The sequence below is a fragment of the Suncus etruscus genome, chromosome 11 (assembly GCF_024139225.1).
Source record: "Suncus etruscus isolate mSunEtr1 chromosome 11, mSunEtr1.pri.cur, whole genome shotgun sequence".
NCBI lineage: Eukaryota > Metazoa > Chordata > Mammalia > Eulipotyphla > Soricidae > Suncus > Suncus etruscus.
The window spans coordinates 102,657,781-102,801,959 of NC_064858.1; positions in this window are offsets into that span (position 1 = coordinate 102,657,781).

The following is a 144,179-nucleotide window of genomic DNA, read 5'->3' on the forward strand; positions in this document are numbered from 1 at the left end:
TCCTAAGTGGAGCAGGAAAAACTCTTCAACAAGTGGTGCTGGCAGAATTGGTTAACCACTTGCAAAAAAGTGAACATAGACCCCCAGTTAACATCATGTAAGAAGGTAAAATCCAAATGGATTAAAGACCTTGATATCAGACCTGATACCATAAGTTATATAGAACAACACGTAGGCAAAACACTCCATGACATTGAGACTAACGTCATCTTCAAGGAGGAAACTGTACTTTCAAAAGTGGAAACAGAGATCAATAGATGGGAATACATTAAGCTGAGAAGCTTCTGCACCTCAAAAAAAATAGTGTCCAGGATACAAGAGCCACCCACTGAGTGGGAGGAACTATTCACCCAACACCCATCAGATAAGGGGCTAATATCCAAAATATACAGGCACTGACAGAACTTTATAAGAAAAAATCATCTAATCCCATTTAAAAATGGGGAGAAGAAATGAACAGACACTTTGATAAAAAAGAAATACAAATGGCCAAAATGCACATGAAAACAATGCTCCTAATCACTAGTCATCAGGGAGATGCAAATCAAAACAACAATGAGATACCATCTCACATCACAGAGTTTGGCATACATCACAAAGAATGAGAATAATCAGTGCTAGCAGGGATATAGGCAGAAAGGAACTCTTATCCACTGCTGGTGGGAATGTCGTCTAGTCCAACCTCTATGGAAAGTAATATGGAGATTCCTGCAAAATCTGGAAATTGAGCTCCCATTCGACCCAGCTATTCCACTCCTAGGGACATACCCGAAGAACACAGGAATACAATACAAAAACCCTTTCCTCACACCTATATTTATTGCAGCACTATTCACAATAGTCAGGCTCTGGAAACAACCAAGATGCCCTTCAACAGATGAATGCATAAACTGTGGTACATATACACAATGGAATATTATGCAGCCGTCAGGAGAGATGAAGTCATAAAATTTTCATATACGTGGATGTACATGGAATTTATCATGCTGAGTGAAATAAGTCAGAGGGAGAGAGATGCAGAATAGTCTCACTCATCTATGGGTTTTAAGAAAAATAAAAGTCATTTTTGCAACAATCCTCAGAGACAATCTGAGGAGGGCTGGAACTTCCAGCTCACTTCATGAAGCTCACCACAAAGAGTGGTGAGTGCAGTTATAGAAATAACTACACAGAGAACTACCATAAGCATGTGAATGAATGAGGGAACTGGAAAGCCTGTCTGGAGTACAGGTGAGGGGGGTGGGATGGAGGGAGATTTTGGACATTGGTGGTGGGAATGTTGCACTGGTGAAGGGGAGTGTTCTTTACATGTCTGAAACCTAATCACAATCATATTTGTAATTGGATGTTAAAATAAAGAAAAAATTCAAAAAAATCAGATAACCACAGTATAGTAAAATAATAAAATTTAAATTAAATACTTATAAATAAAATTACTTTCATAAAAAAAAGTTACATAAACAGTTAACAGAAAAAGAGAACCCTATTAAACGAAATCAGAAATTAGAGGTGGGATTTCACAACAGACCTAAAGAAAATCAAAGGAAAATCACAGATTACATTGAGAATTTAAATGCCATGGAACAAACATAACAAAACAAAAACAGATGAAGTGAATACATTATATGCCTCCTATAATTTCTTAAAGTTAAATCAAAATGGTGGTGGCGATAGCGCAGTGTTAAGCCTTGCCTTACATACGGCTGACCCAGAATGGACCTCAATTTGATCCCTGGTGTCCCATATGGTCCCAATCCAAGAGGTAACTCTTCTCTCCCTACTTTGTCAAGTAATTACTTGCAAATGTTTATTTATTGATGTATTAGAAAAAATTTACATAGAAAAATGGCATCTAAAATGTAGGCCACCAGAGTATTTGGGACTGGCCTTTTAGCACAAATAAAATCTACAAACCTACAGCTTTGGTTAGTTATGTCCTGTATAAATAGAAAGATAATATTGCTATTTTAATATTTAATTTGGGGAGGAGATTAAAACACATGTTTTTCTTTTGTCTACTGTTCATTCAGTGTTCTTTCTCTGTTTGTGGTGGAGTTAGTGTCAAATCCGATAAGTTCTCAGTATCTAGATATAGGAATAGACACTCAGGGAATCATATGCTATGCCAGGGATTGAATTAAGGTCAACTAAAAGTAATTATGTACAAAGCATATTTTCCTCAAAAAACTTGTAACTGACCAGCCATATGATCTAGCAATAGCACTCGTAGGGATATACCCTAAGAACCACAAAACACAATGCAACAATGCCCTCTGTACTCCCATGTTCAGTGCAGAACTATTTACCATATAGAGAATCTGGAAACAGCACATTGCCCAAGAATAGAAACTATAGTATATCTACACAATGGAATATTACGCAGGTGTTAGGAAAAATGAAGTCATGAAATTTGCCTATACATGGATGAAGAGTTTTATATTTTATAATATAATAATCTTTTTTATTTTATATTGAATAAAATGAGTCAGAGAAAGAGGGATAAACATAGAATAATCTCACTCATTTATAGGATATAAGAAGAATAAAATATAATGTGATAATAATATCCAGTGACAATATAGAGGGAACTAGAAGACCAGTTTATGAGAGGAAGCTTGCCACAAATAGTGGAACAGTGTAGTTGTGGGAAAGAATGGACTATATGACAATGATGATTGGAAATGATTACTCAGGACAATGACTGGGTTTTGGATGGAGATAAAGTCATATGCACTGTATTGCTTGATTAACAATAGTAAAAAAGTGTCTAAAAAGGAAAAAAGAGAAGGAGTTATAGATAGAGAAAAAGGGAGAAGAGTGTGTGTGCAAGAAAGAAAGAGGCAATGAAGAGAAAAATGGAGAGACAGAGAGAAACAGAGAGGATGAGAGTTCCTGAGTTCTTGTAGAAGAGCCAAGCAGGGTTGAGGGTGGAGGAAAATCAAGAACATTGTAGGTGGGAAATATTCATGGGTGAATTGCATTATTGAGACTCAATTCTGAATAAGTTTGTAATCACAGTGTTTAAATAAAAATGTATTAAAAAAGAATAGAAAGAAAAAGAAGAAAGACAAGATTAGATAAAAGGACAGGTACTAGCAAATTTGTGACCATAATTGTTTCACCAATGAAGTCTTAAAGTTATTGTCAGTGGCTTAATAAGCCCTTTTTTTTTTTGCTAACTGAGCATTCTGTTATTTTATTTGTTTTTAAACACTGAGTGACTTCAACCACACATTAGAATCTAAATTGATGTGTTACTCGAAGGATGACAGATTAAGAAAAAAATTTTTTTTCTTGGTCGCATGATCTTGGAGTTTAAAGCATTATTACAGATTCTGAGGCTTTTGTGTGATACTTTTTTAGCTGCCAGGTCTTCTGGAAATACGAGAAAGTAGAGGGCATGGAAGGGTGCCCACAATCTCTATAAAAAGTCTTGGTGATATCAACCCCAAAATCGGTATACTTGGAGTTTGGTCTCTACAGAGAGTTTTAGAGGAGTGGTGAAACCAGGCCATAGCCATTGATGTGATTATGGGTGATACAGCAGGCATGGCTTTGGTAGGGAGGATCTTGGCCAACCCTTCTTTCCAAGGTGGCCATCTTTTAGCTATGTGGCTGGTGTAGGCATGATTTTTCACAGCTTGGATTACATCTCTTTTGAGAATAGAACAGAGTGTGTCTACGGAGCTGACTGGATACATAGAAACTCCAAATGTAGTATTTTATAGTCACTATTTAGAATATGTTAAAATCTGTACTGTAATCATAAAAATAGATCAATAGAATGTCAATAGTCCTTGAAAAATCAGTGATTTAAATTTTCATCAAAATAAATAAATAAACAATAAATTTTATAATTTAAGAAGTACAGAAAGTTAGGAAAATGTCTCTGTGGAAAACAGGCAGAAGCCTTTGAGGAAACTTGAGCTGTGAATGAACTTTTCCTGAACTTTAGCATACTTCTTAAGATCTATCCACATCTGAACAGGTATTTTGGTCTCTGAAGAGGATATAAATAATTTGTAAAATTATATTTTCCTTCTTTTTGAAAGCAATCAGATAACAAATATGTTCTCTTTTACTTGTGAAATATAAAGCATTCAGTTAGATGTTAAGTGAATAAAAATAAGCATAGGACTCTAGAGTTAAGGAAATTTTTATGGAGCTGGAAGGTCAGATGTCTAATCTTAAAAGGTAAATAAGACTAAAAATATTGTGGTGGGAGTTCTACAATTAATCACCTTGTTGCTGGTAGAAAATGATGTCAGGGAGTTTTCACTGTAGACAAGAAGAGAGAAAAAACTAATTTGGAGTGGATTAAGGAGAGATCAACAGAAGAACTAGAGATTTAAGTTCTATACTTCTTCCTCAAAGTTGGCAACTAGAGGGTCAGTTAAATAATACACATGGTAACAGGTGAGAAAACAAAGTTCTATTGGCACAAGCTGCCAGGTTGGGAGATGATAGTGACAGATTCATGTTCTCCAACTAACCAACTTACGAAATAGTCACAAGAAGAGGCCTACTAGGAACCAAAAAAAAAAAAAACAAAAAACAAAAAACAAAAAGAAAATGTAGCCTTTTAAGAAGGGGAGCTTACAGACCTGCAGCCTCAGGTAATCAATAAATTCACTCAGTGTCTGTTCCCCTGAGATATACTTCTGATGAAACTGCAAAGAAAGATTTCTCACGAAGGATATATCCTCCTATCCTTTAGTAAAAGATAAGGGAGGCATTCTCAACTATGATTAACCAGGCCGCTTTTCTAGTTTCTAATATTGAATTTAACTTTTGCTTTGGATCAGCTTCACAGAGAGTAAAGTAATAAGCAGAAGACAAACATGGGGTTGAATTTTGTCATTTTTTATTTCTGTAGTGCCAGGATTGAATCCAAGCCACTTAGATGCAAGACATGTACTCTACCACTGTGCCACAACCCCAGGCATCAATTTTATTTTAGAGAATGGGATCCATTAGAGAATAACTGAGTTTTAAAAATATTAATGTGGACTACAAAAATTCGGATATTGTGAGCGTAGGATTTGGTTGATTTTTTAAATCATAATATCTGCAAAGTTTAGGGCTTCCTAGAGGTAGAAGCTAGACAAAATAATTTAGTATCATCCCCTTCTACTAATACAGACCACTTTTTACACCATTTTGGTAAATACAACATTTTCAATAGTGGAAAGTTTAAACTTGAAGTCAGAAAAAGACAAAAGTACTATCAATTGGCATGTTCTTGGTAATTTGCAATATCCAGTCTGATCAGAAAATTAATGCATTTATACTTTAGAGATTATAGGCAAGAAATATATTATTTATAAAGAAACATAATTAATGATTTAAGGGCTTGACAATAAAAATATGTTAGAACAATGTCTTGTTCAATTGCTAACAGTTGTTCAATTCATTAGAATAGTCACAATACAAAATGCAGATTGGCTGGAGATTGTAACTGTTTTTTTGGTTGATGGCAGAATTTTATTTTATATTTCAAAAGTTAGAATATTTTCTTTATATAAATATTTATAGAAAGTGGACCTGAGCTATAACACAGTGGTAAGGTGTTTGCCTTGCATGCAGATGACTTGGGAAGGACTTGAATTTGATCCTATGTATCCCATAAAGTCCCCTGAACTGGCAAGAAGTGATTTCTGAGCAAAGAGCCAGGAGTAACCCCTAAGTGCCTCTGGTGTGGCCCCAAAACAAAACAAAACACCAAAACAAAAATTTAGAGAAAGTTTATTTAGTTAACAGGGATTAGAGGTCATTAGCAATAATATAAACATACTCAGATTATATCCTAGATGAATAAATCTATGAATAAATCATAGATGAAATGATTGTATTCATAAAAGCAAGGGCCTCTTCCAACAAAATTGAGAAAGAAATAATCCTGTATTCCAGAGTTCTTAGGTTTTTAAGTTTTTGGTTTTATGTAATCAAACTGAGCACATTCGTGCTGGGTATTTTCAATTTGTATTATTATTTAATGTATTTTCTGAAAATCTACGTTTCTGCCTTTTAAGATTTGCAGTAAATATTTTTCTTAGTTGTTAGTGGTGTTATGAATGCCTATAAATGACTAAAGCTACCATCTGTGGTATTTAAACTATTTTAATGATTGAACAATTTACTTATACAAAGTTATTTCGAAGCCTGAGGGTAAAGGTTGTATGCTAAAATCAATAATAAAGGCTAGATGGAGGTCTGGTTTAATGGAAGAAATCAATACATTGTAAAAAAGCTTTCAAGGGTGAAATTTTTGCACTGGAAAAGAGGACTTATTTCAGTAAGAAATCATGAAGATACTTATTTTTAAAAATCGTTCTCTATTTTCTTTTTAAACTTATATATCTGTAAAATTTGTAACTATGCAAATATTTTTATATATTATTTTAGTAATAAACAGAGCAATAGTAGGGTGCTTACTTTACGCATGGTAAACCCAAGTTCTGTCTCTGACATCCAATATGGTCCCCTGAGCTTATGAGAAAATTAGTAAACATACAGCAAGCTATAATCCTGAAGCACTGAATGTGGCCCAAAACCTAAAACAAATAATAAATAAATTATTTGATATGAAGAAAAAAACTAGAATTTACTCAAAGAGGATTGTAAATAAGTTGTATGAGACAAATAAATGATGCCAAAGATTTTTGGTGATTTTTAATTTTCCCTCCTATTAACCCTCCCTCAACCTGAGAGTTTGCAAGAACCAGACAGTGGAAATAGCGAAGTTTGACTTTCTCAACCTTTACTCAACTTGTATTCCATTACAATACTAAGAAAACAAATCCATGATATATCCATGCCATTGTACAAATTGAATGTATACTTCTTAAATCTGTATACTAACCTGTCTCCCCTTCCCACATATATAAATGGTTTCCTGAATCTAGTCTCAGAGATTTCTAGTTCTCAGAGAATCTAGTTCTCAAATTCTAGTCTCCAGTTCTTCAAAGAACCAGGTCCCTACTTTCTTTTTTGAGACATCTTTTCCGAGTGGAAAAGTGCAAGTGGACATCTTCAAAATTTGCGAGGTTTTTTTGTGTCAAATTGTGTCATCAATTCTTGTTTTTAATAGAGTTGTTCTTGTGCTTTTTCAGATAACAGGGATTATAAAATTTGCGTATTAGATGGGTTAAAACAAATATATGACAAACTGAATTACTGAAATCAGTTGGCAGAATTTAATGGAAGACTAATTAACATCTACAAAGATTTTGCTGAAACACAATAATGAGAAAACGATTCAGAAGCATTAGTTTACTATTTTTACCTCTAGTTCCCTTTAAAGATAAAATTATTCTTTTATACTCTTCAAAGTATTAACATTGACTGTAGTTTATGTAACTTTTTTTTAATTCCATTTAGGTCTACCGAGTTTTTAGTATATTTTTGCATTCTCCTAAATTATGGTCTCTGATCTTGGAATTACTGACTGGTAGATTTTTGTGATTAGAGTTTCAATAGATATTATTATCCTTTTTTTTTCTTTATTCCTGTTCATTCAAAGAAGTGGACAATCTTTTTGTTTACCTCTCCAACGTAGTGCCAATTGGCAACCTAAAAGCAAATACCACTTTAGCCATCTCACTGATTTGCCATAAATTTTCTAGGAATGGCAAAGGAGACTACCTAAAGTTAGAGAAATCATGGATTTTGTGATTCAATTTAAAGATTCTGGGATAGAAAATTCAATTATTTTCTCTTGTACTAAATATTAATAAAGAGAAAAAAGTCAACAGTACTTTTTCCTAACCATGAAAGGGTTAATTATACAGTACTTGATATAAATTAGAATTCTCGTAGATAATGATAATGTAGTATATACTGAAATTGAATTACAATGCTATATATCTTGAATTGATATAATGTTGTATAACAATATTACCTGGATAAAATTAAATTTTAATAATTTTTTGTCAAAATTTTGTCAAGAATACATGTAGAATCAAAATTATGCCCTTTTCACTTTCCTAGATTTTTTTTGAATAATTCCATACTGGCTAGTGAGGAAGGAGAGTTACCATGAGATCAGATTCATAATACTCACCTGTATTTGAGAGTTGAATAATATTGTAAATGAAATGAACATATTTCTGATTTAAATTTAAATTTAAATTTAAATTCTGATTTAATTATTATTGGATTAAAATGAAAGCTAGGACTTATCCAAAAATCTTTTTACACACATGAGAAAAACCTTCATTTTCCCTCCAAAATACAAATTGAATGATAGCAGAAAGTTTATTTGTTATAGATAAGGGTTATGTACGTTATTAGCTTTGTACAGTAATTATCATTTTATTTCAAGACACTTTGGCATTAATATAGTTTTAAAACAAATTACCACTGGGAGAAATGAAGAAAGTAGAGGAGATAACACCCAGATCAAGAGTGAGAATCAATCTTAAATGTGCCTTCCTCTGAATTTTAAGATTTTTGAATGACCTCTTATTTTTTATTCTTAATGTTTTGATAGGCATTTTCAAATTATCGTCAAATATTTAAAGGCAGCAGTTGTCATATCTCTTGCTTTTTGGAATTCCCACATTTAGACAGAGAACAGCCTTCCCAGCCCTTTATATAGTTAATCATCCCAGGGTATTGATAATTTTGTCAAAGATAGAGGCACATAAACTGATGACTCCAAAATTCTATTGTCTGGTGATGACATCTGTAATGTAGGAATTTCCCATTGTGGCATTTACATAGCAGCATAATTATATCTCCTATATTTATTTTGCCTAACTATAACTTAATATTTATTGAATTAATCTGATTGTTTTGGGCCTAAGAATAGTAAGTACATTACTGATATTCAAATAATTATAAAATCAAAGAAGTTATTGTTTATCAATAATATACACCTTATCTTAATAGATGCATGGTCTTATCATAATTTATTATTTACTACTAATCCGTGAAGGATGAGAAACAGTAGAAATTTCTGTTAATGAAACAAAGAAAAAAAAACTATCTATATAGAATTCCAAAGAGAAGAACCCAAGCTCTTAAAACAACTGAAGATTTTATAGAAATTGTGGGGCCAGAATGTTAATTTGAGAGAAAAAATAGACCTTAAATGGTGATTTTTCAAGCAAATTGTGTACTGAAGAAATGAGAGTTGACTATTTGTTTTGAGGTTAGGAAATAAAAAGTATCTGTCTTTTGACTGAGCTCAGAAAGAAAATCTATTAATATACAACTGGAAAGAATGATAGAAGCAAATCACAATAATTTGTATTAATTGATCATTTTAAAATTAAGAAGTTTGAAATGAATATTAAACTTTTGAAAGTAACCAAGAAAAGAGGAAATCTGCACACAACACAATAAAAAACATTAAAAAATATATCCCAATAAATTCTGGAGGAAAATTAAAGACAAGAGGTTAGGGCCATGTATCTAATAACCAATAAAAAATTTCAAGATTCCTGGAAGGCAAGAATTTGGGAGAAAAAAATGTAAAAGATGTTCATATATAAGGTTAAAAGAAAGAAATAGTCTCTTTGCGCCGGTGTTTGGGTCGGACCCTTTGGCGGGCCGGCTGGAGGAGTGAGTGAGGGAATTTCTGTCTCTTTGCGCTGGTGTCTGGGTCGGACCCTTTCCCCAGGGACCCTGGCGTGCTGGCTGGAGGAGTGAGTGAGGGAATTTCTGTCTCTTTGCGCCGGTGTCTGGGTCGGACCCTTTCCCCAGGGACCCTGGCGTGCCGGCTGGAGGAGTGAGTGAGGGAATTTCTGGCTCTTTGCGCGCGGCATTTGGGACGAACCCTTCCCCCAGGGACCCCTGCGTGCCAGCCTAGAGGGTTGAGTGACTCCCTTCCCCCAGGTGGGTGACTAGAAAGGCAAGTTGAGCGACCCGAACAGACGGGAGAGATAGGGCCAGCCATCTGGACTCGCAGGGGAACTAGAGCAGTCCACCTCCCTGGACCCTGGAGTGGACCAGGGACTCCCCAAGGGTGAGGACAGAGCCTGAAGGGTTGGACTGAGGGAACCCTTCAAGGGAGGCGTGGAGGGGGCGGAGCTCCATTGACTCCCAGAGAAAGGAGGGGGGACTGAGAGCTAGGCTCAACAGCGCCAGTAACCATTGTGGCCAGGAGTGCAACTGCACCGCTGACAGAAATAAGGAGCAGATAAGGGAAAAGACCCACAGCAGGAAGGCTGAACGCTAGGTAGCAAAGGGGAGGAGAAAGGGCTAGGCTCAACAAACTCACCCAACAGGCCCCTCTAGAAACACCGTCAGGAAGGGGACCAAAGCAGGCCAAAATTAGAAGCCACAGCACTCCAAAATACACCATTAAATACAAAGAACAATGCGTAAAGCAAAAAGATCTCTAATAACTGGAGACTCCATGACAAACTCTATCAAATTTCCAACTCCACCAAAACGCACAGATCCACGGGAAGAAGACCTAAAAGCTGTCATGAGGAAGGAAATGCAAGAATTAATAAAAGAATTGAAAGAAACCCTAGCAACCGAGTATAAGAAATCCCTGGACGAACGAATCAGCCAAATTAAAGAAGAAATGTCAAAGAACATGAGAGATTCCATACAAAAAGAAGTGAAGGAATTAAAAGATAAGGTAACAAGCCTTACGAGCAGAAACACAGAGTTGGAGAAGCACATCGAAGAACTCGAAGGAAAACTGCAATCAAAAAATGATCAAGAAACCAACAAAGAAATAAAAGGCAAAGCACTGGAAGGAAAAATCCAATATCTAATGAACAAGGACAAAAGAAACAATCTAAGGATTGTGGGTATACCAGAAGGGGAGGAAATAGGGAAGGGGGAAGAACAGGTAGTCAGGGAGATAATAACAGAGAACTTTCCCACCCTCTGGAAAGACAACTCAGGACAAATCCAAGAAGTCAAGAGAGTCCCTAATAAAATAGACCCTAATAAACCCACACCAAGACACATAATAATCCAAATGGCAAAAAAAAAACAAAGAGAAAGAGGAACTCCTGAAAGCAATAAGGGAGAAAAAAAACCTCAAGTACAAAGGAAAGGACATAAGAATCAAACCAGATCTCCCATTTGAAATAATTCAAGCAAGAAGACAGTGGAATGACATATTTAAACGACTGAATGAAAGAAATTTCCAACCCAGGGTCCAATACCCAGCAAAATTATCATTCATATGGGAAGGCAGACTAAAATCATTCTCAAACATGAACGAACTTGAACTATTTGTGCAAACTAAACCGACCCTAAGCGACTTACTCAGAGACGAATTACACAATCCAAACCCCCGATTGTAACAACAACCACTCCACACAATACAACTGCACAACAGTCCTCTCTATCAATAATTTCCCTAAATGTCAACGGACTAAACTCTCCAATTAAAAGACACATAGTAGAGAACTGGGTTAGGAAAAATAAACCGGACTTCTGCTGTCTGCAAGAAACACACCTACAGTTACAGGATAAGCACAGGCTTAGAATAAAAGGATGGAAAGTAATTATTCAGGCCAATGGAAAACAAAAAAGAGCAGGGACAGCCATTCTTATATCAGACCAAATTGTATTCAACCTCAAGAAAGTGATCAGAGACAAAGAGGGTCACTACTTACTGATCAGGGGAACATTAGATCAAGAAACACTAACCCTGGTCAATATCTATGCACCTAATGTAGAGTCACCAAAATATGTGAGGCAACTACTGGTAAACCTGGAGAAACACATGAAGGGAATTGTGATAATAGTAGGGGACCTCAATACTCCACTATCACCACTGGACAGATCCTCCAAACAGAAAAATAGCAAAGAAATAAGAGCTCTAAATGAAAAATTAGAAGATTTAGGGCTAATAGACTTATATAGAGCCCTTCATCCCCAGAAAGCAGAATACACATTCTTCTCAAACCCACATGGAACCTTCTCCATGTCTTAAAATATAAAGCCAACCTATGTAAGACCACAAAGGTAAGGATAATTAGAAGTACCATTTCAGATCACTATGCAACAGAGCTTAAAATTGAAGTCAAGAAGAAGCAATGGAGGAAAACTAATACCTGGAGACTAAACAACATGCTGCTTAACAACAGCTGGATCAAAGAACAACTCAAGGAAGAAATAAAAAGATTCCTTGAGACAAATGACAATGAAGAGACAACATGTCAAAATTTATGGGACACAGCAAAAGCAGTAATTAGAGGGAAACTCATAGCAATACAGGCATATGTCAAGAAACAGGAAAACAACAAAACCAACAGTTTAAAAGATCACCTCAAAGAATTGGAACAACAGCAACAGAGAAATCCAACCACAACCAGAAAGCAAGAAATAATAAAAACCAGAGCAGAAATAAACAACATCGAAACTAAGAAAACAATACAAAAAATCAATGAGACCAGGAGTTGGTTTTTCGAAAAAATAAACAAGATAGACAAACCATTGGCAAGACTCACCAAAAAACAAAGAGGGAAAACACCCAAATCAATAGGATCACAAATGAAAGGGGAGAGATTACAACAGAACCCCAAGAAATACAACATATCATGAGATCATATTATGAACAACTATACTCAACAAGGCTAGAGAACCCAGTAGAAATCGACAGATTCTTGGACAAGAACCCTCTTCCAAGACTGGACAAGGAAGATCTAGAAAGTCTAAACAGACCAATCACTTCAGAGGAAATTGAAGAGGTAATTAAAAAACTCCCTAAGAACAAAAGCCCAGGCCCAGATGGATTTACAGGTGAATTCTATCAAGCATTTCAAGAAGACCTATTACCACTGCTCCATAGGCTTTTCCAAACCATAGAAAAAACAGGAATCCTCCCCAACTCCTTTTATGAGGCTAATATCACACTCATTCCCAAAGAAGGCAAAGACACCACCAAAAAAAGAAAACTACAGACCAATCTCACTAATGAACATAGATGCAAAGATACTCAACAAAATCTTAGCAATCCGAATCCAACACTTCATCAAAAAGATCATACATCACGACCAAGTGGGATTCATACCAGGAATGCAAGGTTGGTTCAACATATGCAAATCAATCAACATGATACATCACATCAACAACATGAAAGACAAAAACCACATGATCATATCAATCGATGCCGAGAAGGCGTTTGACAAAAATCCAACATCCTTTCATGTTAAAGACACTCAGCAAAATAGGGTTAGAAGGAACCTTCCTCAAGATAGTAACGGCTATTTATGAAAAGCCTACAGCCAACATTATACTTAATGGTGAGAAACTAGAAGCATTCCCACTAAGGTCAGGAACTAGGCAAGGCTGTCCACTCTCTCCACTCTTATTCAATATAACCTTAGAAGTCCTAGCAATAGCAATCCGACAAGAGAAGGGAATCAAAGGAATTCAAGTAGGGAAAGATGAACACAAGCTAGCTCTATTTGCTGATGATATGATGATATACATCAAAAACCCTAAAGAGTCTACAGTAAAACTCCTAGAAACAATCAACCAATACAGCAAAGTGGCTGGATACAAAGTCAATACACAAAAGACAGTAGCGTTTCTATATACAAACAATGAAGTTGAGGAGAGAGAGATTAAAAATACAATCCCATTTAAGATAGTATCAAAAAATATCAAGTATCTAGGAATCAACCTTACAAGAGAAGTGAAAGACCTATACCAGGGAAACTTCAAAACTCTTCAGAAAGAAATTGACGACGATCTAAAGAAATGGAAGAACATCCCAGCCTCATGGATAGGTAGAATTAACATAGTCAAAATGACTATCTTACCCAAACTTCTATATAGATTTAACGCAATCCCTATCCAAATCCAGACACAATTCTTTAAAGAAATAGAACAATCAATCACAAAATTCATCTGGAACCACAAAAGACCCAGGACAGCCAAACACATACTGAAAAACAAGAAGCTGGGAGGCATCTCCTTACCTAACGTGAAACTATACTATAAAGCCATAGTAATTAAAACAGCATGGTACTGGAACAGAGACAGGACCTCAGACCAGTGGATCAGAACAGAATTCCCAGACATAAACCCCCAGATATACAGCCAACTAATATTTGATAAAAGAGGCAAGAACCTGAAATGGTACAAAGAAAGCCTATTCAACAAATGGTGTTGGTACAACTGGAAAACCACATGTACGAAAGTGAAAATTGACCCATATCTCACTCCTTATACAAAAGTAAACTCAAAATGGATCAAAGACCTAGAAATCAGACCTGAATCTATAAAGTTTATAGAGAATAAAATAGGCAGAACACTAGAAGACCTATATATCAAAAAGGTCTTTGAGAACGGAGCACCAATGGCAAGAACATTAGCATCAAATATAAACAACTGGGACTATATTAAACTAAAAAGCTTCTGCATGGCAAAAGAAACCCTACTTAATGCAAGAAGACAGCTAACAGAATGGGAAAAAATCTTTTCACTTGACATATCAGATAAAGGGCTGATATCTAGAACATACAAAGCACTCAGAAAGCTGAGCCCCTCAAAGCCAAATAAAGCCATAAAAAATGGGGAGATGAAATGAATAGACACTTCTCTGAGGAAGACAGAAGGATGGCCAACAAACACATGAAAACATGCTCACCTTCACTCATCATCAGGGAGATCCAAATCAAGACAACAATGAGATACCACCTTACACCAGTGAGGTTGGCTCACATCAAAAATAATGGAAACAACCTTTGTTGGCGAGGATGCGGTATGAAAGGAACTCTCATCCACTGCTGGTGGGAATGCCCCCTAGTCCAACATCTATGGAGAACAGTCTGGAGAGTGCTCAAAGAACTCAGAATTGAGCTGCCATTTGACCCAGCAATTGCTCTTCTAGGCATATATCCCCAAGATGGAAGGACATTCATTCCAAAATATGTATGCACCCCACTATTTATTGCAGCACTCAGTATAATAGCCAAATCTTGGAACCAACCTCGATGTCCAACAACAGATGAATGGATCATTAAGATGTGGTACATATACACAATGGAATATTACATGGCAGTCAGAAATGATACAATCACAGACTTTGCAGCAACGTGGATGGACCTAGATCATGTTATGTTAAACGAAGTAAGTCAGAAGACAAAAGATAAACACAGAATGGTAGCACTATTCTGAAAAACCTAGAACACATATTTTATACACAACTAATACCTAACAATCAAATAACAGGGTTCAACAGGGTAGAAACTCCGAACACCGTAATAGTCAACATAGATATGGGAACAGTGTCCAAAATACATGAAAAAGGAACAAAGCAAACTCTTGACTACACATTATACCACAAAGAAAACAGCAACAACAGAAACGGCAGCATAGAGAGAACAGGTATGTAATCAGACTTCTACAACAAAGGTCCACAATGACCCCTTAGAGTACGCATACAGGAACACAAGTATAGAACACCAAGGGAAATCACGGACTGCAATGGCAACATACCATAACATTACCTTTTAATGCCTTTATCTTACTATACTTTAAATAACCTCTCAGCTTTTCTGTCCACAGGTGCCCTTGGATACAAAGGGCGAACAAACTAAGGTGGCAACTCGTGATACCACACGGGATACCATACCTTGCTTGCACTATGAGATGGCCACAAGAAAACTCTTTAACATACACTTTATCTCTAGGTAATACCTTCATTTAGGAATTGAAGCACGAGACCAGTCAGACCACTGAAGCAGTACCTGAGACTTACAGACTTAAACTACAGGCTCTATTCTTTGAACACATTCAATCAAACCAGCATTCCCTTGCCATTTTCTCCTCTCTTCTCACTACTTTTTTTTTTCTATTCTGCGCATTACTTTTTTCCCTTTCTCTCCCCCTTTTCTCTCGAAGTTATTTTCTCTTTTCTCTCCCTTCAAACCCTTCCCATATACCTTCCCCTTTCCCCCCTCCGGAAATCCAACTATCCCTTCACCCCTCAATCCCATCCAGATCTCCCACCATATTAAAACTCTTCACCCCCAGTCCTTATTCTATTAGGCATCAAGATCGACCCCCTACCCAACGAACCAGTACCCAGCTCCCAGGCGAGAGGACACCCAGATAAACCCACACCTCGTCTCCTGAAAGAAAAGACAGCCAACCCCCCTGTGGACTCACACTGCGAGGCCCTCCCTGCCATCTCCCCCTAACGCGGACTACTCCTTGAAACCGGGCCTAGATCCAAAAGTTTCCCCAATGCAAGAACTCTTCCAAGACCTCCCTGCCACAAATTTTTACCAATCTGAAGAAGGGCAGGGGGTGGGTTACGAAGATGCCTGGGAACCCACACACCACAAGAAAAACTCAAAAGACAATGGGGGAAAACTGTACTTCCAACATAGGCATAAGACCTGTAATACACCACCTCTTAACCTGCCCTCCCCCAAATGTAAGGTAATCTTTTGCACCACTTTGGCCCCTTAAAAATTTTGCTAACTCACTTTATTTCTTTTTTTTTAATTTATTTATCTTTTTTGAATGTTCATCCTACATATATATTTATGAGCACATACATTTTTAATTCCCCCCCCCTTTTTTTTTCTTCTTTTTTCTCTCTTCGTTTTTTGATACGTGACCTGTGTCTGTTACCCCATCAGTCCACCCACGAATACACAGACATTATAATGTAACACCACTTCCCTCTGCAAAGGCACACTAAGTAAAGGGGAAATATTACATATATAAAAAAAAGAGCTCTTATCTACTAGAGATAGGAACTCATAGTTGTTTAAAATATAGGGATATCTCCTGCCTTGAAAATATGTCATGTGGAATCAAATTAGACCTCAGGTGATTAGATACCATTCATCCAGCCTTGAACCCTTGATCCCCGACATAGAAACGGCACAGCTCTTCACAACAACTCCAGGAAACAAACTCCATCCGGGACGGCCTTAATACGATGAGACCAACAACAAGGCCCAGCTCTAACATGATATCCTGACAACGAGGAAAATGCGAACAGCTTGACCTTAGAGCAGATTAGCCTACCTTATCAACTAACGACAAGACAAAAACAGAAGTCTCGCCACCCTTTGGTAGGTCCAAAAACCAAGATTGGGATTTACAGATGACTGGCTGCTAGATCCACGACCAGACTGTATACATCTCGGGCCCAATAAAAAAGCCCTAGTTTAGGGTTTGAACTATGACCTGCACAATAATCATGATCCCCAGTCCCAAAGGTGCGGCAGAGACAATAGTAACGGAATGGGGCTTTTTGGAAGCACAAAGTAAGACGCTATCCTAGGCGCCACCCTAGGTTCAGTGCAAAGACCAAGATCACCAACCACAGAAGATGGACTAAAATGACACTGAGGTAACAGAACCTCTAGAACCACAAAGACTGACTTCATCATAAGTCCCACCCCAGGATCTGTGCAGATACTGAGACCTCTAAACACAGAGCAGAAGTCCTCCACACACCAAAAAAAAAAAAAAAAAAAAAAAACCAACGAGAAAGTAAAGGATCCTGAGCAAAGTCTAGAGTTGATCCCATGACAGTATGCTCCAAGGACGGAGAAACCCCATATCTCTTAGGCCAAGTGAATTCTTTTTCGAATGACCCCAATATTTAATGTGCCAGGGCAGAAGGGAAAAAACAAAAATACAAAAAGCGCAAAACCTTGGTTACTTTTTATATAAATATATATATTACCTTCATTTATTATTGTTATTACTATTTTTGATTTACCAATCTATTTTGGTCGAATTCTCTGGGTGTAATTATTGAAAGTGTAGTCCCCAATTATACTTTTTTTTTTCTTTTCTTTTTTTTTTTCTCTTCCTCTCTTCTCTTTCGTTATGTGCTATGCCATGTTTCTCAATTCAAGACCATGGCGTGATTTTTGTTTGTCTGTTTTTGTTTTTGTTTTTTTTTCCTATTTGTTTGTTTGTTTGTTTTGTTGGCTCTGTGTGGTGCTTATCGATATAGCTGGAGCCCTCACTGGATATTTGACACTTCTTTTGGTACTAGTGGAGTGTTTCACCTTCTTTTTCTCCATCTCCCAAATTGATGATGAGAGCCTTTAGAGGGACTCCGCCCAATTTTGGGGTATTAAACTCTTATCCCAGTTTATTACTTTTCTCTCCTTCAAACAAAACCATGCAACTTGAACTAGCTAGTCCTGACTCCAGTTAGAGGGGGAAATAAGGGAGGCATCAAGACCAAACAGGTGCAAGTCTACTAAGTAGTGGGTTAGATACAGAGGAGACCACATATTCTACCTGCCCTGGGGTGAGGGAAAAGAAAAAGGGAGGTAGGACAGAAACGGGGGTGTAGGGAGGACAATTTGGCGATGGGAATCCCCCCGATTTTATGTAAATATGTACCTAAAATATTATTGTCAACAATATGTAAGCCACTATGATCAAAATAAAAATTTATATTAAAAAAAAAGAAAGAAAGAAATGAATAATATAGCAAAAAGAGGGAAGAATAATATTTTGTAACTAGAAAAATATGAGTTTATGCACAATAGAAAAATCTAAATGAAATATGAAATGTTTTAAATGATACATTTATAGAAGCAATACCATTAAGATATAAAAATGTAAATATTTCAAACTTACACAAGCATAATTTTAAAAATAAAGTTCATTGTGTATCTATGAAAAGTTTAAACTCTAATTTATTTAAAATTTTAGACACCCTTTTGCTTTTCTAAAATTAAATACAACTGTCACTGCATCTCTTATCCCTGGAAAGAAAACTTCCATTCTAATTTCAGGCTTGCAAAAAATGGTACTAAATTACTGAGTTTTAAAATATATTTTAAAATATATTTTATGACTGATATCCAATTACAAACATGTTGGTAACCATGGAGTATAAATAAGATATTAACAAAATGAAAACAAAATTCTACACAAAAACTATGTTTTATATGAGTATTTTATTAGAATGAATATGTATTTAAATACTCTGAAGGACTAGTTATTCATAACTTACATATTACTGATGTATGTATCTTAGTCAGTAAATGTTTGTGAGAAATTTGGAAGAGCTGTTTTCCTATCATCAGCATAGATTCATTCTTTAGATCCAAAGTGATGTCCTAGAAGTTATTTCCAAAGCTTGCTAAGTGGGCAGTTTGAGAATAATTGAAAAACAAGTAACTTCTTTTGAGAAAGCGAATTAAAAATACAAATTGTTCACATTTCACTGACTGATATGTCTGGTAATTTGAGAAATTTTCTTTAAACCTAGTTGTTTCTCCGGTAAAAATCTGAATATTATGAAGCTGTCAGGAGAGATGAAGTCGTGAAATTTTCCTATACATGGATGTACATGGAATTTATTAAGCTGAGTGAAATAAGTCAGAGAGAGAGAGAGAGAGAGAGAGAGAGAGAGAGAGAGACAGAGAGAGAAAGAGATGCAGAATGAAAGATATTCTTGCAATAATAACTTTCAGACACGAAAGAGAAAAGAGCTGGAAGTTACAGCTTACCTCATGAAGATCACCACAAACAGGGATGAGTTTAGTTAGAGAAATAACTATGTTTTGAACTATCCTAATAATGAGAATGTACGAGGGAAATAGAAAGCCTGTCTAGAGTACAGGCGGGGGTCGGGTGGGGAGGAGGGAGATTTGGGACATTGGTGATGGGAATGTTGCACTGGTGATGGGTGGTGTTCTTTACATGACTGAAACCCAAACACAATCATGTATATAATAAAGTTGTTTAAATAAAAAAATTAAAAAAACTGAAATCTAAGAAAAGAAAATAAGGAGTCATGGGAGAATAAAAATTAACCATTTCAGATTAGTGATAGTTTTAATAAGAAAAATAACTTACGTTTCAACCTCGTCTTGTATAACCTTTAATTAAGAAAGTGTGAATATTGCTCTTTTCTGGGGATATATGCACACTATTATCCATCAAATGGACACAGGTCTGTTGGTGGTGTTAAGAATATGTAATCTGGGGCCGGAGAGATAGCATGGAGGTAAGGCGTTTGCCTTTCATGCAGAGGGAAGGTGGTTCGAATCCCGGAATCCCATATGGTCCCCTGTGCCTGCCAGGGGCGATTTCTGAGCATAGAGCCAGGAGTAACCCAAACAAACAAAAAAGAATATGCAATCTAAAATCTAATATGCAATCTAAATATGCAAATCTAAGTATGCAATCTAAAATATGCAAATCTAAAATATGCAATCTAAAATCATGAAACCCAGACTTTAACAAGCAAATTTAAAAATGGGCCTACTGTGATAGCAGGCTAGGGCCTGATGGGGGAATATTGTACGGGATGGACTCTGGGAATATTGATAGAGGATGCTGACACTGGTGTAGGATTGTAGCTAAAAAATTATATGTCTCAAATGTTTCTTATGAATAACTTTGCAGATCACAGTGCCTTAAATATATTTCCTTAAAAAAGAAAGAAGGTACTTCTGTAACTATTCCTTAGAAAATTCTGAAGTTTATAGAGATTCCTAAGGTCAGTCAGAGACTATCAAAATTGACTCAAGAACATTATTATCATTTTTATTAATATCTTTATTTAAACACCTTGATTACAAATATGATTGTAGTTGGGTTTCAGTCATGTAAAGAACACCCCCCTTCACCAGTGCAACATTCTCATCATTCCCATCACCAATGTCCCCCAAATCTGCCTCCTCCGGACCCGACCCCCGCCTGTGCTCTAGACAGGCTTTCTACTTCCCTCATTCATTCTCATTGTTAGGATAGCTCTCAGTGTAGTTATTTCTCTATCCGCACTCACCACACTTTGTGGTGAGCTTCATGTCTTGAGCTGGACCTGCCAGCCCTCCTCTCTTTTGTCTCTGAGAATTATTGCAAAAATACCTTTTATTTTTCTTAAAACCCATAGATGAGGGAGACTATTCTGCTTCAGCCTCTCTCCCTCTGACTTATTTCACTCAGCATACTATATTCATTTTAGCGCTATTTACAATAGCCAGACTCTGGAAACAACCAAGATGCCCTTCAACAGATGAATTGCTAAAGAGAACATTATTATTTTAGTACTTGTTGTGGGCTGCTCCTAACATGTAAGACAGTCAAAGGAATTAATACTAACACAGAAAAGGAGAGTATGTATATTGCATTTCCTGGGGTACAACTTGCAGGCCAATAAATAATCATATCTCCTCAATGTGGTTACCATATGTAAGTAGCATTACAATCACACTTATGGGAGCTGGAGGCATTTGTTCTTAAAAGTAAATTTAGGTAACTGGAGGAGATCTCAAGTCAGCTTATATTTTGTATAACACTCATTCTTATCGATTTGTACTCATTATATAGGTTTTAAAATTATAATTTATTTACCATTTATCAATTACCCCATGATATTTTACTTTATTTTGTGTAACATCAAAACGTCAAGACATTTAAAAATGATATTCAGTACAATTATTATTTGAATAGATCACAACATTGTCATGACACTTGTTTAAATAAAGGATTTTTATATTTATTTAAAGTGAATATTTTATCCTGGATAGTCTAGACATAATATTTTAAGTATGAGAGATAAATTTCAAGTGATTGAATTACTCTTTCACCCAAGTATTTATGTAATTTTTTTGCATGGATGGGGATTTTTGTTATTGTTGTTTCTAATAAATATGTGGACATTATTTCTTTGGTTGATGAGTTTTGAAAAGAACAAAGAGCTCCGAGCACAACAAAAAGAAGAGCAAGCTGTCTAACATCCCAGTCATCATTGTCCATATTTGCTGTATAGTCTCTTCTGACACATTTGAAAAATATTGCTCTGATGAAAGTTGAAAAAAAATGTGTGAACAAATGTGTTTGATTGTGGGCACAATCAGTGTTGCATAGAGGCCTAGATGGTCAATTGTAACATGATTGTCAGGGGCTCATTCTTCACCCATTTCTTAAAGTCTGGCATAGAGTACAGCACATATTTTTTTATCCTGAAGGCTCAAAGATACACACTAGAAAGGTTACTAGGACCAAAATTCACAGAAAGTAGAGTAGAAAAAGATAAGTTGCCTTTATTAGATTTCTACACACAAAAAAAGCCCCAGAAATGATTAAGTGGTATTTGTAAATTTGAGATGAAGTATTGTGATTCCTAACTGAATGTGGTTAAAACACTGAATAGCAGTGGATTATTTTGAATGTCATTGAATGTGTACCCAATAACACATGGATTGTGGTTAGTTCTCTCAGGACTTTAATGGATAAAGGTAAATTCTGATTTGGCGTCTTTAGTTGAACTGAGGAAGATAATTTTCATAAATTCCCTTGAGAGATATTGATGCTGCTTGCCCATACCAAAGACAAATCCCAGTTGCAAAAGGCTTAGTAATGTTGAAATAATCAATTATTTATTGTACCCATCTCCTAGTTTCTTTCTAGAGTCAGAAATGTCTGGATGTCCAAATTTACTCTACCCTTAATATGATCATTGGCTAGTTGTTTCATCTTCCTGAAACTTAGTTTCCTTGCCTAAATGTATTTATCAACATATTAATATTGATGTCCTGAAAATATTTATTATTTTCTTATTTTAATAGTTAAATTGCTTACCTCTTCTTTCAGTTTAGGTATGGCCATATGGATGTTTTGATCAATGAAATATAGAAAAATAATATTACATATTGCATGTGTGAGTTGTAATTTACCTTACACTCTGTCTTGATGTTTGGCAATATTCTTGTAGATACTTCAGAATGAAAACCATTGAATTAGAGTCTCCTGTAAACACTGGATCTGATATGATACAGGAGAATTAACTTTCTCTGTTTTAAAACAGAGATCATAATACTGTATGTATGTATGTGGATAGCACTGATTTAATTTTACTGGTGTCCACTTTAAATAGAAAAAAATATCCCATATTTGGTTACCTAGCTGATAGATATTCAACTGTTCTTAACTACTGCAACACGTATTTTTGTCATTTCTCTATATAATTTATTTTATGACAATATATGTTTACATATTTCTAGGAAAATATATTTATATTTATCTTTCAAAATTCTTAGTGGGTTTTGCTCTGGAGAGAATATTCAGACGTTGCTGACAGATGAAGTTTGGAATCTGTCCAGAAGTTTATTTGCCAATTTTCATGATCTATTTTAAGTCAGTTGAAACTGTACTTTTCAACTATTCTGCTGGGCCATGTTTAACACTGTAACTAATTGAGAAACACAGCAACCAATGAAGCAGGCTCAAAAAATCAACACTTATCCATGCTTATGACCATTTTCTGTTTGTATTATTGTTTCATGTATAATTTTGTGCTTGCTTTAAAAATGACATTTTGTTATTCCTCTAGGCACAGTTTGAATTTGGCAGCAATCTGATAAAGACCGCTCCTAATGTGTTTTGATATTTTCACTTCTACTCTTAATATTTCATGTGCCTTAACATGAAATTGTTAAACAGCATTTCTTTGACCTTTTAGCTTAGTTATAATTTAAGTGTCTGGTATTTTATTCCCTTATAAGTATATTTTTTGCCTTATTACTCCATAGGATAGACTAAGAATACTTAGCTAATCAAAGCAGACACAGTTAACAAGTAACATTTAATCAATCTTTCTCTGAACTTATAAATATTTCCCACCATTTCTAGATTCACCCCCCATGTAAATCCTAATTGTATCTTTTAAGAACACTGTTTCTAAAATATTTATAGTAAACTATAATTTCTTTATATTATTTAGGTCTCTGAAGAAATAAGCAGTAGTATGGCATTTATATATAAAGAGTTGGCTGTAAATCTGTGAAGGTTAAAATGTCCCTCAGTCTGTCACCTGTAAATATGCAATGATATTTTGATAGACTATGTTAATGAAAAGAAAGATAATAATAATATAATCATAACAAAAGATTTTTCAAAATTAATCATGTTATAAAAATCTTTCAATAAAATGGACATAAAAAGTATCTCAGCATAATAATGATCTTATCCTATAAATCCATAGCTTGTATCAAAACCAATGGTGAAAAAATAAAATACTTTTCTTTACCTATCAGTAAAAGTCATGACAGAGAATAGTACAGCTCATATAGAGTTTGCTGTGCATGCAGCTGACCCAGCAGCAATATGGCCTCTGAGTCCTGCCAGGAGTGAATATTGAGACACAGCACCAGAATAAACCCTGAGATCTGGAGAGATAGCACAGCTGGTAGGGCACTTTCCTCCCTCAGTTCCTGGGGTTTGATCCCTGGTTACCCATTAGATTTTCCAAACATCAGTCAGGAGTTATTTCTGAGGACAGAGCCTGGATGACCCCGATCAGAGTGTGGCATTCAAATAAACCCAAACCAAAGGAAAAAAAAGCCCTGAACACCACCAATTATGGCCTAAAATGTATACATGTTTATAAGTAAATTTAAGAATAGATAAAAGAATTCTATATCTATTGAAAGTGAATTATCATTATTTGCAGATTATTTGATATTATAGATAATACCTTTTGAAGATCCTAAGATTTAATTAGAGTCTATTAGATAAAACAAGTAAGCCAAGTGACTGGCTAAAAAATTAGTTACAATAATTATTTTCTTCTGTATTCAAATACAAAAGAGCAACTAAAAACAATAACACCTGGATTAATTAAAAAGATGAAAAGATATTCATTGTACATGGGTATAGAAATATAATATGGTTAAAACGTCTGTTAAACCAAAAATAATATGAATATTTAATGCAATCTTAATAAAAACTTTATTTTTTTAATTTTTTAATTTTTAACAAAATTTTTATTTAAACCATTGTGATTTTTTAAATTTACTTTAACATGTACATTTACTTTGTCTCTTGAGCCCCCAGATTGTAGTACATTATATTTCTTACACAAAGCAATCCAAAGCCACAAAATTTATGCAATTCCCTTTACATTAAAATCTGTAGTATTGTTGTCACAATTGATCATAATACAATAGTTCATTAAGAATGAGTCAAAGGAGCACAGCAAAGACTGTGTTAGTGTGGAAATTGTTTGCATAGGCCCAGCAAAATATAGGGGACATGGAAAGAAAAAGCCTTACCCCTGAAATTTTCTGGCATAAGACCAACTCTAGGCTTCAGGCATATTCAGTTGTCCAAGCCAAGTCATTGTCTGTAGTGTCAATACACTTTTATTTTTCACACAGTCACTGTTGTTGGTGTCAGGTTTCTGTAGCCAAGGATCTCGGAATATGTCCATATCCTATATAAGAGTCAGGATGATGCAGAGCACCCTTTAGTTTCACTCACAATTAGAGGGTGATGCAAAAAACTTTAATGACACCTAGATGAATATAATAAAAAGTTCTAAAGCATACAATAATTATGTAAAAGCTATGGGCATTCTAAGAAAAAATATAAACAATCACTGTGTAATCTGATTGTAAATTATAGTAGTGACAATAATTGGACATAAAAATAGAAATGTGTGCCAATAAAATAAAATTGAATCCCCATAAATATGAAGTAATTTATATATAATTTATATATTATAGCAGTTAAAGAATATCTTCAGAAAATAATACAGTAAAATTGAGCAATTACATAAAGATTTAAATAAATTATTTTCTAAATCCATATGTATATATAAAAGTCCAAAATTATTTAAAGGCCTTTATGTGAGACCAAAGGTTGTAACATATATAGGAAGGAATGTGAAAGAAATATTTTATCACATTAGCATGAAAGTTGGAGATTCTTACACCAAAAAAATTGAAACTAATATAACTGGTACTATGCTAAATTGGAAATCTTTTATATAACAAATAATATAAAGAATAATAAGATAATCCAATAAATGGAAATGGATATATATCATGCATCTGATTGCTATACAAGGCATATAAAGAAATCACATGACTTAATAACTTTATAGAAGCAAACAGCTCAACTCAAAAATAGACTCATTTTGGGGATATTAAAAAAGTTTGATATTAATATTCAGAGAAAAAAGTGGAAGTGCCAGGAGGACGTGTCATGGTAGGAAGCTTGCAGAAACAGTGAAGGAGTATGTTTAGGACAGAGAATGAATCACTCTGACATGATAGTTGGAAATGATCACTAATCTAAACAAAAGCAGTATGCTGAAAGGAGATAAAGTGATATGCATGATAGCCCTTCAGTAACAATATTGCAAACCACAGTGTCTAAAAGAAAAAAAAATGAGAGGGAGAAATAAAATGTCTGCCATAATGGCAAGCAAAGAAGAGGGTTGGGAGAAGGTGGGATGGAAACTGGGGATTCTGGGGACACTGGGGAGGGGTGTTGTAGATTATATGCCTAAAACTCATCATAAACAACCTCGTAATTGGGTATCTTAGAATTTTTTAATTAAATAATTTATTTATAAAATAAACAGTGAGATTTAATTAAACAGTTGTCCATAGAGAATAAGAGTATATATATATGTATATTTATAGATGTATAAACAAACTGCTAATCAGCACTGAGCATCAGGGAAATGTAAAGTAAGACCACAATAAAAGATCATTGTATGCTTTTAGAACTGGTCACATCAAAAACAGCAACAACAGTCTTGGAGGATTTCCAAATGTGTTAGAAGGACAGTGTTGAAAGGAAAACCATGCTCAGTCACAGTTGGTGGAAATATTAATTGGTGCAATTTTTTTAAAAAAATATGCCATGAAATAATTTTAAGAAGGTAGCTACAGTACTCCCAGATATACTTAGGGTCTCCATTTGAAGAATTTGAAAAGTATAAAACAAAAAGTTATTCTATACTAAAGTTCATTGACACACAACTTCACAATTTCTGATCTATGGATTCCATTGAAGTGTTCATCCTTATGTGACTGAATAACGAGTTGTGTTACATTCATAAAATGAATACTATTAAGCTATTTAAAAATACTGAAAATCTGACATTCACAAAATCATGGAAAGACTAAGGTAATTACACCATGCAAAAATTACACAAAATCTAAAGAAATCTATTTGATAATTTCACCAAATGAATAAGAATATATTGACAAAAGCAACCCAAAATAAAAACACATGATAGTGGACATTGATATTAGAAAAAAAGTTTACCTGTGGCTAATGTCATAGGGCATTGGGTAGGTTACTTGCCTTGCATGCAGCTATCCTGGTCTCTATTCTTGGCATTCCACATGAACCATGAGACCTCCAGGAATGCATCCTAAGCGCAGAGCCAAGAGTGTTGCTAGCATGGCCAGGTGTGGCTGAAAAACAAAAAAAATAAATAAATATAGCTGATAATACAATGTGTAGATGGTTTGTATTGCAGATGGCAGACTTAGATTTGGTCTGTTTATCTCAGAGAATCTCATAAGCACTGCTAGGAGTGATCTCTGAGTAGAGAGCCTAGAGCAAAGCTCTCAATATAGACCCAGCATAGAGTATTGCTGGTGTGGTCCAAACAAATAAATGAATAAGGTATTAATTTATAAATTTTCCTGAGGAGGTTGTGGGAGATAGGGAAAAGGTTTTGTTGTGGTGGATATTTTTCTGGTTACAATGGTAGAAAATTAGCCTCAAAGGCACAGCTCTAACCACTTTAATTGAATGTGGGCAGTAATTGAAAAAAAATAATCAAAAAATAAAAAAAAATGATCAACTGTATAAATGATCCTTTTCACTCAATCCAGTGTTTTACAACATACTTAATCAATGTCTATGCTTAATAAGTAAAAAACTGAAGAAAACGTTTAGATTGATGCATTTTAGTATTTATATGCCTATTAACCTGGAGCTATGCCTAATACAATTAGAATAAATTATATTTCCTATTTTTTATTTCTTGCTTCTCAATAATGAAGACATAATGATTTATTTTCGGTTTTAGCAGATTATGTTTTGTTTGATTTCCTGCCCTCTGCATTGTTTGTACAGTGCAATTCTACCAATATTAAATAGAACACATTTTATCATAAATACTTGTGCATAGATTTACTTAGCTAGAAACCCCATTTCTGGTTATAGAAGAGAAGTTTTTGAATTTATGAACGGTATGAACAGCAGATGCATACAAAATCTTTCAAAAAACGCTGCTTATAAGAATACATCTAAAAGTCGTCTAAATATTTTCTGATTGGCAATGGATCTGAATTTTGTGGAATACATGCAATAAAATAAAAAGCATATTTAGAAGTCATGCATATCGTGTCCATTCTTTTTTCTAATTATGTCCTTGATTGGTACCTTTGCATGTTGACTCTGGGCTTAGCCAGGCGCTCAGAAAAAGAAACAATAGTACTTAAACCAGAGGTTCAAAAATAGACTTTTATTAGAATAGGTTGCCCATGGAAACTCTGCAACTGCCACTGTGTAGAAAGAGGTTCAACCTGCTGGAGGCAGAGTTTTCAGTAGACCCTGTCACAATTTCCTATCATGTTTAATCTTATATGTAAAAGTAAAATTATAGAAAAAACTTTGAATTAAACCATGACTTATATACAATTATATTGTGTGCACCATGAAACCCCAGAGTCTGTGCACAATTTCAGCTGACGTGTGTACCTACAGAATTATGAGGTAACATATTCTATTACCCTGTTAATTATCTAAGTTTTGGAATAATTTGTTGTACAGTAAAGCTAATTGCTGTTCTCAGTGAAAAAGAAGAACTAAAGTTACATATTGAATATGACTCAATATGATTCAATATGACTGAATTATGGCAATATTGTTTTCAAAACATGAGTCACAAATTCTACATATATATACATATTAATAATCAAACATAATTATTTCCTAAAAACTTATAAACACACAAACAAAAGCAAAGTTAACCATAAGTAAAGAGCATAAAATAATAGGTAAAATAGCTTTATATGTTATGCTCAATTTATTCTACTTTGAATATACCCATATATAAAAAAACATATTTGAGTAATATACATATGGTTTCCTGCCTTTTATTTCCTTAATTAACAGGTTAAAATTCTTTAAAATAGTAAACTGCTATTTTTTTAATTTTCCAATTTGATATATTTGAAACATACTTTCATACTTTCATGTAAACATTGCCTTAAATATGTTAATATATTATAAATATAAATATATAAACAAATAAATATATATTTATACTTTTGTTGCTTTGAAATCACTTATTTTGGGGGGGTTTGGGCCACATCCGGTGTTACTCAGGGGTTACTCCTTGTTATGTGCTCAGAAATAGCTCCTGGCTAAGGGATCATATGGAATGGCGACGATCGAACTAAGGTTCGTCCTGGGTAGCCGCATGCAAGACAACTGCCCTACCACTGTCCTATGGATCTGGCACTAGGGATCACTTCCTTTAGAGAACACTGCATTATTCAAAACATGATAAATATATTTAATTATATTAAAATGCTTTTAATAATTGAATATCAGAATAAGTACAATTTTGTATTCTTCCAGTATGAGGTAATCGCTCACTAAACGATTTAAAATATTTATTATTTTTGACAAATTGATGGATGAAAATAATATCTATCACTTAATTATTAACTTGCTAACTAAGTGTAGAACTTTATTCCTTTTGCATTTCTGTCTTAAAATCTCTGAATTATATTTTTAGTATTTTTATAGACACTTATTTTTTATTGCTTATAATATAGTTGATTGGGTTCTTCCTTTCTTAATTATAATCAAATTCTAGTACTGCCTGTGGGAGATTAGACCCTCATCACCTTGATTGTACTTTAGTGTTTTTATTCTTAGCCACTCATTTAAAAATGATTAACAGATGATTAAGTTCTTTTTAAGAACATCTAAAATTCACATATTTTCTTGAAGAGTTTTATGTCTTAGAAATCCAAGATCAACTTGAGATATGATATATTGATTTTGTTTTTAAAAATTATACATTGCATAATCATTTTCATAATTAAAGAGTACTATTATTATAGGTGCTAATTTCTGTATGTTACATTTATTTTTAAACAAATAAACATATCCAATAATTCATTTTTAAATGTCGAAATAGCTACTGGATCAGATCTCACGTAATCATATTATTTAAACAAATATTGTCAATTGTGGAATAAAATAATGGCAATCTCCAAAGCTGTTTTAGTTAATCTTAAAACAAACTGCAGTATCACAATAATATTTCAATTAAAATGAAGGTAAAAGAAAATTTGATAAAAGATATTGATAGCTGAGATAAAAAAATCTGTTCTTTATCTTGTATGTAATATAAACTTGTTTTGTTTTCAAGGTCATTTTAAAAATTTCAAATGCTTACAAAAATGTTAAGTTCTTAAGCCAGAGGTGTATGTATTGGTAAATATAGTTAGGCACAAAAAATTATATTACAGGGCAGGAGTGGTGGCGCGGAGAGGTAAGGGGTCTGCCTTGTCAGCGCTAGCCTAGGCTGGGCCATGGTTAGATCCCCCAGCATTCCATATGGTTCCCCTAGCCAGGAGCAATTTCTGAGCACATAACCAGGAGTAACCCCTGAGTGTCACTGGGTGTGCCCCCCAAACAAACAAACAAATATTATATGACAGAAATAACAATTTAAAAATAAGAACCACCCAAATAGATAAAAATTCAGTGAAATTAATTTTTCAAGGTACTAAACTGTAAATATATAGAATTCAATAAGCAACATTTATGTAATGCGCTATTAACTCTATGACATAGCAATTATTTGCAGGTGAGTTTATTTAAAAAAAATAAATGTTAGTATCTTGTATTTTGTTTTCTGAGAGAAATTTAGGGATACATTCATTTACCCCCTTATTCCTAACATTATAAAATTACAGTGAGCAAAATGAGACACAGATACAGTTGTTCAGTTTAGGGAATTTTAGCTGTTGGCTAAAATAAATCATTCAGTTAGTTAGGGATGTAATAACAAATACTTGAAATGGATCCTTTACATAAAATTGTATAAACTTTCTTGAAAAACTGAGTTTGAACCTGTAGGCAATTATGAGTATATGAAAACAAAAATATTTTCAGTTTTAGAAAGGCCATCAGATTTTATATTAAAAGATAACTGCCCTTTCTCCTTATAGGCACACATATTCTAAAACATTGTCCCTAACGTTTTTATTTACGACAATATTTTGACTCCCTAGACTACTATTATGTCAGTGTACTGATAAGTAGAAAGTGTTAAAAATGAATGTAGCTAATCAGAAAATAGACTCTACATATTCAGATTGTTCTTAAAGATATTAAAGATATTAACTTAAAATGTAAAAAAAACTGTTCTAAGAATACTACACAAGAGCATAATTAAATACAATTTAGATGTGGCCTAAATCTGTCTATCAAAACTAGTTGTTTGAAAATCAGGTCCTTTATATGTCTCTGAATATGCAGCAAGTTCTTTTCAATCAGTAATACAATAGATGATTATTGTGCTACTCTTAGAAAACTTTAGCATTCATTAGGATTTCATTATAGAGTTAAAGAGGAATTGGAGACAAGGAATTGCCTTTTCTCAAAAGAATGTACCATGTAGTTTTCTTCAGGAGACTGAATGCTACATGGAGAAGGAGAAGATAATCATTATTTGTCAATGGTAACCCAACAATATGTTGGAGGACCTCAGCATTGGTATCTTTCATCAAAGTTTTATTATCCAACATTAAGTATATATTGCATTTCTATTGTGAGTCGCCATTTTTAAATCTAACGTTTTATTCTTATAGTCCCTTCTTTCAGTAAGGCACTAGTTATTGTTAATAAGTAGCTATATTTAAAGCAAATGACTTCAAATAAATAAACATTTGATTCAATGTATGCCGTGTTATGCAGAAGTTCCCTTTGAAAACTGGAGAGCTCTGAAACAGCTGTTTGTACATTGCTAACTTGACCTGAGAGGTGATTGTGAAAATCAAGCTTGAGTCATCTTTTTCCACCCTGAAAGATTTTTAATTTTAATGGTATTGTCTTTGTTGGTAGTCTCAATTATGGATGTATTGATATCACATAGATACCAAATTAAGATGGCATAAAGATGTGTTTCATAATATAAAATAAATAATATTTTGTCATTTATTCTTATTTGAGCTTGCACCTACTACAGCAGAATTCCAAAGCTATGGGCCAGATGAAAACACAGCAGGTACCTGCTCAAGACTACAATAGACTAGGGTTTAATTTGTGGCATCCCTATGGTCCCCAGACTACATTGAGTGCAGAGCCAGAAGTAAGACTTGAGCTACGCTGAGTGGCACCAGAAGCATATCAACAAAACAAAAACAGACAAACACAAAAACCAAAGCTAAGTGACCTGAAGAAATATAAAACCATTGTAAAGTTATATTGAAAATATATTTATTAGTATAAGATAGCTAGTCATATTTTCCTGGGGCTTCTTATAGAAATAACTTAAATCTCTTGTGGTTCAAAGTAGATTCATTCAAGTAACATAAACTTAATAAAAGTTAACACTAAGCAGAAATTTTATGAAGCACACCATGCCTTTGCCACCTTTCTTGCACATTTTCTTCAGAGTATAATTAATAGGACTCAAGTCGGGCTGCTCTTTCTGTCTGAGTTCCTGAGTTCCTTCATGTTGTACAGATGAGCTTTCTTACAGTGAATTTCTAACAGTTGCTGTTTTGCATCACCACATTGAGAAGTGTTTTCTTAATGAGAAAGATAGCAGAATACTAATCCACTGTAGTACAACACAAATAAATTTTCTTTTGAAATATATATTTTCATTCTAAAAGTTCTATTTGAAAATAGTCAGATAACCAGTAACTCTCAACATAGAGTAAATCACTCTCCAGATAGTGAACTCAGACTGTAATACAAAACTCAAAGAATTGAGTATTTTAGTAGTCATAAGCATGTAAAATTAAGTGCACAGTAAAATAAAACAACAAAAGGAGCATTATAGACAAAATGATGATATATTGGTAATAATAACTAACTTTGTACCAAATAAGTATATTTGTTGACTTTATCTCAGCATTTTTTTGGTTTTCTGTCAGTTTGATATACTGTATTATTTAGTTTAATTTAGATATAATTTATTACAAAATTCTCTTTGTTTCTAAAATGTAAAATGAAGTCAAAACCAAAAATTAATTAAATAAAAGATAATATTTCAAAATAAGATTATAGCAGGAAAATGTTCAATTATTTATTTCTATTTTTTAATTAATGCAATCATATTTTTATCTTTCTAATGTGTGGATTCTGAATTTTATGTAAGATGGAGAAAGCTATGTAATGATTATTATTTATTATGTGCCTTACAAAATGCCAACAAGCAAATCATGGTCATGTTTTGTTACTATCATTTATCATTTCATATCATATTAATATTTATTTTGAATATTAGGCTAGACTTTGTAGTCATTTCTAGAAGGTGGAACATTTGTATTGACTGAGCATTTTTATTGAGTCTAATGTAAATGTTAAACATGGTTAACTACTTAACTTTAAAAATATTTCTGAGGGGCCGGGAAGGTGGCGCTAGAGATAAAGTGTCTGCCTTGCAAGAGCTAGCTAGCGTAGGACGGACCGTGGTTCGATACCCCGGCGTCCCATATGGTCCCCCCAAGCCTCCCATATGGTCTCCCCAAGCCAGGGGCGATTTCTGAGCGCTTAGCCAGGAGTAATCCCTGAGCGTCAAATGGGTGTGGCCCAAAAACAAACAAACAAACAAAAATTTCTGTTTTTGATCTAAGTGTTTGGAAATATTCTACTGCAGAGAATGTCATTGGGTCTTCTCTACCCAGAATACACATTCAAATAACATCATAAAAATTAGAATAAGTACGTTAGCACATCCTAATGGTAAATTATTCAAATACTGTTGTAAAATTTGCCAGTTATTTGAATTAATGGAAATTAAATCCTGTATTTTGAAATTACTAGTGACAGCAAAGCAAAAGGTATAAAACAGCTACCAATTTGTTAATTTTGTCTAATAAAACGTATTTTCTTTATCTAAATATCTTTTGAGTCTATGTTTGAAACACAACTAAAATTTTGAATATATTTTCATGAATCAGAAGTGACTATCATTAAAATTTTGCATACTTAATTAAATTAGAGAAGACAGCATAGATTATTATGTATTGTCAAAATATGGTTCTAATTATTTCTTGTCAATAAATATTTTGTGAGAAAATGAGTTATAGATAACTCAAGTTTAGAATTTTATTCCATATTTTGATAAGAATTTATTCACACTGTGTGAAATAAAATGCTATGAATAAAGTATTAAACTAAAGTAACAAATATTATTTTAACTTATGTTCTTTTGTTAAGAAAATTACATGGGAAAATTTCTCTAAAAATTTATATTTTTGAAAATATTGAAACACTCCAACCATCTGTTATTGACTTTATATGAACATTTTATAAAAGTTATAGGGTCACTAGATAAAATTTCAAAATAAAGAATCAGAAATGGCCAAATTCCACAATAATGACTCTTAAAATATTTTCCATTTAATTAATACTATGCATAGCACATTATTTCAGTAACTTCTATTTTTAAAGTTAAAATTATTCTATGTTTGACTTTTCAGATACTTTTATTTCACTAGTCATTAGAGATTAAACATTTTTCTGTGTTACTTCAAAGTGCTTGTAACCATAATTTTTAAAGACTGTGTTTGAGGTTAAGTTTGGTTTTCTATATTCTACCACTCATTTGCTGTCTCCTATCAAGCCAGCAAACACAAAAGGATCATTTAAAAATGTGACACAGAGTACTAATTCTTATTAAGAATCAGTCAATATTGGGGCCCGGAGAGATAGCACAGCGGCGTTTGCCTTGCAAGCAGCCGATCCAGGACCAAAGGTGGTTGGTTCGAATCCCGGTGTCCCATATGGTCCCCTGTGCCTGCCAGGAACAATTTCTGAGCAGACAGCCAGGAGTAACTCCTGAGCACCGCCGGGTGTGACTCAAAAACAAAAACAAAAAAAGAATCAGTCAATATCAACTCTAAGGCATTAGAATGAATGAAGGATGACTTTTCTTTTTTTACTTAAAGTATATGAGAGTGTTCCTATTGCAAATATTTTATCAGTCAACTTTCAGAAAGCAAAACAATAGAGCATGACAGAGTGGAATAGCTGAAAGTCAGTATGGCAAACTAGTTCCAAAGTGTTAGAATATCTTAAAACCAAATCATGAATAACAGAGGACAGTAGGATATAGCTCAAAGGGCAGGGGCATATAATTTGCAAGAGTGAAGCTTGGGTTTAATACCCAGAAGCTCATGCTTCCTTGAGCATCACGTTACAATTAGTCTCCAAACACCATATGATGTGATCCACAAAAATACGAAAATAGAAATTATGTGGTATAGAGTGCATTAATTCTGGGATTAGGAATATAATATCTCTATATTTATATCTATAACTATATAATATATATTCTCAAATGCGTGGGGGAAAGCCAGAATTTAATTTTAGAAACTTCTTTATGGGAGTTATTACATCCCACAAAGGAGAGGTAATAATTTCTGGAGAATCACCAGAAGCAGAACATTCAAAAGACATATTAAAAATATTTTAACCAAATAATGAAAATATATTAAATGTAGTTTATAGTTGAGAGTATGTCACACAGTGTTCTAACAATTCTACCATTACCAGTGTTCATATCCTGTCACCAATTTCCAATATCTCTCTTGTTTCTTGCCACCACCAATCAAAACACACATCCTGACTTATTTTTCTTGCTCCTTCCCCACTCCTCAATTTTCTTCAAACCCTCCAAATTTAATTTCTTAGATAATTACTTTACTTAAAGACCATGATTTAGACAGTTGCTTAGTACATTAGTTTCTGCTACACCAACAATTCCAATAACAACCCCACAACCAATGTAAAATTCTCTCCACCTTTGTCCCAGAATTTCCATCCATTTTTCAATTATTTTGGCTGGCACAAAATAATATAGTTTATATTGCTTATTTTCATATTTTATATTGACAGGTAGGTGGTAATTAAATCATTTTAAATACAGTAAAAGGAAAATTTGTGAAAATTATTGTATCTCATAAGGAAGTCATTAAGTCATTGTCGGAAGTGTAACTAAACCCTTTCTTGCTAGTTGATATTTTTGATAATTTTTTTCTGAACATTAGGTGGTTTTGATTACACATTGACTTCTAAATTGGTGTGTTTCTACTGTGAAATATTGATTCAATATTCAATACTGATGAAAGTATTGAAAAATTCTGAGTTGTTTCATGCCAGCATATGAGGTGCTTAAATCCTAGAGTTCCAAGCTCTGTGGTTGACTTTGTAGGATCTATGTGTATTCATTTATTTCTAATAGCTTTACCAGTACTCAGTAGGATGAAAAAGGCTTTAGATTGCTATTTCTGTGTTTTGTTTCTTGTCTTAATTTTTAATAAAATATTGAGTTGAATCACCTTGCAATATAGTTCCAAAGTTGTCATGATTGAGTTTCAGTCATAAAATATCCAACACTGCACAGTTCTGCCACCAATTTCCTGTTTCCCCTCCATATCCTCTACTCTCCCCATCTGTCTCTATATCAAATATTTTCTTCTCTCTCTCTCTCTCTCTCTCTCTCTCTCTCTCTCTCTCATATTATATGTCTTCCTTTTATCCCGTTAAGGACCTTCCAACTTTTAATGTATCTAAAATCCATCTTTATGAGAAAGGCAGTGCTTTTACTGCAAGAGGGATACTGAATTTCAGGATCCTAAGAGTCGTTAGTAATCCTGTCAAAATTCTATAATCATTGATTATAATTTCCAAGGGGAATTAGAAGAACTACAAGTTCCCTTATGCATACTTTGAGTTTCAATTTGAAACTTTGATTTTTCCTTGGCAATAAAAATAGCTCACAGTATTAGTTATTCTTTCATTACAACACAATATTTTCATTATCTTTTAGGAAACTTGTCATGTAGAAGAGGAATCTTAATACCTGATTTATTGGGAATACGATTGTCAACCAGATAAAGGCCTAAATTCACCAAGATTTATGATCTTGAATCAGGACCAGAGAGAAGATATAGCAGGTAGGAAGCTTGCCTTGCATGTGGCCTTTATGTTCAATTCCTAGCATATCATATATGCCCTAAAATAATGCAAAACATATCCCCTGAATGCAGAACAAGAAGTAAACCCTAAGAATAACCAGGTTCGTGTGAGCCCAAAGTAAAAAAATTTAAAAGATTTTGAATCAGCGGATATTAAGATTACAGGCATAAATTTCTAAAAACCTTTCAAGTGAATCAATATGTCCAGATAATTATAATATAATTCATTCCTATTTTTAGTCATTGGTTCCCCGACAACTGACAAAACTTCACCAGACATTTCACAATTAAGTAAAGTTTATACTGTATTCACTATGAGAGTACATTCCAATTTAACTTATTTTTCTCTTCGATTTCAAACTATCAGTTTTCAGACATTATTTAAATCTGGCCAGCAATAAGCTTAATAGGATCAGCAAATTTCATGAACATTTCTTGTGCAATATTAAATATAAAGTTAAACAGCACAAATTTTGAGTCATGAGTGATAATATTGCTGATACAGAATCAAATCTGTATCTAGAATAGGTGTTTCAAAGATATAGAAAACTATATATTTGATACTTACTTCTTAAAGTAAGTTCCTCAAGTTAGCAAGTAGTCATAGCTACCTAGCAAATCTTCCTGGAAAATAATTATATTACAGGACATGGGGGATAAGGGTAGCATGAATAGGTTCAGGTTTCACACTCAATTGTGGTAGGGTCTAAATCAGCTTTTTTGAGAAGTGTGTGCTGTTGAACTTTTTCATATAATCTGTTTTTTATGCAGTAGGACTGAGTATATGGCTAATTAATCAATTAATTAATTAATTAGCTGAAGATCATTCTTCAGTAGACTCATGTCTACTGACTGGATGCTGTTTATTGAGTTCTTACTTATACATGACATTTTTGTTGTATTTTTTTGGTTTTGTTTTGTTTTGTTTTTGTTCTGAGCAAACTGAATTACAAATCTTTCACAATGATATTTAAGGCACATAGTAGTAATGAATGTGGGATATTCCCAACACCAGTGTTGTCCTCCCTCCACTCCTATTCCCAGCATGCATCTCTCTTCTCCCTCCTTTACCCACCAAAATACTAGTACAACTGTTCCCCCCATGTACAGCTTGATGTAGATGGGGTATATTTTCTGTTGTCATTGACTTTGGATTCAGTATTCAAGTCTGATCATTTTTTATTTCCATCAAATGGACATATGACTGTCTGGTCTTGGTACCATCCATTTTTTTTTCTCCCTCCAATTATAATGACATTTTAAATCATCTGCTTATTTTCACCAGGAGTGACATGACCCCAGAATGCAGAGTAAACCCTAAACTCAGCTGAATTTGAAAAAAACCAGAAAACCAAACAAACAAAAAACAAAATAAAATAAAATAAAAAATAAATAAAAGTTTAATATGGTAGCATATTAAAATCTGTCTTTTGTGTATGAATAAGCATAATCACTGTTTTATTCTAAATAATTTCTGAGTTGGGAATGTAAATTAGTAGCAAACTCCTTTACAAATACCATTGGACCATTGGCTACATATTACTTGATGTTTTATAGGGAAATACTAAGTCTTTTAATTGTCCTCAGACCAATCAGAAGCTATGTCTCAAAATTTACATCCAATTTTGAGTATGAAGAATTCTAGGAACAAGTAGGGAAAAGGAATAAATTTTTAGATACCTGTTGGAAAATGCATATCTATATTGGTACATTCCTAGTATCCCTTAGAACATACTGATGATGTCTTAGTATATTCATATATTTAGTCTTAGTTTTGTACTCATTATTAATGTTCCATATATTTCACAAATGTATTTTTATTTTTAATTTTCTCTATAAATTTTGAGATTTATCAATTATATTTCCAAAGATGATCAAAAGTACTTCCCAATTCCATGTTCTTATAATATGACTTTGCTACTCTCCCACTTAACAGAGTCTATAACTCCTCCTGTTAAATTTGGGCTTTTTTGATAACAAACATAATGAATAACAAAAGTTGATCTAAGTTATTTCTGGAACAGGTCAATTGAGATTTTACTTCATGTATGGCTTACTTGTCTTTTGTCTTTGAGCTTCCAAGTAAAACATTCAATCATGCAAGGCAAAAATAATAGATGAATACTGAAACCAAATGAGCAATACATGTTTGGGGGTTAAAATAATTTAGCTATGGAAATACAGTCAAGAATCAATCTGTAGAAATACATATTAATCTGGCACAGCATCAATATAGTTAGGGGTGAGAGCTATGGTGCAGTAGTAGGCATTTGCCTTGCATGTGGCTGACCCAGGACGGACCATGGTTCCATCCTCTGGCGTCCCATATGGTTCCCTTAGTCAGGAGCAATTTCTGAGCGCATAGCCAGGAGTAACCCCTGAGCTTCACCGGGTGTGGCCCAAATATAAAAAAAAATAATAATAATAAGAGACGATCTAGGTAATAGATATTCACAGATGAAGATGATTCCATTTTCCCCTGGAAACTTTGTTCCCAAAGAACTTGCTTTGAACACAACTGACCTAGTTTAGATCACTAGGACTGCATATGATACCCCAATACCTACCTGAGCATAGAGCAAGGAGTAGGCTTTTTTTTGAGGGGGGTTTTCACACTCGCCAGTGCTCAGAGGTTACTCCTGACTTCTATGTTCAGAAATAGCTTCTGTCAGGCTCAGGGGTACATATGGGATATGGGGATTCAAACCACCGTCCCTCTGCATGCAAGGCAAATGCCCAACCTCCATGCTATCTCTCTGGCCCCAAAGAGTAGGCTTTGAGTAGCATGAGATATAGGCCCAAACAACCCCCAAAGTATCTATATGAATCAAATATAATACTATAAAATTTTGTTTTTATGTTTAAAACTAAAAATAGAAATATCTTATTAACTAAATAAGGATTATCTTATTTTGATAAAATAATCTATTTCAGTTTTCAAATTGTCAGATATTATTATTTTTGCTTTAATAAAGAATTTGAGTCATTATATTTAGCTTTCAAAATAGTTTTTAATAAAAAATGACTTAAGGATACTGTTTTCTGATTCCAGAATGCAATGTTTGGTATAATTTTTATGTTTGGATTGAATTGAAGAATTACCATAGACATTAAATAATTTTTATAGGTCTTTTCTACTAAAAAAATTGACAAATTGATATAAATTTAATGTCTGCTATAAATAACAGCTTCATATTCACCTTTGTAAATTATAAAATGTGAATAATATTAATATGTATATTTAAATGAGTAAGAGATGAACAATTCCAGGTTTTGTTTTTAGGTGTTGTTACTCTTTTATTATGGACTTGACTCATAATTATATCAATCTTGTGAAATTAGTCTGAAAAAATTAGGGTACACACAAAGTTAACTCCAAGAGAGGAGAATTCCTTTCAGTGGCATTTGCTTTCCCTAAGACTTATTTGATCTTATTTAATTTATCATTAATTAATCAACAATTAATTAAATTTATTTAATGTACTTATGTGAAATGTGATTAATCTTTTAATTGACAGTGTGATCTTAAGAGGCAAGTATACTATCTATATTTCTTTGAATTTTTACAATACTCTTTATAATTTTGTGGTAAAGTATACTAATAAAATTCCAATAAATTAGAATATGAATGAAAAGAATTCCTATAATGATCCATGAATTCTTCGCTTCTATGTGTGCAAATAATTTATTTTGTGGAAATCATGAATTTTTTCAGTTCATGTCCATTTATAGTCAGAGTTGAAGCATAAAGGTCAGTAAGGAATGGTTAATGAGCAGAAAAACTGCAACTAAGGGAATTTAAGGAGTGTGATATTTTACATTTTTGTATATTCATCTCACCTGAAAAAATGTACATTCTGTTCATTCTAAACTTAGCAAACAAATCAAAATCAGGCAAAAAGTACAAATATATTTGAAAGAAATTTGACAAGGTATTAGATAGAATTTTGCCTATTATCTTTTTAGATATAGAACTCACAGGAAACATTCAAGGTGGTAAAATGTAGGTTTGATAGAGAGTTTTGAATGTAGAAAGTTCAGCATTTCCCCAATTGGGTTTAACAGACTTCCCATAGGAACAGTTTGTGCTATGCAGTATTTATCACCTCGAGTAATATGACAGAAAGAAATGGAACGAAGTCCATAATTTTACTAAACAAAAGAAGCCAGCAATCCTTAAAAAAATAAACTATCCATTATTTAAGGACCGTGCATATGAAAATATTTTGGTGCTTATTGAAATGTGGAGTCTTTTATGTGCAGAATAGGCACATAAGCTTACACAGGCAAACAAAACGCACACACACATTCAATTTTACAGCTCAAGTATCCACATCTAAGATGTCTAAACTTGACAAAATCTACAAAATGGTCTCACTTTTGTCACTTCTGCACGAACAAGCAGGGAGGGGAAATTCTCCCAGTAGAGGTTGTCAGTACAGACAGAAACAGCAAGTAAGAGTGGTTCTTAGAGACACCAAGGTAGAGATGAAAGCTCTGGGAACCCAGGGGACCTGCAGAGACTGTCATGATTTACTGAGCTCTTATAAAAGAGGAAGCCTACATCATCAGCTCAGAGCTTCCAGGAAAATCAGCTGTCAACTTATTTCTCATGCAGGGGCATTGGTCTTACCATAACCCTTAAATCTGTAAGGGACCAAAAGATTACTATTCCACAGAGAAAAAGACCTTGAGAGTTTTTTCTTGTTTTTCTGTAGTTTTTATTTTATTTTTTTAAGTTCAAGTAGAGAAAAAGAGGATCTGTATTAAAATTGTTAAGATAGTTGTCAGTGTAGATATTACACTCATTACACTCACCACAATTTGTGGTGAGCTTCATAATGTGAGGTGGTCCTTTCAACCCTCATCTCTCTTGTCTGTGGGCACTACTATAATAGCAATGTTAACGAATGAAAGAATTAGAATGCCTATCAAGAATACAGGCGGGTGAGGGGAGAGGAATGGGGGACATTGGTGTTGGGAATATTGCATTGGTGAAGGGGTGTTTTCTTTATATGACTGAAACCCAACTACAATCATCTACAATCAAGGTGCTTAAGTAAAGATATAAAAGGTAAAATAAAAATAAATGCATTGAAAAATTTATTATTCATACAATCAACTACAATCAAGGTGCTTAAATAAAGATATAAAAAGTAAAATAAAAATAAATGCATTGGAAAATTTATTTAAAAATTGCTGTTTTTATTTTATTAATGGAAGTGATTATCTCTTTTCTAACCCCAAATAGACTGATTAATTTTGTTTCTCAAGTAGAAGTCAAACGTTTATAGGTTAAAATTAAGAGCTAACAAAAATGTTCAAATAAAATAAGGCACCAAGAGATTGCGATGCTTCCCTCTGATTCTAAAACTTTTGTTGGTTTAAAATTTTGAGTATCCCTTTTAAGACCTAATGTCATCCATAAGATATTAAACTGTCCTCTATTTTAAGGCAATTATTGTTTTATAGTTAAAAAGCAACTTAAAGGATTACCTTAGAGTTAATAAGATGACATTTAAGGTTCTTTCTAACTATTAAATCTTAAATTGATATATGGTCAATTTCCCCTTTATAATATTGTTAAATTATATTATCATTTGACAAAATCATGTGGTTAACTTTTATTGTGAAATTACTCCCTAGGCTCAGAAGAACTGTGACTAATCTGAACAATGCCATGGTTGATTTCGAGGTCATACAAGCAACATGGATCATAAAATCAATGTTTAAACATGTGCATTTTCCACTGCTTAGATGTCACTCCATTAGGCCTTCAAGCATCTTTCATTGCTTCTAGATATTTAGACGCAACAAGAGATAATGTATTAGTAATCATGGAAAGCATTGTGAATCTATCAATTTCCGATGTTATTTCAGAAGATTGCTGTGAAATTTCATATGATATCACCTCAGACTTACCTTTGAAAGTCAGCATTCATATAATAAATAATTCATAAATGCTAAAAATAATTATGCACTTAGGCAAACAACAAAATAGTAAAATTTCAGACAGCAGAAAAAGCAATGGTAATCAATATCTCTCATGACATCATCTCCCTCATGGAGATATTCACTGCTTCTCTGTTTATTGAATAAATTCTTTGGGGTTTAGTTTCATTAACATAAGTTGTCATCAGAGCACTTATCTCAACCCCAAATTGGAAAAATGGAAATGTTCAAATTAAACTCATATTTAACATATGAAACTTCTAGACAGCACTCCCTTGACAGTGAATATAATTCAAATTCATTATATTTTTATGTTTAGTAAAGATTTAAGCTACCTGTCCCAAACACTTGAGAATGAATATTTTATTTTTACAATTGAATGATGCAATAAAGAGTAAACTTCAAGCTTTCTAAATTTTAGTAAGAGAAAATTCATTTATTGAGTCAAGAGACTCAAAAAGATACTTTTTTCCCCATGAAATCATTTTATTAAAGAAGAAAAATATGTTTCAATTTTTGCAGAAAAAATTTTTTTTCACAAAAGAATTTTTTAAGACTCTCCAATTGTTTTAAAGATTTTTTGGGGGGAGCACACCTGGTGATGCTCAGGGATTACTCCTAGCTATGCACTCAGAAATCGCTCCTGGCTTGGGGAACCATATGGGACACCGGGGGATGGGACCGTGGTCCGTCCTGGGCCAGCCATGTGCAAGGCAAATGCCCTACCACTGAGCCATCGCTCTGGCCTCAAGACTCTCCATTTATTTCAGTAGAGTATGAGTCCAACTCTGAGCTGAAGTACATTTAGTATGTTGTCTTGGTTATGATCTATGTAGGGTCATGTTGCTTCCTAATGACATGAGCTCCTGATCCTGAAGCAAACATTTTCCAGTCTGCCATGTTCATCAACCTCGTTGGCAGTAGTAATAGAAAAACCTTTTGATTCTAGTGAACCTGTGCTCACTGAGAAAAATATTTTCAGAGATAAACTTCCATGAGATTAGAAGACACTCTCTGAGAAAAAAATTTATTATATCAATAACACAGTAATCCCCTCATCTTCAGATTCCTAAACTGTTCTAATAATTGAGATTCTAAGGCAATGGAAACTAGATGTAAAGCAGTTGAATATTGTGTAGTTCAATTTAGTGCTATGTACATCTCATTCTGTACATATAATTACCATAGTTCCTACCTCTAAATGTAGGGAATACATTTTTAACAGATAATATTCTCATTACAGTTGACAGTTCCCATTATCCCATTTTCATGGAAAAGATGCAGTGTGAGGCAATGTTGTATTTATATCTGCTATACTAAAACTATTGCCTATGTATAGTTTTACATTTATATTAAACAGTTTTTTAGAATGACATGTTTACTAAAATTATGCTAATTAAAAATTAATAGATACTAAAACAATCTTTCATTTGATTTATTAAGTGAACTATGATATTCTTGAATCAGAAGATGTAAGGGCAATAAGCCACCAAGGTATTAATAAGTCTTAATTAGGAAAGGATAATAAGGATGTTCATAAAGATTATTCTATTCATGCTTTTATTATTGATGCAAACCATCTGTTTTCATTTAGATGCTGCAATTTGATCAAGGTCATTACCTCTAAAAATGAAAATGCACCTGATCTATGTTGTGCTTGAAAATTTTCTAGTCCTTGTTTCACAAAAATGACCTTGTATAGTCACACTTGCCCTGACTTTGATAAAGAATGCATATTATATCTACTCACACAAAGGGTTATCTTTAAAAATAGACAGTAGATTGCACCCTGACTGATAAAATTGCTAATTGTTACCCTAGTGCAGCTATTAGTCAATTAAATATTTATTAGTTCATCTTTTTAAGATTCTCTCTAATGCTCCTATAGGGACATCACTGATGTCATAGATTGCTTTTGCTAAGTAAAAAGTCATTATGTCACTCAATATGTCAACAGGATGTGGAAATGGTTAAGGAAAAACATTATCTTTTGTAGAATAAAAGGAGTAGAGGAAAATATTGCAGAAAATTTAAAAGAAGATAACTATTAAAGAATAAATCTATTAAGCAAACAGTATGACCTACTGAAACCAAATTTCTATATAATAAAATAAAATGTATAAGTGATATTTTAAGAAAGTATAACCTAATTAAAGAATATACTTACTGGCTCGTTTAGCTTTCTAGTGAGAAGACTATAAAGCATTATACATAATAAGCTTTTATATAAAACATAATTTCCTTGAAATGCCCTTTTTAGAAACACCCTACCACCAAAAAGTAGTATATTAGAATTGTTGGGACCATTTATAAAAGCTGAGTAAAATGTGGAAGTTAATGTAATATTATAATCAAAATATCAGATATATCATTCGTGAAAGGCCTTTTTAATGGCAGAAACCAGATTCATATTCTTCTTTATTTTGTTGAGAAAAATGCTTAGGTTTTCCTTGATATTCAAAAAGAAAATTTTTTTCCAAGATAAAATTGAGCATATGCTACTTCTATTCCATGAAAAGTGAAAACATGACCATGTGTTATGTGATTTCTTTAGAGATATATTACAGACTATTAACGATTTAAAAGTGCATCTTAATGCATTATAAAAACAGTTTTAGTTTATATTAATTGTTTATATATAGACTACTAAATAGATGTAATTTTAAAAACAACAAGTCTGTAGTTTACTCCACTAAAGTGCATTTACCAGGAAAAGATTTAAGCAAATTGACTAATTCATTTGTGTTATTTTCTCCATATTATATTGCTTTCTGTTTGCATCGTTAAATGGATAACTTATAAACCAAAACCAAGCTAAGTCACAGCTACCATAGATGGAAGTTTATAAATTCACTACATACATAATAACTGGAGACCTGAGAGGCTTTTACCCCTTATACAGACCCTGGAGAACAAAGTAATTGTTCCTGAGATTAGGGCAGCTACTGATTGAAAGCTCTGTGATAATATCCCCAGATGCCCTGAGCCTGAAATTTCACCTAGAGAAAGAGTTTAGACTTTATGATCTTTTCTTTGCAAAGTGATTCATAGTGAATGGGGCGGGGGGTAGTGCTTCCTCCATTTAGGTTAACAATTTTAGTTTTTACTACTTTTCCCTTCACTTCGTTAACAAATAAGATTTTTAGTGTATGATATCTAGAAACAGAAAAAGTAATGCCCTTTTTGTGCAAATAAGCAAAAATAACTCAAAACTATTTGCAAATTAAATATAGGAGGAAAATATGCATTTTGTCTACCATAAAATACTAGATTTGATTCAGTGTTTAGTATTCCAAAAGTCTTTCTCAACCTTTCATTTATAGTGAAATCAGTGGGAAAGAAAGATACTATATGGTCTTATATGTGGATTCTCCTCTCTTATAAGTTTAAACCTAGGTTGTGTCTTGACAAAGGTTTTAAATAAATCCAATAAACATTCTTTGACAGATTACTGATGCAGTAATGCAGTAAGGAAATGAAATAGTAACCAAGTATTTATTAAAAGTATAGAATTTACTAGGTATGGAAAGATAGTAAAGGTGTTAAGGTGTTTGCCTTGTATACAGAAAACTCTACTGGATCCTCATTTCATGACCAGGAATGATCAATGAGCACAGATGAGATTAAATACCACTGTATGAGTTCCCCTAAAATAGAATTTCTTAATCATCAAATAAAATTGTTAACTTATCTTATATAGGTTCTCATTTAAGAATATTTTTAAATATCTGATAAAAGCAGATTGAGAGGTGAACTTATCCTTGCCATTTAGAACTGTGGATAACTAGTTATTAAAAAGAATACTATCTCCTTTTTTAGAGTTTCTGAAGTAGATTAGACTTTATAGCAATCATCAGTTTGATATTCTCTGTGGTAATGTATGAAAAGTTTGATATCTCAATCTTAAAACTGGTGAGGACATAATCTAATATTCTCAAAAGATGAGGAAAATACTCAAAATAATATCTGAATGATCAACACATTTGTATTGAGTCGTTTGCCAAAGTATAGGTAACAAAGCGTATGTACCTTAATTTTATTAAGTGTCAGATATCTACATGTTTGCCTTCAATCCCTAAATTTTCAAAGCTACAGAAGTGAGAAAAAAAGTCATAGAAAGGCATATCCTGTGGCTTTCCTCCTTGACACATAATTTGTAGTTCTTGATGTGGTTGCATTGATAAAATGCTGGGTGTGTAATAAGTGAAAATGAAGGCTGTCCCGCTGCCTGGATTTTAAACTAGTTAGACTGACTACATGTTCACAAATCAATGGTTTTCTCATTGAAAGATTGTACACGCTGGTAATTCTGAAGAAATCAGATGCAAGAGAGGTCATATAGGGCTATAAGGAAAACTATAGCAGTTGTCAGAGCAGCAATCATTCCAAGAGGAACTTGGTTGGATAGCAGGAGAAACAGGTTGCTGGGCTTGAATTGCTTTTCAGTTTGATTAGTTTATCAAAAAAAAAAATAATGGAACAAAGACTGGCACACATCACAAAGAACAAGAACAATCAGTGCTGGCGGGGATGTGAGGGAAAGGGACTCTCATTCACTGCTGGTGAGAATGCCATCTAGTCCAGCCTTTCTGGAAAACAATATGAAGATTCCTCAAAAAAACTGCAAATCGAGCTCCCATATGACCCACCTATACCAATCCTAGGGTTATACCCTAGAAACAGAAAAATACAATACAAAAATCCTTTCCTCACACTTATATTCATTGCAGCACTGTTTATAATAGCCAGAAGCTGGAAACACCAAGATGCCCTTCAACAGAGGAATGGCTAAAGATATTGTAGTACATACAATGGATTATTATGCAGCCATCAGGAGAGATGAAATCATGAAATTTTCCTATACATGGATAGACATGGAATCTATTATGCTGAGTGAAATAAGTCAGAGGGAGAGAGAGATTGATAGAGAATAGTCTCACTCATCTATGAGTTTTAGGAAAAATTAATGATATTATTGTAATAATCCCCAGAGACAATAGAGTTGAGGGCCAGAAGGACCGGCTCAAAATATCAAGCTCCCCACAAAGAGTGGTGAGTGCAGTTAGAGAAATGACTACTTTTCATTGTAGTTATTATTATTAATTTTTTTTGAGAGTAAGGGATGTAGAAAGCCTATCTCGAATACAGGCAGGGGTAGGGGAGGGAGGAGATGAGGGCATTGGTGATGGGAAGGTTGCACTGGTGAAGGGGGTGTTCTATTTATGACTGAAACCCAACTAAGATCATGTTTATAATCATGGTGTTTAAATAAAGATATTATTATTAAAAAATAAAATTACTAAAAATTAAAAAAATAATAAGGCATCAGTTTTCCTGTTATCTTCCCTGGGAAGCTGTTTATTTTGGTGACTGGAAATACAGACTGGTGAAGGTTGTTGTACACTGTAAAAAAATAGTAGAGGAAGATACCAGAGAACTTGCCAAGAGTTCTCTGTTTTTCTATGACACAAGGTTTCCAGGTCTAAAAACCAGATTATTTTGTCCATATGATGCAAAATATACAATTCCTAGGAGTCTTAGGGATAGTACAATGGGGAGGATGCTTCTCTTGTATGGCCAACCCAATTTCAATCCTCTTTCTCCATATGGTTCCTTCGGGATGATTGGCGAGGAGTGATTGCTGATCACAAAGCATAGATTCAAGAGTATTCCCTGTGCACTGCCAAATGTAGTCACAAATCAAATTAAAAATGGCTACTTCAAGGTTATTACAAAGCCAAGAATTGGTTGTTCATAAATACTTAAAGTGAACCTATGCAATCCACAAGTCAATTTGAGAATAATAATTTAGTAAAAATTAGAAAACAAAAAAAGAAAGCCTGTGAAGTACAACAATTAAATTAGGACCTAAATACTTCTGGGAAATTATGGTCTTTATTGCTTGCACAAGCAGACACAGAGTAGTCCAGATATTGCATGAATATTCCCACTATACTTAGTTTTGAACATGTGCTATAAATTTTCAATTTACTATAAGTTGAAAACAGCATAGAGGTTTGACCAATCCCTGGATGTCTTCTGTTTACTTCTTTTTTTTTTGAAATAGAAAATTGAGATTTTATACATGATATTCTATTTCCTTATATTTAAATAACATTCCTTTTTTCAGATGCTATAATTAAATCCGTTGTGAATCACAAAGAACCAATTTTTCAATATATCTCTCTCAGTCTGTCCTTTGCCCAAGTGTTTCCTCTGCAACAGACAGTTTTAACATCAACTTCTATATGATAGATATTCTAAACATGATTTCCCCATTGTTCTTCCATCCATTCAGCACTGCAGAATTCATCTTACACGAATACAATCATGTCATTTTATATTCATGCATAAAGAAAATATTGTGATGATATGGATACTTGCTGCTATAAGTTTAAATGTAAATTAAAAGTTTTAGTCAACCTCTTAACTGCATTCCAAAATTCAAATGAATTTCATAGAAACTCTTTCCTCAGAGTCTTATTGAATTCTTTTATAAATTTCATTTTCATTTTACTCTCTATTTTTTTAAATTTGACATTATGAATTTTTAGCTATTCTCAACTTTTGCAACTTATGAGAGAAAAATCATCAGCTTAGGGCATCTTAGAGGAAAGCAACTTCAACACACACCTTCTTCTTGCTAATAATAGAGATGTCCCCTCTGCTTGATTACCTTTTCATTAGCTGTTAAACACTTTCAAATTAACAATGAGCTGCATCACCACTGACAATACCACCACATGCTTAAATCCACAATAAGCCTACTGTGCTTAGTGACTATTGACTTCTTTCTATTCCTCCTAGAAAAACCTTTGAACACAATGTGTACTCCGATGTTTTCTACTTCTACTTGTTATGCTTCACTGAAAATGGTCTCTTCAAGGTTACCAGGCACCTTCTAATTGGTAAATTTAAATGACTATCATTTCTATTTTTTTCTCTGTTACATATAGCTTTATTGACACTTCCTCCTTTAATCCATAATTAAATGTCCTTTGCTCTGGAATTTAGTGATTTACTATTTTTCTATTTACTCATTAGTGATATTTTCTTTTGCTTATATGCAATGTGAGTTCGTACAGGATTTTGAATAATGATATCTTCATATCTTATTTCATCTCTCTCTATGGGTAACTCATCTACTCCTGGGGATTTTAACATTATCTCTTTCTAATGGTTCTATCAGTCAGGAATTCATTCCTTTGCTGCAATGGTTTGAGGTAAAGAGCCATGTTGTTATTTTAATTGTGATCATTATTATGGCATGATATAAAGTCTAGGAAGGAGATGGGTTTATCTAATACACGTTCTCAGTGTTGTTTTCACTGACTTTCTGCTCTGCATCTTCAGCCTCTAATGTTTTACCCTTAGGTTTGTTTTTCACAATTTACAATTTAGGTTTAAGCTTTAAGCATTGTGAGGAAGGAAAGAAAAATTTGAAACAAAAAGGACACGATTGTAGATGTTTCAATGATCTGATTTGGACGAGGTTATCTATAATTTTTTTTAATCTTTGTTGTAGCAATAGAATCCATGTTGTCTGATCATACAAGATTTTTTTTTTTTTGCTGATTCTTTTGCAGGTATGTATTAAGGTCTATACTTATATTAGATGATAAAAGTGACCAATGTATGAAATCCTAGTTTAAGTGACCAATGTATGAAATCCTAGTTTAGAAGTCCCACACCAAAAGTCACATTTTATCTAATTATGGTTCTTAATTTTTTTTGGTAAAGTATGCTAAATTTCAGGGACTTTAGTAATTAGCCTCTCCAAATGCTGCCTATACTATGACATACAATTTCTTGGAGTCTCTTTCAATTTAGAATAGTGACAGAGATGAAATTATTTTTGAAGTACTTTTTTCAGAAAGTTGTTACTTATCTTTTGCTCTCTACTTGAGATAGGATTGCATTATTTTGCCAACCACAACAAAAAAATCAAACAAACTCTCACAAAATTGTGATAATGCAAAATTTTGTAAATTGTCAAACATTTAACTATGTTAATAAACAAACAAGGTGTGATGACCCATCTTTGTTCTTTGATTTCCTTTTTTCTTGCCACCACTTCTTAATATTTAGTCATCTAAAGAGATACTTCAAATGTCTCACTTTCTCACTTCTAATGTTACCTCCATCTGCATCCAGACTGTCATAACTATAGCTCACCTAACCCCTTTTAGTACGGGTTCTGAGCTTCTCTATTCCTGCTTATCTCTCTATAGTCCACACACTGTACTGAATTCAGAAAACTGGTTCTTAAGTTCTAACCTTACATTTCAATCACTCTTCTGCATAAAATGCACACATCTTGCTCTGGTGTACAAATTCCTCTATAATACCACTTCATTCCTTTTGCTACGGTATTATATCAGTATTCAAGAATAAAAAAAGAGCAATTCGAAGTAGTGTATGTAGGCTGGAACTACCAGAAAAATAGTTCAGGCCAGACAAACAGTACTGAAGTTAAAAAACAATGTAAATACAAATGAAAAGTAGGAGAGAGCAAGAATATGAGGAATGGAAGGACAGTCATTTACTGCCGAACTTTACAACCAACAACTCATTTCCTCTAGGAAAATTGTCAACAGCCTAGAAGAATGTGTTAGATAGTTCATGCTTTCTAATAGAGCCCTGAACTATATACATCAATTTCTATTATAACTTCCAGTTAACTTCTCTTTTTCATCACAAATTTATCCATTTAATAAGGGGAGAGTCATCTATTTTTTGTTTATATTCAGCTGTTTGTGCTTTGCCTTTATTCTTTAATAATCTCAGGAAATATTTATTAAATAGATAAGTGAAAGTTATTAACCCATCAGGAAATATACTGATTATGTAATTTCTCATCTGTTTTAGCTTGAGGCCTCATAAAACAGATCCTGAGGCATACACAGAAAAATCTGTTATATTATTAGAGAAGGCAACTGTCAGCAAACTCAGCAAAGGAAACAATTGAAATAAGAAAAGAAATAGCTGATAGTAGGGAGAAAATTGCCTATCATTTGATATTAAGAACAATGCTCAATGTAAATATGTAGGTTTCAAAAATTGTATAAATTATGGTTTTCGGTTTCTTTTTTCAGAGGGATTAATACAGGAAGTTTATCTTTTTATCTCTCTGTTCAATTGACTAAGTTTGTAAAAACCCTGCTCTTAGTTCAGCATAAAGGCTTTTCTCTCAATCTTATGTAGTATCCTTATTTTCTAAATAATGTGTTCCACTTTCTGACTGACCTTCACTCCATGACAAAAGTTCATGAAACTTGGGCTATTTGCCTAAAAATTATTTTTGCAAATAGATGCATAACTATCTTGAAAACAATACTCTGGCTACCTAGTATCTTGGAATTCCTGGCTCAGTAACTTCAGAATTCTAAGTTTTGTAAAGGTCTCTTCACATGGTCCTTATAGAATACACTTTAGGTTTCTTTCTCTTTATCTCAAAGCTAAAATCTAGTCGATAAAACAGTTATTTGTGGGACAAGCTTGAATAATTCTTGATGTACATATTCATATGCAAACACATGGAGATACTGATGATGGTTCAGGACTTGATAAAAGAAAGGGAATCAGGGGTGTGTCTAATGATATACAAAGTCTCCCATAGTTTAAATATAAAAAATGCTCAAACTTAAAATAAATCGCATGTTTTGATGGTTCATTCAAAAGGTAGATACTAATTGCCCATTCTTTCAGTGTAACTAAAATTTGGTGACTTCCCATCAATAAAATATGGTGGAAGTACTAGTGATCTATATGTAAAGATGCATATTGCTTTATTTTTACTTCCTTGCTTTGAGAATATACAATAGCAGAAACCGAATGCTAATCTTGTAAGCCCAATTGGCACTATGGAGACATATTTGTAGCAGGGAACTAAATCCTTACACTAAAGAACATCAATAAATTGTACTGCTTAATAGTGATGATAAGATGATTAGATTGATATTCTTAGAAATACTGTTTTAGGCCAAGTCAATTATTCAGACTAGACAGCCATAACTCTGGTTGATATTTTGATTCTAGTTGCGTGATAGAGTTGAACTTCCCAGTTAATATTTCTAAATTAATAATTCATGCTTAGATATAAAGAATGTGTCTGATTTTTAAAATTCCTAAATTGGGTAATTTTGTGATCAGATTTTTTGGACATAATAGGTTCTTGGTAAAGAACTAGAAAGAATTTCGAATGCACTGGATATCTCAAAACACTGAATTTGTTGAAAGAATAAGAAAGCACACTAAGCAAGACTTGGAGTGGGTTACTGGAGTCTAGACTGCTGTATATGGATAATATTTCTGGTTTTTATTCTCATCAATAATGAAGTGGTATGGGATGAGTTTTAGGGCTTATCTTAGAAATCTTAACCCTCCCTCCTCAAATTGTGAATCTCCATCCCTTTTCAATCTCAATGGAATTGTTATGGTGGATGTTAGTGGGAAGCAGGTTAAAGAAAGATCTTTCCAAAGAGAGAAGTGGAGGTATGTGTGATTTATATATATATATATATATATATATATATATATATATATATATATATATATATAATGAATTGTATTGTCAGTTTAGTGATTCTACTGAAGATGAGGGTTTTTATATAAGTAGTTTTAAAGAAGACCAGAGAGGTTGGGATTATGATTTGTACTATAGATTCTGTAGGCACATAGGTTTTATTGAAAATAAAAGAAGTTTGGAGTCACTCTATAAAGAGCTTATTGCGGTTTGGAAGTTCTTTAGAGATTTGAGAGGTTGTAGCCTTCCATGCCAATGGTATTTTGTGTCTTTCTTGCAGGATAGTGTTCCATTCAGAGGAACAGTTTTATTATGCTGCTGCTGTTGTTGTTTGCTTCTGGTCCACACCCGGTGACGCTCAGGGGTTACTCCTGGCTATGTGCTCAGAAATCTCTCTTGTAGGGCATCTCTCACCTTGAAAATATGTCACGTGGACCCAACTTAGATCCCAGGTGATTAGACACCAACCGTCTAGCTTTGAACTCTGGATCACAGACATAGAAATGACACAGTTCTTCACAACATCCACAAGAAGCAAATCCCATTCAGGACAACCTTAATACTGCTCGGACACCAACAAGTGCCAGCTCTAATATGATATCCTGACAACGAGGAAACTGGGAACAACTTGACCTAAGAGCAGGTTATCCTACCTCACCAGCTAACGATAAGACAAATTCAGAAGACTTGTCACCCTTTGGTCTGTCCAAATGCTAAGATCATGATTTACAGATGACTGGCTGATAGAACCATGACTGTACTGTATGTATCCTGGGACCAATAAAAAAGGCCTAGTCTAGGGACTGAGCTATGACCTGCACAACAACCATGACCTCTAGTTCCAGAGGTCTGTCTGAGACAATTTGCAATGGAATGGGTCTTCTGGAAATATAACAAAAGACGCTAATCCAGGACCCACCCTGGAATCAGCTCAAAGACCAAGACCACCAACCACAGAAGGATTAAAATGACACTGACGGAACAGAACTTCCAGAACCACAAAGAAAGACTTCATCATAAGTTCCAATCCCTGACCTGTGCAGACACCGAGATCTCTAGATACAGAGGTCTGATTTTATCACCCAGGATGGAGCAGAGTCTTCCATACACCACAAAAGCACCAAGGGGAGAGTAAATGAACCTGACAGGAGTCTATAGTTAATCCCATGACAATATACTTCAAGGGCGGAGAAAGCCTGTATCTCTTAGACCAAGGGAATTAGTTTTCAAATGACCCCATTATTTATTGTGCTTGTGCAGGAGGGAAGAAAAAAGAAAAAAAGGCAATAAAGCACAAAACAGTTTTCTTTTAGTTATTTATCTAGTTTTTGTCGATTTCTTTGATTTGGTGTGGTTATTGAAGTTGTTGTCTCCATTTATATTTGTTTTTTTTCTTCTTTTCTTTTCTTTTCTTTTCTTTTCTTCCTTTATGTGCTCTGCCATGTTTTTTTTTATCTCAAGACCATGGCCTTTATGTGATGCTTATCTTTATTGTTGGAGTGCTCACTGGATATTTTACTTGACACTTCTTTTTGTACTGTTGTGGTGTTTCACCCTCCTTTTCCCCTTTGTCTCTCAATCCTAGAATGAAAGCCTCCAGAAGGACTCCCCCCATTTTCAGCATATTTGATTTCCCCCCCCAATTTAATACCTTTCTCTTCTTCAAACAAAACCACATAACTTGAACTATCTAGTCCCGTCTCCCAGTTAGAGGGGGAAATAAGGGAGGTATCAAGACCAAACAGATGTAGGACCACTAAGTAGTTAGCTAGGCACAGAGGGGACTACATATTCTAGCAGTCCCGAGAGTGAGGGAGGAGGATATGGGAGGTAGGACAGGAAGGGAGGTGGAGGGAGGACAACTCGGTGATGGGAACTCCCCTGTTTTTATGTTAATATGTACCTAAAATATCGTCAATGATATATAAGCCACTATGATTAAAATAAATATTATATTAAAATAAAAAATAAAGAAAAAATGAAATAGCTCCTGTATTGTGGGACCATATGGGACTCCAGGGATCAAGTTTAGGTACGTCCTGCATCAGCCGTGTGCAAGGCAAACACCCTATCGCTGCACTATTGCTCCGGCCCCTTGAGGGACAGTTGTATGTTCCTGTCAAAGCAAAATATAACTGATATAACTGATACACCCATTCATATACACAGATTCTGAAATTTTTAACTTAAAGCTGTTCTTATTGAGTGTTATCAGAATTGAATAATGGCATTTTTTTCTATTTAGTAGCTTGTTAGGTTTCTTCTCAATTCTTCATATTTAGCATTTGTAGATATACAGAAGGCCAATCTACTTGTATTCTTGTATTTTAAGAATGAGTAAACAGCCCCACTTTCCCGCATTGCCTGTGCAGGAAACTTATTAGGTTTCTAGAGTGTCATAATTCTGTACAAGAAGAAAAACCTAGTGTGAGACTAGAAAAGCTCAGTAAAGGCAGGCAATTTGTGTCTGTGCTTAATTGCATTGTTCTATTCATATGCTGAGTTGATCTGAAGAAATTGCTAGCTAAGGATACAGTCCAAAAAATTAACTTTAATGTGATGTAAGACGTATCTGATACAAAACCCTCTAATGATTACCTTTGCATACAATATTTCAGTCTAACCTTTAAGACACTAGTATTTAGGTTTCTTAAGAGTGTCTAATCTTACTTAATGACACTTCTATGTCATGCTCTAGGATGCAATAACATAGAAACTTTTCTGATTCCACAAATGGCAAAATGTCTACTCTCTATTTTCTCCTTCCATGCCTTACAGTATGCTTTTCTATGGGCTTAGAAAATCCTCACTCTCCTCTGCTACTATTTAACTTCTCTTAGAAGATATCTGCAATTAATTTATAAATATTTTAGCAGCTCCACTCCTACTATCCTCATTGTGAAATATCACATAGTAATGTCATCCATGGTTACTTATTTATACTGAGTAAAAAGAATACACACTTGTAGGGCCAGAGATATGTGTTACCTGGTTTGATAACTTGTAATAGAGTCCTTTGAATATTTCTGGAGGTTGTCCTGGAGACCCAAAGCACTGCTAAGTATGAACCTGATGGTCCCACCTGTGCAACTGACTGTCCTTAGAATTACAGAGCTAGTGAAAATTCTCTGCTTCTTTTTAACCCAGGGGTCTTCAAACTACGGCCCGCCGGCCACATGCGGCCCGCAGAGGAGTCTGATACGGCCTGCCAGCAGTGAGCGCTATTTGGTTGCCAAGATACCTGCCAGCATATACACTCAGTGTATATCCAAATATCAGGAACCATGCACTCAAAATGGTCACCATCTTTGGTAGCACTTATGCCTGTGAACAGACCTTTTCAAGAATGAAACATCTGAAATCTCCAACCAGATCAAGATTAACTGATGCCCACTTGCATCACTTGTTACGGCTGGCAGTGACAAATATGGAACCGGACATTGACCATCTCATTAGCCAAAAGCAGGCCCACAGTTCCCATTGAAATATTGGCGCGTGATCTGTTTATTTATAAATGGTTTTCATTTTATTTATATAAGATATGTGCAGTGTGAGTAGGAATTAGTAGCTCATATAGTTCGGCCCTCCAGCTCTCTAAGGGACCGTAATCCGGCCCCCACTTTAAAAAGTTTGAAGACCCCTGTTTTAACCTTTGCATTAAACTGTGGACTTGGATGGTTAACAATCACCAGGAGGTACCAGCACCTCCTATGCATGTTTGAGAAGACACTCCTTCTAAAATAGAATAAAAAAAATGATAACAAAATTTTTGAGGACATAGGTTATATTTTAATTATTTCTAGGTTTCCTATAGTAGATGTATATAACTTGATACAATACATTTAGAATAAGGATTTGTCTAGGATATAATTTTCTATAAGGGTTTGAATTGTTAAAATGGACAAACGTGACTGCGCTTCCTTAAAAAGAGATTACTTTCTAAAATGTAGCTTACAAGGAAAACAGTAGAGGTACAATGGCTTATTAGTGTACAGTCTTGTTTTTAAAGGAACATCTTTCAAAGGAACCAGAAATACTATAAACTGTAATGTAGCAATTACTATCTTAACTACAATACATCGTGTAAATCAATGTGGGCATTAAATCTTGTCTAAATGACCAGAACATGAGTTAAAGCTCCCTTTGTAGCACGTATTTTTCTTTAGTTGATTTCTCTCACTTTGGGCGGCAGCTTGCAGACACGGGCATTTTGTAAAAGGAAAATCAAGGGCCATTTTATTTCAGTTTTCCATAAATAACCTCCCTACGGAAGTTCAGAGTCCAGGCTAGGGCCTGGAGAAGCAATGGTGCTGCGGCCCCACGGCTACACTCAACAGTGCACAGGAACACACGGTTCCAGTGAACAAATTGGAGATTTCAGCCTCCATTCATGTTTAGTTTAGTATTGAATTTTGAGTTTGTCTTTCAATTATTTGGGGTCTGATAGAGTGGGCAGAATTAAGACAACTGTGCCAGCAAAATAAGGTTTTCTCTTCCTTCCTTCCTTCCTTCCTTCCTTCCTTCCTTCCTTCCTTCCTTCCTTCCTTCCTTCCTTCCTTCCTTCCTTCCTTCCTTCCTTCCTTCCTTCCTCCTATCCTTCCTTCTTTCTTTCTTTCTTTCTTTCTTTCTTTCTTTCTTTCTTTCTTTCTTTCTTTCTTTCTTTCTTTCTTTCTTTCTTTCTTTCTTTCTTTCTTTCTTTCTTTCTTTCTTTCTTTCTTCTTTCTTTCTTTCTTTCTTTCTTTCTTTCTTTCTTTCTTTCTTTTTTTTCTTTCTTTCTTTCTTTCTTGCAAAATTCTTAAGTAATGCTCTAGAGGCATTTTGTTTTAACATATAAAACATTTAAGTAGCATTTAAGAAACAAAGTTTAACAAGAAGAATTAAATAAAGTGAATTAAATTATACTGGAAAAGAATGGAATATAATACTATTTAAAAGCAAAAATAATTAGATGTCTTATGCAGAAACTTAAAATTATTTAAAAATTAGCAATTTTTAAAATTACATTGTTATATTCTAAAATATTTAAGCGAAATGTGAAAAGGGTCTTTTATCAGAAGTGTTATTTGCAAATATTAAGTCTTTATATGCAGATTGTCCTCATTCCATTCTACAGAGGTTGTCTTTGAAAAGGAGAAAATAAGTATAGTAAGAACATTCATCCAATCCCAAGTCATCATGTGGATCAGTTCTGATGTTTTGCGTTTGGTCCCTTGTTATTCTCTTTCTGTATACTTTTGTAATTATATATATTTAAAGCATTGTGATAAACAGAATTACACTGTTTCAGCACCAAATCCACCATCAGTCTCAACTCCTTCCACCAATGTTCCCTAAGTCCATCCCATACCTACCCTCTGCCATTACCTTTCATTTTAAACATTTTAAAGTTTGTTAAAATCTGGATGTCATGATTTAATTTTTGTTGACTGTGTGGTTTAGATAATTAGTTCTCTCCTTCCTTAACACCACTAATACACCTGACTCCCCTTGGCTCCTGTTCCCAATAATTTCACATTTGTCTTTCTCGTCCTCCATTCAATTTCTTTCCTTTCATTAATATATTATGGTACCAAGAGTTATTCTACACAACTAATATTTACACCATTGTGTTACTTCATGAAGTTATTCTAAATATCACATATAAATGATATTATCCTGTACTTATCCTACTTGTTTTTTTTTGGGGGGGGGGGCCGTTACTTCATTTAACATATCTTCCAGTTCCTTCCATGTTGCAGTGAATTGCATAACTGCATTATTATTTACAGAAGGAGATATTCAACCACTATTCATTAAGAGCAATCAATACAATAGATAAGAGTTGGGGCTGGAGCGATGGCACAATAATATGGTGTTTTACTTGCACACTGCTGACCTAGGATGTACCATAGTTCAATCCCCCATCATCCCATATGGTACCCAAGCCAGGAGAGATTTCTGAGCACAGAATACAAACTAGCAGCGAACATAGTACATAATTAACTTAAATATTTTCAGAGTATAGGGAAAATTTTCAGATTTATCAGGCTTTCTTAGAGGCTGTTTGAGCATATTTATATCAGACAGATCAAAAGAGGGTGGCAATTTTTTTATCAGATATGAAGAATTCACATAGCTGTAAATTTTAATGTACCTTGGGCTAAACCAGGTATCCAGAATTTATTATTATCCTACATTATTTCTCTATCTCTAATTCTATATCTCTATCAGTGTTAACCATGACAAATTTTTGCTAAATGATTCGGGTTCTAAGTATAGAAGAGGGGGTGTCTCAGGTGAGGAAAGAAGAACTTAAATTTTAACCAGAGTAAATAGTTGAATTTCTCACATAAAGAGATTTTCACTAATACATTTATTGCTGGCTGATACCACCTTAAACTAAGAACACACGAGTTATTTCTCTAATTAGAAAAAAGACAAGTGGTAATAATTGCCAAATATTTTTGCTTTTGGCTCCTTTACAGAAAAAAAGTTTCCCTCATCATTCTCAAGTCATTTGAACTTAGTTTTTTTATTATGAAAAAAGTAAACTTCTATACTGCTAATTTGTAGTAAATTTTGAAATATGAAAAGTTTGTCCTTCAACTTTGTTTTACATTTTCAGGACTAATTATGTTTTACTGGTTCTCTTGAAAGTCCATGAGTTTTAGAATCTGCTTTTCAATTTCCTTTTGGAAATTTTTTTAAAAAAATCAAATCATTGTGAGACTTTAAAACATTGTTTATAGTTTAGTCTCAGTTTCACCATGTTGCAACATAAATCCACATGCATTTCCTGCCTCCAATTTCCCCATACCTTCCAGCCCTCACCCTACCTCTTGCCTACCTAATAGCAGAAACTTCTTTTCTCATTTTCTGCTTGCTTTCTCTTTCTTCTTTTTCCTTTTAGACATCATGATGCATTTATGAAATTTTTAATGAAAGAAGAAACAGAAAGCAACTTCAAATTCTCTTTTTCCCTCTGAGTTGCACCTGAAGCCACCTACTACCACACCTTGAATTATTCTAATGCCCTTGTGCAGAGAAGCAGTTGATGTATGCCACTCTAGGAAAGACTATAGGAGAATGGAACAAGTTTATTTGAATGCTTACAAGGGTTTTTATTGTTATCTAAGCAAAATAATTTGCATTTTAAAGTCAATGGTAATCATCATCTTTGACTGACAACCACAGGACCCAATTAATCTTACATACCAAGATAACAAATGTAGGGAAAGAACAACAATGGATCCATTGGTGCAAAGCCTATGGATTAGAGAGAAGAAAGAATAATAAAGAATCCAGAAAGCATTCTGTCGCTTGTCATTTTTAGTAGAATGAAAGCACAAGGTGGGTTTTTCTTTCTTTTTAAGTTCTTTCCTATGCTCTATATCCAATTAATCTCTGATTACTTGACTCTGAATGCTCAATAAATATTAATTGAATAAAGGTGATAACTTAAGTGAGGAAACTTCCATTTCATTAATTGTTATTTATTTCCTCCTTCAGTACAAAGGACCAGGATTGGTAACACTGCTTCAATGACCTTCCTTAGGCTATGAATACTTCTATTACTAACTAATTTTCCTCTTAATTACTACCTTTTTTTTTAACACCTTCAGTTTTCTATAAATTAAAATTAGCCTTTAAAGATAGCCGTTTTACAAAAAATCATATCAAGAGAAAATAATTTGACAAAGAAAACATTTCTTAAAAAAAATCACAGCAAATAGAGAAAAATTAAAATTTTACACATTGAAGTATTTTTCTTTTATGTTCAATAAAATGTCTCTTATAATTGTCATTTTAATTTTGATGAATATACAAAGATGGACCCAATTATATTTTCTATTAAAGTATATGACAGTAATGTGATATGATATTATTTGCCAATATTAGGGTATATTAATCTGACTATGAATAAATTTCTTTCTATAACTTTTTATGTAAATTTGATTGATTTTTTTTCCTGAGGTCTTCTAATCCTTTAATATTTTAATGCTTTAAAATAAAGCATTGTTTTCTGTGGAACAATGTTATCACAAATGTTTCTTTTTTCCTTTACTCTTAAATTATCTGACTAAAAAAATCCTTATTACTGACATGTTTAAAGATTTTATAAAAAAAAAAAAAACCCTTCAATTCAATCTTCATTTTCTAATTGTATCATAATAGAGAACAATCCAAGTAAATAAGAGACTAAATGACAAGAGTATAAGTAGGACAGACAAAATGAAGAGTAGGTTAAGGGCAGTAGAATGTTATATTAATATAAATTTTTGTTTGGTTTTTATTTTTTATAGTTTCAATGTTACAGATAATTAGTTGATCAATATTCCAAAAATGACCATTACTTTATGAGTTTTTATAAAAAAATTAAAGGATGACTCATTTTTTCTTTATTCATTTGAATAGTAATTTTATGTACTAAACTATGACGTTCAGTGCCCAAGATTATATATAGATTTTATGCACCACCATAGTTTAGTACTAAACAACCTGAATCTTGTACCTGACTGACAGCACAGCAGGTAGGGAGTTTGCCTTGCAAGTGGCTGATCCGGGTTCTATCCTCAGAATCCCATATGGTCCCCAGAACTTGCTTGGAATGATTTCTGAGTGCAGAACCAGGAGTAACCCTTAAATGCTGGTGTGTGTACCCCCAAAGCAAACAAAATTTCTCTTCTCTCTCTCATTTCTCTCTCTCTTTGCCTCTCTCTCTCTCTTTGCCTCTCTCTCTCTTTCTCTTTGCCTCCTCTCTCTTTGCCTCTCTCTCTCTCTTTGCCTCTCCCTCTTCTCTCTCTCTCTCAATTTCTCTCTCTCTCTCTCTCTCTCTCTCTCTCTCTCTCTCTGCTGGGTATGACCCATAAACAACAACAACAGCAACAACAGAACCTGAATTTTAATACTCAGTTTCTAAATTATCAATATAATCTTTACAACTCTTTAAAAAAATCTTACTTCTTCCAATGCAAAAAATTTACTTTTCTATCAACAGAGCTGTTATATATGTATACATTTGTTTCTAGTTCTCAAAAGATAGAAATTTTATGAAAGGCTATGCTTTATTCTCACCATTTTTTTTAAATGACGGAAGGAAAGGGGATTTAGAAAGTATGTTGAATATGCCATCTTCCTTGTACATTGCCAGGAGCTATTTTGTTCTGATCCAGGAACTGCTAAAGGTCTGCTGGTCTTGTCTGCCTAATTGGTTTTCACCAAGCACTACAGTAAGCACATGTCTGGTGGAGATTACTGGAACACAGATTATTAAGACAGTGGAGCTGCTCATTACCGCAACCTCAGAGAGATCCTAGAGGCTGCATAGAATATTTTGTAATCAAAACCCCTGATTAAGGGCCAGAGTGAGGGTACATTGATTACGGCATTCACCTTGTTTGTGGTTGAACCTAGCTCAATCCCTGGCACTGAATGTTGTTTTCTGAAAATCATCAGGAGTGATTTTTGATCACAGAGCCAGGAATAAGCTCTGACCAAACAGCTAGTTGTGATTCCAAATAGAAAAAGCAACCAACCAAACAAACAAAAACCTAGACAAAAATTTCTTAATTTGAAATTTTACTTCCCTGTCTATAATTAGAATTTTAGTTGGATTCAGTTTTATGTCATGGAACAATTTTTTAATGAAAATAGCTATAGTCTTTTGCTTAAATTATTTTCCTTTTCTATAAACTGAGAATTAGAATTTCATGATATGATAGAATAAAATTAGGTAAGACAAGACAGTCTAGGTAAATTGGAGTATCTACACACATCAGCTAATCACATCAGTTAATGTGAAAATTAACACTAAATAAACTATGTTAAGCTGCAAATAAAATTTTTTACCTAGTTTCTTTCATATCCCTTCACATGTCTACCTGTCACAGTCACTAGACTCTTTTTTTCTAGAGAAATAAAAATTATTAGGAGGCCAAAATAATTTCCTGAGAATTTACTAGTGTTTAGGGAGGTTTATGTTACGAAGCATGGAGCAAATCTAACAAAAAAAAAAAAAAAAGAGGACTTAGGGGCTGGTAGTAGAATAGAATATACATATATGCATTCTATGTTGTTTAAACAATAGGATTATTTCTCAAGTGAGTATTTGTGTGTCCAATCAGGCACAACTTCCTCATACTCAGGTGCTATTTCTTTCTTATGATTTCTTCACATATAATTTCTGCTTTCTAGAAACAAAAAGAAACAGAAGAGGGACAGAAGCAACACAAATCACTTTTACTTTAGACATTTTTGTGCAAGCAAGGTTTGGGAAGTATCTTGTCAAGAATAAGAAAGCGGGGTAAATGGACCCCCACATATTCACTTCCTCTCACTCATAAGGGAGAATATAAACCAAATACTGTGTGAAGGAATGATAGAATCTTGGTGTCTGCCTATATAAACCAATATATTTTTATGAGATCACTTAATCTTTTATCTTACCTTAAGTTCAACAAAGATAGCCTGTCAATTTGTTGGGTAAATTAAAGATTAAAAAATATAAGTATAGTGACTTGAATTATTTAGTATGTTATCAGATGCAAGATGCATATAACTACACAGTCAAAAGGACTTTTACAATGTGGACATCGTTATCTTATGTAATAAGGTGTAAAGACAAAGAGAGAGTGTGCCAGGATTCTGCTCCAACTGTACATTAATCTTAAACTTTAGCATCCACCCTGGGACTTCCCCATTCAAGTCTGGAAGACGATGACTACAGCAATTCTAGAAATCATTTTTGGTTACAAACATGGTACAGACACATCCCTGTCTTAGGAAACTTTTAAAATATTTTTTTATAATAGAGGTAAAGCATTGTTCATGCACACGGCAGACCCTAGACAAACTGGGGTTTGATCACCAGCATCCCATATGGTCCCCCGAGCCTGCCAAGAGTAACCCCTGAGTGGTGGTAGGCGTGGCACCCACAAAAAAACAAATACATATTTGTTTTATATATATATTTATGATATAAAGAGCCCTCTCCTGTAACTAACCGTACATTTAATTTCAAGAGCAAATAACGTTTACCTAACTCTGTCTACAGAAATCTGTCTTGTGTTCTAGATGGAAATTACTTAATTTCTGAATCATTTACTAAAGACAATAAGACCTCTACGTTTTTGAATTAAATCTCTTCATTAACAATATATATGTACAGAATTTTAAATTTCAGATATGCATGCCTAGACCAAATGCAACACTCCAGGAATGTTCAGGGCTTATTCATGACTCTGTGCTTAGTGGAGTTATAAGAGCCATGTGCCGTTCAGGGGTTAAATTGCATTCCACCATGTGCAATAACGTATACTTTACCTTCTGTATCGTTCCAGCTCAAATCATACCTTTATAAAATATATATTATTGTCTCCAGTTGATTGATACTAAAGTTTATTGAAATTATTTATATTTATTCGTTTTTCCCTTTTAATTTTCCATCAGAACTTCTATCCATTTAATATGAAACCTAGATAACCACTTTTTATTGGAATCAATGTTATTCTTCCCATATTCTATTTACTCCTTACACTGACATTTTTTTTCTTAGAACTTTTCAATACCTATGGCATTATTGGTTGATTTGTATTTATTTGTTTCTCTGAACTGAATGTAAACTCCGCAATGTACTGACTTTTCAGTTTCCTCCGTATTTTCCTATACTATAATGGCAGGAGAGTGACAGGCTCATTTAAAGTACTCATAAATTATTTCTGAATAAATGAGTAACAAAATGAAGGGATTGGGTATAAAACCCGAGATATTCATTAAGTGAATACATTGACAACAAGAATCAGACCATCAAGTTCATCTCAATCCAAAATGAACCCTAGAGTTGGATGTGATTTTATTTTTCATTATCTTGGTACTAGAAACAATTGATTATATTTCATATAAGTGAGTCTAATAGTCATAATTATGAAAGGGTGTAAGAGCTGGGATACAAAGATACTTTCCGGTTGATAAAGTACAGTAGTGCATGGGCTTAGAGATAAAATGTCCTCCCTCTTTGTTTAAGATTCTGGCACATTGCAAAACACCTCACTGAAGAAAATCACATGATTATTTGATCTTGTTATATCTTCTCTAATAGAGAATGCAGTTAAGAGGCTTCTTATCCTAACCTCATAGATTACCGTACAGAGATAAAAAAGATTAAAACCACAATTATTTTTTATTTCACATAGAGAAAAAGCCATTCTTATTTTATGTACTTGCAATTTCATTATATTTTTAGATAATTGATAATAAGGCTATATCATTTTCTACTGTATATTCTTCTTTAGCAGACTCTTTAATAACCTAAGTATTAGAATGTCTCGAACACTATCTCTTAATTTCAAAGACATTGGTAATTCCATATTCAATAAAATGCTGCTGAGTAATGTAACCATCCAATTGGCTAATAGAGAACATTAATTGCTTCAATATTCTCTTCAAAAATTAGATACAAACCATATCACCTAACATAATATTCATGTATCACTGACCTTCAAGCAGTTGGTAGGATTACGTTAATATAAAACAGGAGCTAGGCCACATCATTTTACTTGATTCTTGCTTTATTAAACAGTATCCAAATAGAGATAGCCTTACTTTTCAGTTATGTTTTCTATTCCTTCCAAAATATATAATTATAAGAAAAATAACATTCTTGAAATTATTGTTTATATGCAATTAAATATATGTCAGATTGCCCTCACTACAGACAAGTTAGGAAGGGAAATTAAAAACAATGATTTTAAATAATTTGAGACTCTATCAATAAGAGGATTTGAAAAGAAACAAAATGAATATTGGTTTTACAAATTATTACAAAGACAAATGCATATTAAAATGGATTTTAGTCGTGATTGTTAAAGAAAGCATAATTTAGAATTTGAAGGTCAAGCCAATATTTTTTTTTTAATTCAGAAAACTGCATCCCTTATAATTCAAGGGAATTTTACAGTTACATAAGAAAAAATATGATCTAGAAACTCAATGAACCTGGCTGTGAATCTAGTTTTAATTTCCCTTGACAAGCAAGGGTAACATCCATAAAAAATAAAATTTAGTTAAAACTAGGTATATATGTATACATTTGTCAAGATTAATCATTATTCACTTTAAGTGCATTTTATGTTAATGCATTAGTAACAAAAGTATTTGTTAAAATTATTAAAAAGGGGCTGGAGCAATGATGTAGCAGTAGGGCGTTTGCCTGCACACAGCTCACCCAGGACAGACCGAGATTAATTTCCCCTGGTGTCCCATATGTTCCCCCAAGCCAGGAGCGAATTTTGAATTCATAGCCAGAAGTAACCCCTGAGAATCACAAGGTGTGTCCCAAAAATTAAAAAAATAAATAAATTAAATTTAGATTAATTTATTTATTAACTATGAAAAGGAAAAAGTCACAAAAAATGAATATCAACATAATTAATGCAAAACAATAAATATTTATTACCTACATGACTATACAATAGGTTGAAAGATTTTGTTACATGCTAACAACTAAACTATTTATTAGTTTAAACCATCATTCCAGGTATAACTATAGACAATTAAAGCAAAGATTAATTCTATGACATTTCATAGTGAAAAAAACTACAGTAACAAAGAGATATCACTTATTCAGCTTTATTGGGAAATATAGATTAAATATAGTAACTTCCATGTATTAGTAGATTCACCCACTCTTTCATTTGACAGATGTTTATGATGTATTTCTTACCTTTCAGATGTTATTATTTTTATTTTTCGTTTCATGTTTGGCCTATGAGTGGCAATCAAGACTTATTCTGGGGGCCTGCAAGGTGGCGCTAGAGGTAAGGTGGCGCTAGAGGTAAGGTGTCTGCCTTGCAAGTGCTAGCCAAGGAAGGACCATGGTTCGATTCCCGGCGTCCCATAGGGTCCCCCCAAGCCAGGGGCAATTTCTGAGCACTTAGCCAGGAATAACCCCTGAGCATCAAATGGGTGTGTCCCGAAAAAAACAAAACAAAACAAAACAAAAACAAAAAGACTTATTCTGGATCTATTCTACTGGGTAGATCTGGAAAATATATTTTTTTTGTTTTTTTGTTTTTAATTTATTTAAACACCTTAATTACATACATGATTGTGTTTGGGTTTCAGTCATGTAAAGAACACCACCCATCACCAGTGCAACATTCCCATCACCAATGTCCCAAGTCTCCCTCCTCCCCACCCGACCCCCGCCTGTACTCTAGACAGGCACTCCATTTTCCTCATACATTCTCATTATTAGGACAGTTCAAAATGTAGTTATTTCCCTAACTAAACTCATCACTCTTTGTGGTGAGCTTCCTGAGGTGAGCTGGAACTTCCAGCTCTTTTCTCTTTTGTGTCTGAAAATTATTATTACAAGGGTGTCTTTCATTTTTCTTAAAACCCATAGATGAGTGAGACCATTCTGCGTTTTTCTCTATCTCTCTGACTTATTTCACTCAGCATAATAGATTCTGTGTACATCCATGTATAGGAAAATTTCATGACTTCATCTCTCCTGACAGCTGCATAATATTCCATTGTGTATATGTACCACAGTTTCTTTAGCCATTCGTCTGTTGAAGGGCATCTTGGTTGTTTCCAGAGTCTTGCTATGGTAAATAGTGCTGCAATGAATATAGGTGTAAGGAAGGGGTTTTTGTATTGTATTTTTGTGTTCCTAGGGTATATTCCTAGGAGTGGTATAGCTGGATCATATGGGAGCTCGATTTCCAGTTTTTGGAGGAATCTCCATATCGCTTTCCATAAAGGTTGAACTAGACGGCATTCCCACCAGCAGTGGATAAGAGTTCCTTTCTCTCCACATCCCCGCCAACACTGCTTGTTCTCATTCTTTGTGATGTGTGCCATTCTCTGGGGTGTGAGGTGGTATCTCATCGTTGTTTTGATTTGCATCTCCCTGATGATTAGTGATGTGGAACATTTTTTCATGTGTCTTTTGGCCATGTGTATTTCTTCTTTGTCAAAGTGTCTGTTCATTGCTTCTCCCCATTTTTTGATGGGGTTAGAAGTTTTTTCTTGTAAAGTTCTGTCAGTGCCTTGTATATTTTGGAGATTAGCCCCTTATCTGATGGGTATTGGGTCAATAGTTTCTCCCACTCAGTGGGTGGCTCTTGTATCCTGGGCACTATTTCCTGTGAGGTGCAGAAGCTTCTCAGCTTAATATATTCCCATCTGTTAATCTCTGCTTTCACTTGCTTGGAGAGTGCAGTTTCCTCCTTGAAGATGCCTGTAATGTCCTGGAGTGTTTTGCCTATGTGCTGTTCTATATATCTTATGGTTTTGGGGCTGATATCGAGGTCTTTAATCCATTTGGATTTTACCTTTGTACATGATGTTAGCTGGGGGTCTAAGTTCAATTTTTTGCAAGTGGCTATCCAATTCTGCCAACAGCACTTGTTGAAGAGGCTTTCCCTGCTCCATTTAGGATTTCCCGCTCCTTTATCAAAAATTAGGTGATTGTATGTCTGGGGAATATTTTCTGAGTATTCAAGCCTATTCCACTGATCTGAGGACCTGTCCTTATTCCAATACCATGCTGTTTTGATAACTATTGCTTTGTAGTACAGTTTAAAGTTGGGGAAAGTAATTCCTCCCATATTCTTTTTCCCAATGATTGCTTTAGCTATTCGAGGGTGTTTATTGTTCCAAATGAATTTCAAAAGTGTCTGATCCACTTCTTTGAAGAATGTCATGGGTATCTTTAGAGGGATGGCATTAAATCTGTATAATGCCTTGGGGAGTATTGCCATTTTGATGATGTTAATCCTGCCAATCCATGAGCAGGGTATGTGTTTCCATTTTCGTGTGTCCTCTCTTATTTCTTGGAGCAGAGTTTTATAGTTTTCCTTGTATAGGTCCTTCACATATTTAGTCAAGTTGATTCCAAGATATTTGAGTTTGTGTGGCACTATTGTGAATGGGGTTGTTTTCTTAATGTCCATTTCATCCTTATTACTATTGGTGTATAGAAAGGCCATTGATTTTTGTGTGTTAATTTTGTAGCCTGCCACCTTGCTATATAAGTCTATTGTTTCTAGAAGCTTTTTGATAAAGTCTTTAGGGTTTTCTAAGTAGAGTATCATGTCATCTGCAAACAGTGAGAGCTTGACTTCTTCCTTTCCTATCTGGATTCCCTTGATATCCTTTTCTTGCCTAATCGCTATAGCAAGTACTTCCAGTGCTATGTTGAATAGGAGTGGTGAGAGAGGACAGCCTTGTCTTGTGCCAGAATTTAGAGGGAAGGCTTTTAGTTTTTCTCCATTGAGGATAATATTTGCCACTGGCTTGTGGTAGATGGCCTTCACTATATTGAGAAAGGTTCCCTCCATTCCCATCTTGCTGAGAGTTTTGATCAAGAATGGGTGTTGGACCTTATCAAATGCTTTCTCTGCATCTATTGATATGATCATGTGGTTTTTATTTTTCTTGTTATTGATGTTGTGTATTATGTTGACAGATTTACGGATGTTAAACCAGCCTTGCATTCCTGGGATGAAACCTACTTGATCGTAGTGGATGATCTTCTTAACAAGGCATTGAATCCTATTTGCCAGGATTTTGTTGAGGATCTTTGCATCTGCATTCATCAGCGATATTGGTCTGTAATTTTCTTTTTTTGTAGCATCTCTGTCTGGTTTAGGTATCAAGGTGATGTTGGCTTCATAAAAGCTATTTGGAAGTGTTTCTGTTTGTTCAATTTCATGAAAGAGTCTTGCCAAGATTGGCAGTAGTTCCTCTTGGAAAGTTTGATAGAATTCATTAGTGAATTCCTCTGGACCTGGGCTTTTGTTTTTCGGCAGACATTTGATTACTGTTTTAATTTCATCAATGGTGATGGGAGTGTTTTGATATGCTACATCCTCTTCCTTCAACCGTGGAAGATTATAAGAGTCCAAGAATTTATCCATTTCTTCCAGGTTCTCATTTTTAGTGGCGTAGAGTTTTTCAAAGTAGTTTCTGATTACCCTTTGAATCTCTGTCACATCAGTAGTCATCTCTCCTTTTTAATTTCTGATACGATTTATCAAGTTTCTCTCTCTCTCTTTCTTTGTTAGGTTTGCCAGTGGTCTGTCAATCTTGTATATTTTTTCAAAGAACCAACTTCTGCTTTCGTTGATCTTTCGGATTATTTTTTGGGTTTCTACTTCGTTGATTTCTGCTCTCAGCTTTGTTATTTCCTTCTGTCTTCCTATTCTTGGGTCCTTTTGTTGAGCATTTTCTAGTTCTATTAGCTGTGTCATTAAGCTACTCAGGTAAGCTCCTTCTTCCTTCCTGATGTGTGCTTGCAAAGCTATAAATTTTCCTCTCAGTACTGCTTTAGCTGTGTCCCATAAGTTCTGATAGTTTGTGTCTTTATTGTCATTTGTTTCCAGGAACCTTTTGATTTCCTCCTTGATTTCCTCTCGGACCTTAACACAGCTTTGTCAACACTGGATAGGTCAACCAGACTGAAACCCAACAAGAATATACTAGACCTGAGGAGAGAAATGGAAGAAAGAGGCCTAGTGGATATATATAGGACACTCCATCCACAGAAACCTGGATACACATTCTTCTCCAATGTACATGGGACATTCTCCAGGATAGACTACATGCTGGCACATAAAACATACCTCCATAAGATCAAGAGGATAGAAATTTTGCAGACTACCTTCGCTGACCACAAGGCTCTGAAATTATTTGTGAACTCCAAAGGGACTCAGAAGAAACACTTTAACACCTGGAAGTTAAACAGCCTCATGCTCAATAACCAGTGGGTCCGAGAGGAAATCAAGATCTGGAAAATATATTGCATGCTAGAGCTAATCCCAGATCTTCTATGTGCAATGCAAGAACCTTGCCTGCTGTACTATCATACAGAACTGCATTTGCCAAATCTTAATATAGGAACAACAACAACAAAAAAAAGACAGTTTTTTCATCATATAGTTGTGTAGCTAACAATAAAATATATATAAATATAATACAAAAAGCACAAAAAATTATATATTTATATATAATACATTATACACTTATATATAATATATACATATTTTAACTTTATATAATATGGATATATTATATATAAGGGCAGGTATATTGTAAATAGATGGTCACATGTCTATTTTTAATATAAATAAGCTTTAGTGACTTTTAATAAATATATTTAAAAAATTTCTTTATAAGAATTGACTCATAATTTTTGAAAATCCATAGGATTTAGTAATTAAAGTGAAACCTTTGGGCCTGAGCCAGTGCCTTGCTTGTGGCCTACCCAGGTTCAATCCCTGGTATCCCATATGGGACCCCTTTCACAGCCAGGAGTAATTCCTGAATGCATAGCCAGGAGTAACCCCTGCCACATGTGACCCAAAAAGCAAGAGAGAAAGAGAGAGAGAAAAAGAAAAAGAATTTTTGTTTGATTTTTGAGACAAACCCAGCAGCACTAAAAAGTTACTCCTCGCTCTGACTCAGAAATTATTCCTAAAAGCTCCAGGGACCATATGGTATGTCAGGAATTGAAGCAAAGTAGGCTACCTGCAAGGCAAAATACCCTACCTACTTGCTATCTCTCAGGCTCTAGAATGAAAATATTTGATTATCCTATATCAAAACATTAAAAATGTATTGAACATAGGTTATTGAAGATTATTGTTTTATGAGTTATTATAAACTAAAAAAGAAATATTATATTGTCCATACCTACATCAATACCCCCATGGATTTCTTTGTTTTAAATTTTAACATGGCTTGAAACATTAGCAATTTGTTTCTTGAATAATTTAGATTTTATTTCATATACTTTCCCTCTATATGCTGTCTAGTAAATACTTAAAATAAATGAGACAAATTAATACATTTAAATGGGAAAATATGCAATCTGTATTTTGATAAAAGTGATACAAAATACAATACAATGTAGAATAGAAAATACAAATATCAATAAACAGGATAACTCTAGATGGTTGTTACGAAGATGTAATGGAGTTACATAGGTATCTCAGATGAAGAGGTGGGACAGATAGATGGCAAAGCAGTAAGGAAGGAAGGGATGGCAATGTACAGTTATCTTTGGATAACTTAACTAAGGCATGAGAAGACAGCTGCTATAACTTAGGGAGAAGCATCTTTTAGATATAGAGATCACATGGATGATTACATATATGTATCAGAATATGTATTATTTATACAAACAGACTGAAGTCTGTGTTGCTTGATAAAAGTGAGTTCAGTGAGTGATTTAAAAGATTTTGTTAAAGTACCATGACTTACAATGTTATTCAAAATTGAGTATGTTCTACCATCAAGTAAGTGAGATTATGAGGCAATATGAAAGAAGCAGGTAGTTGTCAGATGCTGAGGAATCTCTTAGACCTCTACATCTTTAAGATATAGAGTAACAAAAAAGTGCATGGAGTACCTCAGAAGAACTGTACACTAGAGATTGAGGTGAATTTTGGAATGAGGAGGATTGCATTTTAGCCAACTCGCACTGACTTATAGGTGGACAGAACTTTCAAAAAATGAAGATGAAATGCTGAGGAGTCTTAGACTTTACATAAAACACATCTGCAAAGGCCAGAGTGATGCCGCAGCAGTAGGGCGTTTGCCTAACACACTGCTGATCTAGAATGAACCTGGGTTAAATCCCCCCTGTCCCCTATGGTCCTCCGAGCCAGGAGCGATTTCTGAACGCAGAGCAAGGAGTAATCCCTGAGCTTCAAATCCCCCCTAAAAAACAAAAACAAAAACCCCAAATAACAACAACAAACACATTTGCAAATAGGCAGAATTTATATCACCACTAAAGCTTACAACTTTTGTAGACCGCCTTTCATTTGAGTCCAAAATAATTATTAATTGAAAACTACAAAAGAAAAGTCCTAAAGTCCTTTCTTTGCATCTGTGGCAGCTGTACTTACATATACACATTCTGATTTTTTGCAGTTATATATGAACTCTAAAATAAGTATTGAAAATATATAATACAAAATCAATGAGAGCAACAGTCAGTAAACACATCTAAGCCTCAAATATTCAAGATGTGGTATGTCCCGGTCAATAATTTAAAAGTGTTTGCATTCTCTACTCATTAATGCATGACAAATATTTGAAATAAGTATTGATGAGGCCAGAGAGGTGGCGCTGGAGGTAAGGTGTCTGCCTTGCAAGCGCTAGCCAAGGAAGGACCGAGGTTCCATCTCCCGGTGTCCCATATGGTCCCCCCAAACCAGGGGCAATTTCTGAGTGCTTAGCCAGGAGTAACCCCTGAGCATCAAACGGGTGTGGCCCAAAAAACAAAACCAAACCAAAACAAAACAAAAAAGAAGTATTGACAAGCTCTCATCATAAAAAGTTAAATGGTTAACACTTATATAGATAAAAGTGATACATGCAATTCTCTTCCAGACTGAGAATTCTGGTGTTGGAAATATTTGGAAATATGCCAAAATATAGAGCTGAGATATAAGTCCCTTTTCAGGGTTTGCCTAACTAAAGAAAGATGATCTTCCCAAAATTATTTTTCTTCCCCATTGATTCTAAATCAACATTAAAAAAATAAGAATCAACCATATAAGAAATGGGGCATGCATACTTTTTTGCTTCTACTTGAGATGACGAAGAACTGTCCTCTTGGATTCTCAATAGAATTGACTGAGGCTATGATGTTTGCATGTACCATATTTTCCAGCGTATAAGACGACTTTTGAAACAAAAAAGTCAACTTTCGGGGTCGTCTTATATGCTGAGTATATCCCGAAAATTATTTCAATATGCTGCTAAACGAAACTTGTCTGAATATTGCCACAAAACGAATTTTCCAACTTGATCCTGTACCAATCACTGCCAGGCTGCTCAGACCACCTCTCTGACTCAGCCAATCCAAGGAGGCTCTTTATGCATGCAAATTAGATGATGTTCTGCACCAATCACTGCCAGGCTGCTCGGACCACCACTCTAACTCAGCCAATCCAAGCAGACTTTTGATGCATGCAAATTAGACAATGTTCTGGACCCGAATCTACACTGTCAAAAGCCTGCTCAGATCGGCCAGAGTCAGAGAGGAAGTCTATTCCAGTAGAACCTTTGAAACTTTGCTTGTTGTGATTGGCTCAGGGTGGTACATACAGTTCTATCTGATACAGCGATATAGGCCTAAACCTATGTTTTAACTGCAAAATTAGGGGGTCGTTTTATACGCCCAGTCGTTTTATACGCCAGAAAATATGGTACTATGTAATCTAGGATTACACCAGTATTCACACTTTCTCCATTCTTTACATTATTCCTCTTTGCAAAAGATTATCAGCATTTTGGATTTTGGGTTGAAACAAAACTTGGAAGGATGGAAGTCAGAGACCCACGGGAACCAAAATTTTCTCTTATTTTTGAACAAGAACTAAAGCGAAATCAAGTTAATGTTATTTATTTGTTATATAAAACAAGTGAGTCATTACCAGCTAGCCTCTCTTCTATTAGTTACCTACCTATATCACAGTTGTTGAATTTTCCCTGATCAGCTTCATACAGGAAGATAATGAATTATGATCTTACTAAAAATGCTACCACTTAGTAAGACAAAGATATTTTTGAATTATATTTCTGGATGTAGGAAATAATCATTATAGCAAGGAAGAAGACTGTTATTTAAGGGACTGGGATATAGTTGCTAATTTTATATTGCTTCTCACCTGATACAAGTGGAATCAGAATTTCTTCATGTCACCAGGCCGTTTACATTCACAAACATATCTCCACAATTAAAGCAGATGGTCATTTGCAATTATTAGCAAGTTCTTCATAGTAAGATGAAGCTGATTTAAAAAAAATGTGATGTTTCAGGTTTTTTTCCATGAATCTGAATGGAAAAAAAGAAAACATTGATTTACTTAAGCTTTGGTTTTGATATTTTACATATTTCTTGAAATATTCTGTTTTCCTATGCATCAAAAAAAGGCTTAATTTAGATGATAATTTTGCTACAGGCATAGGAAATCTTATGTTTAGAAAATTATAATTGCATTTGTATTTTAGTGATTATTGCCAATACCTCTTAGTGCCATTCCTGTGTTTGTTGTCCTAACCAATCTCTCCTAAATATTCCCTGTGCCCTGTTTTAAAGGTAACAATTTTGTGGAAGCTTTACATTATGAGATAATGTCCCAATTACCTAAGAACTCTTGGGAGGGGTCACAGAGCAAGTACACCCATCATGATCTGTGAGGGCTTAGTAATAACTGAATGTTTCATCTTATTATTATTATTATTTTGTATTGCTACCATGGAAAATAAAGCATTCACATTACTTTTCAAAGGTCACAGAAAATAACTTCTTTTCTTGCTTAGAAAAATGCAAATGAATAATTTTTAAAGCTTGCTATTCAGAGAAAATACATGTCAAGGAATATTTGAAGAGTCACCAATATAAATTCCATTGGAGATTCGTATGTAATATGGACTATTTTCTTCTTCTATACTTTGTGCTTTTATTGCATTTAGTATAGGGGTGATAAATGGTGTACAGAACCTTTGAATGCCATCATTACAAATCATATATACAACTGTAGAAAATACTCTCTGGGGAATAGCAGTGCTGTGGTAGGGGAGAAGTAACTCAGGCCAAAATAATTTAATTTATCTAACCTAAATCAAAATTTCAAAAACTCACTTAGAAAAAACAGTATGTGCTATCTTGTTGCCAATTCTTATTTTTCAGCCTGGTTTGGATCCTTGCCTCCCACCAAAATCAATGTTAAATAAAATGTAATAATCTTGAAGTTCGATGTTAAATAATTGAATAGGAACTATTGTAGTTTTTATTTTAGCTTTGTAAAAGCTACATGAGATTTTCAATAATACATACTATTTTGCATATATATGCATAAGATCTATTTTGTAAAATAGATAATATAATCTAGCAGATAACAGATTATGTTAGTTGGCAGCTCATGTTTGAAATCTACTGTTTCAACCTTGTGTAGTATTTATTTATTCAGGATGAATAATAATCTTCATTTCTCAAGGGCAATACACTAGAAAATGTACATAAAATCTTGTCTGCTGATTAACCTAACAGATAATAAAAGAATATGAGCATCATAAAATTTTTAAAAGTGTAAATGAGGTAATATGAGAGGTGGGATTTACAAATCAAAAAGAGAAAGCTAATTTTCATCCATTTTCTATGCTAGTGTGTTGGAAATAAGACACAAAATTTAAAATAAATCACATTTGACAAGAATTGATATTTTCATCATTTTAATTTCAAGAGGTAAAATATAAAAAATTGTAAATGCTATGGAAACATTAAGAACTCCAAATAAATTATTTTAAATTTAAATGTGATTTTTACCGTTATAGTTGAGAAATGAGTAGAATGATTTCAGTAAGACGAAATACTTGAATAACTAAAAGCAAAAGATTAATTACAGGAGATGCATTATTATCTAAAATCAAATATCAGAATTTTTTTAAAAATATGGAGATGAAGATGATATAACAATAATGTTTTAGTTATTGAATCTTATTAGTACCCTAGGTTTTTCTTAAAAGAACATAACAATTATTTGTGTTATATATTACTTTTCTAGTCTACCATCTTACTTTACAATTAATAATAATTAAATTATTTATAACATCATTCTTATATTTTCCATTCAACATATTTCTTGAATTATTTTTTTCTTATCACTCTTAACAAAGGGTGAATACATACAAATTATAAAATCAATTACACTTAGAAAATTCCAGCCTATATTTTTGTCAACTAATTTCTCCAAAGTATTCACTTCGATTTTAAAATAATTTTCATAGGGGGCGGGGCTCAAAAAATTTTCCATATTCTTATGTATTTGTGTGACATATTTGACATGCAAATAAACAACACCTTGCCCCCTGCAAGAAAAAGCAACCAACTCCTCCTGCGGACTCATGCTGCCGGCCCTCCCTACAAACTCCCCCTAACATGGACTGTTACTTGAAACCGGACTTAGCTCTAAAACTATCCCCAGTGCAAGAGCTCTTCCAAGACCTCCCTGCCGCAAATCTTTTGCCAATTTCTTGCCAATCTCAAGAAGGTCAGGGGGTGTAATGGAAAGGTGCCTGGAAACACACACACCATAAGAAAATCCCAAAAGACAATGGGGAAACCTATACTTCCAACGTAAGTATAAGACCTGTATTACACCACCTCTTTACCTGCTTTTACCCAAAAGTAAGGTAGTCTCTTGCATCACTTTGTTCCTTTAATTACATTTTTACTTCATTTTTTAAAAATGTTTGTTCTATATGTACATAGGTGAACACATATATTTTTATTCCTATTTTTTATCTTTTTTGGGTGTGTGACCTGTTTCTGTTTTCTTCTCTGTCCACCCCCAAATGCACCGACAATAGAATGTTGCACCATTTCTCCCTGCAAAGACACACTAAAAAGGGGGAAAATCTTACATATAAAAAAGAGCTCTTATCTACTAGAGATAAGAACTCATACTTGTTAACAATACAGGGATATCTCCCATCTTGAAAATATGTCACGCGGACCCAACTTAGACCTCAGGTGATTAGACACCATCCGTCCAGCCTTGAACCCTGGATCCCAGACGTAGAATCGACACAGTTCTTTACAACAGCTACAGGAAACAAATCCCATACATGACAGCCTTAATACTGCTGGGCCACCAACAAGTGCCAGCTCTAATATGATATCCTGACAACGAGGAAAATGGGAGCAACTTGACCTAAGAGCAGGTTATCCTACCTCACCAGTTAACCATAAGACAAAACCAGAAGACTTGTCACCCTTTGGTCTGTCCAAAAGCCAAGATCATGATTTACAGATGACTGGCTGCTAGAACCATGACCGGACTGTATATATCTTGGGACCAATAAAAAAGCCCTAGTCTAGGGTTTGAACTACGACCTGCACAACAACCATGATCCCCAGTTCCAAAGGTCTGGCAGAGAAAATTACAACGGAATGAGGCTTCTGGAAACACATGAAAGATGCTATTTTAGGTTCCATCTTAGGATCAGTGCAAAGACCAAGACCATCAACCACAAAAGATGGATTAAACTGACACTGAGGGAACAGAACTTCTAGAACTACAAAGAACGACTTCATCATAAGTCCCACTCCTGGAACTGTGCTGATACTGAGATCTCTAGATACAGAGGTCTGATTTTATCACCCAGGAGCAGAAGTCTTCCAAACACCATGAAAGCACCAAGGGGAGAGTAAATGAACCTGAACGGAGTCTATAGTTAATCCTATGACAACATACTCCAAGGGTGGAGAAACCCCATATCTCTTAGGCCAAGTGAATTCCTTTTCAAATGACCCCAATATTTACTGTGCCAATGCAGGAGGGAAAAAAAAAAGGCAAAAAGCACAAAACATTTTTATTTTTATATATTATTTTTTATCTTCATTTTTATTGCTATTTTTTTATTTTTATTTACCTATCTACTTTTTGTCGATTTCTTTGTTTTGGTATGGTTATTGAAGTTGTTGTTCCCATTTATATTTATTTTTTTCTTCTTTTCTTTTCTTTCTTTATGTGCTCTGCCATGTTTTTTATCTCAAGACCATGGCTTTTTTTGTGGTGCTTATCATTATTGTTGGAGTGCTCACTGGATATTTGACACTTCTTTTTGTACTGTTGGGGTGTTTCACCTTCTTTTTCTCCATCTCTCAAACCAACGATGAGAGCCTCTAGAAGCATTCCGCCCAATTTTGGCATATTAGACTTTTACCCCAGTTTATTACTTTTCTCTTCTTCAGACAAAACCACATAAATCAAACTATCTAGTCCTGCCTCCCAGTTAGAGGGGGAAATAAGGGAGGTACCAAGATCAAATAGGTGTAAGACCACGAAGTAGTAAGCTAGGCACAGAGGGGACCACATATTCTAGCAGCCCCGAGGGTGAGGGAGGATATGGGAGGTAGGAATAAAACGGAGGTGTAGGGAGGACAAATCGGTGATGGGAATCCCACTGATTTTATGTAAATATGTACAAAAAACATTATTGTCATCCATATGTAAGCCACTATGATCAAAATAAAAATTATATTAAAAACAAAACAAAGTAAGAGCAAAAAAAAACCATCTGGTTTATTTTTTGTTTGTTTTGGGCCACACCTGGTGATGCTCAGGGTTACTCCTGGCTGTGCGCTCAGAAATCTATCCTAGCTTGGGGGACCTTAGCGGATGACAGGGATCGAACCAGGTCTGTCCTGGGTCAGCCCGGTGCAAGGCAAATGCCCAACCACTGTGTTATCGCTCCAACCTTAAGTTTGTTCTATTCTGTCCACATCTTCTATAATCTTTACTATTTTTGTCTTTTGGGTAATAGCCATATATGAATAGCTATCAAGTGATTTCATTATTATTTTGACTTGTATTTACCTAATGTAATAATTATCTTCTCATCTGTTTTGACCATCTCTATGTCTTCATTGGAGACCAATCTATTGAAACATGTCCCTTTTTTCCTTTCTTTTGGGGGAATGTGATCATAAACAGTAGAATTCAGGGTCTGTTCATGTCTCTGTACAGTATATCCAGACTATACCAAGGGCACAGTCTATGGAACTGGTAATTTGACCTTAGTTGGCTGCATGCAAGGCAAGTACCCTAATGCCTGTCATACTTCCTGGCATGTTCTGACCATTTTTAAATCAATGTATTTGCTATATTATTGTGATTTTTTATTAATTAATTTGCATATTACTCTGTTGTCAATAAATAATATAAAATATAAAAAAAATTTCCATAGGGGGCTGGGCTCAAATTTTTTTCCATATTCTTATGTATTGTGTGACATATTTGACATGCAAATAAACAAAAAATATCCCTGTTTCATTAATTATTTGAAATTGCATCTTACTAATCATGCTGAATTAAAATAAAAATTGTTAAGCTGTTGGGGTCCAGTATAGTACTGAGAGCAGAGAGATGCTTTGCATGCAGCTGACCAGGGTTCGATCTTTAGCATCCCATATGGTCCCCTAGAGCCTGCCAGGATAACTTCTGAGAGTAGAGCCAGGAGTAAGCCCTCAACACCACTGGGTGTGGTCCCAAAACCAAATAAACAGACAACAACAAAATACTATTCAAATGTATAAGGTATTCCATACTTTATTTAATATTCCCAGTAATAGATATAATTTTAATTGGACTCTTAGAATGCTGACATTTTAACCAGGAGACCCTCCTAATCAAGTGATATAGGTATTACACACACACACACACACACACACACACCTTGTTTTAAAGAATAAAAATACAAAATAATTCTAATGTTATAAACAATTTGAACTCATCTATGAAAAAATTCCTGAAAGTTTAATTTATGACAAAAATGAGGCACGAATCAATTTATTTAACACATAGCTAAATTGCCCAACAAAAGCCAAGAATAATTTACATTTCCCAAAGAATTTGTGAATGCCTGCATTTGAAAATACATTGTTTTACATTTTTGTTATTGTAGCCAATTAGCAAAAACTAGAATATGAACAGAGTGTCAGTATGTGTTTATCTTTTGAGAGTATTTAAAATAATTGCACATTCTTCTATGTTTAAGTTGCACAGTACATATTCCTCGGGGGAAAATGTGCATTCACAATATTCTGGTTGTTGAAGATGAAAAATTGAAAAAAACTTAAATTCACACATGTTAAAATTGGAAAATCATTGACAATGCTCCATATCTCACTGGGCATACAATTTCATTGTTTCATATGTCTTGGGTAGTTGGATAAATATCCTTTTATTATTTATTTAAGCAAATAATGAAATCATTCCAGTTTCCAGGGCCAGGGATATAATATAAATCTGGATTTGATCCCCAGCCTAGTCACCCATTTTGTCAGCCAGGAGCTATGCCTGAATGCAAAGCTAGTCATGGAAAGCTAACCTAGATAAAGGTAGATGTAGCCCAACACACCCACACATACACACATATATTTACGCCTATACATACAGAGACACCACTATCAGTTTCTATAAATAACCGGTACATTAGGTCAACAGTATTGTATCTATACTACATGTTTATGTAGAACTTATACCTGCTATTAAATTTAATTTCTTCCTTTGTGGCTTGTAGAGTAAAGGTGTATACAAAGGTGGAGAATGTAAAAAGCAGATTATCATAAAATAGGATGTCATTTATATATTGCAGTTTCAAAAAAACAGCATGTATGATAAATACTTATGATTCTGGAGAAGAATGAGGTCTGATAGAAAAATATTATCTAATTTTGTATGATATTCCTAAATAATTTTGTTTGAACTTTTAATTTCCATATTATACTTTTTGAAGTTTTGGGACAAATTTTACAAATATAAATAAATAAATTGAGAACTTAAGTCCAACGCCAAACCATTCCAATTTACTGTATTGTGAAAATGAGAAGATATAAAATTAGCCATTTAACATTTTAAATTTTAATGTTTTTGTGAAATTAAAATGCTAATATTAATTGTACAGCTAATTGCCATTTAGATCTCAATTTTTTAAACTTTCTTTGAGATATTTATATATATTATTTATAATATCTTTAAACATCTTGATTACAAATATGATTGTGATTAGGTTTCAGTCATATAAAGAACACCCCCTTCACCAACATTCCCACCACCAATGTCCCAAATCTCCCACCATCCCACCCCACCCCCACCTGTACTCCAGACAGGCTTTCCAGTTCCCTCAATCATTCACATGGTTATGGTAGTTCTCAGTGTAGTTATTTCTTTAACTGCCCTCACCACTCTTTGTGGTGAGCTTCATGAAGTTCCAGCCCTTCTCTCATTGTCTCTGAGGATTGTTGCAAAAGTGACTTTTATTTTTCTTAAAACCCATAGATGAGTGAGACTATTCTCTGTGTGTGTCTCTCTCTCTGTGACTTATTTCACTCAGCATGATAGATTCCATTTACATCCATGTATAGGAAAATTTTATGACTTCATCTCTCCTGACGGCTATGGTAAATAGTGCTGCAATGAATATAGGTGTAAGGAAGGGATTTTTGTATTGTATTTTTGTATTCCTAGGGTATATTCCTAGGAGTGGAATAGTTGGGTCGAATGGGAGCTCAATTTTCAGATTTTGGAGGAATCTCCATATGGCTTTCCATAGAGGTTGGACTAGAGGGCATTTCCAACAGCAGTGGATAAGAGTTCCTTTCTCTCCACATCCCCGCCAGCACTGATGCACTGATTGTTCTCATTCTTTGTGATGTATATGCCAATCTCTGTGGTGTGAGATGGTATCTCATCATTGTTTTGATTTGCATCTCCCTGATGATTAGTGATGAGTAGCGTTTTTTCATGTGCCTTTTGGCCATTTGTATTTCTTAATATCCAAAATATCCAGGGCACTGAAAGAACTTTACAAGAAAAAAAACAGCTAATCTCATCAAAAAATGGGGAGAAGAAATGAACAGGCACTTTGATAAAAAAGAGATATTTAAATTTTTAATCATTTATGATTTAACAATATTAAAGCCATGCTAAATACAACTCCTTCCCTATACATTTTTCCTAGAATAATAAAAGATGACACTACATCAAATCTAAGATTCTGCACACATTTAAGTTCTGTATTTGCCGTTTATTATTTGTGAAGTCTTCAAGAAGTACATTATTCTTATTCACTGTTTCCATTTTCATGTTTAATAATTTCCTACTTATAATTTATTTCCTGGATACAACAAAGTCACATTGATCACCAGTTACCTATCTATACCTGCTTGGTGTTCTTCACAACTGGTGAGTCTATAGAATTATCAGTAAATAATGGGCTATTAGTGGATATGACATATGTCATTTCCCTGTATAAAAAAAATTAAGAGTTATTGATCAACACTGATTCATTCTTTCACATACTGAAATGACTAAGGAAGTAAATTTTAGAGTTTAAAGCAAAGATGGTTGGAACTTTGAGTGTATAGAAAATAAATTCTCCAAAATCTTCCCCTCTAGGACTTTTAATGTTGTAAACTTTGCACAAGTAAAAGTTATATTTATGTAACATTTATCTCCCAGAGTTAGAGAATACTAATATAAGAATTCTTCATAAAATTAAATGCCGTAGTGATTGAGAAGTCATGACGTAATAGTACACGATATCAATGTTAGATGCTAATTTTTTCTATACAGTCTCAGGGAGAAACAGCTAAAGTTTCACATTCCGTGTAGCTTAATAGTTACAACTGTTCAACTCTGTCATTACAATGCATGGAATGCCAATACATTACATGAAAGCAATCGTGGGATATAGGCAATGAACTACTGTTGTTGTGTTCCAATTACACTTGCTTACAAAATGATTAGTGACTTCCATTTGGCCCAAGGTCAGAATTTCCTGTGTCCTCTAAAACTTAATATCATATTGATTTGATTATAATGATGATTATGCTGATGATAATGAAAGAAAGACATTCAGTTAATTCACACGCATTTAGAAATCTTTTCAATGTACTTGGAATTTTATTTGCTGTGGGAAATAAATGTACATACACTAAACATTCTCCATGTGGCAAGCAATCTGTTAGTTTTTTTATATACATAATTATAGGCTGACATTTTGCAGATAGGGATCTCGAGATACAGAGAGGTTAAATGAGGAATTCAAGTTAACTCTGTTAGGAAATCTCAGATATAGAATTAGAATCTAATTTTATTTGACCCCTAGTATAGAGCTAGCCCTGTTTTCAAGGGACTATAATGTTGAACAAGTAAGACCCAGAGGTATACTCATAAAATCATCTTTCCTCATTATTGCTTCTCCAAACCAATATTTGAGCTATAGTTTCCTCTCATGTAATAAAATTTGAACAGATAGCCTTGAGAGTTTATCTGTTCATTCTTGTTCATTCTAAGATAAAAATAATATTCCATAAATAATCATCTAGTCTCAATTAAGTAGTTAATAGAGCAGGTCAAGGATTACAATAAAACTCTGAACTTGGTCAAGGAAATCTCTGTTGCAACATTAGTTCCAGCCTTGCTAAAGGGCAAAAAAAAGAGCACATGGCTCTGAGAAAGGCAGACAGTGGAGATAGAGACAGGGGGAGACAATTAAACAATTTTACCTTTTTTAGCTTTTCCTTTTATCCTTTTCTCCCTTCCTCTTTAACATAATATGTCTTTCTGCTTATTTTTTTAATGAGGGGTTTAATATTGGGCCACACTGTCAATACTCAAGGCTTATTTCTATTTCTGGACTCTGCTATTACTCTGAGGTAAAATGAGGATGGGGGGGGAAGCAAATAAGATCCCCATTTTGCTCAAGACCGAGTGCCTTATTTATGCGCTCTCTCTCCTGCCTGTCTTTTAGCTTATTTTTTCCTTCCATTTTGACCATTTTGCTTGAAATAGGGAAGTGAGACTAGTATTCTTTTCTCACTTAGAATTCTTATCTCATTGACAGCAATCTATGATCTTTGAAAAGTAACCAAAGGTGATTCTTTCTCTTCAAATACCATCAGTCTTTGCTGAGAAAGTGTAGTGTACTCACAGATGTAGCTTCCTTTATCACAAGCACCTTTTCTTCCTTGCAGATCCTTTATGTCACTCAATTCCTCTTCTGTCAACTTGTGCACCTCTCTCCGGAGGATCTAAAATGACACAAATTTCTCTCTTACTCTCTCTCTTATACCACACACACACACACACATACACACACACACACACACACAGACACACACACACACACCACATACACACACAATGCTAGTGGCACTTGAAGCTTTCTCAAGCTTTCTTTTAAGTTCTCACATAATTTGTGTCCATTGTTGGATTTTCTTTTTCTGGTTCTGGCCACATCCAGCAGTATTCAAGATCTACTCTCTGTGCAATCTATCTCAATGGTTCAATTTGGGGACCAAATATGGTGCCTGGATTTGAACCCACTATAATTGTGTGCACGGTAAATGTCCTACCCAATATTTTATACTCTTTGTCCCATCTTTTTTTTTTTGTAGGGGGAGGCCATATCTGGAGACGCTCAGGGTTTACTCCTGGCTATTGGCTCAGAAAATGCTAATGGATTGAGGGACTATATGAAACGCTGGGGGTTCAAAACGAGGTCTGTCCTAGGTAAGCGTATGCAAGGCTAATGCCCTACTGCTTGCGCCACCACTCCATCTCCATCTCTGTCCCATCATTTTACTAATTTGATGGGAGGTAAAAAATAATGTTTCCTTTCTCAAGACTTCATCCATACTTAAAGATTCAGAAACAAACAGGGACTAAATTTAATCTTGAGACTTTGGTTTCTTTAACAGTTTACTACCCTCTCTCCCCCAAAGTGAGAAACCATCCCCTCTGGAGCATTAGAGTAATCCAGAAAAGCAAAGATAGAGGATGTTATTAGAGGATGGTTTCAGTATGTTCACTTAAAGGAATTTAGGTTGTGTGTTACATGGGAGCACCGAGTGCCTCCCAAAAAAAGAGATAGAGGCCAAAGAAGTATTAGAAACTGTTTAACTCAAGGGCAATTTTCTAAAATTTTCAAATGAATGAAGTATTCAACCACCTTCTCAGTTACCCATGGTTAAATGACTGAAATCTCCCAATGAAATGTCAGAGAAGTGAATGGCTATTATTCTACAGTATATATAGAAACGTTTTAATGGTTTTATATAAAACTCTAAATTATTCCATTTTTTTCTTAAAGCACTTGCAGTTTGGTGTGAATATAAAACTAACACTCCAGAAATAGTTACAAGATTCTGATGAATCAGGAGGTACTTAGAGGTCAAAAAGTTCATTCCATAGCTGCATAAATGAATATTTCTCAGTATTTGCTATTTGTGAAATGATAGTTTGGGGCTTAAGGGAAACTGAAACCAAATAGTGGGCGAGTTTTTGTTGTTTGTGTCATTCATTTGAGAAATTTTATTTTAATAAAAACCCCATTTCCTATTTTTTTTAAACCGAGAGGTATTTCTTTTATTTGGGGTGAGGGAAAGCCCATATCTGGTATTAATCTAAGACAATTTCTAAGACCATATATAATGCCAAGTGGAGATTTAAATTAAATAGTGATGTTATGAACCAGGAGTAACTCCTGTACTATCTCTCTGGCCTGATACCTGTTACATAATATTTTGATTTATGATCCATGCTCAGCAGTGCCTAGGACTTTGTTCTGGTCTGGCTCTATGCTTGGTGATGACTCCTGACAAAGTTTGGCGGATAAAATGGGATTCCAGTGATGAAATCTAGGCTAGACTCATGTAAGGTAAGTGATTTACCCATGGTACTACCTCTCTGGCCAGCCGCATTTCCTGTTATTTTATGTAATATGCCTAGATTGCATAAATAATATTCATTTTTACAGAACAATCATTTACATAGTGAAGCAGGTTTATATTTTATCTTGTATTTCCCATCAGCTTTGTAAAAGTTTCTTTTAAGGCAGGTGGACAAAGCTATATGTCACTATTCCCTAATAACAGTCAAATACATGTGTTAAAACTCTTTTTGAGACTACCTCACTACTGAGGACACAATGACCTCTTACAAATTTTGAGGCATTTTGCAAAGCATTGGCTAGATATTGATAACCAAGTCGCTAACTTCATGACTTCACATGTAAGAAGTTAATTCCCCATTTTTGCTCGGCTTCTATGACTTTGAGCAGCATTACATTTATCCTACCCAAACACACCAAAATGCTGTGTTATATGTGATATATAAGCATATTCTTCAATTAAAATATGCTCATTTAAAAAATGAAAGAAAAAAAAAACAATTCCCAGGGTACTGGGAAGTAGAGTGAAGAGAATTCATTTAAAAAAGTGACTATGGTGCTGAGCAACTTGGTTTTTCTAGGAAAGACCAAGGTTCAATCCCCAGTGTCCCATATGTTCCCCCAAGCCAGGAGCGATTTCTGAGCACATAACCAGGAGTAATCCCTGAGTGTCACCGGGTTAGGCCCAACCGCCCCCCAAATACTGACTATTGTTCACAGATGGAAGTGGCAATCCAAATCCCCAATTCAGCGAATTGCTATAGAGATTGGCGGAACTATGGCAGAGAGACAGGAGCAGCAGTAGGGCAGTATTACAGAAGAACATGAGGATGCCAAGAAGAACTTGTTCCTGAATGACCTAAGTGGGAAGTTCCCAAAATCCTTGACACAGAAATGAGACCAGATACCTGCAGAAGGAGCAATGGAATTACTAGATGGAATATCAAGCACTGAAAGAAAAAATAAAGGAGGTGCATTGATGCTAGAAAATAGAGCTAAGCTGGAAGAAGCTACTATGGCTCCAAGTTCCCAGAAATAGTGATTGTTTCCCTGAATTTATCATGCAGCAGATTTAAGAATTGTGGAAAGTGGAAGCAAGGCTTGGAATTGTGGACATGGACCCAGCACTGTGGCCAAGTTAGATTGCAAACGTTAGCTTGAAGGAAGAAGCAGGAGCCAAGATGCTGCTGGAGGAGGGCACAGTTTAAGCCATACTAATAGCAACACTGCTAGGGGAATGTCTGGAAGTACAGTGCTTACTCCTAAGGCTAGACTCAGAGCAACTAGACTCTGAGCTGTCAGCTGGCCCAGACCAAACTAACAAAGGAACATAGATAATATTATTGAGATAGTTAACTAAGGCTAAGCCATACAGGAGGGGCCCACAGCATGGTGACTGTGAGTTGGCCAACCAGAACAGTGAAAATGCAGTGAGGCCAATTTGCTTCAAGGCTTCACATTGCTCCCAGTAAAGGAGCTCCATCCACCACAACACACACACACACACACACACACACACACACACACACACACACACACACACAAAACTACCACACATAGCAAAGGTCACAAAAAAAAAAAAGAATCACAAAAACCCACCACATCTAGTACATAAAGATGGGAGTTTCATTGACTCAACCAATTTCAGCCACCTATATAGCCTCTATAATAAAGACTTAAAAGAGAAATGTGAAGGATGTTCAAAAACTAAAAAAAAAAACGAATCAACTGAAACAACAGCAAACAGAACTCAAGAGCTAAAGTTAGGAGTTTAAAATGGGAATACTTTAAACTGAAGTAACAGGTCTGAAAAACCTGGTAAGCAAAATAAAAACTCACTAGAAAGCCTACCAGCAGTGTAATATCTGCCAACGACAGAATATATGCAATAGAAGATGAGATGCATTACACCTCCATTCAAAATAGGAATTGGAAAAGAGCCTTTCAAATGGCTGGAAAAAATACTCAAAATAAGCAAACAGGCAACAATATTATTTGGGACAAATTCAACAGGAGCAGCATAGTAATCATGGGGGTTCCAGAATTGCAGGAAGGAAATTCCAATAAAGAAGCAACAATCAATGTTATCATTGCTGAGATGTTTCCATAAATGAAGAGTGCTTGCATCCACATTCTGGGTGCCCAAAGAGTACCAGCTAAAAGAGGCCCAAATAAAAGATTTCATGGGCAACTTAATCACAATAATGAAATCTCAGATAGGTATAGAATATTGAAAGCAGAAAGATCAAAAAGAGATATTACATACAAAGAAACTTCCTAAGATTTACAGCAGATTTATGACAAGCAATCCTTGAGGTCCAAAGGTAGTGGTGGGATATAGTGAAAAAAAAAACAATGAAACAGATGCCTCACCATAAATAATTCACAGCCAGAATTTATTCAGATTTGAAGAAAAGATACATTGTTTTCTGGATAAACAAAAGCTCAGGAATTTACAGACTTAAAGAAAACCTTAAAAAGAATAACTAAATAATCTACTTTAAGAAGGAGAGGTCTCATAAACACCAAACTTTATTAAAAAAGATGGCACAAAACTCCATAACAATAATATCTGTCAATGCTGATTCAATAAATGCACAAGATAAAAGATAGAGTGGCAATATTGATAACAAAAATTAATTACATATTTTGCTCCCTGCAAGAAATACAATTGAATAGTCAAATCAAACAATGACTATAGACAAAGGTTGGATGACAATCCTTCTAGAAAACACTCATATAAAAAGGCTGGAGTGGCCATAATATTATCTGACTCCATAAAGTTTATACTTCTAAAAGTTATTAGAGAGAGAGGATCATTTCTTAATAATCCAGGAAGAAATCACACTAATAAATTTATATACACCTAATGAGAGGCCACTAAAACACTTAAAAAAACTGCTAATAGACCTGAAGAAAGACATAAATAGCAATACAATATTAGTGAAAGACTTCAGCATCACTGTCGTTTCTTGCTAGATAAGCCAGGCTAAAAAATAACTAGTACGTTTTGGCTTTAGGAATTAATGAAAGGGAATAAATTAGTAGACATATATTGGGTTTTTTATTTTCATAAATTTGACAATACATTATTCTTCAATACATATGGAATATTCTCCACAATTGTTCACACTCTAGGCCACAAAAATGCCTCAATAAAATCAAGAAGATAGAAATTATTATATGTATTCTCAGACCATTATGTACAAAATGAAATGAATTATAAATAGACATGAAGAAACAATTTTAAGAACTGGAAATTAATAGCTCACTGCTTAACAACAAGGGTTAAGAAATTAAAGAAATTAAGAAATTAAAGGGGGAAATCAAAAGATTCCTGGAAATGAGAATATAGACACACATTATTAGAGCTTTTGGGACATAGCAAAAGAAGTATTAAGAGTATAAGTTATAGCTTTGAAATCATTAAAAAAGACAGTAGAAATAGCATACATAAATAACTGTGGCACATTTTAAGAAAATTGAAAATGATCATCAAAAGAAGCTAAAATAGGCAGTTGTAAGGGATTATTAAAACTTAGAGTAGAAATTAGTAAAATGTATTGCTACATAACAATAAAAAGATCAATAAAATCCCATATTGTTTTTTTCCAAAAAATGAACAAGATAGATAAGACATCAGCAAAACTCAGAAAGTGGAAAAAAGTTAATAATTAGAATCATACATTAAAAGAAGAATATTACTATTGAATACTATTGAAATACAAAGGATAATTAGAAATTACATAAAATCTTTACGTCAAAAAACAAGAAAATTTAGAAGAATTTAGACTCCTATAATCATCTAAGGCTTAACCAGGAAGATCTTCAATACATAAAAAGATATAACCGGGTTTAGGAAAACAAAATGGTAAAAACAAAGCCCAGCACCCAATGATTTTACTAATGATTTTACTCAAACCTTGAAAGTGGACCTACTGCCAATACTTTTCAGGCATTTTCAAGAAAGTGAAGATATAGAAGCAAATGTAAATAATTTCCATGAACCTAACATCACCATGATGCATAAATCGGACAGAGACACCACAAAAAATAAGATAGAATAGAAGAAAGAAAGAAAGAAAGATAGAAAGAAAGAAAGAAAGAAAGAAAGAAAGAAAGAAAGAAAGAAAGAAAGAAAGAAAGAAAGAAAGAAAGAAAGAAAGAAAGAAAGAAAGAAGAAGAAGAAAGAAAGAAGAAGAGAAGGAAAGAAAGAAAGAAGGAAAGAAAGAAGAAAGAAAGAAGAAAAATAAAGAAAGAAGAAAGAAAGAAAGAAACAAATAAAAAGAAAGAAGAAAGAAAGAAGAAAGAAAGAAGAAAGAAAGCGAGAAAAGAAAAGAGAAAAGAAAGAAAAAGAAAGAGAAGAAAGAAAAGAAAAGAAAGAAAGAAAGAAAGAAAGAAAGAAAGAAAGAAGAAAGAAAGAAAGAAAGAAAGAAAGAAAGGAAGAAAGAAAGAAAGAAAGAAAGAAAGGAAGAAAGAAAGGAAGAAAGAAAATGATGATGATGTCAGGCCTATAACCTTAATGAGAACAAATGCAAAGATCCTCAACAAAATACTAGCAAATAGAATCCAACAACTCAACAAATTTATACATCAAGACCAAATAGGGTTCATCCCAGGGATGCAAGGATGTTTTTACATATCCAAGTAAATCAATATAATATACCACATCAATAAAAGAAAAATAATATAATCAGATCAATAGGTGCAGAGAAAGCACTTTAGTAGGTCCAGCACCCATTCATAATAAATACTCTCAATAAAATGGGAATGGAATGATGAAAGGAACTTTCCTCAGTATAGTCAGCACCATTTTCACAACCCACAGCAAGAATTATATGCAATGTGGAAAACTGAAAGCCTTTCTTCTAAGATTTGGCACAAAACAATGTAGTTCCCTCTGTCCAATTCTATTCAATATAACACTGAAGTACTTGCCATAGAAATTAGAGAAGAAAAATATCGAAGGCATCTAGATAGGAAAGGTAGTGTGATGGTCTCATTGTTTGATGATGACATGATATTGTATCTTTAAAATCTTAAAGATAAAAGAAAATCTTCAAATGACTTGTATAGTAAAGTGTTTAGACTTGTATAGTAAAGGCACAGACTATAAAATTAATAGGCAAAATACATGACTTTTCTATATAAAATAATAAAACATCTCCTCTTATTGTCATGTACAAAAATCAAATAAAAATGAATTTAACTACCTTAATAGCAGACCTGAAACCATAAGATATTAGAGAAAAATGTAGTCAGAACCCTCCATAAATTTGAAATTAAAGGCATCTTCAAAGAAGAAACATCACTGGCCTAGACAGTAAAAGTGAAGATAAACAAACAGTGATTGGACACAAAGACTACGCACAGAATGGGAAAAATCATTCACCTAGTACCTAACTGATAATGGTTTAATATCCACGATACACAAGTCACTTGTAAAACTCACCAAGAAAAAAATATCTGGGGCCAGAGAGATAGCATGGTGGTAAGGCATTTGTCTTTTATGCAGAATGTCATTGGTTCAAAATAGCATCCCACATGGTCCCCCAAGCCTGCCAAGAGGGATTTCTGAGCGTGGAACCAGGAAGTAACCCCTGAGCACTGCCAGGTGTGACCCAAAAACCAAATTATATATATATTACCCTATCCAAAAATGGGAAGAAGATAAGAATAAATTTTCTCAAATAAGAAATACAGATGATCGAAAGAAACTATGAAAAAAATGTTCCACATTACTAAGCATTAAGGAGATGAAAATAAAAGCAGCAATAAGGTATTATCTCATTCCACACAGACTTGCACACATCATAAAGATAAGAACCTCCACAATGCTGGTGCGGATGCCATCTGCACTCCTATGTTCATTGCAGCATTATTTACAAAAGCAAGAATCAGGAAACAACTCAATCTGAGAATAATTGAGTAGCTTTCACAAAAAATTGCAACCTACAGTTGAGTAGTTTCAAAAGAAATCATGGTACATTTACTCGATGGAATATTATGCAAATGTTAGAAAAGATGAAGTCATGAATATTTTTTATAAATGGATGGACAAAGGATCTATTATGTTGAATTAAATTAAATTGAGAGAGAGAAGGATAGACAGAAAAGTCTCACACTTTTATAGGATGTAAGAAAAATAAAAGTTAGTATATTAATAATACCCATAGACAATGGAGAGCAGGGTCAGGATGACCAGCAAATTTGAGAAAACTTGCTAGAAATAGTGGAGCAATGCAGTTAAGGCAAAGAAGGGTCCACTCTAATAATAATATTTGGAACTGATTACTTGGATTACTTTGGATATAGATAAGGTGATATACATAGTATTCCTTCATTAACAATAGTGCAAAATAGAGCAATATAGAAGAGCAAAACTGCCTGCCCTAGAGGCAGGCAATGAGGGGTAAGAGGGGAAGATATAGGAATATTGATGATGAGGAACATTTGTGGGTGAAGGGTGAGATACGTTGTAAGACTGAAATTCAATTATGAATGACTTTGTAACCATGATGTTTAAATAAAAATTTATTAAAATATAAATACCATATTAATTTACCATATTAAATTAACCATAATGGAGAAATGTAAACTCATACTCACCACTTCTCTAGCAACTGACATATATTTAAAAAAATACCGAGGGGCTGGAGCGGTGAAGCAAGCAGTAAGGCATTTGCCTTACCCAAACTAACGTAGAATGGACTGTTGTTTGATACTCTGGTATCCCATATGGTCCCCCAAGCCAGGAGCGATTTCTGAGAGCATAGCCAGAAATAACCCCTGAGCATCACTGGGTGTGGGCCAAAAACCAAATCAAAACAACAACAAAATGAGCCAGTTGTAAAAATAGTTAAAAATATGGAATAAAAATATTACCTATTTCTGCTTGGAGTATAAATTAGAAAAACTGCATTTGAAAGCTTGCTAATAATTAGTGAAAGCTAAAATTGGTCAACCTTCTAGTTTAGTGATTTTTCTCTCAAATATTTTCCATAAACACATATTCAAATACATGTATAAAGATATCAGTAAATGATTTCTTAACAGCACAATTCATGAATTAAACAAATACATAAAAAGAACAAAAATGAAATTAAGAACTAATTAATGACTCTGGATAAGCTTTATGATTTTTACATTTACTTGAGTAGTACAAAATTAAAATAATACTTAAATACTTAAAAATACCTATAGTAAATTTATATGTATTTGGCAAATGCAATTATCAACATAAAAAGCAAATTTCAAAAAACATTTTTAAAATATTTTTAAGTCAGTAGAGTCTACCTGTAATAAACCCATAGCCAATATTATTCTTTCTTTCTTTGTTTTTGTTTTGGGCCCACACCCTGCAATTTTCAAGGATTACTTCTCACTCTCCGCTCAATGTCACTCCTGGCAGGCTTGGGGGACCATATGGGATGCCAGGATTCCAATCGGTGTCTGTCCTGGGTTGGCCATGTGCAAGGCAAATGCCTTACCTCTGTATTATGGCTCTTTTCTTTTTGGGGGGCACTCCCGGCATTGCTCAGGGGTTACTCCTGGCTCTACACCCAGAAATCGCTCCTGGCAGGCTCAGGGAACCATATGGCATGCTGGAATTCTAACCACCAGCCTTCTGCATGCAAGGCAAATGCCTTACCTTCAAGCTATCTCTCCAGCCTCAACATTATTCTTAATGGTGAAAACTGAAAGCATTTTAGCTCATACCATGTAAAGACAAGGTTGTCCTCTGTCTCCACTCTAAACTAACATTATAATAGAAGACCAAGCAACAGCAATCAGGTTAAAAATGATGCAAATTAACAGTAAGTCAGATTATCTCTAATGCAGATGACATGATATATACATAAAATATTTTAAAGAGTCCACATGACATAGGTTCAAGGTGGGAGGCACTGCTGTATTGGAAAATGTATGAGTTCTTATCCTTAGTAGATAAGAGCTTGTTTCTATACATAAAATTTCCCCTTAGATAGTATGCCTTTGCAAAAACAAATGATGTTATATTATATTTCTGGTGCATTTGGGGGTGAGAGTGTTGGGATCCATCTTCTCTGTGCCCTGGTTTTGACCTGAGCTTTATCCCAAGCAAGACTTTTTCCAATAGGTTTTGTACCAAGCAAAACCAAAACAGGTGAAGTTAAGAAAGAGGAGAAATAAAAAGCAAGACAAAAATGTCTGTATGTATGTACATATACACATGTATATATATATGAAGTGATTTATATATATAAACAATATATTTAAAATATATTATATATAAAATATATGTTTATATCATATATATACTTATATATAAAGTAATTAAAGGAAAAATGATGTAGGAGACTACCTTACATTGGGGATAAGAGATAGTATTATAGAGGTTTAAGGTATTAAACATATAAAGGAAATATATATAGACTTCTCCATTTTCTTTTGAGATATTCTTGTGGGGAGTGGAATCCAGGGCACATTTTCATCACACACCCTGGTCTTGTCGAATTTGATAAGTGACTTGCAGCAGAAAGGACTCGGATAGAGTTCTTGCACTGGGCATCCTTCTAGAGCTGAATTCTGTATCAAGCAACAGTCCACATTTATTGGGGGGGGGGTTAAGAAGAAGGGCACAGAGCATGAGTCAGCGGGAGTGTTGTTTTTAGTTTCTTGTCGGGGGGACAAGATGTGGGACTGAGGTGTCCTTTTGCTTGGGAGCTGAGTGATGGCTTATTGGGGCAGGAGTTCAGTCTTGTTACCTAATGAGTTAAGAACTGAGGGTAAAGAGCATTAATAAGGAGGGATATTGGATTGGGATTGGGGAGTGAAGGGATAATAGGATTTCTGAATTGGGAAGGGATAGCATATAAAGAGAGGGTATATACATTTTAGGCATGGATTGTTTACAATTTAGGTTTGGCTCATAGAGAGGAGTGATTAATCAGTGGCTGTCCAGAACCCTAGATCTCAGACATAGAACTAAAACACTTATCTTCAACAGCTTCAGGAACCAAACTCCCTCTGGGACATTCTTAATACTGCTCGGACACAAATATGTGCCAGTTTTGATATGACATTCTGATAATGAGGAAATGGCAACAACTTGATCTAAGAGCAGGCTGTCTTATCTCAACACCTAATGATAAGATGGAATCAGAAGACATGTCATCCTTTATTCTGTGCAAAAACTAAGATCGCTAACCACAGAAGACTGACTGTAACAACTATGAATGGGCCGAACTTATCCTGGGACCAATATGAAAGACCCTAGCTTAGGTTTTTGCCTATGATCTGTACAACAACCAAGATCGCTAACTCCAGAGATCTGCCTGAGACCACTGCAACTGAGCAGAATATCTGGAAACATAATTAAAAATTCTATCCTATGCTTCGTACTAGTATCAGTGCAAAAACCAAGACCACCATCTACAGAAGACTGATTAAAACTACAGTGATGGTACAGAACTTCTAGAACCATAAAGAAAGACTCCATCATAGGCTCCTTCTTATGACCTGCGCAAATACCAAGCTCTCTAGTTACGGAGGCCTGATTTTAACACCCATAACTGAGCAGAAAGTTTCCAGACACCACAAAAAGATCTTGGAGTGTAAAAATGAGCATGTATGGAGCTTGTAGTTATTCCTAAGACAGTATGCTCCAAGGGTGGAGAAATCCTATATCTATTAGGCCAGTGGTGGGCAACTTTTTTTTCAACTGAGCCAAATCTCGCCAAAACCACAATTGAAATTTATTTTGAGAGCCACTTTTTTAAAACAGAAAATACATATAATGGTACACCGTTTTTAGTTACAATAAGTTTTTATTGAGACTATTATGCATGCAAGTATCCACATAGGTCAGGAGGATACAAATAATGCAACTAATAAAACAAAAAATTTAGAACAATATTATTTATCGATAATGTTAAATTCTGTAAAATTTGCCTTACAATGTAGAGAAAATTACAATCTGACAGTGACTGACAAAGTCACAAACACTAATGTGAACATTGGCCTTGCATTTTCTTGGATAGTTTGAGTAAGTCAGGTTTGTATGTTGTTGTTTTTAATTTTAAGCATGATTTCAGGTTCTCATTGATGAGAAGATTTCTCAATTTACTCTTGATAAGATTCATGCTTGAAAATTATTGTTTGCATAAATATGTAGACCCGAACAAAGAAAGAACAGCAAAGGCTAGCTTTTTGAGTTGATTCTATGAGTCAGGAATACTATTCCAGGTGTTAAAAATCAACATATCTTCCTTCTCCAGGTCTTTCAAAGCAGACCACTTGTGCTGTGAACTAAGTTCACATTTATGTTTCTCCAATCTTTCTAAATTAGCACAAAGACGTTCAAATTTAGAGCTCCACAGTTCTTTTTTTTTTAAATCCAGCAATTGCATTTCAAAGTTGCCAATGTCAATGTTAAAGGGAAAAAAATTTAATTCCGTTACAGTGGCATCCAGAGTTTTTTTTTTTTTTTAACAAAGGCCAACATTGCTTTGCTGTTTCTGCAATCCTGAAACCTCTTGAGAAAATCTTCCCTCATATTTAAAAGTGCTGTCTTAAAATAAGTAATGTCTATATCAGAATTATTTTTTAATGATGTTTCAACAGGCTTGGAAAGTGAATCAAAGTTTCTCTGTCAAAATTTTGAGCAAAAACAGATCATTTGTTTTCAAACGAAATAACTTCTTCTAACATTGAAAAAAATTGTGTTTCCTTTCCCCTGTAGTTTATGATTAAGCTGATTTAGATGTGAAGTAACATCCACCATGAAATACAGTTTTTGAATCCACTGATTGTTAATTCTGGATAGAGAACACCTTTTTCTGAGGGCAGCAGACAGAGAGAGGATACTGCCTCAATGCCCCGGCACCAAATAGAAAGTCATGCTTCCCTCTATACCACATGACCCGACTGAAGCTTGTGGAGCTGGCTGCTGGGGCTGCACACAGGGCGAGTACTGACAGAGGCTAGGAGCAGAGTCCTGACTTCTGGAGCAACCGCTTGACTCAGCACACAGAAGAGCCACATTAGGCCAAGGGAAATCCCTCTATAATGTCCCCAATAGTTACTGTGCCTATGGGGGGATATAAAAAGCACAAAATAATCATTTTATCCACTTAAATATTTAATTATTGATTGATTTTTTTTACTTCTTTATTTTGGTGTAGATATTAAAGTTGATGTCTCCAATTTTATTTTATTTTATTCTATCTTTATCTTTCTTTTTGCACTCCAGCATGATTTGATTTCAGGACCGAGACTATTGTGTAGTGCTTGTCTTTATTGCTGCAGTGCTCACTGGATATTTTATTTGATATTTCTTTCTGTATTGTTGCAGTGTTTCAATTACCTTTTTCCTGTTCCCTCTCAAACTGAGGTTGAAAGCCTCTAGAAGGACACCGCCTTTCAAATTATTTGATTTTTTTTTACCCCATTCTATTGCTTTTCTTTTCTTCAAACGGAACCACATAAGTCGAACTATCTAGCTCAGCCCCTCAAATAGAGGGGGAAACTAGGGCCAGGGTACCAGGACCAAACAGATATATGATCACTAGTCATAAGCTAGATACAGAGGGGACCGCTTACTCTGGCAGTCCAGGGGGTGATGGTGGGAGATATGGGTTGCAAGAAGGGAACGGGGGTGGAGGGAGGACAAATTTGGTGATGGATTTTCCCCTGATTCAATGTTAATATGTACCTAAAATACTACTGTGAATAATATGTAAGCCAATATATTAAAAAAAAAAGTGGAAACAGCCACATGTGGCTCGTGAGCCTCGAATTGCCAACCACTGTCTTAGGCCAAGGAAATTCCCTTTCTAATCTCCCCAATATTTGCTGTGCCTATGTAAAAAAGAAAAAAGAAAAAAAGAAGCACAAAATTTTTGTTGTTGTTTGTTTTCTTTTCATTTATTTTTCAAGTTTATTTTTATTTCGGGATTGTGATTATTCTTTGTTTGCTGTCTTTATTGCTGTGGTGTTTTGTTTTCTTTGGTTGTTTAGTTTTTGTTTTTGCTTTCTTGTTTGTCTGTTTTTGTAGTTTTTGTATTTTTGTTGTTTTTCTTCCTTTATCCCTCTCTCTTAAATTAAATTAATATTTATAAACTCTAGATTATATACTCTAGTTCTTTGTTTGATTTTTGCGTTCCCCTTTTTATTCCTTCAAACAGAACTACATAACTTGAACCATCTTGTTCTGCCTCATAAATTGAGGGGGAAATAATGGATGGTACCAAGACCAAATAGGCATATGAACATTGAGTAGAAATAAAAACATGATCAGACTTAAACACCAAATACAAAGCCAACAACAACAGATTTGATACCCTATCTACACCAAGCTAGAGGGAACCGCTTATTCTAACAGCCTAGCAAAGGAGGGGGATATGTGATGCATGCTGGGAACAGGGGTGGAGGGAGGATGATAATGGTGGTGAGAATACCCTTGATTCAATGTTACCATGTACATACATTATTACTGTGAAATATTTGTAATTCACTTCAGTAAAATAAAAATCATTTAAAAATGAAACAAAACAAAAAAATTCTAAGGAGTCCACAACAAAGCTCTTTGGAACAGAAATCGAAATATCAATATGTCTGGCAACAAAGCCAAATCACAAAAATTGGACACTTCATATATACATAGAATGAATAAGAAAAGAAAGATAATCTATTCAACTGAAAATGGTATCCTAAAACATCAAGTACATAGGAATTGATTCAAGAGGTCGAAGATCTATACCATGAAAATTTTAAGCCACTTGAGAAATGGAATAAGACCTTACCAAATGGAAAATTATTCTATGCTCTTGGATTTAAAAATAAATGACATTGCCAAAATGACCAGCATACCTAAACTACTATATAAATTTAATGCAATCCCTATCAAGACTACAGTTTTCAGGGACTTAGAAGTATCAATTACAAAGTTTATGTGGAATGACAAAAGACTCCAAATAGTCAAAAAAAAACATTGAAAATATAAAAATCAGGAGTTTCTTTCTCTCTCTCTCTCTCTCTCTCTCTATATATATATATATACATATACTATACATATACATATATATAAATTGAAACTATATATAAACTATAGTGATAAAAAAACAACATGGTGTTGAGGTATGAATAGATTATCTTGCCAATGGGTCAGTGTAGATTATCCAATTACTAACCCCCAAATATAGTGTCAACTAATTTTGACGAAGAAACTAAGGTTATGAAATGGAGTAAAAGAATCTCTTCAAAAGAATTGCTGACAAAACTTGATTACTACATGTTAAAAAATAGTTGGATTTATATTTCAAACAATACAGAAAATTCAATTCAAGTGGAACAAAGATCTGAGATAAGACCAGAATCTATGAAATATATTGAGGAAAATATAGGCAGAGCAATTCAAGATCTAAACCTCAAGGATGTTTTCAATGATAAAATGCAGTGCTTAGGGAAAAGATGAAAGAATCAAAAATAAGTAAATGCGACTACACCAAAGTAAACTTTCTGCATATCAAAACACACAGAGAGAGAAAAAACTAAAAAAGCTAGCTGACTGGGAGAAATATGTGCAGATTAAGGAGCTGATATCCTATATATATATATATATATATAAGTATTCATAAAGGTAAACATCAACAAAACTCAAACACCCTATCAAAAATGGAAATGGGAAAAGAATAAGAACTTGTGAGAAAAACTAATGGGTGACCAACATAAAAATGTTTATTATCCCTTATTAGGGGTATCCAAATTAAGAAAACAATGAACTACCATCTTATAATACTGGAAATGAACACATTAAAATACAGGGAACAATATGTGTAGTGGGAATAAAGTGATAAAGGAGCACATACACTGTTGTGGAAATATTTATCTGGTTCAGACACTATGTAATATGGTATGGAGGACTCAATGAAAACTTTAAATTGAGCTGCTATACAACCCAGAATTTCTACTTTAGGATATATATCCCAGAATAGAAAAATATTAATTTAAAAGTATGTATTTGGGCTGGAGCCATAGCACAGTGTGCAGGACCCAGGTTTGATCTCCAACATCCCATTTGGTTCCCACAGCCTGCCAATTCTTGATTCTTGAGTGTAGAGCCAGGAATCACCCTGAGCACCACCCAGAAACCAAAAAAAACAAACAAACAAACAAACAAAACAAAACATGTATCGCACCATTATTTCTTTGAAGTTTTCAGTACAATAGTTAAGACTTGGAAAAAACATAGATGTCCAACATCATAAAGAGGCCATATATAGGACATCGTGGAATATTATGGAGTTGTAAAATAGATGAAATCATACAATTTTCTGCATGGAAGAAACTGGGAAATATTATGTTAAGTGAAGTAAGTCAGAATAATAAGAAAATAATAGAATAAACTCACTTATCTGTGGTATTTAGAATAACTGAATAAGAAAATGGAATGATGTACAGATTGTGAGGAATGCCTAGAACACCTTTGTGATCGCCCAGACTGTAGGGAAAAAGAAAGAAATCAAATAGTGACGGGTGAGAAAGAAGAGACCAATAAGGAGCTACGGAGGACATTTGTCAAGGGTTTTTAGGTACATGGGAAGTGATAGGGATTACAGAGCTACTTATACAAATTACAGAGTCAACACACTAAAAGACCGTAAGATCCAAACATTAACAACACATTTTTAAATGCTGCTTGTCAAGATTGCAGGCGATCTTGTAGGCAAGCGGGCAGTGTATTTGTGGGTGGGGATCTAGAGGAAGGAAGTTAAGAAAACCAGTGGAAGAAATTTGACATTAGCGGCAGGATTGCTGATGAAATGTTATATGCTTAAAACCCAAGTATAATTAACTTCTTAAATCATAGTGATTTAGTAATATCATTTTTAATTATGAGAAAATTATATTGCATTTGTGTAAGAAAATGTATATAGGCATAAATTGTATAATATAATAAAACTGTAAATTTGCAAAAAAAAAAAAACCAACCTGAAATAATATTGCCTAACAGAGCATGAGAAAATGGGAGGAAACATAATGAATGAAAGCAAAAATTGGAGTGAACTTTAATATATGCTTTTTGTACTATAATTTGAACTCTGTGTTTATACTGCTTATTTAAAATACATGGAAATAATTAGTGAGAAAATTCAGGAGAGAGAAGAGAGGAGTGACCAGAGCATGTGCTTGATTTGAGAGAAAAGTAGGGAAGACAACTATATTAAAATTATTTTATTTATTAAGCTGGTTGGTGAGCATACATTATTTGATTATTTTATCCTCTGTTTTGTCTGAAAAGTAATATTCTAGACTACAACTTGAATTGTAAAAACTATTATCACAGAAAAAAATCAGAGACCAAATTTGGAAGTCAAAAACGACATATCAATGTTTCAGTTTTGTTTGTGATATATTAAAATATGAAATACTTATGTCAGAAGTACAAAACATTCTCTGAACAACTATGTTAAAATCAAATTACTAGGAGGTACAGGATAAAAACAATCAATGCTTCAATATATTTCCCCCAGTTTTCACATAATTTGTACATTTATTAAGTCTAGTTTTGAAATCAAATTATTTTGACATTACCTTTATGAGGAAAATATATGTGACATCTGCATGATCAATGGCGAATTTTGTTTATGATTCTGTTTATTTAAGTATAACCATGATTTCATATTAGTATGGGGCAATGCTATTTTAATTTACCTTTAAAGTAAACCAAAAATGGCCCTCATAGAGACTGGTTTTATCCCAAGCAGTGCATAACATTTAGCCTCCATCCCTGATTGTTAAGTGGTGATCAATGAATACTTCCAGGTTGGTAAAGTTAGTTCACGATTCCACTTAGTGCACCACATCCTTTTTTGCCTAATTTAAGAGTTTTCTTATGGCAGGAAAATTTTCTTGAAATGCTTCTTTTTTTTTTTATTTAAACACCTTGATTACATACATGATTGTGTTTGGGTTTCAGTCATGTAAAGAACACCACCCATCACCAGTGCAACATTCCCATCACCAATGTCCCAAGTCTCCCTCCTCCCCACCCGACCCCCGCCTGTACTCTAAACAGGCTCTCCATTTCCCTCATACATTCTCATTATTAGGACAGTTCAAAATGTAGTTATTTCTCTAACTAAACTCATCACTCTTTGTGGTGAGCTTCCTGTGGTGAGCTGGAATTTCCAGCTCTTTTCTCTTTTGTGTCTGAAAATTATTATTGCAAGAATGTCATTTTTCTTAAAACCCATAGATGAGTGAGACCATTCTGCGTTTTTCTCTCTCACTCTGACTTATTTCACTCAGCATAATAGATTCCATGTACATCCATGTATAGGAAAATTTCATGACTTCATCTCTCCTGACAGCTGCATAATATTCCATTGTGTATATGTACCACAGTTTCTTTAGCCATTCGTCTGTTGAAGGGCATCTTGGTTGTTTCCAGAGTCTTGCTATGGTAAATAGTGCTGCAATGAATATAGGTGTAAGGAAGGGGTTTTTGTATTGTATTTTTGTGTTCCTAGGGTATATTCCTAGGAGTGGTATAGCTGGATCATATGGGAGTTCGATTTCAAGTTTTTGGAGGAATCTCCATATCGCTTTCCATAAAGGTTGAACTAGACAGCATTCCCACCAGCAGTGGATAAGAGTTCCTTTCTCTCCACATTCCCGCCAACACTGCTTGTTCTCATTCTTTGTGATGTGTGCCATTCTCTGGGGTGTGAGGTGGTATCTCATCTTTGTTTTGATTTGCATCTCCCTGATGATTAGTGATGTGGAGCACTTTTTCATGTGTCTTTTGGCCATTTGTATTTCTTCTTGTCAAAGTGTCTGTTCATTTCTTCTCCCCATGAAATGCTTCTTTTCTATTCTTTCAAGTGAATAGAGACGTGTGTAAAAACCTCATTGAAAGATGTATCAAATCAAAATCAGGAGCAAATATTACATAAAACGAGACAACAGATAAAATCGACCTTTATTATCTAAAAAAAATATTGAATGCTCAAAATTAACCATTCTGGATTAGAGAGACATTACAGTCATTAAAGCATTTGCTTTGCATCCTATCTGCCTCTCGTTGAATCCCTAGAAAACAATTATGTGTTCCTAACTCCAAGAGAGTCACCCCTGAGCTGAGAGAGCCAGGAATAGCCCATGAACTATTTTATTCCCTGGGTTAACTCCTACGTAAATAATAAGCCTTAAAATCCTACTTCAATAATGAAAACATAGCTAGACAATTAAAAATATAATTATGTTATCCTAACCCCACCAAGTATATAAGGCTGGAGGGAGAGAGAGAGTTCAGTGGTAGGGCATTTCCTTGCACATTGTCAACCTGCATTTGATTTCAGGCTTAATCCCTGCTATCACATATGATCCCCTAAGCACCGACATGAGTAAATTCTGAGTAAATAGCCAGGAGTAACCCCTAAATGTGGCCCAAAACTCATATATATATACACACACACATACTAACATATATATGACTACATTTAGACCATTCTAAATGTTCTTAGAATGTTTACTGTCTCTCTCCACCAGATGTCTATAAACGAATGCACAAATTCTAAGATATTGTACATACATTTGAAAAATACATACAATTATAGGCCTATTTTAATATCTTAGTAATAAGACTTTAATGTAAACTTAATTTTTCAACACTTGTCAATGTCATCTAAAACTAATTTAGAACAAATGAAAAACTTCTAAACAAATTTAAAACCTGTTAACAATTTCACAAAAATTAATTATCATGCTTTGTTTTATTATACACACATTTTCATACTTTTTAGGATTTATAACTTAATTACTCATACATAAAAGTTGCCACAAGTATTTATTATAGTGAGTCAAAATTCAGAAAGAATAAAAATCTAACTTAGGGAGAATTGTAATTTACATCAAAATTCAAAATTTTGCTTCTGTGGACCATAATTTCAACAACAAATTGTTTTTAACAAAGGCTTAGAGCAGATCTTATATAAAATGAGTTAAGTAATAATACCTACTTCTCAAGTCCTACAATAGATAAGATGATTTTAATTTATGGTAATAATAAGAAAGAAAATTAAAACTTAAACATTAAAACTGCATTTAAAAAGTGTTAATTGGGAACTCCATATTAAAATTTAAATATCCATATTATTCTTCTCTTTTTTCACTTCACAGAATAAATACTGATGTATTATACTCAATTGCTATATATCGAAATAATTCAAACCTGCCATTTTCATCTGAATTCAAGTTTTTCAGTGATTATTTTACTGTAAAAAATCATAGATTGTTAAGAGTTGGAAGCAACATAATTCTCACCTGCTGAGAATACGTTTTAACCCCATAACTCATGATGCATTTCCTCTTCTTCTTCTTCTTTTTTTTTTTTTACAAACAAGTAGTGGTACTATTTTTGTTCAGAGAATACAATCAGCTTGTTTTGGAATCTAGCCATATATTGGATGTCCTGACCCCCTGCTATAGTGAATTCCACAGGCTGGAGTTGCATGCTATGAAAAGTGGTATTCCACTAGAGGGGTTCATGAAGAAAGTGAAAGTCTCTCAGATTAATTTCTCAAACTGCCCTGAGCCCCAGCCATTTCCCTTCCAATTCTTTGCAGTTACTTAACACTACTGGACTAGTTGAGTCTCAGTGAGGCTTCCCTATGGCAATATTTCTTTTTCAAAGGGCAGTTGCCATGGTTGTATAATTTTGTGCAACGAGTGGGAGCCTTTGTGATTGACCAAGCTGGCCTGTTAGATAACAAGCACAAAAACTCAAAGTTTAAGCTGAAAAAACTTTGTCAAACTCTCAGTTGAAAGTCAGAAGAAAGTGCTTCCTGCAATGAAAATGTGCTGCCTTTTCTAAGCATCATCTAACTATAAGGGGCTCATGGTACTTAAAAGGCTTTATTACATTTAGGTAGACCTCTAAGTTTCCTACTGAGCATGCAGATTACAAAACTGTACATAGAATTAGTTCAAAGGAGAGAATGGGAGTTTTGAGTGAAAACTCATGAATTATTTGCTGTCTTATCTCATACTATGTAAATGGATACTTCCTAGAATTTTCTTTTGCTCTTGTTCTAATATGATTGTTCACACTGATAGTCATATTACACTTTGCTTTCCCTCACATTAGACAAACATCGGTCTAAAATTTACTCTTAAAATACTAGGTTTTAGCAAAGTTTAATATCCATAAAATACTAACTGGCTAAAATATGAGATCGATTTAAAAATGATAGAAGAACTATATTCAGAAAAAGCTGATCAGCAACAGGTTCTGTTTCTGCTGAGCCACTTATGATCTCTGGTCCATGACTAAGATTTTCTTTCACTATCTCAGTTTATCCTTTGGCATCCATAATAGTTGGGAACCAATTCTTATTTTTTTTTAACAAAAATAATTTCAATATTTTTAAGTTTTCTGTTATCAGTCAAAATTTTAGAACCTGCAAGCTTTGCTGTATCTACTCATTTTAGTGTCCACAATTATGGTCAATGAAATGGACTCCGTAAATTAAGAAAGCAAATATCTGGAAAGATAAAGTTCATGATTTGTCTTGTCTTGTTCCCTGGGTCCTTCTTCTCACTGGGGCACAGAGATGGTGATACTTGGAGGGAAAAAAACATACATACATACATACATATTTATTTATTTATTTGATTTTTTAAGTTTTTCATTGTGGCCAAATTGAATTACAAATCTTTCACAGTAATATTTAAGGTACACAGTGACAATGAATCAGGGCATTCCCACCATGAGTGATGTCCTCCCTCCACCCCTGATCCCAGCATGCATCCCAGATCAACCTTCTTTCCCCCCTCAGAATACTAGTGTAAATGGTCCCCACTTATTTTTAATAGACCCACACAATAAGGAAGGCAAGCAGAGCAGAAACACAAATGAAGCAATAATTTTATGTGACCCTATGAGTAGTTCTGCCAGCCTTGAACTCTACTACCATATTTTTGTTACAGAAAAATTATAGACTATTTGAGTTAATTTTTTGTCAAGACTTCTGCTACAGCCAGTGAAATGTAGTCATTACTTATGCACACATCATAAAACTCTCTGAGCTATGCTATAATAGCCACAGCTAAGTAGCAGGCAGAAAAACAAGGATTTGAAGTTCAAGAATAGTCTAAATTCCATTATCTTTCATTCATATATTATTGTTCTAAAGTGTTACTTAGATAAAGACGAGTTAGTCATTATATTTGCAATTCTTCAAGGTTTGCAAGCATAGCTAATACTCAGCAATATAAGTCTGCAACTCTCTCGAGATAAAGGAATCTATGTTTTAAGATTTTCACCATTGACTAGATTTATACTGAAATAATTCATGGTTTGATAAATCTATTAGAAGTAAGGTGAATGATATTGAGTAGGCACGGAAATATAGTCGTCTGGAATTCAGTAGGGATTTTTGTTGAAAATAAATTTATTCCTCAGTGATATATAAATAGTATGTTAAGCTACATCAGTGGATGAGATCACAAAGTAAAAGAGATTAAGAAAAAGAGCAAATGGGATTACTGATTGAAACTCTGCCTTCCATAATAATGTTGCTGGTAAGAGCAAAATATTCAGGGAGAAGTGAATAAATTAATATATTCTAGAAAAAGGTAAGGAAAGAAACTGTTATCACTGTTTACTTATGATATATACTATTTTTAAAACAATATAGAGTATAAACTATTAACTTTAACCATTTGATAAATTTGGAGTGAATATCTTTTCTGTGGTTAAGTACTTCCAAGATGTATTTGTTCCTTTGTGTCATGAGTATCCATTTCAGAAAAAAAATGGTTATTGGTGATACTGCAGTGAAAATTTCAGTGTAATTCTGTAAAAAATATAAGGATAATATAAAAGATATTGAGCAAAGAAATATGATATTCAAAGGAGCAGTTTTGCCATACAGACCATATGGAGAAATAAAATGGAAACTAGAATGAGAAAAAAAGTGTAATTATATGACAAAGGGACATTAGAGTGAAAATTTGTGATGTAAGATAGGGTAGTGAAAAATCCCAGAGTAATCAGAATAGCATTAGAGCTGTGTTTACTGGAAGGACTGATTTGCAATAGATCAATAGATATACAGTAGAGACCATTCTCCAAGGATCTTTTGAATCTTGTCTTCTTGGTTAAGACATTGATTTCCATCTCTTCTAGATTGCTATTTCAATGATACACTTGGAAAAGAGAACAGCTTTCTTTTTTTTTTTTTGGCTTTTGGGCCACTCCCGGTGACACTCAGTGGTTACTCTGGCTGTGCGCTCAGAAGTCGCTCCTGGCTTGGGGACCATATGGGAAGCCGGGGGATCGAACCGCGGTCCATCCAAGGCTAGCGCAGGCAAGGCAGACAACTTACCTCTACCACCACTGCCCAACCCCAAGAACAGCTTTCTTTATATTTATTTTATTTTATTTTATTTTTGGTTTTGGGGTCACACCCAGCAACTCTCAGGAGTTACTTCTGGCTATGCATTCAGAAATCACTCCTGACTTGGGCGACCATATAGAACGCCAGGAATCAAACCCAGATCTGTCCTGGGTCAGCCACATGCAAGGCAAATGCACTACTGTGCTATCACTCTGGCTTTGAGAGAGAACAGCTTTCTATATAAGAAAGAGTATATTTTTCTTGTAGAACTGTAGGAAAAGATAGTATCTTCCTTTTGAGCAAAAGACAAGTACACTTATTGTCCCTTAACAATTATCTAACTTCAAGCCTTTTTTTTTTTAAGTCACACCTGGCAGAACTCAGAGCTTACTTCTGGCTCTATGCTCTAAATCACATCCTGGCAGGCTCAGGGGACCATATGGGATGCTGGGATTAGAACCACTGTCCTTCTGCATGCAAGGCAAACACAGTACTGCTGTGTTATCTCTCTCGGGCCCCTGGGCCTTATTTTTTTTTTTATAATGCAATTCATTACCTATTCAACTACTTGCATACTGCTTTATTCTGGAAATTAGGACATGGAAACTGGTAAATATTTATTGCTTTTTTAAAAAAAATTAATATTATGAGAACAAAGATGCAAAGAAAGAGGAAAAAATGAAGTTATAGTGGGAAGACAATCACCCATAAACAGAATTCTCAAAAGAAATCCCCTTGCAGACACCTGAATTTTGAACTTTCAGTCAAAAAAACATTAAGAAAAATAAAAATACAAACACATGCATATTTACTTTGTCTCTCAAGTCTCCAGATTGTAGTACATTATAACAACATTTCTTAGTAGTACACAAAGCCATCTAGAGCCACAAAATTTATGTAACTCATTTAACATTGAAGGCGTAGTGTTTTTTTACAGTTCCATACACATGAATATTAATTTAAGTTAAACTAAAAACTTTGAGTGTTTTTTTTTAAGGATTAGAGTCAAAGGAGCACAGCAAAAATGGTGTTAGAGTGGCAATTGTTGTTTGCATAGGCCCAGCAAAATATAGGGAACCTGGGAAGAAAAAGCCTTGGCATAAAAAATACAAGGAGACCTTACCCCTGAAGTTTCTGGCATAAGACCAACTCTAGACTCCAGGCATACTAGGTTGTCCAACCCAAGTCATTGTCTGTAGTGCCAATACGCTTTTATGTTTTCACTCAGTCGCTGTTGTTGGCGTTAGGTTTCTGTAGTTAAAGATCCTGAAATCTGTGCATATCCAACTTTGAAAGCAGGATGACCTGGAGTGTCCTCTAGTTTCACCTCACAATTAGAGGGCAATGCAGATAGCCTTGTCCTGAAAGCAGGTCGTTGTTATTGTTAAGTTTTCTGGGTGTTAAGGGAAGTCTCTTTTAAGTAGGTCGATGCCAGAGCAGTGGTAGGGTCTTTCCTGGTAGAGGATTGCTTCCAGGTGATGTTATAGACAACCGTGATTGTGTAGATGGCTTCCCTGGTTCAGGGATGAATGGACAATGCCCCTTCTTTGGAGGCCTGAGCCAAGTCATTATGACAATGTTTAGGGTGCATGGTCCCATTGCATTACAAGATTTGTGTGTTCCTATCTCTATTAGATAAGAACTTGTTTGTATGTATAGTACACATACAAACTGGTATTACTGGAAACTGGTAAATATTTTTTAAATGTTCTGATAAGTTATATTTAGTCAGGAAAGGTTTATCATTTAGGCCTACACCCAGGCTAGAGTAATTGAGGATTGGAGCTAGAGAGATATTACAGTGAGAATGATGTATCTGACCCTTATTGATTCCCAGCAGTGCATACGGTTCCCCACAGTCCCCCAGGAATGATTCATTAGCGCAGTCAGGAGTAAGCCTTGAGGAACACACAAAGAATTGGGTCGACTAATTTTATGCTGATAGAAAAGTATATTATAGAGAAATGTTTAATAAAGGGGAATGTGATTATTTTTGTCTTTTCAACAAATCTGTCTTTTAGTTATCTAAATTTGGTCAATAATTTATACTGTTATTTTCCAAACAATATCATCACTACATTTTATAATTAGGCTCAAATAATTACACCATTATGTTTGAAAATTAAATTACTCAAATAATTAGAGAGCATTGTGATGAGTAAATCAGCATTTATATTCTTTGAAAAAAATCTTAACTCCTTTTACTAGGAATTTGCTTTAAAGATTCAACCATAGATAGTGAGGTAGGAAGTCTAGCTGCCATATGTTTGTAATATTTGTAACCAAATTTTGAGCTCACAAAAATAAAAGCATTTTGTGAGATTACAATTCTAATTTTTTTCTAAGAGAAATCCTCTCATGGAGCTGAATATATGTGGGAGAACAAAACAATGACAATTACAAACTAACAAGTCATGAATCCCTCAAAATTGACTATTAGAAAAACATTATGATTCTTAAAAATGATCAAAACTGGGATCGGAGAGATAGCATGGAGGTAGGGCATTTGCCTTGCATACAGAAGGATGGTGGTTTGAATCCCGAAATCCCATATGGTACCCCAAGACTGCCAGGAGCGATTTCTGAGTGTAGAGCCCTGAACACTGCAGGGTGTAACCCAAAAAACAAACAAAAAAAATGACCAAAACGTTGTCATTTTGAGGCAAATGTCAGACCCCTTAGTTTAACAAAGAAAATTGATTCCTCCATTTTAACGTGTATTTTATTTTGGGATTATTTTATTGTCTTGCTTGGTGATTAGGTAAATATATATAAATATATAATATCTCTATATAAATATAGATAGATAACTAGCTAAACATATTTATATAAGCTATCTCTTTATATCTAGATATTGACATATCTATATATAGGAATAGATATCTATCTATATCTATACAGACAGATATATTTATATAGTAAATACATATAGATATATAAAATATCTATATTCATTTAATTTTTAGCAGGTATAATGTTGACATGACTCAGACAATTACAATTATTATTTGATAAAAATAATTGCTTAAGCATGTCATTATTTTTATATTTGCATATTACTTTTTGTGGATTTTAATTTAAATAGATATGTTAAATATTTATTGACATTTTATACATAAGAATAATTATAAAAGTAAACCCACAAATGTTTCTCCTATTTTCTATATTTTCAAATATCACAAAAATCAGATTGTTCTAATCAATGTTTTATATGTCACTTCTTTATATTATGAATTCTACATTGAATATATGAAAATGGTTTGATAGAACATACAACTTGTCTCAAAGATTATTCATGATGGGCTGTTTGTGTTATTGTTGTGTGTGAGTACTAAGGAAAAGAAAGTAATTGGTGGCTGATAGAAAGCATTTCTATTTGATGAATATTAATAACTTAAGACCATAAAGGATGGAAGTCAGATGGATAGTGCAGGAGGTAAATCACTTGACTTACATACAGCTATGGTGTCCATAATTCTGGAACAAATAATTGGTATTACATATAGTCCCTTGAGTACCATAAGAGATCACATTGGAGAACAGAGCCAGAAATAGTCTCTGAGGACCACCAGATATTGTTCCTTCAAAAAAATAATAAAACACACAAAACATAATAGTATAGAGGAGATATTTAGAAAAAATGAGGTACTGATTCATGCACTTTAGATACATCCCATTTAGAATCTAAAATGTTTAAAGAGATGGAGTAAAAATCCTATTTTACAAAAACAAAAAAAGAAAGGTTACAGAAAATAAAATATTTCTTGGGTTTGAAGACATAGTTCAGTGGGTAGGGCACTTGAATTGCATATGGGCCAACAGGGTTCAAATTTTAGTCCCCTGTGTGATTTCACAGCAATGCTAGGAGTGAATTCTGAGCCCTTAGGACTCCAAGGACTGCTGATTGTGATGACCCTAAACAAAAACAAACAAAAAGTTTCCCTTGTTATGTATTAAAGAATAAAAAAGTGAGAAAAATAATGTCACTTTTGTTTCTTCATTGTAACTATGGTGATAGAAGTTAAAATAAAATTATTTTTAAATGGAGACAATTAATTTGAAGTCTAGAAGGGTTACCACTACATTTCTGGAATTTTCCTTAATTCCCTTTGAATTTGGTGCATTGACATATAGTGATAAATGGATAATAAAATATTGGCACATCCTTAACTTTTACTTTGTTTTTGTTTTGGGGTCACATCTGGCAGCACTCAGGGGTTACTCCTGGCTCTATGCTCAGAAATTGCTCCTGGCAGGTTCGGGGGAACATATGGGTTGCCGAGATTTGAACCACCATCCTTCTGAATGGAAGGTAAACACCCTACCTCCATGCCATCTCTCTGGATCCTCCTTAACTGTTTTTATTCCCATAAAAAAAAATACTGATGTACCATTGTTTAAATTAGATGATGTTGAATTATATTTCTTTTCCTTGAAAAGATGGCACATTAAAAAAGTGTGAAATGGCCTTTAATGTAACTTCCTACCATATAGAAATCATAAATGCAAGTCAGTTAACAATCAGCCTTTAATTTTACCTAAATATATTAAATCACTTTATAAATCATTTTAATGCATTTATATCTTATCCAGAAAGATAGAGTAAAATGATCATATTTCTATTTTGTAATATTTCCATTAATAAATAAAAACTTGTTAGATAAAAGAGATTATGTTTTTAGAAACTAGTTATAGGTGATAGTTTAAAACAACAACAACAACGTGTAAGGATTTTGCTTTAACATCTTACTTCTAGATATATAGATGCAGAATGAGGTGGTTGTAAAATGACCTGAAGGAAAATGTCTATGCTGTGTGAGCAAGATTCTTAGAGGCAAAGATTTATGAAAAACAGGAAAAAATAAAATTGTAATGTTTTAAATATGTAGCCGATAAATCATTAATTTATGAGTTGAACATTATATTCCTTGGATAGAAATGAGAAAAAGTGGCTTAAAAACTATCCTCTCAGGAAGGCTTAGTTAATCAAAGTGCCAATCCATTTGGCAGTGAGAGTCAAATTCTATCTTCCCAGAACTGAGGAACTGGGTACATTGCCCCCAGATGATGACCAGGAAAGAACTTGTCCCAAGGCTGATGAACAGAGAGAGACACATTAGACCAGGGGTCTCAAACTCACGGCCTGCGGGCCATTTGCAGCCCTCCATACAACATTTTGTGGCCGGTGGCTGGCCTTCAAATATCACAGTATTTGCGATTATTCGCTAACTGAATAATCACAATAAAAATTGCATTAGTAAGAAAAATTGCATTAAACATTTGCATACCCCGAGCATTTTCATTTGGGGTCTGCAAATGTTTAATGCAATTTTTTGCAATTTTTTTTACTAATGTGATTTTTTTATTGCGAATATTCAGTAAGCAAATAATCGCGAATACTTTGTGCTAGCGCAGAAGTCATTTCTGCTGCTCCTGCCTGCTGTCCCTTGCATTATCGGAGGCCTAAGGGAGAGAAGGGAGAGAAAGGAGAGATGTTTATTACAGACAGATTTTGTCATACCTTCATCATGACTTCATAAAAGCCTGCAGTGAAGAGAAAGATTGCTGACTAGCACAGACAATTTCAGGAAAAGTGGGAGACGCAGTATTTCTTTGTTGAGCACAGGGGCATCCCCACATGTCTTATTTGCTCAGAGAAAGTTGCAGTGACAAGGAATACAACTTGAAACGCCATTATTCAACTAAACATGCTGAGGAATGTGCAAAATATCAAGGAAATGAGAGAGCCAAGAGCGTTGCCAGTCTTAAAGCATGTCTACTGAGGCAACAAGATTTCTTCAAGAAAGCAACCAAAGAGACTGTTGCATCAGTCAAATCTAGTTACCTGCTTAGTGAGATGATTGCTAAGGCAGGGAAACCATTCACAGAAGGAAAGTTTGCTAAAAAATGCATGTTACAGGCTGCAAGTATTATCTGTCTGGAAAAGAAAAGACAGTTTAGCAAAATCAGCCTTTCTGCCAACACTGTGGCAGACCTCATTTCTGACATGTCAAGTGACATTTATCATGAACTGTGTGAGAAAGCCAAATGTTTTGACGCATACTCAGTTGCTCTTGACGAGGGCACAGATATAACAGCCACTACGCAGCTCACAATTTATGTCCAAGGTGTTGATTGCAATTTTGAATGACAGAGGAGCTGCTCACAATAAGTCCAATGCATGGCCAGACTACCACTAATGAGATATTTTGGCATCTGTGTGATGCCATTGAGAATGCAGGTTTGCCATGGAAGAGGTTTGTTGGAATAATAACCGATGACCATTGGTGACAGGGAGAAAAAATGGACTGGTGGCACTTGTTCAAAAAAAAAAACTTGAAAAGGAGGGTGTAGAAAAGGCTATTGCTCTTCACTGCATTATCCATCAGCAGGCCCTTTGCAGTAAATGCCTGCCGTGTGACAATGTGATGTCTGTTATTGTGAAATGCATCAACCAAATCAGATCCAGGGGCTTAAAGCACAGGAGGTTCCGTGCTTTTTTTTTTTTTTTAGAGAAAATGGAGTCAGAGTGTGGAGATGTGCTCTATTTCATGAGGTACATTGGCTCAGCAGGGGTAATATCCTGAAAAGATTTTTTGAGTTGAGAGAAGTGAAAGCCTTCATGGAGAAGGATGGGAATGCTGTTTCTGAGTTGAGTGATCACAAATGGCTCATGGACTTAGCTTTTCTTGTTGACATCACACATAAGCTGAATGCACTAAACAAGATGTAACAAGGCCCGGGCAGCTTATCAGTGCTGCCTATGACAACGTGAGAGCATTCTCCACAAAACTTGTGTTATGGAAATCCCAGCTCTCTCAGACAAACCTTGGCCATTTCCCAGCATGCAAGGAACTTGTGGATGCAGGCATACCAATCAGTGGTGAGAAATATGTTGATACTATTTTTAAGCTAGAGAAGGAATTTGAGCACAGATTTGCAGACTTCAAAAAGCACTGAGCCACTTTCCAAATTTTTGTGGACCCCTTTCCTTTGATGTGCAAAATGCCCCTCCTGTGCTTCAAATGGAACTCATGGACCTGCAATGCAACTCTGATCTCAAAGCCAAGTTCAGGGAGATTAGTGGAAAAGCAGACATGCCTGGGCAATTTTTGAGAGAATTGCCCCCAGCTTCCCTGAGCTTTCCCGAATGTTCAAGCGCACCAAGTGCCTTTTTGGGAGCACATATTTTGTGAAAAGTTATTCTCCACATTGAACTTCAATAAGTCAAAGTACAGGTCTAGACTTAATGATGATCATCTTCAAGCCATACTGAGGGTCTCAACTGCTTCCTCTCTGAAGTCAAATATGGTTCAGATTTGTGAGAAGAAGCGCTGTCAAGTCTCTGACAGCAAGGAATAGGCAAAAGGTGCCATGTTCAGAAGAACTGTTCATGATCTTTACTCAATGTTCTATTCATGTTCAGAAGAAATAATTAAAACTGTTAATAATGACATTTGAGGACTTTATTCTGTGAAATCTCTTATGCGGCCCTGCCTCACCCCGACTTTGTCTACTGTGGCCCCCAGGTAAATTGAGTTTGAGACCCCTGCATTAGACCATTCCAACAATGCTTATTTAAGACAAGAGGAGCTGGGATAGATATGTGCAGAGTGGCAATCCCAAAGACATAGCAGAAGGATAGCCTGAGGGAAGTGAGATGTCAGGGTAAAACTAAGCGTAAACATTAGGGCTTAGAAAAGTTTCAGGAGCAACACAGTGAGCAATAAAAGTGACTTGAAATCTTTTTTAACCAGAGCTATCTGTGAGGGGACATGGGTGGAGGCAGTCAAGCTTTAAACATGGGGAGAGTGCGCCCCTCTTTTTGCTGTCCTTCCCCATCTCTGAAGCTTTTGCAAAAGGAGAATCCTAGAAGTTGTTCTATGGGGTCCCCTGGGACAGTTAGTCTAAAGGATTCCATCTGCCAAGTGGTTCAGCATTAGCATCATAACTATTTATGCCAGGGCTCTCTAATACTTTTGTCCATTCTGTACCCTATTTCCTTCCACCAACACACTGTTTTACAAGTTGGAAACCTTGTCCTGTGTTGTGGTCCCTCTGTTTCTGTAATTTTACCTGTGGGTTCATTGAACTATACTAGGGGGTCTATGAGGCATATATTCCTCACTCAGTTGAGAAAAGCTGGCATAATATCTGCATAAAAGCATGAGATCATCTGAATTGGGGATTTTAGAAGAACATCTTTAATATTAAACTAAAGTTGTCCATGATATATATTCAGATTTAAGAATTCAGTACTACTATTACAAAAAATATGATATTATTTTGGAAAACTGGTAAGAATTTTACAGAATAGAGAAATGATTTCTAAAAATGAAAACAAAAGTCTTTCTGGGGCCAGAGCAATAACTCAACTGGTAGGACATTTGCCTTGCACCATGGTTAGATTTCCAGCATCCCATATTATTCTCTGAGCCTCTCAGGAGTGATTCCTAAGCACAAAGCCAGGAGTCCCCTCTGAGTACCTCTGAGTACCTCTGAGTACAATCAACATCCCCCTAAAAAAAAAGCTTTCCTTCACTTTATAACTTTAGTAATTTTCAATACTGATAAAGTATAGTACTATATTTTGATTTTTATTCTTCTTAAAAATAATAATAGTCTTTTCTCTAGTTTATATTAATCTTATTTTTTCTCTCTCTATATGTATAATTATGTTTGTACATTTATATATTCGTAAAAATACATTGTGTGTGTATTTGAGAGAGTCAAAAGAGATATTTTACATATGCTTTGGATAGAGAAAACAGGTCTTGGATCCTAACTCTTTTATAATCAACAGGTTACTTATACTAATATGATTCACACATGACTGTGATTTACTTGCTATCTTAACTTCTCACTGTCAGAAGAAAACCAGATATGGGAATGGAATTCTGTGCCCTCCCCCAAAAAAGATGTTAAAATTTCAACTATTGGTATCTGTGCGTTTGCTCAATTGAAAATTGAATTTTTGCAGGTGTAATCAAATGAAGATCAGCTAATATAGATTCAAGTGTGTTTTATTTACTAATAGTGTCTAAGAAGAGAAGATCAGAAGCACAAAAAGAGTAAAAGAGTCAGACTTGCAAAACTGAATATATGTTGGAAATGGCAGTTACCAATTCAGGCAGACCAATGAAGTTAAAGAAAGCAAGAATCTTTTCAAAGTACTTTGAGTGAGAACACAACTGATATGAAAACACCATAACTTTATTTTTATCATTTTTGTTATGATTACTTTGTTATATGATTATCAAATCACCGGAGATATAGAGTCAAAAAGTTGTTGATAGTTGAATTTTGATAAATATCCCAATGTCCATCTTTACCAATGTTCATCACTTTCAAGCCAATGTCCAGACCTATGGAATAATACGTCTGTTCTTCCTTGTACTTTACTATGGTAGTTCTAGAAAGCTGATAAACTCAAATTTTTAATGCTTCACTTTTCTGCTTCCTTCTCATGACTAGTGTTTAGCTGAGATAAAGAATCTGAGCTTCACTTGCAGAGCAACCTGATGAAGACACAGAATTGGTTAGAAACAAATGAATTTAAAAAATAACATTGTGATTTCCAGTTCAAGGCTACAGGTCCTAGTTTATCTTTATTTTTCCAATTTATAACATTTTCTTTCTCCAACAGATATTTTTCAGTCCTGAAGTTGTAGCACCAAGCACAGTTTGCAGAGACACCTATTATCCCCCATGCTACCACTACTCGGATTGAAACCTGATTGATTTCACCTAAATAAATAATACATTTCTATAAAATTGGTTTGATTTACTGTGGGAAACATTTTTTCTCCATTAATACCCACCAAGAGACAGCATTTTATCTTTTAAATTATCTTTTAACTTTAGTTCTTAAAGGTATTTAATGAATACTGGATATAATTTTACTTTTTAGCTAAATGTATCTGCCTTGAAAGCAATTGATTGCACTTGTAAAAAAAATAAATGGATGAAAATCTACAAATATAATTAGAGCACTATCAAATGCAATGGATATAAGTCAGAACAGATACTACTGTTGAAAATAGAGAATTATAAAATTTTGTATAAATGTTTAACCGTTTGTATTACCAATAACCTTTAGCTGAAGAACTAGTTTTACAAAAAAAATCTTCCTAATATGTTATAAAATTGATCACTTATGTAATGAACACATATGGCTATTAACATTAGAATTTTTCATTTTTAAATGTTGATTCATATGTGGACATCCTATTAACATTTTCAAGTACTTAAATAATCTGAGTACTTCTCCAGTTAAGTGATCTAATGACCTTAGCAAATCATTTTACTCATACAAATGCAGACTTACATCCACAAACATACACCACCATACATCCATAATAATTAATATTTGAAGATAGAAATTCATGCTGTTAACATCTTTTCTTTTCTTTTAGAAAAGAAATCTTAACTCAGAAAACAGAAAGAAAATGCTTTTCTTGGGAATTAAAAATAAGTAGGAAACACAAATAGGATATATTGTTTGATTATAAGGATACAATTATTAGAAGTAATTTTTGGTTTCCAAAACACAATTCTGGATTTACACTTCACAGTATAATAAAAAATACATTTATTTATTCGTTCAATAACATATGTCTATCCTAATATAGATTATAATATATGAAACCTGATCTTTATGTAAAATATACTACTGAACTAAATATGAATGCCTCTACTCCATATTTGATTCTTGAGAGACTAGTAAAATACATTTTGGTCATATATTGGCAAATTAGATAATAATTGTATTCTTTATAAAAAAATAAATGAAATCATTCTTGTCAGATTGATTTATAATTTCATGCAACTCTAAAACCTACCAGGTATTGTTTCTTAGCAAAGAGTCAAGTATAATTCCTGAGCACGAGTGGGTGTGGCCCAAATCAAACAAACAAAAAATATTTGGGGCTGGCGAGAATGTACATTGCATAGGTTTCTTATGTTTCATGTGGCAGATCCAGGCTCAATCCCTGACATCCAATTTGGTCCCCCAAAACACCAAGAAAAATTCCTGAGTGCAGAATTATGAGTAATCCCTTAACACCACTGAGTATGCCCATCCAATTACATGCAACTCTATAGGCTCATAATACCAGACATAGCACTGGGTAGAGTGGTATCCCATGTGTAAAACACAATTGGGGAGATCAGTAGAGGAAAAAAAAATGAATTGAAGGGTCTCTGGAATGTCTTAGAGGCAGAAAGTTCCTGCTCTTAATGTTTGAATATATAAAGTTGATCATAATTGCCATCCATGTCCCCTGAAACATTCCCCGTGCCTCTATTAAAAGAGATTCCAGATGATTAGTGATGTGGAGCACTTTTTTTATGTGCCTTTGAACATTTGTTTTTCTTCTTTGAGAAATTGTTGGTTCATTTCTTCTCTCCGTTTTTTGATGAAGTTAGATTTTTTTTTCTTTCTTGTTAAGTTCTGTTGAGCTACTGTGTTTTTCAGAACTGTTATTTCTGTTTGGAGTTTTCTGATTTCTGTCTTTGTGTTCTGTTCAGATCCATCTATGCTTTTTTTGAGTTCTACAAACATCTTCTATATTTCTATTCTAAGTTCCTTATCCGAGAGGTTAATCAGATGGTTGAAATTTTTTAGGTCATCGAGCTATCGTCTTCATTCTTTGTGCATGGTGTTTGCCTGCGAGGTTTCTCCATTGTCATGCTTGTAGTGTGGTTTTTCCTGCATGTTGTTGTGGGGTTCATTGGTTAGATAGAGTGGCGGCCATGAAGTGAAGCAGAGTAGCCAAGCTCTTCTGCTGCCTCTAGTTGACAGTTTTTTGGGGTGGGCTCCCTAGGTCTCTGACAAGAGCTTCAGGTATTCAAAAAATACAGACAGGCACAGCAAAGATTTCCCTTGAAGTTCTCAGAGTGATCAAAGGCACAACAGGGCGGAGCCTCCGCATGCCACAGGGCTCAGCTTACTGCTTGGTGACCTCCACAGCCAGCCTTTACTCATTCACTCCTTGGGCAGCTTCAGGATGCAGTTTTTTGGGGGTGCGCTCCCTAGGCCTCTGAGGAGAGCTTCAGGTATTCAAGAAACACAGTCAGGCACAGCCTCTTGTTAAATTCTGTCAGTACCTTGTATAACTTTTAGATGCAAATCAAAACAAAAATGAAGTACCGTCTCAAGCCACAGAGACTGGCACGTATCACAAAGAACAAAAACAATCAGTGCTAGCAGGAATGTGGAGAGAAAGGAACTGTAATTCACTGCTGGTGGGAATACGATTTAGTCCAGCCTTTATACAAAACATTATGGAGAGTCTTCAAAAAACTGGAAATTGAGCTTCCATATGATCCAACTATACTACTCCTAAGGATATACCCTAGTAACACAAAAACACAATTCAAAAATTCCTTCCTCACACTATATTCATTGCAGCGCTATTTACAATAGTCAGAATTGGGTAATGACCAATAGGCCTTTCAACAGATGAATATCTAAAGATGTGAGGAGAGAGGCCAGGAAATAAGGAGATTTCTGCAAGCTGGCCTTGGATATAAAAAAATAATGTCTCTGTTTATAGACTTATGTCCCTGCTGTTTGAGTGCAGGAGAAAGTCTCCAGGTCAAACAACCCCTGATAGTGCCACAAGCATTGCAACCACTATCTTTACATGCTTCCTGATTTAATGATGCCATGGGCATTGATATGCTATTTTTACTTGCTTCCTTATTTAATTATGCCATGGGCATTGCTCTGCTATGTTTACATGCTTCCTGATATACTGATGCCATAGACATTGTAACTGCTATCTTTGCATACCATCCAAATCGATGGTGCCAAGTATCTTGTGACTGTTGTATCTGCAAACCATATTGTTGCTGTAATGTCTAAACTGTATTACCCACATTCTGTTTCCCACCTAAAGTTTACCCTTAAAAGCCTTTTCCCTACCTTCAATAAACAAAGCCTATTGCTCTGACAATACTTATCTGTGAGTGGTATGTGGCCCACAGTCTTCCCTCTCTTTCCTGAGTCCAGCCTGGAGGCCATGAGCTTGAAGCAACCCTTGCCCACCCTTGACTCAGCCTCGTAGAGGGGACATGGCACCAGAAGCCTACATAAATAAATAGTGGTACATATACACAATGGAATATTATGTAGCCGTCAGAAGAGATGAAGTCATAATTTTTTTATACATGGATGGACATAAAACTACCATGCTGAATGAAATAAGTCAGAGGGAGAGAGATAGACACAGAATAGTCTCACTCATCTGTGGGTTTTAAGGATAAATATACTGTTGTGACAATTACCACAGACAATAGAGATGAGGGCTAGAAGGACTTGCTCAGGATGTGAAGTTCACCACAAAGAGTGGTAAGCAGAGTTAGAGAAATAACTACACTAACAACTATCATGACAAGTTAATGAGTGATAGAAGTAGAATGCTTGGCTTAAATACAAGCAGAGAGTGGGAGAGGAGGGAGATGGGGGACATTGGTGGTGGGAATGTTGCACTGGTGAAGGGGGGGAGTTCTTTTTATGACTGTAACCAAACTACAATCTTACTTGTAAACATGGAGTTTAAACAAAGATATTGTAAAAAAATCAATAAATAAAAGGGATTCCATAGCTAATCAGTAGGGCATGTGCCTACAGAGCACAGCTGGATTTGTGCAAATACCATTGCTAAATTGTGTGACCTCCAGCAAGCATCACATCACAAAGATGTACTAACTCCATGGCCAAGTGTTGAGCTGCTGGTGAGTGCCTGTGTGAGCAACATGGTGGTCTCTTGTAAGCACAGAGTATCTTGTGAACACAACAATATCAAGTGTGACCAGACAAAAGACATCGAAGAGCACCAGAGCACCAACTATACTGCCACCATAGCCACATAAAAAGTGACATTCCTGAGCCCGCATCATGGCACAACAGCAGAAAAGTGGAGAAAAATATTTACTAGCTGACATTATTTTTGTCATCAATGCGCATTATTAATTTTAATCAATTTTATCTCCAGTTTGATTCAATGTTGTTAACCTGTGCAAATTTTGATTTTGCCAAATGCATTCGATTCTCACTTTTTATAAACATTTAAGAGAGGCTTGCACTAATATATCAATTTTGTAAAATGAGAAAGATTAAACTATATCTAAAAGCTACTTATGTCATTATCTCAAAAACTTTATACTTCATTTCTAGCCAACTTGGATCTCTCAGACTCTGAGAAGAATATCAATATATACATTTATGTCATCTCCTTATTTTTAACATTTTTTCTTTTGATATATATATATATATATATACTCTCTAATTTGGATAAAGATAAGATATGTATAATATCTTCAAAGTAACTACTTACCTTGAGTATTTTGTTTAATATTCTTAATTAAAATCATTCTAAAATAGAATTAACCATCATTTTTTCTTACTTGAGAAACAACACATCTTTGGATTTTTTAGACCTTTTGATTATTTTAATTCCAGTGTATTTTATTTTAAGCTATTGTGATTCCTTCTTTAAGAGAGTGAGTCGAAAAAACACTTGACTCAATTATCAAGCAAATATAGAAAATTCAAATATTAATGATACAAGTCCCAAAGGTGAAGCTTTTTCTATAGACCAGTTTCTACAAGTTTTTATGAAATGCTTTATTTATCAATATTTTTATAATACTAAAACATTGAAAATGGGGTGATTGAATTGGACTTACTGTTTTAAAATAAAGCATACATATTTCCATGAGCATTGATTAACACACACAAAAATCAAGGGTTCCTAGAAGCCTAGCTGCATTTAGAAATCAAGCTTCATCATTGCCCCAAATCTGCAGATTAGTCTCCTAATGCACTCTATAGCAGTCTATACAGAGGAGCTAAATTCAGCAAATCCTAGCAGCGATTGGACTCCAAGCCAAAAGGTCATCTGGACATTTTCCAGCTATTGGCAATAGCTGCTGAAAGACCAGCCCAGAAAACCAGCCTCTGTGCCCTGGGTGGCTGATTGTGCCAAGAAAATTGCAGTCTGAACACCATGACTCTTGGCTTTAGCCTCGCAAAATCTCTCTTAACAGCTCATAACAAACTCTTCTTTTTTTTTTTTTCGGGCCACACCCGTTTGATGCTCAGGGGTTACTCCTGATTGCCCCTGGCTTGGAGGGACCATATGGGATGCCGGGTGATCGAACCGCAGTCCTGATCCTTGGCTAGAGCTTGCAAGGCAGACACCTTACCTCTAGCGCCACCTCACCGGTCCCACAAACTCTTCTTTTTAATGACAATTGTATGTGGGAATTATGGTAATGCTTAATGCCTTGCCCACATATCAGTAAAATATATTGTTTTCTATGCATTAATTTTGAGTCATAAGTGAAAACTCTAAATCCAGGTGGAAATTAGCACTTGGGAATTTGAAATTTGTTTTTGTGTGTTCCTTTTGAGGCCACACTCAACTGAGCTCAGGTCTTCCTCCTGCTTCTGTGTTCAGAGATCATATCTGGCAGTGCTCAGGGGACCATGTGGTGAACTAAGGATCAAACTCAGGTTAGCTCCCTGCAAGTCAAGAACCTTATCTGCTAAACAACCATTTTAGTCCCAGTTCATGAAAATTTAAAGTATAGATTATAAGAATATGAAATGGAAGCTCTAAAGTTCACTCAACGACACAGAAAATTGGTACTGTGAAGGAAACCTCAAACTATTTACTAAAGTCAAGGATAGACTCTAGAGTAATTAGACCACAGTTGACTTGTCTAAAGCAACCTCAATCCAACTGTGTGATGTTTTCTAGACATTTGTTTGCCTCAGCCAAATTATAAACAAAAATAAGAAAATTTCTTTTAATTATGGGTTTATTGGGGCTACTGTGATAGCAGAGTAGTAGAGTGTTTGCCTTGCACACAGACAGCCTGGAACTGACCTGGGTTTGATCCTTGGCATCCCATATGTTTCTTCGAGCCTGCCAGGAGCCAGGAGCAATTTTATGATCTCGGAGTAACCTCTGAATGCTGCTGGCTGTGTCCCCAAAACAAAAACATACAAACAAAAATATGGGTATATGTAGAACTAAGATAGTGTAACAAATCAATCCCCAGCACTCGAAACATCATTAGCTACAGTCTTGGAGGCCCCCATTCACTGCCATTGTGGACCCAGGAATTCTCTAATGTGCATCCTTGAATGCCCATACAGAAGATCTAGTTGGCTGAGAGTGTATGGACACCTGAGCACCATCTGGGAGGCACCCCAACTCAATGAAAAATAAATGAATAAATAAAAATTTATTAAATAAATATAATATATGGATATGCATGCTGGAATGTTTAGAACATTATAATATAAAATCAAATTAGTAAGACAAACTGACATTATAATTGGCAAATCATATTTAATCATAACAAATCAAACTTATTTAATACTTTCAAATAGTTGTGTTTATGGATAAAATGGCTATTGGACCATCACCTTGGGTTCTCAGCATGGTCAGCCCAAAATGACTAGATGGGGCCCTGGCTCTTGTGAACTCACACCAAATACTCCTTTGTTTTATACATCATGTATATAGTTGCTGCTCCAAACATTATTTATACTAAAAAAATTAATTCTCAAAAAGGAAAAAAATAAAAAAGAAAGAACCATGTGTGGGTCCAGTATTGTGAATCCCATTTAAGATGTGAATTTGAAATACAATGACAAAGTTTATACAGGCAACATGTAGTAACTAGGATGTGAAATAAAGCAATTATAGCTACAATGTTCAAAAACTAGTATTTTCTGCACAATTCAAAGACAATGCTTCAAATGAAATTGAATAATGGGTGGCCTGAAGATATTATTGCTCCTGATTTGATTCCTGGCAATACTTAGTCCCCCCTCAAAAAAACTGGGAGTGATCCTCAAACTCAGAACTGGCAATATTTGTCCAGTACCAAGAGATGTGACTCAACATGCCCACCACAAGAAAAAAAAAAACCCAAACCCAAAGGATTAATTAACCCAATCCGAAGGATACATATAATTGTAAATATAATTATTATAATTATTTAAATATTTATAGTATATCTATAATGGGTAGGTATCTATAATGGGTAATTATAGAGAATATGGCTTACCTGGGCTTGATACCTGGCATATCATATGACATATGATCTCCCAAGTTCTTTGTTTTTGTTGTTGTTAATATACCCATTTAAGCACCATGATTACAAACATGTTTGTAGTTGGGTTTCAGTCATAACAAAGTACAACCTCCTTCACCAGTGCAATCATTCCACCACAAACGGCCCCATCTCTGTCCTCCCCTACCCTCTGCCTGTCTTCGAGACAGTCATTCAATTTCTCTCACTCACTACTATTATCATGATAGTTGTTGGTATAGCTATTTTTCTAACTGTTCCCCAAGTTCTGGAAGGAGAAATCCCTGAGTACAGAGCCAAGAGTAAGCACTGAGAAATAAATAGTATGGTCCAAAAACCTAAACAAACAATTGAATAAATAGAATTATTAGAAAATAAGAATAGAGTGAAAGGAAACTACGCCTACAATCAATAAGGTAGTTAAAATGCTAATAAAATTGATTTTTTAAACATCAGAAAAAAGTGATTATTTGCTACTTGAAATTAAGGACAATAATAGGAAGATCTGACAAAAAAAAAAGCTACTTCTTTAAAAGAACAGTAAAGTAGACAATCTTTGGACAAACATGATCAGGAACTAAAAAGACAATATGAAGGGAAAAAACGTGAGATTTAAGCATCGTGAGTACAAATCTAGAACAAATGATAACATTACAGAAAGCTTTATATGAAACTTGATAAAAATGTTTTCCACTCAGGCAATTTTTAAGACATTAACAAAACTGAATCTGAAAAAGTAGAAAAAAATGGAACATAATTTGGTGAAAATAGAATGTAAATGACACACCCTAAGTATAGCCATTGTTTTATAATTTTAAAGATTTTTTATGGATAATATATTACAGAACTTTAATTGATGTATAACTTTATTCTGAAAGATAGTATTAGGGAATATAGAGAGAGGAATGTATATACTTAATTTTTTAATTTTATATATATTATATTATATTTAGACCAATTTTACTGAATTAAATGCAACATTTTAGCAGGATATAATACTTCCCTTTTGGGGATATGTTAATCAGACCTTATGTCTTTATTTTTTGTTTGTTTGTTTTGTTTTTTGGCTGCACCTGGTGATGCTCAGGGATTACTCCAGACTATGCGCTCAGAAATTGCTCCTGGCTTGGGGGACCATATGGGACCTTGGGGATCTAAACAAGGTCCTTCCTAGGCTAGTGTGGACAAGGCAGATAGATGCCTTACCACTTGCACCACCTTCCCGGCCCTGATATGCTTCTAATAATTTGTCTAATTTATCATATTTTATAGCAACTACATTAATATGTGAATGTGTGTATATAGGTATATGTATATTTATAATTTATTTATTTAAACTCTATTCATCTAAAGTCATACTCCATGTAGATTCAGGAAAATATTCCCCAACGTAAATTTAATTTCTAATTTTGGCCTTTGAAAAATCAATTATTTTCTAGTGCAACCATTGTTTTATCATTATTATCTATAACTAATGTTTTGTCTAACTGTACTTTAAATCACTGATAATTTTCTACATTATGTCATTTTATATATAACTGATAACTATATTTATTACTTCTACTGAACATACATATCTAACTTGTACATTTACTTAATTTCACCTTATTTTGGCTAGTTTTTTAAAGATAAAGATGCAACATAACAAAGTAGATTTCTTTTTAGTTTAACATCTTGTGTGTAATTTTTATATATACATTTAAGATAATTTCCACATTTATTCATAATTTAATTGGGGGGGGGCAAAGCAATAGCACAGTGTGTAGGGTGTTTGCTTTGCATATTGCCGATCCAGGTTTGATTCCTGGCATCCTATATGGTCCCCAAATCTGCTTGGATTAATTTCTGAAGGCAAAGTAACCCCTAAAAGCTATTTGGTTGTGGCCAAAATAAAATAAGAAAAAAAGAATTCAATTAAATGTTTTATAAAATTTATATAACAGATGTGTTTTACTTTTAGTAAAAGATGTAATATTTTAGGGCCAGAAATATAGTTTAGGAGGTAGAGCTCTTGTCTTGCACATCACCAACTTGGATTTTTTTTTCCCTTTCATCCCATATGGTTTCTTCAGCACTACATGGGGTAATTTCTGAGTGCAGAGCCAGGAGTAACCTCTGAGTATCACTGATAAAATATTTTTCTTATATTGTGTATAAACAAAAAGATTTGCATTTGTAGGTTTTAAGACCAATTAATCAATAAAGTACAACAAAATATTGAATATAATTTAAAATAGCTAAGTTACTGCTGTCTGTGCTATATTCTTTATAAATAAAAACAAAAATATGTTTTGTAGTGATTATGTACTATAGATATGCATCTCATAAATATTTTGTTGGTTTTTTTTGTTTTGTTTTGTTTTTGGGTCACACCAGGCAGCGCTCAGGGGTTACTCCTGGCTCTATACTCAGAAATCACTCCTGACAGGCTTGGGGGACCATATGGGATGCCGGGATTCAAACCACCGACCTTCTGCATGCAAGGCAAATGCCTTACCTCCATGCTATCTCTTCATCCCCAAGAATTTCTTATAAATTAGGATTGAACATCCAGATAACTCCTACAACCTAAACAGAGATAAGAAACCATAAAGAAAAACATATATTTGATTTCCACATGATCTTCTGGAGAAGAGTCTCTAGCAAGTCATAGCTAGTACACTGTCTTCTTCACTTGTGTCAAATTTTTGTTCTCCTATGTTTTTGCTTAGTTTTAAACAAACCATGTTTGTTTTAAAGACTCCAGTTCAATTTATGATGTGTGAATAAGAAGATAAATATATTTTATTGATAGCTAAGCCTTGTCTTCTAAAACACATGTACTCATAGCTATATTAATTAAATTGAGGGAATCAAAAAGAAAAGTGCCTCTAGGACTACATGAATCTTAGAACAAAATCACATTCATAAACCTGAGAGGTAAACACGAGTGAAACTGTAATATAAATAATGCATCCAGGTGCCAAGTAAACATTTCGTAAATATGCAAGAGTAGTCATTAGTGTTTCCATACATTGGTAGTTCAACAGATCATTCCCCAAAAGCCATCTATCTCTCTTTTGCTGCTTTGGAATGTAGATGATTTTTGACATAAACAATAATTGTTCCAGCACATATGTTTAGTAACCATACTCATATTGAAGCTTAATTTTCTGATTCAAACTTTTTATGAAAAAGTTGAATAGGTCAGACTTAGTATAAACTCAGCAATGTATGCATCAATCCTCTTGTATATTCTACCTAAATAATTATCTTTATTTGTTTGGGTTTGGACCAAACCCTGAGTATTCAGGGTTTACTCTATGGTCAAGGTTATCTCCTGGCAATGCTTGAAAAAATTTATGTGGTGCTACATATCAAACTGAATTGAGTGATGTGGGAGGAATTGAACTGTGTAAGGCAAGTGCAAAACTTCTATACTCTCTCTCTGGGACCCACGTGATAACCTCTTTAATTCATTCCTTCTTTGTTCTCCTTTCCCTGCCTGTATTATGGATATAAACACATGTGTCAAGCATATTTTCTTTCAGTTATTTATTATGCAAAGCATCTAGGTTTAATTAGCAAAGCATTCTCATACTATTACATTGTTCACTTTTATTTATTTGTTTAACTTTGTTTTGGGGCCATACCTGATGATGCTCAGGAGTTACCCCTGGCTCTGCACTCTGGAATCACTCTGGCTTGGGACGCCGGGGGACCAAACTGCGGTCCGTCCTAGGTTAGTTTGTGCAAAGCACATGTCCTACTGCTTGTGCAACTACTCTGGCCCCACATTGTTCACATTTATACATACTTTATAACTAAATAAATAGTTTTAAAAAGTGCTTTTATATTTGTTTGCTGTCAGATTAAAAAAAATAAGTTTAACCTCATCAAGCGTAATTGCCACACAATCTTCCCTTGTCAAACTAGTTAATATTTATTTTATATTTTCTTAAAGATACTCCAAGTATATGACTACTAAGTCAATTTGTTTATGATTTCAAAGACTATTGTACTGTAATAAATAAATAATACTTATGCTAAAGACATTTAAATATGTGGTAAAATTTTACATAAAAGAAATTACTCTACATATCAACTAATTATTTAGATTTCACAAGTCTAGCTACATTATACTTTTTAGAGAATTAAGAATTAATGTTTAATGCACATTTCATGAATTTTAAACCTTCTTATCTGAATTAATGTACTACATAATATGAATGCATCAGTGCTACTGTTCTAGGTTGTAAAACTAACTTTATTGCCTTTTTATTATTATGATTTCCAGGTCTCCACAGACTATTTCACCCATTTGTAATATTTGGCAGTAAAATCTTGTTGAAGATTAAGAAAACATCTGTTATAAAAGCTTTATCCTTTTAAAAACACTAACCTTATGTAAGATAACCTTTGCTAGAGTAAATTTAGAAGGCCAATGATCAATGCAATCTTTTAAGAAATGTCACCTTGACATATTAGCCTAATTTTGTTTGTTTGTTTACTTACTTTCGCAGCTAAAACCCAAGCGATGGAATTGGTTTTGCTATTGTTGTTTTCAAATCCCCAGACACTGATGAGTTGGTTATTTCTTCATTTCCAGAATATTTTTCTCTGGAAACTTTTCTCTTCATTTGTACTGCTGCAGGCAGAAATGACTCCCACCAAAAAAAGTATATTTCCCAAGAGGTGCAAAATTATGTTTCAGGTCATTTGAGTCATGGAATCTCACAAAGTGAAGTACATGACCTGGGCCAAGTGAGGAGAAAAGGATGTAGCCTCAAGCAATGCTTTTGACCCCCCTCCCACACTTCATAGTGACCCAAGGAAATTGCTGGAAGAATTATAACTGTCTGACATGAGCACTTTTGTGACATGGAAACTAGAATTCCACAGGTCCCCAAAGCAGCTGTAAAGTTGTACCAGAAGTATATTTGATGTATTTGGTGAGGTACCCGAAGTCCAAGGTCTCTGGTTACTATGGACTCAGGTTAGAGTGAGAAAATTGTTCTTCATAAGTAAAGAAGCCTGTCTTAAATTCTGTTCATGTTTTCAAGTATAGTAGTTACTTTTCCTTGCAGAAAAGAATTTCAGGAGGAGATAGGGAAATAAAATAGACTTACTTAGAAAAAACTACATAAGTCCAGAGAGAGAAAGTGTAAGAATGAGCAGAGAAGAGAGAGAGGAGAGGGATAAAATGAAAGCTAGAGGGAAATGTTTAAGAGAGAACACAAATTTTCCAATGGATAAAATGCCTAGAATTGAGGCTCCTAGGTTGAGATATGGAATTCACAAGATGAAAACTGTGCATAAAGTGGAATAAGGAATTAGAAATTATACAATCACAGACTTTGCAGCAACGTGGATGGACCTAGATCATGTTATGTTAAACAAAGTAAGTCAGAAGACAAAAGAAAAATACAGAATGGTAGCACTATTCTGAAACACCTAGAACACATTTTATACACAACTAATACTTAACAATCAAATAACAGGGTTTAACATGGTAGAAACTCCGAACACTGTAATAGTCAACATATACGTGGGAGCAGTGTCCAAAATACATGAAAAAGGAATAATGCAAAATTTTGATTACAGAATATGCCATAAAGAAAACAATAACAACAGAAACGGCAGCATAGAGAGAACAGGTAGGTAATCAGACTTCTACAACAAAGGCCCACAATAATCCCTTGGAGTTCGTATACAGGAACACAAGTATAGAACACCAAGGGAAATCACGGACTGCAATGGCAACATACCATAACACTACCTTTTAATGCCTTTATCTTACTATATTTTAAATAACCTCTCAGCTTTTCTGTCCACAGACGCCCTTGGATACAAAGGGCGGACAAACTAAGGTGGCAATTCGGGATACCACACGGGATACCATACCTTGCATGCACTACGAGATGGCCACGAGTAAACTCTTTAACATACACTTTATCTCTAGGTAATACCTCCATTTAGGAATTGAAGCATGTGGTCATTCAGATCATCGAAGCAGTACCTGAGATGTACAGACTGAAACCACAGGCTCGATTCTTCGAACACTTTTAATTAAACCAGTATTCCCTTGCTAGTCTCTCCTCTCTTCTTACTACTTTTCTTTTTTTTTTCTCTCTATTCTGCTTATTACTTTTTTTCTCTTTCTCTTCCCCTTTTCTCTCTAAGGTATTTTCTTTTTTCTCTTCCTTCATACCCTTCCCATATACCTTCCCCTTTCTCCCCTCCGGAAATCCAACTATCCCTTTACCCCTCAATCCCATCCAGATTTTCCACCATATTAAAATTTTTCACCCTCAGTCCTTATTCTATTAGGCATCAAGATCAACCTCCTACTCAACGAACCAGTACTCTGCACCCAGGCGAGGGGACACCCAGATAAACCCACACCTTGTCTCCTGAAAGAGAAGACAGCCAACTCCCCTGTGGACTCATGCTGCGAGGCCCTCCCTACTAACTCTCCCTAACTCGGACTGTTCCTTGAAACTGGGCCTAGCTCCAAAAGTATCCCCATTGCAAGAACTCTTCCAAGACCTCCCTGCCGCAAATTTTAATAATCTGAAAAAATTGTAATCAAATTCTTGTTGTTGATTTTTCCTTTCAGTTCATGATTGCCCCCAATTTAACGTTTTTTTGCCTGTTTCACTAGTTTATCTCCACCATTGTTTTACATTTGTTTCTTTAGTCCTAGTACCACTGTGTTTTGGTTGTTTTAATGCCTAAATTGACTGTTAGATCAAAAATTGCCTTATTACCTCTTAATTATAATCTTGTGTCTCTCCCCGCTGCAGTACAAAAATCAAACACTGCCATCACCTAGCCTTATTAAAAGGCCTAGGTGTTATTGGTGTAAGCACAAATATTTATTCATTGGTTCATACTCTAGAATCTGCTAATGCCTTATAACTGTGGCTAAAAATGTTTACAAACTTAAAGAAGTTTACACTACTGTTGATTTCCTAGCAAAGAGTGCAGAATAACCGCCGTGGTTCAAAATTAACATTTTTTTGAGGGAGGGGGGAATTTGTGTCATCCTTAGAGTAAAATGTTGCTTTTTAAAATAAATTCGCCTTAGCTATAGATAGCATTCAACACATAGAGGATAATTTAGTAAATAGACAAAAAGATATAGAGCAGAGTGAGAGCTGGTACAAAAATTGGTTTTCTACCACTCCATGGATAACAACAGTGCTCCCAGCCTTTTTGGGGCCCTTCATTGGCTTTATGTTGCTAGTTTCCTTTGGTCCTTGGGCTTTTCGCAAACTCACCACCTTCGTAAAGAATCAAGTGGATGAAGCAACCAGAAAGGACTCAAAGGTTCTGTACCAACAACTATGCACCTCAGAAGACCAGCTGACACCTGACATCTCCCCTCCTGCCAACTCTCCGCCACTTAAGTTTGAAGTTATCGAGGAGCTGGCGCCTAGACCTCAATCTGTGCCTTGCCAAGCTTTGGAAACGACTGAATCAAGGGTAGCAGATGCGGTGACTGGAAGCCCCACACCTCTTCACCCAGTGTGGCCAGTCCACCGAGGCACGCCTGTCCCTTCTATATTGTATACTAAACAGGGGAAGATGTGGGAGATCGAGCACCCCACATATCAAAGGAACTCTGAATGAATTTTCCACGCCTGTCTGATTCAAGCCCCAAAAGTTTGCATAGCCCCGAACCAACAGAAAACTCTGCAAATAAATTTAGCTCAGCACAAAGAATCTGGCTTAACCAGATGCCTTAACCTTTCCATGGAACCTGTTTTTGTAACTGCTCTCAAGTATGTAGTTATTGATATGGTTTTGTAAAGTTTAAATTATGATCCTTATTGCTTGCACAAAAGATAGATCTAAATGGAAAATAGGCTAAACAAATAATTGTATTTGCGTAAATATCATTTAGCTATTTGTTTAAGAATTTGCTTCCCCTCCCCCCATCATGCCAGGTTCCTCTTTATCCTTCCCACCATCAAAATGTGTTTATGCTCCCATTGGTTAAAATTGTTGTACTTGTACAAATCTGATTGGTTTATGTTTCAATCCTATGTTACTAAAATAGGCCCTGGATTGAGCTATTATGAAAGGGGCCCTTGGGCTACTGTGAAGGTTAGAAGCGCTCAGGCCATGGGGGTACTGTTGGAAAGTTGTGTGCAGAAATAATGTTAACCGTATATTAACTTCTGATCTTCAATAAAAATAAGCTATTATAAAAAAAAAAGGAAAAGAAAAAAAATATATGTACATACACGTATATGTGTATATATATATGTGTGTGTGTATATATACTTATACAGAGAGAAAAGAAAATATCTCACTCAGATGCAGCAGGGCAGGAGGAAATTAGGGAAAGTGGTGGCAGAAAACATACACTGGTGAATGGTGTTGTGCATTGTATAACTGAAATTCAATCATGCATACTTTGCAACTGTAAAAAAATACTCCTGACTGTATTGTGAACAACCTGTATTATGGTCTTTAAATAAAGCAATTTAAAATGTCAAAAAAAAAAAAAAAGGAATCACACATCTCACACGGAGATTCTGATAAATCTTCAAGTGAAGAATGTGCTCTTAGCTCCATCGAGCTAGATTTTGTTGTGCTTCTTTGGTTTTGGGGCCACACTCAGCAAAGCCCTTCAAGATATACAATTTTCAAGCATCCAGATTTGGTTTTATTCTAGTACTTTTCCCAAACTTTACCTGCCTGGAACTTTCTATGTATGTTAATAGATTGATGTCAATGAGAAAATTGCTGGTCTCTTGATGGTCTTTTCATATTCTTTTTTTGGGGGGGGGCACGCCCATTTTACACTCAGGGGTTACTCCTGCCTATGCTCTCAGAAATCACCACTGGCTTTCAGGGACCATCTGGGACTCTGGGGATGGGACCATGGTCCGTCTTAGGCTAGTGCTTGCAAGGCAGATGCCTTACCTCTAGTGCCACCTCTCCAGCCCCAGGTCTTTTCATATTCTTATCATGAACTTTGGTTGCTCTTGAAACTTTTTTTTTATTCCCTTTTTGGGTGGTATCTTAGTTTCTGAAATGGGGTGGTGGTTCCTTTTCTCCACCTCCAAAAATTCAGTATTTGCATCATAAAGGTGTTAGCTTTCCTGAATTTTTTTTAATTTAATGGGGGCAACTTGAGGGCTGGACAATTTCTTGTTGGTTTTATTGTGAAAAAAAAAAAATTACCAGAATCAATCTGTCTGTTAAAGTATATAAACCTTACCTTCTCCAGGTTTTTCCTCTTAAAATTGTAATAAAAATTCAGTCTGTTGACTCTCATTTCTTTCAATTTTGTATCCAAAGTCTTGCTGAAAGTCAGTAGCAACAGTGTGCGGGTAAAACAACTCCTCATTTGCTTTATTGCTTACTTTGAAACTAATAACAATTCATCTTTAGGTTGAAAATTGAATACCAATATTATGTTTTGGTTACTTGGAAACTGTAAAGTATTTTTAAATAGATAAATATTGTTGCAGGTAAATAGTTAGAAGGGTCTCAGCAACGAGTTTTAAGCAAATAACAAAACAAGAAAATGCTTAGCCCCAAAGTAACCTAAAGATGCAGAGAACATCCCTTTGAGATGCAAACATTGATTTCATTGGAGATGGGGAAGGTGTTACCCACTCAGAAAAGGGCTGACTCTTCAGAATAGGTGAAGCAACAAGAGAAATTAAAGGTCAAAAAGTATGAAGCCTGATACTCTTTTAGGTACAGTACCTAGAAGGAAAATAAAAAAGCAAAGAGGAAATAAAAAAGAAGTGTTTGCCATACAGCCAGGTTATGTGAATATAAAAGTACCATAGTGAATTACACATTTATTGTGTACTTTAAATATGAGTTTCGATACATTTTTGGTGTGGCCATAATTCTTTGTCTTTGTTCATTGTGACTATGATTCTTTTCCCTTTGTATGTCCACCCACAAATATCTACGAATGTGTTAGCATCCACAAAGATGGGATTTTGGAGCGTGAGTACAGTGGATTAGGAATTTGCATTTAATGTGCTGAAATAGAATTGATCTTTATCATCAAGCATATTTAGAAATTAGTACTTCCAGAAATGACTCCTAAATTCAGAGCTAGGAATTATCACTGCATATTACTGAGTATGACTACCAAATAGCCAATAAACAGCATCTTAAATATTCTTTTTCATAATAAGGTGTTGCATATTTTAGTTCAAAAAGCAACAACAACAACAATATGGGGTTGGAATGATAGAACATGCCTTGCCCGTGTTTGATACCCAGTATTCATATGGTCCCCTGAGCCTGCCAGGGGTGATTTCTGAGCTCAGAGCCAGGAGTAACCCCTAAGCATTGCTGGATGTGCCACCCCCCCAAAAAAAAAAATCAGCAGTAACATCAAAACAAGATAGATACCAGAGCTACCTGAATGCAAATGGAGAAAAGCATGAGTTTATATCACAAAACCTGGTAGTTTCAACTTCTATTACATAAAGTAATGCCCATAAACACATAGAAGTAAGGCTCTAAATGTTTAGATAGCAGGCTTGAGATATAATTTACCTACATTTAATTTTTTGTATTCTAGAAGGGCTTACTTATATGGTTAGAGACAAATTAATAAAATTTTACTTGCTTCAGTTCCTGATGTATAAACTGAAAATTTAGAACTGCCCTTATAGTTGACTGTTTCTCCCATACTAACTGAAAAATCAATTACCCGGCTTAATTCTTTATCTTCTCCAAAATCTTCCAATTACTTAAACTTCTTTATATTTTACATGTAAACCAATTCAAGATAGGGGCCTTATGATGGCTTTATCTTCTGAGACTAAATTAACTCTTCTGAGGACCACATCTTGAGCCTTGTTTTCTCATCCCATTGACATCTCACTCTTTCGAATCACAGGCTCCTTCTCTTTATACTTACTTCCCCAATGCCATCACATTGTTTGCATCCAATATTTTTTGTCACAGCATTGTTCCAATAATTCTTCACGTGTCTTTAAGATCTTTATTAAAGCTATCATTTCTCTGGAAGAATTCATGGAAGATTTTTTTGGGGAATATGGGAGATCCGATTCCTGGCTCTATGTTCAAGAATTTCTCCTGAAGGCATTTTGTGTGGGAATCATGGTGAGGTGGGTATTGAACCTGGATCAACCACATTTATTGCAAATGCCCCTTGCACTTTATTATTTCTCTGTACACTCTGTTAGGATTTTAAACAGATGAAATTTTTTATATGTGCAATTTTGATAAGCGAATTCCTCCTCTATGGGCCAATTATTTTTTCTAATTTTTCTGTGCTAGACAAAAACATAAAATTTTGCTTTCCAGTTATTTAAGCTGCATTATGACAGAAAGTTATCTATTTGTAGTTTGGGGTAGTTTGAAATGTTCATAATATTAAATAGGTCAGACATGTTTGTAATTCCTATTTTTCCCTTGATTTTGGTTATTTCCACTTATTCTACCACAGATATAAGAGCTCAGGTTATAATACAAAATTGTTTAGTAATATCTGCTTTTGTTCATGTTGATCAATGGGGAAGTGTAATAAAAAGAATGTGGAAGAAAATTCAGTAATAAATAAATGGCCCATGGAGGTATATCTGAACATTACTACATAGATAGCATGTTGTAAGACAGAAGAACTTTGTAACTGAAGCATGTATTTTTTAAGGCACTAGAATTCAGTTGAGGTTAGTGAAATAATGTCTCAAGTCTTAAACATCCTGCTGTTTCACCTTAGACCATAACATATTTTTTGCTATTGAAAATTTTCCTGAGTACAAGAAAATATTGCCAGTTTTATATTCTGTCACCACTTTAAATATTTTCTAAAATTCTTCTCTGTTCAACAACTGTAAAATTTATTTTTATTTGCTTTATTTCATTGGTATGAAGCATGACTATAACATTTATCTAACAGCATTTTGTTCATTCTTAAGTATTTTAAAGGAATAAAATAACTTTTAGTATAATTTGCTTAATTCAAAAACATATGGACTTACTGACTCAGGTTACACATACATAAAAGCAAAGATTTCCCCACCCTATGACCAGACAATTAATGCATTCTTTTATGATTAATTGCTTTGGTTTGAAAACATTGGCTTGGTTTGTCATCACAGACATCAGTGTCTTCAGATAACTATACATAAGAAAACTGTAAGACTTCATGATTACTCTGGAATATTTTCATTTAAATTAAAAGCATAAGGTCATAAATAGTCTGGATAATTTTTATATTACAAATATTGTTTTTCTTCATACTAATAGATTATGCAAAATATTATGTCCCATAAAAGTGATATTTAAACATTTATTGAATGGAAACTGAAAAGTCAAGTAGTATTTGTAACAAATTGAATATTCCACTGATAGATGTTCCTAGATAATTTTGAAAGTTTATATTATATACTTTAATTTATTTTAAAAATGTATTGACCAAGTCTCCCTCCTCCCCACCCGACCCCCGCCTGTACTCTAAACAGGCTCTCAATTTCCCTCATACATTCTCATTATTAGGACAGTTCAAAATGTAGTTATTTCTCTAACTAAACTCATCACTCTTTGTGGTGAGCTTCCTGAGGTGAGCTGGAACTTCCAGCTCTTTTCTCTTTTGACTTGGGACTTTGGTGATGGGAATGTTGCACAGGTGATGGGTGGTGTTCTTTACATGACTGAAACCCAAACACAATCATGTATGTAATAAAGGTGTTTAAAAAAAAAAAGAAAAAAAACTTTAAAAAAATCTGAGTTAGATTTTTAACATCAATTTGTAATTTTTATACATTACAACTGAATAAAAATTAAAATTATAAAATAAAAAAATGTATTGACCATATATAAACTCATTTGTTTAATTTTTTACTATACAAAATGTTTAATTCACTTTTTGTAGATAAACAATAAAACTTTTTGTAGATAAACTTTTTGTAGATAAACTTTTTGTAGATGAACAGATTATTTGAGTGCTTCTACGTGGAATGATTTATAAATATGCAAATTATCATCAAAACATTGGCAGTTGATTAATTTTTGTCTAGGAATCAAAAATTGTTGTTCTTTTCATGTAGTATGAATATATTGGACATTGTAAATTGGTTGTGGTATTTGACAGAAAACAATTTATATTGTTATCTGTTATAGTCTGTATTAAAAATAGTCAATATAATAAAATTTTGGATATATTTTGACCTTAGATATATTTTGTCAATATTTTTAAAATATTTATTTGCTTTTCATACTGTTTAATAATCAGGTCTCTCAGGGTGCATAAATCTATATATTTATCACTATTGCTTAGTGTTATTCTGTTTAAACATTTTGGAAAGTCCTTAAGGGGTCATCATTCCATGTCAAGTGAATGGAGGTCTATGTATTCCCCTCAACAATCAATATTGAAAATTATTACTAATTTAGAAAAAATAGAAAAGCTATAACTTTTTACATGTATAATCTTATTCTTATATTTATAAAATTTGACAATTTTATTATATTTTATCTTTCTTCTTACACTTATAAAAATAATCAATATTGGGGCCAGAGAGATAGCACAGCGGTAGGGCATTTGCCTTGCAAGCAGCCGACCAGGACCAACAGTGGTTTGAATCCTGGCATCTCATATGGTCCCCGGTGCCTGCCAGGAGTGATTTCTGAACATAGAGCCAGGAGTAACCCCTGACCACCTCGAGGTGTGACCTAAAAAAACAAAAACAAAAAACCCAATATTTTTTGTTTGAGGTTATGTCATTGTTGTTTGTTTTCAGACTACACTTGACTACATTCAGACCCTATCCCTAGCTCAGTGTCAGGAATGACTCCTAGAGGTGTTCATGGAAAAATGTGCAGTGCCAAGGCATGAACTTTATTGACTATGTGTAAGACAAGTGCCCTACCCCCTGTACTATCTCTTTGGTCTTCACAAATTAACTTTTACTGTGATACCATTATGTACTTTAATATTGATACTTTTGCTTTATACTTGCAGAACTGCTATACAAAACCCACTACCAAAGTGCTAAGTTTGCTCCATTTATTTGAGCTGCCTATGACACTATCCAAGTGAATAATCATTTAAGATTAAGAATGAAATATACAGAGGTACAGAGTGAATTTTAATATCAAATATGACTTAAAACTATTTTAGTATCTATGCAAAAATAAATACTAAACAATAAAGTGATGGTTATCATTTTATCAATAACATAATATTGACTAAAGATAAAATGCAATCTCTAATAAACTGATTTTATAGACAATATACCATAAAGATGTGAAAGACTATTTATTATAAAAGGAATTTTTTTACTTTGATCTAAGGAGCTTTTCAGAAGGAAGTATTTTAAATGGAAATTATATATTGACAGGTTTCTGCCAAACCTAGTCTTGAGGGCTCCTAAGGCTATTATGTCAACTAAGACTTATTTTAGTAGATATAAAGTATATATACTATTAAATTAGTTTTTCACATATTAGATGTATGCATTATATTAGAAAGTTAATATATTAAGACATTTCAATTTGTTCTTTCCAGAAAGTTAGATTAAAAGAAGGAAAGAAGATATCATATTTAATACATCAGGTAGACCAGAAATTAAACTTTTGATTTTACCAAAATGCTATAAGAATTTATCCCAAGGTGAGTATAATAATAATTAATAATTTATTTCATCAATGGAAAAATACAACATCTTTTCATATTGGCTTATGTATAATGCATAAAAATCAGCTTCATTTATAAGGTAGTGAAGACATTATAAACTTTTGTTTGTATCTATTGTATATGCTATATTGTATGCTACATTCTAGCTTACAGTTTTATGATATAGTAGATATTTGGCCATGAAGTTCTAAATCTTATACTTTAAAAAAACTGATATATTGGGCCCGGAGAGATAGCACAGCGGTGTTTGCCTTGCAAGCAGCCGATCCAGGACCAAAGGTGGTTGGTTCGAATCCCGGTGTCCCATATGGTCCCCCGTGCCTGGAAGGAGCTATTTCTGAGCAGACAGCCAGGAGTAACCCCTGAGCAACGCCGGGTGTGGCCCAAAAACAAACAAACAAACAAAAAAAAAACACAAAAAAACTGATATATTAAAATACATATTTATCAGTATGTTCTATTTTGCTGCCAATTTGTAATATGATTTTCAGATGCTGCGTTGATTTTTCTCTTTAAATTTCTCAAAACATTTATGGACTCTTTTGCAATTCCTATTTCATATTTTGTGTAATATGACATTGATTGTATTCTGGCGTATTTATCTAAATTTGACATTAAAACAATACTTGGTTGTTTTTTTTTAATTGCTAAAACTTGGTTTAAATATTTTATACATATATTATAGTAACAAAAATATTTTGAATGCTAAAATTAGGTTTTTGATTATATGGATAGAATATGAACACTAGAGGGATTTTATATCTATATTGAGTATACAAATGCTTATTTTATCCCCATGGTTTATAATATGCTTAATAATTTCTCTATTAAAATAGTACACATAGGGCCCGGAGAGATAGCACAGCGGCGTTTGCCTTGCAAGCAGCCGATCCAGGACCAAAGGTGGTTGGTTCGAATCCCGGTGTCCCATATGGTCCCCCGTGCCTGCCAGGAGCTATTTCTGAGCAGACAGCCAGGAGTAACCCCTGAGCACTGCCGGGTGTGGCCCAAAAAAAAAACCAAAAAAAAAAATAGTACACATAAAAATAGAAGCATCTATTCAAAACTAACTAAGAACAACTAGGGTCGGGGAGATAGCTCAATTAGCTAAAGATATACTTGTATTTCTGAGGTACAGGTTTGATGCCTGGCATAACATGGTTTCTTAAGCACTGCCAGAGTAACCCTTAAGCACCATATCATTAGAAACTCCCAGGTATTACTGGTAAAAATAAAAATAAATAAACAAACAGCTGAAATATTAACCAAAAAAGTGAAAACTCTCTGTATTCTCAGCTATATAAAATATTAATTAACTCCGTAAGTTATCCAAAATGTTTTAAGCAAACGCATTATTATAAAAAATTATTCTTCAAATTCAACTTTATTGAGAACAATTCTTAATATCAGTTTGGTATTTTATTAGGGTTATGTGCTAGAATACAATTTATATCATAGTCAAATCACATATATTTGATTCCTGTTGTTGTATGGAATTAAAAAATAATTTTTGTACTGTGTGAAATGTTTCTACACTTTAAATACACACGTTTTTTCAAACTCTTATTCTTAAAAACTGTTTTATACAACCTTATATGAAAATAAATGTTAGCCATTATTCTTTATGTCTCATGATTTTGAGTTTTAGAATTGACTAATTAAAATAAATTAAAAAATGTTTCTATAAGTAACGTGATTCTATTACATTCAAAATAAAATATGTATATGGCTCAGATATGTTTAATTGGTAGTGAACAAGTCACTAAAAGTAAATCATTCATAACTGTTCTTAATTATAAGAAATAAATGTTGCTTAAACTATATTATCATTAGCTTATATTTTCTTTATGCCTCAAATATTACTAGAACTTTAATGTCTTTGTTTTTAAATTTTCAACCTTTTACCTTTAAAGTCTTTCAACCCAACTGCATACATAATATAGTAGATAATATAACTGATCAAAAGACACACATTTGAAATTTTATGATGCCTAATTATGAAATTATTTAAATAATTAAATCATACACATTTATTCAAAATGTGTTATCTCCAGTCAAATTCCAGAATTTCTTTACTGACAGTTCTTTACAAGGTCAGCACATTTCCTATGATTATATCTTATTTTACAATGCTGAAAAAAAATTCTGAATCTATGTTAAAATACTTTAATGCATAATTGAAATGGATTCCTGCTTCTAACATTTTATAAATTTGCTTATAACTTGAATGTATAAAATATTAATATTTATCAAAATCTATATAACTATGGATAAACATCTGAATGTTAGATTTTCTTAGAAGTTAATGAACGAAGAAGCTTCTGACTTTACTGACTTGTTAATATTAGTTGTCATATTAGTTTGTAATATTAGTTTGTCACCCATTTGATTGGGTGACAATATTCAAATTTTATCAGTTATTCACCTTACTGAAACTCCTAATTTAAGAAGTAAAAAGATAATGTAGAAATAGATTAAACATGAAATTTAAATAGTAAAATGTAAGCACTAGTACAATTGATTAAATAAATAAATAAAATATACATATTAATTGTACCTTAAAGTAAAAAAGCCCTGATTTCTTAGTTCTTTGTTTAAAGGGCTCATGTAGTCTAGGTAAAAACAGATGATTAAGAGAACAAAAATTGGCCAAGGATTAATAGAATTAAGCTAAAATTTGTGAGGAAGTTATAAACAGAAGTGGGAATGATACTCTGGCTTATGATATGTTGTTGGTGATTTTATTCAGGAAAACCTACATTAAGTATTATAAACACCATAATAAATAATATTAAAATTAACATATTAGGATTAGGGTTAAGGTTAAAGTTAGGGTTAGGGTTGGGTTAGGGTTAAGGTTAGGGTTAGTGTTAGGATTAGGGTTAAAGTTAGGGTTGGGTCAGGGTTAGCTATTGTAAAATATATTTTTTGGCATAGCACAGTATTACACGTAAAGCAAAGGTATCTTCTCTCCTGAACAAGAGACACGGTATTTCAGAAAAGTTTTTGCTATATTGAAACCTTATTAAAGATATCCTCTGCTGGATAGGCAATGCAAAGCTTAAAATACATGCATGAATTTGAATGAAATTGATATCCCTGTCACTAGATTGTTTCCACTACTCCTTCTCCTAGATTTTCTATCTTTTTTCTGGGGGTCTCTCCCCCAATTATAGAGCTGTCTCAGGTGATCCCTGGCATTAAATGAACTAGCAACATGAAACCAAATCTCCTACGTTGTTTGCCAAGAGTCTTCTGCAGAGATCCACAGGAACTCTGAGGATTCTTTCTGATCTCAAATCTTTTCCCTCAAAAGTTGTTACTGCCTTTGTTTACAAGTTGTCCAGAAATATGAGAGATATATGGATAGTATACACATGGCAGGAACAATAATTTATTGCTGTGGACCAATAGTAAATTAAGAAACTTCGGTTTTTGCGTCATCTACATTTTATTTTATTACTGCTTGCAATGCAGTTAGCAATGCTTTTGCCTCCAAGAATCCTTAAAAACATCCCACATATATTGGTTCTATTAGTATAACAGGAATTTTCTCAGCCAATCTTCGTATTTAAAATCACTTTGAAAATTTATAGCCACACATCTTATTTCAATAATTTTCGAGTGATAGTTTTGCTTGCATTTGGTACAATAATATCCATGACATTGACATGCAATAATATCTCTTTGTATATCTCCTTGTACCCATCTTGAGGATTTTCCTTCCAATCCTAGTCAGTAACTCAGGAAATATAAAGATAGAAGAAGCAAAGTTTTGAATACAAGGAATGGTATAAATAAGTATTCACAAACAATATATTATATACACTTCCTCTATTAATAAAAAATGCTGGTTATATAAATGAAAGAAGTGCAACTTCGAAGCTTAGTAGACAAAACTCTTACTAAACATTTAGAACAACCCATATCAACAGACGGAACATTAAATTGTACTGCCATATCACTTTGAAGTAGAACATTTTTCTTCTTTTATAACCCTATTACTAGGTCTAGAGAACTATGTCTAAATTGCAACTTTTAAACTAAAATTTAATTTCAGTCAGAGACGTTCAAATCATAATAGACTGACACTCATACACCAGTACTTTTCTGTATCATTTGGCCTCAAACTACTAGCAACTGAATAATAAAATATTTTATCTGCCTATTTTGTCCCTCTTAGAACCTTTGTCTCAATTAGCCTGCACGTCTGCCATGCATGACAGCTTCTCTTCTCAGTAACTTGTTCAATTTAGTGTAGATCAGGACACAGCCAATATTAAGTACCCAAGGAGTGATCAGTATGTTGAACTTACTGCTAATTTTTACAATCTAGCAAATTACAGGGGATCTACATATTGATTGTTAAGACAGTGTGTGCTTATGCATTTTCATATGTTAAATGAAAAAAA